This window comes from Panicum virgatum, chromosome 5K (assembly GCF_016808335.1).
Source record: "Panicum virgatum strain AP13 chromosome 5K, P.virgatum_v5, whole genome shotgun sequence".
Taxonomy (NCBI): Eukaryota; Viridiplantae; Streptophyta; class Magnoliopsida; order Poales; family Poaceae; genus Panicum; species Panicum virgatum.
In genome coordinates, this window is record NC_053140.1 from 11,596,328 (window position 1) to 11,731,915 (window position 135,588).

The 135,588-nt window shown below is 48.5% G+C and overlaps 18 protein-coding genes, 3 long non-coding RNA genes, 1 other non-coding gene and 2 pseudogenes across 25 annotated transcripts; 13 read left to right on the forward strand and 11 right to left on the reverse strand.

The window, feature by feature from the left end:
- Positions 1-11,745: 11,745 nt before the first annotated feature.
- Positions 11,746-14,550, forward strand: LOC120706331 (probable uridine nucleosidase 2). Its single transcript, XM_039990949.1, has 9 exons — positions 11,746-11,990; positions 12,099-12,214; positions 12,347-12,406; positions 12,575-12,760; positions 12,886-12,990; positions 13,255-13,351; positions 13,784-13,891; positions 14,012-14,147; positions 14,231-14,550. Exons 1-9 carry the CDS (start codon positions 11,933-11,935, stop codon positions 14,340-14,342), a joined length of 978 nt encoding a protein of 325 aa, XP_039846883.1. The 5' UTR covers positions 11,746-11,932; the 3' UTR covers positions 14,343-14,550.
- A 354-nt stretch (positions 14,551-14,904) lies between these two features.
- Positions 14,905-19,760, forward strand: LOC120706332 (probable uridine nucleosidase 2). Its single transcript, XM_039990951.1, has 4 exons — positions 14,905-15,256; positions 18,796-18,909; positions 19,043-19,178; positions 19,445-19,760. Exons 1-4 carry the CDS (start codon positions 15,187-15,189, stop codon positions 19,557-19,559), a joined length of 435 nt encoding a protein of 144 aa, XP_039846885.1. The 5' UTR covers positions 14,905-15,186; the 3' UTR covers positions 19,560-19,760.
- A 93-nt stretch (positions 19,761-19,853) lies between these two features.
- LOC120706330 (RAP domain-containing protein, chloroplastic-like) lies at positions 19,854-22,913 on the reverse strand. Its single transcript, XM_039990948.1, has 3 exons — positions 21,052-22,913; positions 20,856-20,938; positions 19,854-20,368 (listed from the first exon to the last, which is right to left on the reverse strand). The coding sequence occupies exons 1-3, from the start codon at positions 22,796-22,798 to the stop codon at positions 20,297-20,299; spliced, it is 1,902 nt and encodes a 633-aa protein (XP_039846882.1). The 5' UTR covers positions 22,799-22,913; the 3' UTR covers positions 19,854-20,296.
- Positions 22,914-24,400: 1,487 nt separating this feature from the next.
- LOC120706333 (GDSL esterase/lipase At1g33811-like) lies at positions 24,401-26,563 on the reverse strand. The gene is made up of 2 exons (XM_039990952.1): positions 25,641-26,563; positions 24,401-25,519 (listed from the first exon to the last, which is right to left on the reverse strand). Exons 1-2 carry the CDS (start codon positions 26,124-26,126, stop codon positions 24,563-24,565), a joined length of 1,443 nt encoding a protein of 480 aa, XP_039846886.1. The 5' UTR covers positions 26,127-26,563; the 3' UTR covers positions 24,401-24,562.
- A 6-nt stretch (positions 26,564-26,569) lies between these two features.
- On the forward strand, positions 26,570-26,643 carry TRNAI-UAU. The gene has a single exon. It is a non-coding gene; the product is annotated as a tRNA-Ile (tRNA).
- Positions 26,644-26,691: 48 nt separating this feature from the next.
- LOC120706334 lies at positions 26,692-28,332 on the reverse strand. Its single transcript, XM_039990953.1, has 4 exons — positions 27,785-28,332; positions 27,615-27,699; positions 27,128-27,179; positions 26,692-26,986 (listed from the first exon to the last, which is right to left on the reverse strand). The coding sequence occupies exons 1-2, from the start codon at positions 28,233-28,235 to the stop codon at positions 27,629-27,631; spliced, it is 522 nt and encodes a 173-aa protein (XP_039846887.1). The 5' UTR covers positions 28,236-28,332; the 3' UTR covers positions 26,692-26,986; positions 27,128-27,179; positions 27,615-27,628.
- Positions 28,333-29,036: 704 nt separating this feature from the next.
- Positions 29,037-32,004, reverse strand: LOC120706335 (amidase 1-like). The gene is made up of 9 exons (XM_039990954.1): positions 31,798-32,004; positions 31,537-31,689; positions 31,284-31,408; positions 31,056-31,181; positions 30,672-30,857; positions 30,433-30,580; positions 29,802-29,970; positions 29,538-29,672; positions 29,037-29,436 (listed from the first exon to the last, which is right to left on the reverse strand). Exons 1-9 carry the CDS (start codon positions 31,914-31,916, stop codon positions 29,275-29,277), a joined length of 1,323 nt encoding a protein of 440 aa, XP_039846888.1. The 5' UTR covers positions 31,917-32,004; the 3' UTR covers positions 29,037-29,274.
- A 1,446-nt stretch (positions 32,005-33,450) lies between these two features.
- LOC120709687 (pathogenesis-related protein 5-like) lies at positions 33,451-33,741 on the forward strand. The gene has a single exon (XM_039995358.1). It carries the CDS (start codon positions 33,451-33,453, stop codon positions 33,739-33,741), a length of 291 nt encoding a protein of 96 aa, XP_039851292.1.
- Positions 33,742-36,262: 2,521 nt separating this feature from the next.
- Positions 36,263-41,740, forward strand: LOC120706336 (annotated as a pseudogene).
- Positions 41,741-43,839: 2,099 nt separating this feature from the next.
- Positions 43,840-52,526, reverse strand: LOC120709688 (annotated as a pseudogene). Its single transcript, XR_005689777.1, has 35 exons — positions 51,887-52,526; positions 51,718-51,780; positions 51,326-51,612; positions 51,175-51,240; positions 51,035-51,100; positions 50,862-50,937; positions 50,615-50,679; positions 50,185-50,277; positions 50,021-50,101; positions 49,857-49,941; positions 49,693-49,739; positions 49,549-49,611; positions 49,412-49,471; positions 49,267-49,317; positions 49,090-49,150; positions 48,847-48,961; positions 48,685-48,739; positions 47,417-47,602; positions 47,142-47,204; positions 46,964-47,053; positions 46,736-46,795; positions 46,580-46,645; positions 46,436-46,501; positions 46,274-46,349; positions 46,021-46,085; positions 45,592-45,684; positions 45,415-45,495; positions 45,250-45,334; positions 45,084-45,130; positions 44,942-45,004; positions 44,810-44,869; positions 44,663-44,716; positions 44,495-44,554; positions 44,262-44,376; positions 43,840-44,131 (listed from the first exon to the last, which is right to left on the reverse strand). The product of XR_005689777.1 is annotated as an uncharacterized LOC120709688 (transcript).
- A 1,838-nt stretch (positions 52,527-54,364) lies between these two features.
- Positions 54,365-55,853, reverse strand: LOC120706337 (pathogen-related protein-like). The gene is made up of 4 exons (XM_039990955.1): positions 55,619-55,853; positions 55,394-55,526; positions 54,963-55,261; positions 54,365-54,811 (listed from the first exon to the last, which is right to left on the reverse strand). Exons 1-4 carry the CDS (start codon positions 55,763-55,765, stop codon positions 54,674-54,676), a joined length of 717 nt encoding a protein of 238 aa, XP_039846889.1. The 5' UTR covers positions 55,766-55,853; the 3' UTR covers positions 54,365-54,673.
- A 2,047-nt stretch (positions 55,854-57,900) lies between these two features.
- On the forward strand, positions 57,901-58,582 carry LOC120710511 (proteinase inhibitor PSI-1.2). 2 transcript variants are annotated; one of them, XR_005689915.1, is made up of 2 exons: positions 57,901-58,029; positions 58,121-58,582. XR_005689915.1 is itself a non-coding variant. In XM_039996180.1 (2 exons), the coding sequence occupies exons 1-2, from the start codon at positions 57,984-57,986 to the stop codon at positions 58,370-58,372; spliced, it is 237 nt and encodes a 78-aa protein (XP_039852114.1). In that variant the 5' UTR covers positions 57,903-57,983; the 3' UTR covers positions 58,373-58,557. The 2 variants fall into 2 exon arrangements, 1 of the variants encoding a protein (XP_039852114.1); XM_039996180.1 differs by having other exon boundaries at positions 57,903-58,029; positions 58,182-58,557.
- An 8,432-nt stretch (positions 58,583-67,014) lies between these two features.
- On the forward strand, positions 67,015-69,695 carry LOC120710512 (geranylgeranyl pyrophosphate synthase 7, chloroplastic-like). Its single transcript, XM_039996181.1, has 2 exons — positions 67,015-67,264; positions 68,699-69,695. The coding sequence occupies exons 1-2, from the start codon at positions 67,023-67,025 to the stop codon at positions 69,519-69,521; spliced, it is 1,065 nt and encodes a 354-aa protein (XP_039852115.1). The 5' UTR covers positions 67,015-67,022; the 3' UTR covers positions 69,522-69,695.
- Positions 69,696-72,071: 2,376 nt separating this feature from the next.
- On the forward strand, positions 72,072-73,431 carry LOC120706338 (geranylgeranyl pyrophosphate synthase 7, chloroplastic-like). Its single transcript, XM_039990956.1, has one exon. The coding sequence runs from the start codon at positions 72,094-72,096 to the stop codon at positions 73,171-73,173; it is 1,080 nt and encodes a 359-aa protein (XP_039846890.1). The 5' UTR covers positions 72,072-72,093; the 3' UTR covers positions 73,174-73,431.
- A 130-nt stretch (positions 73,432-73,561) lies between these two features.
- On the forward strand, positions 73,562-74,790 carry LOC120706340. The gene has a single exon (XM_039990957.1). It carries the CDS (start codon positions 73,652-73,654, stop codon positions 74,309-74,311), a length of 660 nt encoding a protein of 219 aa, XP_039846891.1. The 5' UTR covers positions 73,562-73,651; the 3' UTR covers positions 74,312-74,790.
- A 660-nt stretch (positions 74,791-75,450) lies between these two features.
- On the reverse strand, positions 75,451-76,629 carry LOC120710513 (expansin-A8-like). Its single transcript, XM_039996182.1, has 2 exons — positions 76,452-76,629; positions 75,451-76,286 (listed from the first exon to the last, which is right to left on the reverse strand). Exons 1-2 carry the CDS (start codon positions 76,588-76,590, stop codon positions 75,655-75,657), a joined length of 771 nt encoding a protein of 256 aa, XP_039852116.1. The 5' UTR covers positions 76,591-76,629; the 3' UTR covers positions 75,451-75,654.
- Positions 76,630-81,388: 4,759 nt separating this feature from the next.
- On the reverse strand, positions 81,389-81,967 carry LOC120706341. The gene is made up of 2 exons (XR_005688257.1): positions 81,673-81,967; positions 81,389-81,580 (listed from the first exon to the last, which is right to left on the reverse strand). It is a non-coding gene; the product is annotated as an uncharacterized LOC120706341 (long non-coding RNA).
- A 220-nt stretch (positions 81,968-82,187) lies between these two features.
- Positions 82,188-83,005, reverse strand: LOC120706342. Its single transcript, XR_005688258.1, has 3 exons — positions 82,652-83,005; positions 82,370-82,537; positions 82,188-82,264 (listed from the first exon to the last, which is right to left on the reverse strand). It is a non-coding gene; the product is annotated as an uncharacterized LOC120706342 (long non-coding RNA).
- Positions 83,006-89,705: 6,700 nt separating this feature from the next.
- LOC120706343 lies at positions 89,706-91,652 on the forward strand. Its single transcript, XR_005688259.1, has 2 exons — positions 89,706-90,229; positions 91,314-91,652. It is a non-coding gene; the product is annotated as an uncharacterized LOC120706343 (long non-coding RNA).
- Positions 91,653-96,942: 5,290 nt separating this feature from the next.
- Positions 96,943-97,470, forward strand: LOC120709689. Its single transcript, XM_039995359.1, has 3 exons — positions 96,943-97,004; positions 97,086-97,307; positions 97,378-97,470. Exons 1-3 carry the CDS (start codon positions 96,981-96,983, stop codon positions 97,468-97,470), a joined length of 339 nt encoding a protein of 112 aa, XP_039851293.1. The 5' UTR covers positions 96,943-96,980.
- Positions 97,471-99,444: 1,974 nt separating this feature from the next.
- Positions 99,445-100,435, reverse strand: LOC120710515 (expansin-A9-like). The gene is made up of 2 exons (XM_039996183.1): positions 100,303-100,435; positions 99,445-100,192 (listed from the first exon to the last, which is right to left on the reverse strand). The coding sequence occupies exons 1-2, from the start codon at positions 100,433-100,435 to the stop codon at positions 99,576-99,578; spliced, it is 750 nt and encodes a 249-aa protein (XP_039852117.1). The 3' UTR covers positions 99,445-99,575.
- Positions 100,436-106,811: 6,376 nt separating this feature from the next.
- Positions 106,812-108,992, reverse strand: LOC120706344 (germin-like protein 5-1). 2 transcript variants are annotated; one of them, XM_039990959.1, is made up of 2 exons: positions 108,655-108,992; positions 106,812-107,651 (listed from the first exon to the last, which is right to left on the reverse strand). In XM_039990959.1, the coding sequence occupies exons 1-2, from the start codon at positions 108,788-108,790 to the stop codon at positions 107,107-107,109; spliced, it is 681 nt and encodes a 226-aa protein (XP_039846893.1). In that variant the 5' UTR covers positions 108,791-108,992; the 3' UTR covers positions 106,812-107,106. The 2 variants fall into 2 exon arrangements, with proteins under 2 accessions (XP_039846893.1, XP_039846894.1); XM_039990960.1 differs by having other exon boundaries at positions 106,812-107,648; positions 108,655-108,957.
- Positions 108,993-130,709: 21,717 nt separating this feature from the next.
- Positions 130,710-131,567, forward strand: LOC120709691 (uncharacterized protein PF07_0086-like; the record flags this gene model as incomplete). The annotated part of the gene is made up of 2 exons (XM_039995360.1): positions 130,710-130,794; positions 130,890-131,567. Coding segments are annotated over 2 exons (525 nt in total), but the record flags the coding sequence as incomplete, so codon positions are not given.
- Positions 131,568-134,215: 2,648 nt separating this feature from the next.
- Positions 134,216-135,447, forward strand: LOC120710516 (heavy metal-associated isoprenylated plant protein 2-like). The gene is made up of 3 exons (XM_039996184.1): positions 134,216-134,378; positions 134,485-134,560; positions 134,749-135,447. The coding sequence occupies exons 1-3, from the start codon at positions 134,370-134,372 to the stop codon at positions 135,165-135,167; spliced, it is 504 nt and encodes a 167-aa protein (XP_039852118.1). The 5' UTR covers positions 134,216-134,369; the 3' UTR covers positions 135,168-135,447.
- Positions 135,448-135,588: the final 141 nt, after the last annotated feature.

Consider the following 135,588-nt stretch of genomic DNA (forward strand, 5'->3'; position numbering starts at 1 on the left):
CACAACCAACGCAAGAACCGAGCACATCACCTTCGATGTGGTAGAAATGCCCTACCCGTACCGCGCAATCTTAGGAAGAGGGACAATCAACAAGTTCGAAGCTATCATCCATCAACTATACTTGTGTATGAAAATGCCAGCTCCCGCAGGGGTCATCACCGTTCGCGGAGACCAGCAACTTACGCGGGACATTGAGCGGGGATACACCCCAGGACAGAAAAATGTACACAACCTTCGGAATGAATCCAAGCCCGTTACCTTCAAAGAGCAGCAAAAGGACAGCGAGAAAGCAACCTTCGAAGAAGACTGCGAAGTTAAGAAGATCCCCCTCGATGAACATCTCCCCGACAAAATGGTCACTATCAATGCAACCCTAGAGCCCGAAGAGGAGAAAGAACTTCTCGAGTTCCTCCGCAAGAATCAAGATGTTTTTGCATGGTCCGCCAGCGACCTTCGGGGAGTCAGCAGAGACATCATTGAGCATCGCCTGGACATCAACCCAAACATCAAGCCGAAGAAGCAGAAGCTTCGCAAAATGGCAGATGAAAAGGTCGCAGCAGTCAAGGCCGAAGTCCAGAGACTACTAGATGCAAATGTCATCAGAGAAGTCAAGTACCCAACATGGCTGGCAAACACTGTGCCGGTCAAAAAGAAGAATGGCAAATGGCGGATGTGCATCGATTTCACTGACCTAAACAAAGCCTGTCCGAAGGATGACTTCCCGCTGCCAAGAATCGACAGAGTCGTTGATGACGCAGCAAACAGTCAACTCATGTCTCTGCTGGATTGCTTCTCTGGATACCATCAGATATGGATGAGAAAGGAAGATGAAGAGAAAACAAGCTTCATAACACCCTTCGGCACCTACTGCTTCGTAAGGATTTAGAACACCAACTTAGAAGGAATGTCCTGGCTTATGTTGACGACATCGTTGTAACCAGTTTAATAAGAAGCAACCATGTGGCAGACCTGGCCGAAACCTTCGCAAGCCTAAGAAAAGCAGGGCTGTCCTTAAACCCCAACAAGTGCATCTTCGGAGTTCACAAAGGAAAGGTGCTAGGATGCCTGGTTTCCACAAAAGGCATCGAAGCAAACCCTGACAAAGTAAAAGCCCTTTGGAAAATGGAGGAGCCGAAGTCCATCAGGAACGTACAGAAACTTACAGGGCGAATAGCAGCCCTAAACAGATTCATCCCCCGCTCTGCAGACCGAAGCCTTCCATTCTTCAAGGTCCTTCGCAACGCAAACAAATTTCAGTGGGGCCCCGAGCAAAGCGAAGCCCTCCAGGCACTAAAAAACCACCTACAAAACATGATCAAAATGACCTCACCTGACCCGAAGGATGTGCTGCTCCTGTACATCGCAGCATCCTACTCCGCAGTCAGTGCAGCGCTCGTGCTCGAGAGAGAGAGAGTGAAGGGAAAAAGAAGCAGCTACCTATTTATTTCGTATCAGAAGCTCTCGCTGGCTCGAAGCTCCTGTACTCAGAGCTAGAAAAAATCGCATATGCAGTAGTCATGTCTGCCCGGAAGCTTCGACACTATTTCGAAGCTCACAAGATAATAGTGGTCACAGATCAACCTTTGCATGATTTGTTCAGTAACAGAGAGGCATCTGTCAGAATTGCCAAATGGGCTTCAGAACTCTCCGAGTTTTACATAGACTTCGAAAGAAGAACAGCCATCAAATCACAAGTATTGGCAGATTTCATTGCAGATTGGACATCCCCAACCTTCAGGGAGAAACCTCCGACTGAAACCTGGATTGTGCACTGCGACGGGGCCTGGTGCAACGACGGAGCCGGCATCGCTGCAATCATAGAGTCTCCTTCGGGAGCAAAAACAAGATACGCAGCACGACTGACCTTTGGCAACTTTGAATCATCAACCAACAACACCACTGAGTACGAAGCCTTGCTGTTGGGCCTTCGCAAAATGAAAGCCCTCGGCCATCAAAATTTCATAGTAAAAACATATTCAAAGGTCATCAGAGATCATATCGAAAAAGACTCAGAGGCAAGAAAGCCAGAGCTCATCGAGTACCTCGATGCCGTCAGATCCATGGAGAAGTATTTTAAGGGCTTCGACATCGTTCACATCCCGAGACACATGAACGACGAAGCTGACAAGCTAGCAAAAGCAGCATCAAGAAAAGAGCAATTACCTTCGGATGTATTTTTCGAAGAAATCACGGAACCTTCGGTCAAGCCGAAGAAAGAAAAACAAGTCTCAGTCATCTCAGCCGAAGATTGGAGAACACCCATAATGAAGTACCTTCGGGGAAACATCGAGCTGCCAGATGAAAATGAGGAAAAGAAAATGTTCCAGAGAGCGAGAGGCTATGTAATCTCCGAGGGAGAGTTGTTCAAGTCAGGTGTAACCAGCCCATGGTTAAAATGCATATCCATAGCCGAAGGAATCGAGCTCCTCAAGGAAATTCACTCCGGGTTTTGCGGATCACATATTGGCTTTAGACAACTCGTATCCAAAGCCTTCAGGCAAGGATTCTTCTGGCCAACAGCGCTGAAGGACGCTCAGCAGATAGTGAAAACCTGCAGAGCATGCCAAATGATGGGTCCAAAATGCTCAAAACCTTCGGAGCCAACTCAGCTGATACCCCCGACCTGGCCTCTTCAAAGATGGGGAATTGACCTAGTGGGACCTCTACCCACAGCACAGGGCAACTACAAGTACGCAGCAGTCGCTGTCGAGTACTTCACAAAGTGGATCGAAGCCAAGCCACTAATCAACATAACCTCAGAAACGATCAAAAAATTCTTTTGGCAGAACATCATCTGCAGGTTCGGGGTCCCAAGAGAGATAACAGTAGATAACGGGAAACAATTTGATTCACAAATCTTCAGAGAATTCTGTTACAGCGTGGGCACGAAGGTAATCTTCGCCTCGGTGTATCACCCGCAATCCAATGGTGCCGTCGAAAGAGCCAATGGCATCATCTTCGGCAGCATCAAAAAGTGCCTGTTCGAACAGAAAAAAGGAAAATAGGCAGACAAACTACCAAAAGTCATCTGGTCCCACAACACCTCAGAATCAAGAACCACCAAGTTCACCCCATTCAGGCTATTATATGGTGCCGAAGCAATGACACCAGAAGAACTCAAAAATCGAAGCCTAAGGGTGACACATCAAGCCGAGATCACCCCCTCGGACGACAAAGACCTCATAGAACTAGACATCCTCCAAGCTTCAGAAAATCTAGAAAAGTATCAACAAGAAACCACGAAGTGGAGAGACAAGAAAGTCGTGAAAAAGGGCATCACAGTCGGAGACTGGGTCCTGAAAAGGAAGCCAAATGCCGAAACCTCCGGCAAACTTCAACCAAAGTGGGAAGGGCCATTCCTAGTAATCAAGAGTAACAGGCCAGGGTCATACCACTTGTCCGACGCCGAAGGCAACGAGCTGCAACATCCTTGGAACGCAGACAGCCTCAAAAAGTTCTACATATAAACTTGTAAAAAGGACACATCGCGAAGCTATAAGCGATTGCGGAACTTCGAATTTATTTTCAGTTCTTTTTTACATTGCAAACGGGCCGTACTCTTTTCCTCACAAGGGGAAACTCCACATCGGAGGTGAGGTTTTTGACGAGGCGGACCCATTGTAAGCAATTTCAATACAATGAATTTCCCCAAACAAATTGTCACCTTCACCGAAGCAGCCCAAGTGACAAGCTTCGGCAAACACCTACATGCGGCACCAAACAGTAAGTTAGCAAAGTATGCAGAATCCACAAACTTTGAATACTTATCCAAACGCCAAGAGGCTTCGACCTTTTAAAGGTCCAAACCAAAAAACCTTCGGCAGAAGCACAATAAGTGCAAAAATAACGCCATGGGGCTTCGACCTTTTAAAGGTCCGAACCAAAAAACCTTCGGCAGAAGCACAATAAGTGCAAAAATAACGCCAAGGGGCTTCGACCTTTTAATGGTCTGAACAAAAAAACCTTCTGCAGAAGCACAATAAGTGCAAAAATAACGCCAAGGGGCTTCGACCTTTTAATGGTCCGAACCAAAAAACCTTCGGCAGAAGCACAATAAGTGCAAAAATAACGCCAAGGGGCTTCGACCTTTTAAAGGTCCGAACCAAAAAACCTTCGGCAGAAGCACAATAAGTGCAAAAATAACGCCAAGGGGCTTCGACCTTTTAATGGTCCGAACCAAAAAAACCTTCGGCAGAAGCACAATAAGTGCAAAAATAACGCCAAGGGGCTTCGACCTTTTAAAGGTCCGAACCAAAAAACCTTCGGCAGAAGCACAATAAGTGCAAAAATAACGCCAAGGGGCTTCGACCTTTTAATGGTCCGAACCAAAAAACCTTCGGCAGAAGCACAATAAGTGCAAAAATAACGCCAAGGGGCTTCGAATTTTTAATGGTCCGAACCAAAAAACTTTCGGCAGAAGCACAATAAGTGCAAAAATAACGCCAAGGGGCTTCGACCTTTTAAAGGTCCGGACCAAAAAACCTTCGGCACAAGCACAATAAGTAAAAAAAAACGCCGAGGAATTCGAAAGACGGATGCCAGAAGGGGGAGATGTTTTTTCTACAAGTAATTGGCATCCATCATCCGACCACAACTCGAGACAAAACGCGCAAGAAAGGGGGGAGACGTTTTTCCAAAAACAAAACTCGCGCGCACTGCCTCGGGCAAACTCATGATAACCTTCGATGCCAACAAACGGCAACCCGAAGCACAGTCTTAACGCATCCTTCGAACTAAGGACCCAACGAGCCAAGTGCGAGAAAGGGGGGAGACGTTTTTCTAAACATTACTATCGCACTTAGCTCGTCGGGTAATAACAATAACAAAATTTTAGAAGTTTTTTCCACATACAACAAAGCACCTCGAAGGATGCATACAACAAAGCACCTCGAAGGATGCATACAACAAAGCATCTCGAAGGATGCATCCAGGGATACAAAGCGAAGGATGCACAAAGAAAGACATGCGAGAATATCATTCATTTCAAGGACCTCGCAAAGGTAACGTTCGGGAAACAAAGCAAAAATTACAACGAGTCACAACCGGACCAAAATAAGTACTCCGCTACGCTGCACCCAGGGTGAGCAAGGCTGAAGGCCACCCAGCTCATCTTTACCCTAGCATTGTTCGCGTCCTGCAGTACAGGAATATTTACAAAAAATCCAAGTCCTAGAAACAAATCTCCACAAGCTAATCTCTAGACCTGAGCCCCGGAAGAACCAGCAGCACCAGTCCCCGAAGGAGATCTCTGATCCTCGGACATTCGATTATCCTCCGAAGGACGATCAGGAGATGCCTCCTGCACCAAATAGACAAAACCAATCAAAAAAAAACCTACCTCAGCAGCTGCGGCAGCCAGAGTCCGAACAGCAACCTTGCCAGAAGTTTCCCAGAAACGCTCAAAAAAAGAAGCCTTCAACTCTTGAATTTTTTCCACCTCGACCGCCAAACCTTCGTATGGTACATATTGAAAACCATCCAGTCGGGCAAGATCAACTGCGCCGACACGAAGAAGATTTCCAACAAGCCCCTTGAAGGAAACAGAGGCCGCGTTGTCATTTGCCACGCTCATCACCTCGCCAGGGCCTTCAAATTCCGACTTCAACCAGTCCAAAAGCAAAAAGAAAACTTGAAGACCTTCGACCGGCTTAGGCAAGGGCAAAGGCTCAGCTCCAAGGGCACCAAGAGCCTTCTTGTACTCCTGGTACACTCCTTCGGCCCGTCTGGCAACCTCGGGTATGACCCGCTCGAGTTCTGCCATTCTAGCCTGAACCCATTCCAACTCCGTGATCCTACTCTTAAGGGCAGATTTCTCGTTTGCATCCTCCTCAACAGCCCTCCGTAGGCTCTCTAGAACCCTCTCGTTATCCGAAGCGGTTGACTCCAACTTCGAGCACTTAACCTTCAGTTGCTGGTTCTCCTCTCTCAGAGCGAGAACCTCCGCCTCAGCCCGCCGCAGTTTATCAGCCAAGCTCAATCTCTCGGTGGCACTTTTCTCAAGAAGATTAGCATCTGCCTTGGTCTTTTGTATTAACATCCGACTAGCATGGGTAAGCCTCTTACTTAGCTCACCAACGATGAAAGCAGCGTCGGAGGTGGACGCTTCAGCCACCGTAGCCTCAAACCCTGAATCAAAAACAAAATCACCTTCGGGAACTCTAGAAATAGTTCAAGAGACAAAAAAAAATAAAAAAAAGTCCACAAACCTTTCTCGAGAGGGAGAATCCCAGTCGTTCCAGGCCCTTGCATCACGGCCAACAGCTGCTGCATCGACGCCGATACAGCTGCAGGAAGCAAAAGTAAAAAACCCTTCGGACGCGGCGATCAAGCTAGGAAGTCAGGAAAGGAAAAATAGGTGAAACTTACCAGACTCATCGAAGGTCATCCCCTCCAAAGCATCCACCTCCCTGTCCGAAGGTGGAGCAAAGGAAACTCCACGAGCCTCCCCACCTCTGAGCGCCATCAGTGTCTCACCCACCAAGACCTCCCCCTCCTCGATGTTCAACACAGGCTGCGCGACCTTCGGGGCTGGAGCCGAGTCCTTTAAGACATCGGCCGTCGAGGCGGCACCCTTCGGCACGGGCGGCCTTGGAAGGTCCGCGGGCTTGGTCCCAGTCTTGACGAGGCTCTGAATCCTCCGGCGTTTCGTCGTACCTTCGGATGAACAATAAAGATTAATCAACGCTTTCGCCACCTCAACCCGACGGCCGGAACCGAAAAGCATGGTCCCGTACTCATCGCTAAGATCATAATGGGATCTAAAAAGCCTCCCTTCAGGAACTACAATCTCCCCGCCCACCGTCCCCATGAGCTCTTCCATAAATGAGGGCGTACCGCTGTCGCCCGAAGAAACCTCCTCATCTTGCGCCTTTCTCTTGGCACTCTCTGCCCGCGCAACTGAAACCTTCGAGCCCGAAGGTTTCCGACCGCGACCGCGCCCCCGCGCACCGGCAGACCCGGAGCTCCCCGCCACCTCCGCCTTAGCTTTTCCGTTGGACTTCGCCTCAGGAACCTCCGAGCCTACGTTCCCCGGCGGTGTCATCCTTGCAATGGCGTTAGCCGGGACCGGCCGAGGCTCGTAAGCGACGCCCATCTCAGCTAAGCAACGGTTCAACCGAAGGTTCCCTCCGCACACCTCAACCAAAGAGCGGTACTCCTTTTTGTTCCATGGCCCCAAAATCTCCGCAGCCCGACGCTCTAGCTCGTCTGTAAGGATCGATGGACCAAGAGGGGGGGTGAATTGGGCCTTTTTCAATTTCTAAAATAAAGTAAAGCAACCTTAACCTATGCAATGCTAGTAGGGCACCAATTCACCAACCGGATAACTAGGCTACCTACACAAGCTAAGAGAGATAAAACAAAGTAAAGCCTAGCAAGGTAGAGCTAAGTTATGATCTCTAAGTCAAGCACATGAGTAAATTGCATGAAAGAAAATGCTTGAATAAAGAGAGTGGACAAGAGACGACCGGATTTTTTCCCGTGGTATCGATGTGTTGGCACACACCCCTAATCCACGTTGTGACACTCACAAAGAGTATTGTCACCTCCCAAGTCACCGAGACGAGGGCGCTCACTAAGAGTCTCCGTTCACCATCCCGGCGTGGTGGAGATCAAGCCACGTACAATCTTCTTCTCCGGGCTCCCACAATCCTTGGCAAGCTCCACGAGAAACACCTCGATCACCAAGATCGCCTAGGTGATGCCAATCACCAAGAGTAACAAGCTAAGGCCTTCACTTGAGCAAGAACCGATCACCAAGAACGGATGCACACTAGCTTCTCTCTACTCAAGTCCTTAATCTTGCTTCTTGATTGATTGAAAGCACAAGTATGTGAATGATGAAGCTCAATGTGGCTCTTGACTATAGTATGAGTGTATGGATGTTGCCTGATGTCAAGAGTGGGCGAAATGACCCATTGGAGGGGTATATATAGGCAGCTCACACAAATAGAGCCGTTGGAGAAAAGCTGCCAGAAAACTGCGTAGCGCCGGTTAATCCGACGTCCCTCCAATAGTCATCGTCGGTTTAACCGGTGAATGTAAACTGCCTCTTCTGAAAACTAGCCGTTGCAACTTGGGCAGATTAACCGGCGTATCATCGGTTTAACCGGTGAGTGTAGTTGTCCACTGATCAACTGAAAAACCAAGTCTCTGGACAACTGCACCGACGTTAACTCAAACCTATCGTCGGTTTAACCGGTGAGTACAACTTTTGAATTCCTCTGAAAAAACCATCTCACTGGTCAATTGCACCGACGTCTTGATTTAAACAGCGTCGGTTTAACCGGTGTATAGAACTTGAAATACCCTGGAAAAACCAACTCTGGACTAATGCACCGACGTTAATTTCAAACACGTCGGTTTAACCGGTGTATTGAATTTGTCCAGACTCTGCTGACTTCGTTTAACCGACGTATAGAAAATTGAGAGCGTCGGTTAAACCGGTGTATAGACTTTTTCTGATTTTGTCTTTTCTGATCTGAGTCTTGAATGAAATCCAAATATTCTTGAGATATAGTTTGAGAACCACTTATTTGAACTTCTAGAAACCTGAGTGACCATAGTGTGCATCCATTTTCAAATGACCATGTCCATGCTCAAGTTACTTAGCCTTAACCCCTCTTAATAGTGCAATCACTATAAAACTATAAAACCTATACTAACCTAAGTGTCCTTCTCAACCTTGTGACACTTAGGACTAGAAAGATCCTTAGCCTTGACATATAATTGAATTGAGTACCGAGATCGACTTTTTGAATAATGAAATTAAGGGGCCTCTTTTGACATATGACCAAATGAGCGATAATGATCTATTAAGCTGCACAAACTCATTAGCCACAATAATGGTTGTCATTAATCACCGAAACATACCTTGAGGGCCTAGATGCTTACATCGTCAACAATAACTTCATCGCTGGCACCTTCGAGTCTTCGAAGCCCAAAAAACGGAGAAGTCACTTCGTACTTCAAACCAACAAAACTCTTGCGCTCGAACCTCACCGGAGACCAGCCAGCAGCCAGTGGCCAAACCTTCGCAGCCAGAAACTCCTCGACAGCATCCCGGCCACCACAAACTTGGCAAGCTGTCATGAAAGCTTCCAGACACGACTTGAAACCCGGTCCTCGTTTGTTGAAGGCAGGCTGATAAACTTGATCGAACATCTCAATGTCCGAGGCAAGAAGGTACTTCTCCTCGTTAGAACCTTCGGGATCGGGGAAGCCAATCTTCGCGTAAAACCAGTATTCCAACCAGTTCCCTTCCCACTTGTTCTTGTAAGCTGTCGAGAGCATAACCTTCAACAGGCTAGTCCTTTTGTTCGGTTTGCGAGGAACGAAGGTGCAGCAGCCGTTCTGAACCTCGCTAAGCTCATCATCGTCATCTACATAGACCTTCCGAGGCTGGCAGTGTAGCTGAAAGAGCCTGCAAAACGCATCCACAGACACCTCCCCTCCGAAACTCCGCACTACCCACAGAAACTTGGACAGTGCAACAATCCCGTTCGGAGTGAAATGGTGTAGCTTCGCGTTGAATGGCTCCAAAAGCTTCGGCACAATTGGATCCATCGGAAGTCTAAGTCCCGCTGTAAAAAAATCCTTAAAGACTACAACCTCGCCGGTCTCTGGTACAGGAACCAATTCTGCCCCCGGAGGGCGGCAAACCCCCTCGGCGAAGTAGCCCTTCGTAACGTAGAAGTCTATCATGCTCTGAGATACAACAGATGGCTCGAAAAGCAGAGTCTTACGTTTCTCTGGAGCCATCAGATCCGACACGTCCGCAGAAACAGCCGAGAGGCTTTCGCTGGACCGCTGCTGCTGAGAAGGCTGCGAACCACCCGCCTCTCCTTCGGAAGCTGCACCAGAGTCTGTACGGAGAACTGCCCTCTTAATAAATGCCATAACTACAAAAGTAAACAAAAAAACAAAGTCAAATCACAAACAAAAAAGCGAACCTTCGATCAGCCTCGCTATCTGTTTAGTCCGAGCCATGAGCCGTAGTTACTTACACAGAGGAAAACAAGCAGCTTCAACATGCACAAGAACCTTCGGACAAAACGCTTTATAGCAAAAAGCGACGAAGGATAGCAAAGCTCGAAAGGGCACAGGTTCTACCCCCCTCCTCCGCTTATATAGACGGTGAAAAGGAACAGTTCTAGCGGTAAAATCGAGGAGACTCCAGCCCAAGCGGCGCAATCAGGCAACGACACGTACACAACAAAAACCGACCGTTGCAGCCGACGGTTCGGGAGACGTTTTTCCTCGGGAGCTTCCCGAAGGTTACACGCAATCTTCTTCATTAACAAGGGTTCGGACCGTCGGCTTCGGACCTCGCCCTCGAGGGGCTACTGTTGGGGATTGGACCTTCGGGTCAAGCCCTCACCCTCGGAAATGCTCCCTAACCTGTGAAATGCTCCCTAACCTGTTTGCAGGGCTACAATGAAATGGAGCTAAGCACACCCGAAAGTATCGGATGAATGCTGAGAGGCGCAAGCTCGAAGACCATGACCTTCGGTCCGAAGGATATCACCTTCCGAAGGCCGAAGGTAACGGATAGCTACCCTGAAGCGCAAGCACAAGCTCCAAGACCTTCGGTCCGAAGGATTTAGTCTCCACCGCGTCGAAGGTGACGAACGTCTACCCGGAAGCGTAAACTCGAAGTTCGAGACCTTCGGGAGAAGAGCCCGCGACCGGGAATGGTGACGACTGACCGGTTGTTGATGAGACCTTCAAGACCCAAGCTCCCGGAGGTACCCGAAGGTTATGGTGACCTTCGTCGACTGAAGACACGTGAGTAAAACGTGAGTATATAAGAAGGTCGGAGTTGTACACCCTCCAAATGCGTGAGAATGTCGGATTTGTAAACCTATCATCTTGTAATTTTACCCCGGAACCGGCCAAGAGTGAGCTGTAAATGAGTTGGGAGGGGGCAATTTAGGAAAACCTAGCCGAGGGCTAGGGGTATAAATAGCCCCCTGTCTCCACAGTGTAAAGGGTTGAATTTTCTAATCTTTACTGGAAAGTTCGACATCTGCTTTCATTGTCTTCGTATTGTTCATGCTCCCTGTTTGGGCATCTAAGAAACAAAGATCACAACAGCCGCCCCTTCCCGAGCTGCCGTGCCCGCTGCCGCTGCCCGGCGTCTGCTCGCACCACGGCTTGAAGAAGGACGCCGACCCGCCGCCTCCGGTGCCGAGCCCGCCGGCGCCGGGGTGCTCCACGATGTCCAGCTGGATGCGCCGCCGCCAACAGTTCTTCCCGCTGCGCCGACGGGGGTGGGGCCCCTGCTCCGCCGTGCCACTGGCTCGAGACCGAGCGGAGGAAGCGGCGAGCCAGGGGCGGCGGCCGCGAAGGCCGCAAACTCTAGGGGCGGCGGCGAGCGCGGAGTCCGCAAGCTCCAGGGGCGGCGGCCACGAGCTCCAGGGGGCGGCGGCATCCGCGGCATCCGCGAGCTCCAGTGGAAGGCGACGAGGCAGGGGGCGGCGGCGAGCTCCACGCACTGGCGGAGGAAGCAGGGGAGGCGTCGGGAGAGAGAAAGAGAAAGAACGGGAGGGAGGGGGTGAAGATAGAAGATAGCAATTTTGGAGGGTTTTTTTTGCATATATTCATGCCACGTGGCGTTATGTCAAGAGTTATGGACCTAAGTGGATCTAAGGTATCTCAGGACAAGTTCGAGGGCCGTTAGTGTATTTAACTAAAAAAATATCCTTTTCATCTTGGAAGCACATGGCCGTGGGCTGTTGCGTCAGCTCTGCTTCTGCACCGCTTTTTGTTCTCGGGCGCTGTCACCGTCGGGCGCGTTCTTCTTCCACCCATCTCCCTATTTTTACTCGAGGTCCCGTGCTCGACTAGGGATCCTATCCAGATTCGTCGTGGGGGCACCGGACACCCCCCATTAGCCTTACTCCCCCATCGAAATCTGGGTGTGGTGGGATCCATGGCGGCGGCGGAGGGGCCGAGGAAGAAGGTCATCATCGACACCGACCCCGGAATCGGTCCGTAATACAATACGCATACGCCCCCACTCGTCTTCTTCCATCCTCAATCTCGTGCGCCACGGCCGGCTGACGGACCAGCGTGAGTGTCCTTGGGCGGCGGAGCAGATGACGCGATGGCCATCTTCGTGGCGCTGCGCTCGCCGGAGCTCGAGGTGCTCGGCCTCACCACCACCTTCGGCAACGTCCACACCGCCCTCGCCACGCGCAACGCGCTCCACCTGGTGCGTCGGCTTTCCTTCTTCCCTCCCCGCCCGCCGCCGGGCTCCCCGTCCTCCCCGTCTCTTCATCTGCCTGCCTGCGAACCTGTTTTCGCTTGATGGGATCACATCGTCCTGGCTCGTGCTGCGTTTCAGCTGGAGGCCGTTGGCCGGACCGACATCCCCGTCGCGGAGGGATCCCATGTAACGGTCAAGGTAGTTACTACTGAAACTCTCTTTCTGATCAGTACTCTGCACTGCAATTTCAAGCAACGACAAATAACTGCTGATCAGCAGTTAACTGTTTTTGGAATGTCTGTTCATTTACTGCATCATCTTGATCAGCAATTAACTGTTTCTTCGTTCCATGTACACGGAGCGCAGAAAGCCATCAAGCTCAGGATCGCGAGCTTCGTCCACGGCTCGGACGGTCTGGGAAACCAGGACTTCCCTGCACCGACTACGAAACCGATAGATCAGACGGCTGCTGCATTCCTTGTTGAGCAGGCAAATCTGTACCCCGGACAAGTTACCGTCGTTGCCCTTGGTCCGCTGACCAACCTTTCTCTGGTCCGCTCTGCTTTCCTTTCCTTTGATTGCCCACTACACTAATGCATCTAGTATTGCACTATTACTGTGTTCTGATCTAAATTGTCTGGCTTCCTCCCATGGTAATGCCAATGTCTCATTCCCAGGCCATCGAGCTTGATCCTTCGTTCCCCAAGAAGATAGGGCAGATTATTATTCTTGGTGGTGCGTATTCGGTCAATGGAAACGTCAACCCTGGAGCTGAGGCAAATGTGAGGGCTTCCCCTTAATTTTCTCTGATAGCATCTCTTAGTTAGCACGAGGTTACATACATGGTTTTTACTCGCGCCCTGCAAATGGAGTTGGCAGCTACCACAATTTGAGAACATATGCAGTAATACTTTGTTAGCATCATGCTGTTTCCCTAGGAATTCAGAGAAAAATAAAACCTCCCTATGATTTCTTGATGTTTGAGTAATGCATCACTTTGCCTCTTGTGTCAGGCCCATCACTGATAGATTTATGTTTATTAACAGATATTTGGGGATCCTGACGCAGCAGATATTGTGTTCACCTGCGGTGCTGATATTTTGGCCATAGGACTAAATGTAACCCACCAAGTAGTTCTTACAGGTAACTTGTGGGTTAATGAGTATCAGAGCATACAAATGCGAACATAATGGACCTAACATGTATACCTTCTAGTTTCATCCTACTCCGCTACAACCATCTGCAATAAGAGCTGAAAACAACTACAGTTAGTTGCATGGTATCATCTTTAGCTTCTGATTTTTCATGCAAGGGTTATATTTTTCCTATTCTACTTGTTGTTAGCCCTTGTTCTTTTAATAATGATGCATTGATAAAGGCAGTGTCCTTATAATATTATCATATTAGATATCCCTTTTTCAGACATTGTGCACTGGCCACTGACCTTCAGTGCTTCTATTATGATTACCAAATTGGTAGTGGCCAACTTGCCATGCACCCATGCCATGTATTAGAACACAAGTGCTTTGGCGGTTTGACAACTCCATGAAACATTGACACATCCTTGTACTGCAGATGCTGACCGGGAGAAGCTTGAACAGTGTGATAGCAAATATGCTCGCTACTTATGCAAGATAATGGGCGTCTATTATGATTACCACAAAGATGCTTACTTCATAAAAGGTTTGTATATATCAGTATCATGCAGGGAGGGCTGAAATGGTTAAGTCAAATTACTTGTTGAAGGGACAGATCATAACATGGAAAACCTTGTGGCTTTATTTCACACTGAAATTCTTGCAGGAGTGTATCTTCATGATCCGACAACGCTTATAGCTGCAGTAAATCCATCACTGATGACTTACACAGAAGGTGTTGTCAGGGTACAGACAGTTGGAATAACAAAGGGTCTTACAGTTTTCGACAATACCAAGAAAAGGTTTGTAGCAACGGCATATATCACATTCAAGCTATGTACTGTGTTTATAATGGAGAATTCAATCAGATATACTGGTTTTGCAGGTACGGGGAGATCACAGCCTGGACGGGCATGCCGACCGTGAAGGTTGCAGTCACCGTTGATGCCCCCGCGGTGGTGGAGCTGATGATGCAGAGGCTGATGACAGATGATTAACCATCGACCGCTGATTAGCACGACCCAGGAAGAATCATAATTGAAGCTGATGCTGCACTATGCATCCATGCTTCTCGAAAGAAAGCTCTTTGTACTTGTAACTTAGAGGGATGATGCTCCTCTATTTTGTTGAGACTTTTACAGTCTATAAGAAAGAAAGCGTTGGAATGTGTAACATCAGACATTCATGGTGTTTGTGGTTGATGCATATGTTCCTGCCTGACTCACCGTTCAGCACTAACCCTTCTGATCCCAACAACAGGTGTAAAGGGGTAGGAAGTGGATGCAGGGAAGAACTTTATCAAGCAGATCACCGGACAGAGTTCCTGCTTAGGTAGACATAGAGCGGTTTGTGGTATTCAGGACCTGCAAAAAAAAACCCGTGTCAGGTGAAAGTTAATTGATGAACTAACTTAGTTCTGCAGATTGTTGTGCCAAGTTTTCAATTGTCAACAGCATATGATGACGCAAAGCAATTCTAAGTTTGGAGACCGTTAAATCGATTACAATGAATTAAAAAAGGAAATGCATTTTAAGTGTAATCTAAACTTGTTCTGCTTGACACAATGAATTTTAAGTTCTGCTTGGTCTCAAACTAATCTAAACTTGCCTTTCCTTGCCTCCAATTTGATACCGACCAAGCTTTCAAGCTTTGTCAGCATAGTCAAAATGTAAGCGTGATTAGTTGGGACTTGGGAGCACAAAATACACAAGCACCAAACCGATTAAACTACTCGGGCCGCCCAATGTCTTGGCCTCGAACAGAACAGCTTTGGACGCATAGATATTAGTAGCCGTCGATTGGTTACTAGTCCCTGCCCTTTCCCATGAAAGGTCGGAATCGATGGCCACGGCAGCCATGAAAGTCGGCGAGAGGATGAAGAAGGTGATCATCGACACCGACCCGGGAATCGGTCCGTATCGCCCTTCCATTCTCCTTGTTAGTTCTCCGGTTAGCACCGCGATTGATTGTAACCAGCCGGTGGATCGTTCGTTCCCATGGCTCAGACGACGCGATGGCCATCCTGGTGGCGCTGCGGTCGCCGGAGCTGGAGGTGCTGGGCCTCACCACCACCTTCGACAACGTCCACACCGCCGTCGCCACCCGCAACGCGCTCCACCTGGTCTAGTATGGCTGTCGCCTTTGTTGGCGCAGCTCCGATCGCCGCCGCGCCACGAAAACAGAGCACCGCCGGGGGGTTCAACGGTGAACTCACCCCTCCGGCGATACTCCGCCCAGAATTGGGTGCGCAATCTACGCACCTCCTCTCACTCAAGCTCACTGACCCGCTCTCCTCACAAATTAGCGCACGGACGCGACGAATTTCGCTCGGCGGGAGGAGGAAGATGAACAGTAGACACGGGAGGAATTCGCGCTCAAAGCTCGACGCCGAACACCTTTTTCCAATTCCTCGCGGTAGCATGATCACAGGGTTACAAGAAAGCTATATAGCCAGGCGGACGCACCCCACGACCACGCGCTGCCCTATCTCACCGCCACGACCTCCTCTGCTCCGCCGCGACGCGCTTTTGCGCGCTTGACGTGCTCCGGAGAAACCGCGGTCAATGCGGGCGGTCTAATGACCCCAATGGCCTCCCTTCTGCTCGCTCGGACGAGCTCGATCACCCCCCCCCCCCCCCGATCTTGACTCCACTCACGCCACGACGATCGCCGCACACAATCGCGTTCTGCTCGTCCCAGCGCGCACACACGGCCGGACCCAAGCTCACACCCGCGCGCACACACGCACCCCCCAGCCGTGAACACGATCGCGCTAGGTTTATTTCCAACAATCACCCCCTAAACCCAGCGCCGCCTACGCCGGGATCTTCAGAGCAACGTTGGCTCGTCGTCGACGTCCGCCGTGGCAGCCATGACGACCTCCTTCTTGGGCTTGCGGCAATCCCGGGCGAAGTGGCCGCACACGCCGCAGTTGAAGCACTTGCCGATGACCGACTTCACCTTGCGCCGCGCCCTCCACTCCTCCGTGAGCAGGAGCCGCTCGCCGTCGCCCTGGCCGCCTGACGATCCCTGACCACCGGGCACCGCCTGCCTGCCGGTGATCTGTGCGCGCCGCCTTGAACGCTCGTCAAACGCCTTGAGCCGCCCGAGCGCCTCCTCGAACGGCATCGCGTCCACATCACAGAACTGCTCGATCCCCGCCACCGCCGGGTACTGCCGGTCGGGCACGGTGTCGAGCAGCTTCTTCACCATGGCTGCGTCGTTGAGCATGGACCCGAGGCTAGCAAACATCGCTGCCATGCCGCTGATCTTTCCAGCGTGTTCGTCCAGCGCGTCACCGTCCGCCATGAGCAGCTGGTCGAACTCTCCCTTGAGCATGGCGAGGCGTGCCGTCCGGACTCGATCTGCGCCGACGAATCGAGTCTTCAACGCCTCCCACACCTCATGCGCCGTTGGCTTGCACGAGACCTGCATCAGAATGTCCTCCGGCAAGGCTTGGAGAAGATGCGCGCACGCCGTCTTGCCACGCCGCGCATCCACCTCGGCTCCGCTCGACGGAGACACGGCCTCCCAGAGGCTCTGCGCGTCGAGGATGGCTTCCATCTTGATCGCCCACGCCGTGTAGCTCGACGGCGTCAGCACTGGGTAGTTGACGGAGCCCGATGTCGCAATTCGCGCCACGAAGTGCTCGACGGTGACCTCGCGCGTCCGCGGCCTCCTCGGTGGAGAACGACCGCGCAATCGTTGACGAGGTGGCGTCACCGAGTGCCGTGGTGAGGACGACATTGCCCCCTGGAATCAACTGGCTCTGATACCAAATGTTGGCACGGTGAGGACGACATTGCCCCCTGAAATCAACTGGCTCTGATACCAAATGCTGCCGCGCCACGAAACAAAGCACCGCCGGGGGGTTCAACGGTGAACTCACCCCTCCGGCGATACTCCGCCCAGAATTAGGTGCGCAATCTACGCAGCTCCTCTCACTCAAGCTCACTGACCCGCTCTCCTCACGAATTAGCGCACGGACGCGACGAATTTCGTTCGGCGGGAGGAGGAAGATGAACAGTAGACACGGGAGGAATTCGCGCTCAAACGCTCGACGCCGAGCGCCTTTTTCCAATTCCTCGCAGTAGCATGATCACAGGGTTACAAGAAAGCTATCTCACCGCGCTGCCCTATCTCACCGCCACGACCTCCTCTGCTCCGCCGCGACGCGCTCCTGCGCGCTTGACGTGCTCCGGAGATACCGCGGTCAATACGGGCGCTCTAACAACCCCAACGGCCTCCCTTCTACTCGCTCGGACGAGCTCGATCACCCCCGATCTTGACTCCACTCACGCCACGACGATCGCCGCACACAATCGCATTCCGCTCATCCCGGCACGCACACACGGCCGGACCCGAGCTCACACACGCGCGCACACGCACCCCCAGCCGCGAACACGATCGCGCTGGGTTTATTTCCAACAGCCTTCCATGCCTTCTGCTACTGCTGTCACAGTTGCTAAATGCTAATGCATTTCAGCTGGAGGCCGTTTTTTTTTTTTTTTTTTGAGCAGAGCTGGAGGCCGTTGGAAGAACCGAGATCCCCGGGGCAGAGGGGTCCCATGTAGCAGTAGCACTCAAGGCCCCTAGCATTTCTTCTTCGTGTTATTTTTCCCAAATTTTTTTCATCTTTTTCTTGGCAATGGAGACACCAAGCTCGCTCAGTATGGTACCATTCACGCATGGAATTCGCAGAAGGACACCAAGCTGAGGATCGCGAGCTCGTGCCACGGTTCAGACGGCATGGGAAACCAGGGCCTCCCGCCGGCGACCGCGACGAAGCCAGTGGACCAGCCGGCGGCGGCCTTCCTCGTCGAGCAGGCGATCCTGTACCCTGGGCAGGTCACCGTCGTCGCCCTCGGCCCTCTCACCAACCTCGCTCTGGTCCGCTTCTCTTTGCTCCCTCCCCATCACTCCAATGGAAGTGCCAGATCGATCTCCCCATCTGACATTCTGGCCATTTCCCAGGCTCTGGAGCTCGACCCTTCGTTCCCCAAGAAGGTCGGGCAGGTGGTTGTTCTTGGCGGCGCGTACTCAGTCAACGGGAACGTCAACCCTGCAGCCGAGTCGAATGTGAGTTCCTGACGGCGCATTGCGTACTCTGAAGAGCTGACGAACTCTGAAGCTGAATCAGAAAGAAACAAAAGAAAAATCACCTGACTTCTGTTCACGATGTCTGCTGCAATGAGGGCATGTTTGGATGTACTTAAAGTTGAGTGCTAAACTTTAGCACCTATTAGCATTCATAGTGTGCTAGAGTTGGCTACAGTTTTGCTTACCCATTAGGACTCCTGTTTGGATGGACTAGTGTTAAAAGTTTAGCACTTTTATCCAAAGACTAAGGGATCATATCAGATCACACAACATCCCTTAATTGTTGCAGTTGCCATGTATCACGTGTGGACAACTGAATAACATGCTCGCCACATCCCTTAATTGTTGCAGATGCTGACAAGGAGAAGCTTCAGCAGTCTGATAGCAAATACGCTCGCTACCTGTGCAAGCCTCTGGCCCATTATTTCGATTACCACAGGGAAGTTTACTTCACAAAAGGAAAAGGTGCGTAGTATGTATGGTATTGACACAATGGCACTAGGTCAGATTTGTTCAGTCGATTGGGTAAACTTGAGGAGGAGACAGATCAAAAAGATTTGCAGTCTCGTGGCTTGAACTCACTCAGAAATGGTTGCAGGGGTGTACCTCCATGATCCGACGGCGCTTCTTGCTGCCGTGAATCCTTCTCTCATGACTTTCGCTGAAGGTGCCGTGAGGGTGCAGACGGCTGGAATCACAAAGGGTCTTACGCTTTTCAGGAGTAACGACAAAAGGTCAAGTCTCTCCCTCTTTCTCTGATACAAAGTGCTAATAAAATGTAGTATTGAAGAAGAAGAGGAAGCAGCTTAAAAATATGCAGTGATTTGCACCTAGTCTTCTGTTGCTAAACGAAAATTGTCAATTGTGAATGGATTCATCCTTACTGCCTTTTGAGTTTGCATGTACTGCAAATTCAGCCTCTACCTGTGCTTCAGACATGGCTGGATATGAACCGAGAGAATTCTGTCTCTTGGACTGAGTCTTCCGAACGGGTTTGCAGGTATGTGGAGATGACTGCATGGACTGGCATGCCTACCGTGAAGGTTGCTGTGGCTGTCGATGCCCCTGCCGTAGTAGAGCTGATGATGCAGAGGCTGATGGCGGACGATTATTAGCATCAGCAGCAAGCCAGGCAGAATCATCAACCTTGCAATTCAGCACCGAGTCACCAAATAGACTCCTGAATGAAATTGATGTTGCATTATGCATTTCTCAGAAACATAACGCCTTGTTCTTGTTACCTTGGGCGATGAAGTACCCTTTGTTCTGTCGAAGATTTATGCAGTTCAAAGAATGAAAAGTTGGAACTGTGTATCCTCTTTGTGGAATTTTCTTGGCATCAAATGCTGACATGAAAACGTCAGGCATGAATTGCATGTTTACTTTGACGTAATGAAAGCATTCACACCTGGAACCAGCATGACTCATCATTATGCCACATCAATCAAACACTCGCGTAGCACCAACCACAAACTCTCTTGCAATGTGAAGCATAACGATTCTTCTATAGGGAGCTTATTGCTCACTGCATTGTTCATAGTACGAGATATGCTACAATGTTCAAGAATTGACTATAAGCAATGCTTCCAATCTTCTTCAGTACAAAGTGGCTGTCTCAAAATTAGCATGGTACAGTTTACTTAAAACTGTACTTCTTATCACTGACGCTCAGCTAACTTAAAACTACCCAGAGCACAGTGGCACATCTTAAGTTTGAGCTAAATTGAAGTTGCCGAAGCTCACTGACAAGTCCACAAATGTGCAAGAAAATGACCTGGACTTCTGTGGAGGCCTGTATAGTTATCCTTTTTAGAAGTCATTTTCCCCAATCTCTATTGCAAAACTGTTGCACTTATTCAGCCTCTATGTCTAATATTCTCCTCAAATATTCCAATTGCTCAAACTCACCTTGAAGCTCATCCCACTGTAATTGCCAAGGGAAACAAAACAATTAGACATATCCTGGTAAGTGTCAGACCAGAAAGAAAATCTACTTGAAGAATCTTGAGGACAAAGGTACTTGAAGACCCTGATGACAGCATATTAGGTTACTTCTTGCTAACCATTTTTGTCTTAGCAGTTGGTACTTCAATTATAACACAAAGCAGAACAGGTGCGTGGACCTCTGAATTTCAGAAGGAAGCATGAAGAGAGAGAAAAAAGAATTAAGTGCATATAGAAATAAACACATGGTGCATTTTTAGCAAATGACTTGTGGTACTTATATTTAGAAAACAAAAACTAAAGCACCATTTCTAACAGGCATATGTCAAGTTCAGACATTGGAATATGAAACTCTGGTCTGAAATATCCTAATGCTACAGTAGAATAATACCAAATAAGCAGGGGATAGTATAAATTTAGAATGACTGCCAATTAATATCACAAATGGCTGTGAGCATATGACTAACCTCTTGAAGAGACAAGGAAACTAATTTCCACCCAGAAGCAGTAATGTAGCGACGTTTCAATGATGTGTGGCCTAAAGGTGTACCTGCAAAATTGGCACACTAGAATTAATTTCTTCTTTGATATTTCTGTAAGATGACAGAAAAATGTCAACTTGTAGCTCCATCAGAATGGCACACAAAAGCAACAGAAACATACCCAAATTCCTGGAGAAGTGTGTCGGCCCATCTATCTCAAATGCAAGCTTCTCATCAACTAACACTGCATCAACAGTGTAACCATCGATGGCATATTCTCTAACCCACTCATGCCCTGTACTGTAGAGAAGACGCCCAACCTCCTTTTGAAATGAAGACGTTGTCTTCTGATTGAACCTTTTGCTCTTTCCAGCTCTTGTTATTTTCTCCTCAAGATCACTCCTTAAGCCCAATCCAAGATTTGGGTATTCAAGCTTCAAGGACTGGTTTGCAAGATAAACTTGTGAAGCAAACATCATGTCTTCTCTATACTGATCGGAGACCCGTTGCTCTTCGAATTGACTCAGAGTTCTCCAGACATGTAAAAAGAATGGACGGTCCATTTGGCCAATTACAGCATAGGACCAAGCAATATTCCCAATCTGGTCTCGGCTGAAGTTCAGAGGACGGTCCATTTCTTGATGCATGCTTGACGTTACATCAGCTACATGGCATTGGAACCTGGAATCATTCTGAAAAGCAGCATCTAGTGCGTCAAGCAAAGGATGGGGACACTCATTCAGAGAAGCACATCCCCACAAGAACTGAGCAAGCTCTTGCTCCTTGAACGTTTGCAGTATTTGCGCTGCTCTCTGTGCTAGAGCTGAGAAAAGGCCTGGTGCTGATTGGCGCATGGAAGCGAATGCTCCAGCGACATTGGCAACATTCTGTGCATTGAATTCTTGAACCTTGGTGATGGCCACATCAGCAATCCTACCCATCTCCGATTGGTAGAGCAGGTCGCCGCCAATCTTGGACAATGCCCAGGCGATGTTGGACACACCCTGTGGCGAGCACTCCGGCAGCGCGACCATGGCCAGACCAACGAGCATGGACATGTCCCTCTGGCGCGCAAAGGCGAGCCGGTGCGTCTGCATCATGGACACCGCCTCCATATTCTTGGCAATGCGGTGGAGTGCGGTGGCGATGTTGAGCGGCGTGAGCGGCGAGGGGCTGAGACCCTTGGCGACGTCGGCGATCACCTCTGCCGCGAGGGCCAGCACCTCATCGGCGGTCTGCGCCTGGACGATGGAGCGGTTCAGAGACACCTCCTTGCTCCGGTTGGACGGCGCGGCCGAGAACCTGGACAGCGTCTGGACGAACGCCTCCCTGTTCCTCTGGCGCTTTTCGTCGAACATGCCGTCCGCGAACTGCGCGACCCGGAGCTCCAGGTCGTCCATGTCCCGCAGATCGTCAACGACGTCCTCATCTCCGCCTTCGTCTCCATCGTCATCTTCCAAGTCAGCATCCAGCTGCTTCTTGCGGCGCTTGAGCTCGGCGGCCGCCTTCTTGAGGTCTTTCTTCTTGGCGGCCTTCGTTTTCTTCTTCTTCTTCCTGGGCGTGGACACCATCCGCTGCAGCGAGGGCGCGAGGCCCCGCGCCTCGATGGAGCGCAGCGCCGAGTGGCGCGCGCGGACGCACCAGTCGGTGGCCTCGGCGGGGAGAAGCTCCTCTCCCTCCTCCTCCTCCTCCTTATCGAGCGGGTCGGGGCTCCCCGCGCCCGTGCCCAGAAAGTCGAGCTGCCACTGCGGCGTGGCGTCGGCGCGGTCCTCGGAGACGGCGCGGGGCGGGAAAAGCGCGGGCTTTCGGGGGACCCTGCCGAAGCAGCCGAGGCTGGGCTTGGGGGAGGACTTGAGCAGCACGGAGAAGCTGCAGATGCCGGTGCTGCTCCGGGGGAGGGCCAGGCCGAGGGGGATTGCAGCTTCCATCCCTCCTCCTCCGGCGGCCGCGAGCTCACCGCGCGACTGCCTGCGGGAGAAGGGAGGGGGTGTACGGACGGGACGTGGATGCAAATATTTGCGGATAAGAATTGGATTTTTTTAAGCACTTATTAGTCGGAAAATGAGAGATATGAGTATATGACCACTTGACCCAGCTGAAAGAGGCAAGCCGCGAGCGTCGAAATGTCGGATGCTCTTTTGTGTTTTGTGACGCTCGATATGCATAGACTCTTTTTTTTTAAAAAAAAATGTCGCATAGACTCCGGTCGGCATTGAAATGTGATACATTTTCTTGAGAAAATTAGATTTCTGCCACCTAAAAGAATGTTCCTTTGGCCCTGTTTGGGCCAGCGAGCGCTAGAAGCGTGTCGCTTATACGCCAACGCGGCTTGAACGTCACTTCTGTGATTTTCTCCCGCACAGTTCAATCCTCCGCGTTTTTGCGTTGGGTGTGTTCGGCGAACACACGTCTGATACGAACCGTTTGGCGGGATTATTTTGGCGTTCCGCGTTTAAGTGCCGCCAACACCGTCCCAAACAGGCTCTTTCACATATATCACCGCTCACCAAAATGATTGTATTCTTGTAGTTCCGTCACCCTAGAGCATCCGTAGTGGCGAGTCGATGCAGAAGCTACACTAAACAAAAACATCAAACCGAAACTCTGCTGAAAATGAATTAAAAAGACTGCACGGTCCTGTCTATATAATTGAAGAATTTCACTATTGGGTAGTAGTTTTTGTGAAGAGTGAATGGCCATGAAGTCACTCTTTGATTTTAGGCGGTTGTTGAGAATGTCGATGAAATGCAAATGTGATCTTTATTTTTGTTGTGTAAAATAAATATTGTATTTTCTTCTAAGCTCTAAAAAATTTCTAAATCCGCCACTGCTTGCTTGTAGGCACTCTGCTAGGCTAGTCTGCTGCCTCAACCTCCCTCTTAAGTGCGCTCCAGTTGGCTGACATTGAATTCCAGGTCAAAAGTCTGAAAGTTAAACCTGATCAGCAACCTTCCAAAGTTTGTGAATTTCAGCTATCGAAGTGTAGGATACATGTTTTTATATCATACCTTCTGCCTAACAATTCTGGTTTTACATTTTTTTTGGCGTGGCTGAGATTGGACCCAGAGCTATTTGTTGCTTTTATTTTCTTAATGAAAAATAATCTTCAGTGAAAATATTATCAGCAGTAGAGGTCACACGTTTTCTAGTAGACTGGTTATCATATTATTTTGGGTTCAAAATATAATGTCAAGTCCTCGTAGAGTTAATTTGTGTTTGTCAATAATGTTTTGGACTACAATATCACAAAATTAGCCCACTTGAAGCCTATGAGGCTTGATTTGGTATGGTACTTATTTCTAGGATGCAATGCTATTGCTACAATTTTGAGTTGACTGAGAAATCTTTGGATCAAGGGCATTTGCTGTTTATTTCAGTAAAGTTTAGTGTTCATAAAAAATATTTTTGGCATTACATACTTTTTTTTTGGGAGAACCACATTATCTTTATTATGAAATGGAAACAAGATTAGAACCGATTAAAGAGGTTTGTCCAGAGACCTCTCAATTACTCAGCTTGGGAAATGGTAATTCAACTTGACATAAAAGCAGTTCTAGATTATTTGTCAATATATTCAGTGGACCAGCAAACTAGTTCTCTGAAACAAGCACATACACATGTATGAAAATCGGAATTATTGGACGAATAATCTTTTTGAGGTTTGGAGCCGACGAGACATGTTCATTCTTCATTCACAGGGCGGCGAGCTGGCTGACGTTGATGGGGTAGACCTCGGCGGTGTTGTTGGAGGCGAAGGCCTTGGCGGCGTAGATCCTGTTGGCCGCCTCCGTTGGGTGGAAGGCGTCCCAGAACAGGTAGGCGCCCCGGTCGTCGCAAGGCCGCTGCAGCGGCAGGCACGTGATCTGGCCGTTGTTCCGCCCCACGCCGCAGCAGCCGCGGTCCAGCACCGCGAACCCGTGCGCGGCGGCGTTGGCGGCGAGGTCCCTGCCGCTCTGCACGGTGTCGAGGAACACGAACCGCGCCCCGCGCATCTGCTGCGGCTGCGGCCCGCCGCCGCGGCTGTTGAAGCGCTTCACCATCTCCAGCAGGCCCCGGTTGAAGATGGCGATCGCGCTGTTGATCGTCTCGTTGCACGCGCCGGCGGCGCCGTCGGGCGGCGTCGGCTTCGCGTTGCCGGCGGCGCCGCCGCCGCTCGTGTTTGACGACGTCGGCGATGACCTCACGCCGCCGTCGCCGCCGCTGCCGAAACCGCCGCCGCCACCGATGCCGATGGATATAGAGATGTCTTCACCGCCGACGGAGGGGGTTGTGTCGGGCCCGGACGACGACGGTTGGCTGTCGTTGCTGTTCATCCTGGCGAGCTCGTAGGGGATGCAGCCGATCAGGCCGACGCCGGCGACGACGAACTTGCGGGCGCCGAGGCCGTAGAGCTCGGCGAGCTGGGCGGCGTAGCCCTGGAGGAGGAGCGCGGCGTAGTCCCGCGGGCTGTACCGCGCCGCGGTGTCGTAGTAGTCGGCCATGAAGTAGTTGTTGAGGTAGTCGTTGCTGCCCATGCCGACGTAGAAGATGCACCGCCCCAGGTGCTCCTCCAGCCGCGTGGCGTTGCCCCGGAACGCCGACGCGTTCCCCATGGCGCCCACCGCCTCGCGGAAGTGCTCCACCTGCTCCGACAACGGGTAGTGCCCGCCCTGCACGCCGATCGATGGCACCACCAAAAGGAGAAGCTCTTATTAATTACCTACTGGTTAGCTTAGCAAGCTCGCCGGCGCCGGCCCGCGACACCGGCTGGTAAGTGTGTTGGCTGCTGACCAGGTTGTTCCCTGTGTCGGGGAGGATGCCGGAGGCGCCGGAGGCGAAGTTGGCGCCGCGGGGGAGGTCGGCGGGGCGCGCGGCGGCGTAGGGCGGGACGAGCGGCGGGCGGAGACCGAGCATGTCGGAGAGGAAGTCGACCATGGTGCGGCCGTTGGTGAAGCGGCCGGGGGGCCCCTCGCGGAAGTCGATGCCGTAGGGCCGGTAGTTGGCGCGAGCCAGGCTCAGGATGTCGTTGTTGTTGCCGTTGTCCACCAGCGAGTCCCCGAAGATGTACATGCACGGCGCCGCCGGCCGCGCCGCGCCGCCCCACGCGGCCGCGCCCCGCGTCTCCGCCGCCCAGAACGCCACCGCCGCCACCGCCGCCGCGAGCGCGAGCCTCCTCCCGACGTCGTAGCCCATTATTATCTCCGGCGACCGGCCGGCCACCGCGTGCGACCTCGATCGATCTCGAGACTGCTTGCTACAGGCATGCTCTCCGATCATCGTCGGTCGATCGAATATATGTAGCCTGCTCGCCGCCGGGGATCGGAGCAAGAGTTACTCCAACAGCTAGGCAGGGTAGGTTGGGAGTTGAACCGATGAATCCAGCGGCCGCGTGCATGGATTGATCTGATCGGTCGGGACGACGACGCAGCGAGATCGAGCTCGTGAGACATTGATGGATGGACGGCGGCGCTTTGCATTGTCACAGGGAATGGCTCGGAAAAGCACCTTGAAGCAGGTGCGGCATTGCAGGTTGGCAGGGAGATCACTGTTGGTGGTTAACTCACGGATTCACGCATACGAGCAATAAGTCACTGTTTGTAAATTGTGACTGGCCACTAGCCAGGTGAACCGTATGTATACTGAGCGAATGGTATTGCTGTACGTACTTTCTAGTAGATCAATGTTTTAATACAAATACTGTAAATTTTTTGAAAACAACTGGTCCCGTAGCTCAGTCGGTTAGAGCGTTGGTCTTATGAGCCGAAGGTCGCGGGTTCAAGCCCCGCCGGGACCAACTTTTCACTTTTCTGTTTTCTCTTTTGTTTTTTTTGGAAGACATCTATTTTTTTCTCTAACAGGACCAAATGTTCGCTATATTCCCCTCCATTTCAACATCGCAACATTTTTTTTTGCCTCCATCCAGGAATTTTTACAGCATGCCCCTTTTCCTATTTTTCCCAATGCAACATGCTTGTCTAGTATCCCCCCCCCCCCCCCCCCCCCCTCCATTTCAACATGCAGGCACTTCGTCTTCCTAGCCCAGGGCGCATGCATGCCGTGCTCGTGCTCATTGATCAGAACCTGTCGGCAAGGCTTGGAAAGCGTTCAAGGATCCAGGTCACTCCCCTGATGATGACCTGCAAATGTTCACGCCCAACACCAACATGGTACTGCTGATTAATTAAGCCACGCAATGCGTAATTGCAGAAACAGGATGAGCATGCACGTCAGCAAATACATGGCAGCCCGGCCATGGATGAGTTGCACTTGTTGCTTACCAGCGCCAAATCCCCGGGCTTGGCGGCAGGCTCCACGCAGTCTCGACCATACCTGATCGGATCATGGAAACATGGATTTGATCAGATCGAAGGCGGCCGTCACCCTGCCCTTCACATTTCTATGAGGCCATAATTGGCACCTTAATTACCAAATTAAATAACTAGAACAAGCAAGCTCATGCTCATCAGGCGTACAAAACTGTTTGTTTCTCTTAGTATAAACTTTGGTTTCAGTGAATTCTTGTTTGCTGTCAAGCATGCAAAATGCACGGGGGGTTTTTTTTTGAAAGGATTAAAATGCACAGGTTTGTGTTCCACGTGTTTTCTGTAATGTGTTTTAATGTGTGCAAGCTCTTTATTCTTTCATGTATAAACTTTGGCCTCAACCTTGTCATGAATTATGGAAGTGCAGTGTATCTACTGTTAATCAGTCGGTGTAAGTTAATCGAGTATTCAGTGCTGCAAAAAGAAGAGGAGTTGTGCCTACACGATCTGCGGCTGCTAATCCTCGGACTCCACCAAGCGGTAGAAGCTGCATCCCCTGCTGAACGGGAACGGCCGCCCCCTCCACTCTGCCAATGCATGAAGAAAGATGACAGGAGTAAGCAACTACGCCGGCGAAGTAGCGGGTGACGGCGTGGGCGGCGGCGCGGTTACCGAGGTGCCAGGTGACCCCGACGGCGGCGGAGTCCTCGGCGGAGATGTCGTCGATCACGAACTGGAGGTCGGCGCTGATGGTCCCCATGAACTCGCCGAAGAAGCCGACGATCCGGTCCCGCCCCACGAACGGCCGCGGGAACACCAGGTCCTCGTACACGCAGCCCTCGGCGATGAGCGGCTCCACCGCCGCCAGGTCGCGCCGGTTCACGCCGTCGTAGAACGCCCTCACCACGTCCACCGCCGTGGCCGCCGCCGCCGCTGCCGTTGCCTTCCCTCCTCCACTTGTCGTTGCTGCTACGGCTACCGGCGCCTTCCCCCTCTCGCTGCCGCGACACGGCCGGAGACTCGGCCGGGCGGTGAGGCTGCCGGGCCGAGCAGGACCGGCGGCGGCGGCGGCCACTCGGGGGCGAAGCTGGAGCAGCCGCATCGCGAGTGCCCGTCCTGGCATGCACGCGGCACGCCGGCCTCTGTTCTTGCCAGGAACCTTATCTCTTCCCGGAGTGCTTGCTACTTGTCAATATTCGTTACTGTTTCTCCCCTTTTCCTTCCTCTCCGATTTGTCATCTCGCGCGAACTGGTAGCGTTAATTTATATGAATTATTTGTACATTCAGTTTCAGATGCGACGCAGCGTCTATGAAGGACAACAGACATTCAGAAATTCGAATCGCAAAAAAAAAGACATTCAGAAATTCGAATGGCTCCACTTTATATATAGGATAAGAGAGCTATCAGAGTTACATTAATTGCACTTTTTTTCTTTTAAGTCCATCCATTTCTCTCACAACATGTTGACATTTAAAGTTTTATCCTTTACGTGCTTTTTTTGGTACAAATACTCAGGGGGCGTTTAGTTGCGTTTGGTGAAATTTTTTTGGTGTCACGTCAATATTTGACCAGATGTCGGGAGGGTTTTGCGAACATTAATTAAAAAACTAATTTCAGAACTCACTTGGAAACCGCGAGACGAATCTTTTGAGGCCTTTGACCGCATCATTAGCACATGTGGGTTACTATAGCACTTATGGCTAATCATGCACTAATTAGGCTCAACAGATTCGTCTCGTCGTGTACATCCAAACTGTGTAATTAGGTTTGTTATTTAATTACATTTAGTGCTTCATACATGTGTTCAAATGGGAGGTGAAAATTTTTGGGTGAAAATTTTTGGGAACTAAACGGGGCCTCAACAAACACAAATTCCTGTGTCTTGCGTTCTACGCTAGTGCATTCTTGTCATTCACTGTGCCTTGCCCATTCCAAACATGCCCTGAACTCGTAGTAATACTCTTATCTCCATTTACATACAGAAGCAACAAACTGGTATGTGGGTAAAACATTTTTCTTTTCAGTATACATGGATAGAATGCTATACGCCTGTACGACATGAACATCAAGATCAATAATACTCTTGGTCATGGAGGATACACAGATCGAACGAGAATTGATGGAACAAGATCTTTGCTTATGAATTATGCGATTGATGGCTCAGGGAGAGGTGTCTGATGAGCTCCATGCTTTCTTGGTTTCCTCTTTGAGTGTCTCATACAGCTCCTGAGCCACACTGATGAGGAACCAGTCTGCGCCGTGGCGTGCCACGAGCGAGACCGACACTGGAACACCATCGCGCACGCCAAGTGGAATGCTCAACTGTATCCAATATGAAGCGCAAATACCAATCAATCAGCGACAGTTAACCCTTGTATCTCAAGGGCATGATCAGTTGCAATAGAGGTTCAGCAGATATATACCTGGCAAAACCCAGACAGACCAGCGATTGACAGAAGTGAAAATGCTCTTGCCCGGAAGTTCTCCAGAGCAGAAGCTTCCATGCGCAGCTTCGGTGGAGAACCAGGAACTGTTGGGATCGCAAGGATTCCATCATCCTACAGCCAGAATACATGTCGGTGAGAGATCACCCAAACACAGCCATGTTAATGGTTATCTGCCATTCTGCCCTTCTGTTTGATTTAAAAATGCAGCACGTGCAGAAAAATTATCCGATCTCTAAGTACATTGACAAGAGCAGAAAGTGCAGGCTTGAATTCAGTCCTCAGAGCATGAAAATCCTCCATGGGTCCATCTTCTGATGTAATGGCTTCGTGCACTCGCTCACGGATTCCTGGGCCTAGGTTAGGCTTCACAGTGGTGACCCACTCTGCATGATTGGCTTTGAATTCGGACCTGAAACAGATATTCACATTGTTACCTCCTCACTCAAGATGGGTAACTCTAGGAGATGAGTGGAAAAATATCACATTGATTAACAATTTTTAAACTGTTGTCATGATGGAAACTATGGACTTGTTTGCTTGAGACCCTGGCGCAGGCAGCAGGCATCCAAAATCGACACCTGGGAGCGCTGCCTGGAGCAGGCAGCTTTTTCAAGGCTCAAAGCAAGCAGCTCCTATATCCCTGCCAGGCCCATCGCTCTGAATTACTCCCTCCAGTCATAGAAGAATATTCCTAAATGTTGCCTTTTGATATCTCATTCAGTATGTGTTATTGGTGGGAGTGTGATTTATAAAGAATGTGGGCTAGAACAAGGCTTCTTCGTATTTTATATTTCGGGCAAAACAGTATTTATTACTAGTTGCATCCTTAAAGAAGTAATATTACTTATTCTGAATAAGTTGTAAGCAAAACCTTTGGAGGCATCGCATGACATATGAAATAACAGATAGAGCAGGTACGGAAGGTGCTTCGCTTTTGGAGAAGTTGCTAATAAATTTCCCAATTGTTGGGACATTGTTGGAGACGAATTCACCAAGGTTCCTATTATCTACTGCATCACCTGTGACAATAAAGGCATCCTAAGCACATGAGATTTACATTTTTCATGGAAGCATCGTAATTTAAATGTTTGAGTTCATAGTATTACTTACTACCAAATCTCTTAGCTACTGAAGCATTGAGAATCTGATATGTCTGATCCTTCAGAGAACCTAAGATTTCAAAACAGTCCTTAGGAATCGTAAATTGAGTTGGTTGCTTGATAGTGTTGTCAGCAGGTAGCGGCAACAACACGCTGCTTACACGAGAAAACGTAGAGAGGTCTCTAGCAAACCACCCTGTACAATGTAATAGAATAAATGCAAATATCAAGTATAATTCTGAACATTAACAGTACTGTATGTCTGTATTCTTGTTTTGCAAAAAAAAAAAGGTACTCCATTAAGTGACTAAATTTCATAAAGGAGAATACAGCAATAGGACATGAAAACTGAAAGTAATAAACTAAGAAAAAAAAGAGAGGAATAATAACCTACCAACAGTATCAAACATCTGTGACATTGGAATGACATTTTCAGTGGAAACCAATCCATGGGAAGGCCTGAGTCCAAATATGCCACAATAGGCAGCAGGTACCCTCACACTACCGCCAGTGTCAGTTCCTATATTACACAGGGGGAAATGATAGGAAAATGAATTTGCTGCTATTCTAAGACTGAGAATAACCAGGAACGCAAAAGGACCGGGGCAGGGGGATTGCTGACCCAGAGCGAAGTCCACGAGTTTCGCGGCAACTGCAACAGCTGATCCACTGGAGGATCCTCCGGGGACTCTGTCGGGAGCGCACGGATTCGTCGGCGTGCCGTAGTGCGCGTTCTCCCCATTTATGCTGCGAAAATCGAACTGAATTTCAGTGGCCTCAGCTTGATGCAATTCCAGCAAAGATTCCAGGTTTCAGTTCTGCTGATGCGACAAACAAACTCCAGGGATCAGGCGGAGGCAAGACATGGGCGTCACCTGTAGGCCATCTCATCCATGACGGTCTTGCCGACGCTGGTGGCGCCGGCGGCCAGCGTGGCCAGGACGACGGGGGAGGTGGCGGCGGCGGGGGCGTGCGTCCTCGCCCAGTCCGGGTTGCCGAACCCGGTGACGCGGCCGCCGATGTCGAAGCTGGAACAAGAGAGCACGCGTGCTGTCAAGAACTTGGCGAGCCAAAAACATGAATCAGGTGGAGATCGGCCTGCCCTGGCCGAGGAGGAGAAGGGGATGCTTGCTCACATGTCCTTGATGGCGAAGGTGAGCCCGTGGAGCGGGAGCTGCTGCTGCGATTGCGGAGGCAGCAGCTCGAATTTCTCCATGAAGGCGCCGTAGTCTCCGGCCTCCGGCTCCATCGCCATGCCTTCCACTCGCTCTCTCAACCCAAGCAGCAAAGGAGAATGATAAAATGACAAAAAAAAATTATTATTTTTGTGGATATAATCTCGTAGTACGGTTTGATCCCGCGTATTTATCGCACCTGCAAGGCTGCAACGGACACGTAGGCCCACTCATTGTCATGGGCTGAGCTGGGGCGTGAAAATCACACGCCTGCCCCCACGGAAGAAGTGAAGAAAAAAAACAAAGGGAGAAATTTTAATACACTAAATGAGAAAATGCGAATACAAATTTTGAAGTGTACAGACAACATCATCCCAGACCTAGGGATTTGGCTATCCGAACAAGACAAGCAAATCATTTGTGAAAGAGTTCATGGAAGCTTGAATTGTCTTCTACCGTTTTTCCTTTGGTTTCCGGCACCAGCCGCTCCACAAACACAAATGTGAGCCCGCATAAGCTTGCAAAGAAGAAGAAGGTGCCTGCATTGCGCATCCCGTCTCCAGGGTTCACCAAACCGTTGGTAACCGGTCCGGTTTGATCGGTTACCGGTCAAACCGGTCCGGACCGGTTCCGGTTTGGTCCGGTATGAAACCGGTCCAAATTCAAATTTAAATTTGAATTCAAAAAATGAAAAATTCCCAAAAAATTCCTAAAAATACTTCAAGGTGCGACGAATCTAATGGTGTCAAATTTTCTTCAAAATTCGTTAGTATAGTTTGCGGGGATTTGAAGTTAAATAAAAAAACGTGCATACAAAAGTATACAAATACAATGTAAAAGTAGTACAAAAGAGGGTTGGAGGGTTCATTTAGATTAAAATATGTTATACAAATATTTATTTAGTATACTTTGCGGGCATTTGAATTTAAACAAAAAAAGAAAAAAATTTGAATTTGGCCGATTACCAGTCAAACCGGTCGGTATACCGGTACGAACCGGTTGAACTGCGCCATTTAAATTCAAATTTGAATTTGACCGGTTTCTACCGGTAACCGGTCAAACCGGTCCGGTAAACCGGAACCGGAGGCCGGCGGTTACCGCTAACCGGTCGGATATTTTAACCCTGCCCGTCTCATGTTGTCATCAAAACGTTGCAGAGATATGAAATTTTGTTGGCATCAATTTTTTATGCTGATGCTACCCAAATCTTTAGGGAAAATTTGCCCACGGACACTGCTCGAGTGTGGCTTTGGCCACCGGACACTAAAAAAAAAAGTCCTTTGCCGAAAGACACTAGAATTCTGTGGCTATTTGCCACAGCACATCGTCATTGGCCCTCCGTCTTGCCCTCCGTGTGCATCGTCGCGCCTCCATCCTCTTCCTCCTCCTGCTCCCAATACCCACAGGTCAGCCGCCGCCGCACCTCCCTGACGCCGCCGCACCTCCTTCCACCTATCGCCGCAGCTGCCGCGCCTCCTTCCACCTACCGCCGCTCCTCCATCCTCTTCCTCCTGCGATATGGGCGGCTGCGACTGCTGCTAGCGGTGCGGGCGGGGCGCCGCCACCGGAAGCAAAGGCCGCCGCCGGGGCTGCTGTCGGGCGGGGCTGCCGACGATGGGGTTCCCATCGCGCTGGCGCCGAGGGAGTCACGAGCTGTGGCGGTGCCCGCGGGGGTGGTCGGGCTGGCTGTGGGGCCGCACACTCTGCGCGGCGGATGCCGCCATGCCCGCCACGCTGGCCAAGTTCACGCTCGACGGTAGCGGCGGGCTCGACTTCTTCGACGTCAGCCTCGTGGACGGCTACAACCTGCCCATGGCGGGCGCGGCGAGGTGCGTGGCGGAGCTGAATGCGGCGTGCCCCGCGTACCTGCGCGTGGGCGGCGGCGTGGCGTGCCGGAGCGCGTGACTCTTTCAGGGACGCGTGCTACTGCTGCAGTAGTGCGGGCGGGGCGCCGCCGCCGGAAGCAAAGGCCTCTGCAGTTGGGCACTCATCGGCGGCGGGCGGAGATGGGGCAGCGAGCTCGGGTACGGGGCCCGGCAAGGGAGGCCCGGCGACAGCGGCTCAGGGCCGCGGTGCGCTTGCTCGTCGGCAAGCTCGAGCGCAGGCGGCTCGGGCGCGGAGCTGGGGCAGCGGAGGCCCGGCGGCAGTAGCTCGGCGAGTTCGTGCGTGGAGCCGGGCGAAGGAGGCGAGGTGCGGCACTGGCCGCCGCTGCCGCTCGCGTGGGAGGATAAGGCTGGGGAGGCAGTGGATGACAGGTAGGCCCTTTGTTACTGTAGCGAACAGAGGTAGGAAGACCACCCTCTTAATGTGCCGTGGCAAATAGCTACAGAATTCTAGTGTCTTTCGGCAAAGGGCCTTTTTTAGTGTCCAGTGGCCAAAGCCACCCTCGAGCAGTGTCCGTGGGCAAATTTTTCCAAATCTCTATCATAGAACACTGAACAGATAGACTCTTTGCGACACAATGTGATAGGTACGATGGGCTTGCATTTAGAGGGGTTTCAATGCTCTCACTTGAAGCATGCGATTCACAAAATTGTGTGAGTTAAATTTGTTTCTTTCATATATATTCTATAGTAAAACCCATGCAAAATTTCTATTTCCTCCTCCCTCATAAAACAAATGTACTTCTCGAGTTTTAGTGATGAGAAGACCAAGAAATTACGTATATACTCCTATAAAGATGTAATCATTGCACTTTGAAAAGAAAGGAAGTAGAAAAAAATTAACTACAGTAAGATTGATGCATTTATTTTGGAATAAATTTTGAAATTACTTGTTAGAACTGAGGAGTACATGACTTCTTTGTGCGCATTATTTCCTTCTCCCACAAGATTCTTTTCGTGCCGTTGTTTCAGCCACTGCAGTAGCTTATTGTTTCTTACAGAATACTACTAAAACAGTCGTAGCCAGCTGCAAATATAGAGTTGGTATTTTGTGTACTGCAAAGTTTATGTGGATCGTGAGCTCTGTAAAATTGTGTTTCTTCTCCTAGAGCACCGCAGTGTGCCAAAAAACCGATGCGAGGTTAGCAAAATGTTACACACTGCATGGGGGGACATGCTTGGATAGAAAATACTAGCACCGGAGACTCTTCTTTCATCGATGTTTCATTAGTAAAAAACTACTTCATGACCGTGGGTGAAGTACGAGAGCATCGTTATTCCTATCATCTGGTAGTGCTGAGACGAGGGAAGCGGTTATCATCAGTTTTATTTATTGAACCTATGGGTCGTGCAGGCATGCACCACACTGCGGCCTCCTAAGTTACCTGCCATGCAGTGAAAATTTTTTGAGCATCGATGCCGGCGCTCTGGTGCCCTCCCATGGTCCCTCTTCTGAGCATATCCGGTGTTAATTACTTGTTATTAGAGTGTTATACTAATTTTAATTACAACTTAATTTGTTTATCAAAATTTATTCAAAAATATAGATGGATAGAGCACACAATCATCTACTATCATGTAAAGTGTGAGCATGAAGAAAAATTTGTGCAAAAAGAAATAAGAAAGAGAAGCTTGCACGTGAATGTTTACGGAGAAACTTACACTTAAATAGATGGGTCGCCTATTCATGGATGATTCGCAACCCGCAACTATTCACGTGTAAGTTTTTCTTTTTTTGTTTCTTCTTGCATAAATTTTTGTTCATGCTCAAACTTTGCATGACGGTAGATGTTTATGCGTTCTATCTATCTATATTTTTTGGATAATTTTTTTATGTGCAAATTAAACTGTAATTAAAATTGGTAATACGGTCGGTAGTACAAGAGGTATTCTCTCCCTCTTACTTAGGGTTGGTAATAGGCCATGATTCTAGTGATCTCTTCACAGCTCATCAATATCCTTAAATTTTGTAGTTCAAAATTATATAAAATTAGAACTCTGCCTTTTTAAAATCCGACTCTTAAATTTTGGGTTCTTTACCACCCCTACTCTTACTAGGTCCAAGGAGTGGCCGTTGGTGATAAGACAGGCCAAAAAAGACACTTGGGAAAGTATATTTTATTACAATTCTAATACTAGCAACGGCAACGAGCAGAAGCAGAGAGAAGAGTTTCCCACTGCCTCTAGAGAGAGATCATCCGCTCCAGGTCGGAGACCAGAGAGCAAGGCGAGTCTTCCCACCCTCTATACCCGTAAAAAAAAACTGTCGCATTCGAATATATGTATGGAGTACTAAATGAAATCTATTTACAATTTTTTTATATAGATAAGTTGTAAATCGCGAGACGAATCTAATGAGCATACTTAATTCATAATTTGCAACATTGATGTTACAGTAATCACCCGCTAATTATTAATTAATCATAAATTAATTAGCATAATTAGATTTATCTCGCGATTTATAATCCATGTGCAAAAATTTTTATAAATAGACTTTATTTGAATTAGTAAGATGGCAACGAAAAAAATTTTGCGCTCGAGCCACACGGCGAGGCGGCAATGAGCAGCATCACCGCCGGCACCTACCCGGAGAGCGTCGGCTCCTGCCACCCTCCCACCCCACCTTCTCCCCCTCCCCATTACCCGGCACCGCCATCGGCCATCCACGGGGCCCCACTGAGGCGGCGGTTCGACTTCTTCGATGCCAGCTCCGGCAGCGACCTGGACGATGACGACTTCATCCGCGCCGTGGAATACATTGAGCGGGCTCCGCCGTGCATCTGCAAGCGCGGCAACTGCGTGGTGGAGCGGGACGAGCAGCGCGGCCGCTGGGTGTACGTCTGCCCGTCGCAGCCGGTGAGCCTCCGCACACACCTCCGTAAAGATGCCCCCCCCCCCCGGTTAACTACTGCAGTATTTAGTTAGAATGACGATAGTTTCTTGTACTGCTTTGGGTGTGGGAAACGCAATCCGTGCGGAGGATTTTACTGTTTAGATGGGGGGGGGATTTTGGTTCTTGAAGCGCGACTGTGAAACCTGTTACTGTGATAGAAGAGGCGGATTTGAGGATGCTAGTTAATCTGGGGGAGCAGAATGCTGGATTGCAGGGAGCGTTTCGTGGGTTCAAAAGCTCCTGGAGCGGTTTTGCATTGGTTCTGGTTGAGGACTTGGATGGATGCAGTGGTTCCCGACATCCAGGTGAAATTGCTGTTTGTCCGTATCCAATTTGGCAATAATTGTCGCTTTTGGCCAGTTTGGATGGAATTCAGGAGTACTCGTAGGTTTTCCCAAATGCCTCAAATGGATCTTCCAAATGCCTCCAATCTACTAATTTTCTTTCGAAGGAATTCAGGACATCTTGATCATCATGTTTGTTTTGTCCTACTATACACCTTTGGATATAGTAATTATTCTTATGTGGATTAGAGCAACCCTTTTTATGACTGTAGTTATCAGCAGAGGTCTGAAACAGGGTTAATCAAAGGTACTGTGTTTCGCTAGCTATCTGTCTGTCACTTCAATACGGATTAAGTTCTTGTTATGTGTTCTGCTATTATTACAAGTTTACAAGAGGGTATCAAAAATTGGTTCTCATTATTTTTTCCAATTCATGTCTAATGTATAGCTGTTAAATTGGTGAAATAACATTGTCGTAATATCCAGCCTTCCCTAATTTAAACTACTACGCTTCCTAAACTCCTTAATGCATCTCTTGTGCCTGTGCTCTCTTTTGACCAATTGTTCTTCCTAGAATGTTGATAATGTGTGTCTTTGCCTGTTGCTGCATGATTTTGTGTACCCCGTTGCTCAACTCAAAGATATCTAACGGGAAAGTACCATTATCCTTGATGTTCTAATTCTATGACTTCGGCATACTTATATTAAGAAAAATCACAAGATGATCACGTGGCCCTGTTAAATTGATGTGCTTGCCTCCATCATTTGACTTCTAATGCATCTCAATCATTTGCCTCCAAGCAACATCTTTTTGTGACCTGAGCAAGTATCTTTGTATCTTGTAAGACATTGTATTAGTATACAACTAATCAGGTTGAGGCACTTTTGGAATTAGTAAGACTTATCCATACTCTTCTTGGAATCCTATAATTAGTAAGACTTATCCATACTCTTCTTGGAATCCTATAACACCAAGCCCGATTGCTCTACTGATCCTGGGCTGCTGCAATCCCTTCCAGTACCGCACACTTCTTGGAAAGTCGTCTCTTTGGACTTCATCGAGGGCTTGCCACTGTTGGGGTCTGCCAACGCCATTCTGGTGGTTGTCAATAAGTTCTCTAAGTTTGCTCATTTCATTCCTTTGAAGCACCCCTTTTCGGCTGCTTAGGTTGCCCGTCTTTTCATGGATCCCGTCTTCCGGCTGCACGGTATTCCCTTGGCCATCATTTCTGACCGTGATCACATCTTCACAAGCAAATTTTGGTGTCTGTTGTTCCAAATTGCCGGCACTGAATTGCGTCGCGTCAATCAGTGTCTCGAGACTTATATGCGTTGCTTCTCCAATGCATGTCTGCGTCGCTGGAGTCAATGGCTCTCTCTGGCGGAATATTGGTACAATTCTAGCTTTCATTCAGCCTTGGGCCGTACCCCATTTGAAGTGCTCTATGGATTTCCACCTTGTCAGTTGGGTTTGGCTATCTCTCTGGCTTCTCCAGTGCCTGATTTTTCTCAGTGGCTTGAAGAATGAGTTGATGCATCAGTTGGTCAGACAACATTTGCTCTGTGCCCAGGCTCGTATGAAACACCAGGGGGACTTCTACTATTCATTCTATCCACTATCTCTCGATAAATGAACGGACAAGCATCGCGCAGAGCGTCAGTTTGCTGTTGGGGACTTTGTCTCAAGCTCCAACCGTATGTGCAATCTTCTGTGGCCCACCGAGCTAATCACAAATTGGCATTCAGGTTTTTTGGACCGTACCGCATCTTGGCTCGGTTGGGCAAAGTGGCCTATCTGCTTCAGCTTCCTGATGATGCAACTGTGCACCCTGTGTTCCATGTTTCCCAGCTAAAGCAGTCTTCCTTCTGACTTGGTTGAGTTTCAGGTTCCCATGCGTCTCCTACAGCGCTGCTATACTGACGACGCACAACCTGTGGAGCAAGCTCTAGTGGAATGGTCTCACATGCCGGCTTCGCTCGCCACTTAGGAGTCTGTGGAGTAGCTCTCGCACACGCCGGCTTGGGGGCAAGGCGCTTCTCAAGACTCGGGGAGTGTCAGCAACGCTGCTGACGGAACGACAACAGATGTGCGGTACAGGCCGCGGAAGCGGGATTTGACGAGGATGGTGTACCAGAGGCTGCGGCCCAGCCCAGCCTAGGAGGGGCATTGAAGCTCAGTTCGAGATTCACTAGCCCATAATGGGAGCACTAGTCTTAATAATACGTACTGAGAGAGGCAGAGAGGACATGGACAATTTTGTAAACTCTGAACCAAATTCAGCATTCCTTCCTCGCCGCTTGCTTCTTCTTCTTCTTCATTCCCAAGTTGGTTGATTTCGTTGCTAATAGAGAGCTGCTTATTAATAAGTATATTAAGAAGAAAAGGCAATTATAAGAAACCCAAGAACATCAGGTTTAGGGGACCTGAACAAACCCCAAGATCACCCACTCACACGCACCTACTGTTATATTGTTTTTACAGATCAGTCTCTCCAATCCTTAATTGTAATGATAGTGCTCCTGTTACATCCAAATATCATAATGCCAATTCCTAAAAACTTATAAATTTATAACTACAAGCTTGGTGTCATAACCATGTCCTCAAATTTTCCGTAATATGCCGTGACACATATCTTCTAGAAGATGCAATTAGAACCCCTAGTTTTCCAAGATAAATAGCTTTCTGTTGACGTTTCTATATAAATTCGCCTTTTGTTTGCATTATGTCGTTTTCTGAAGCTGCAGGTTTATTCCTTATGTAAGATTGTACAAGTTTTGTTCAATTGTGTAGAGATACTCCTGTATGAACCCGATTGTGGTTTTTTTTTTTTTGCTTTATCTTGTTTAAATTGAAGTTTACATTCTTCAGTTTTTTGACATCTTTTGACTGACAATAACTTGCAAATTATTTTGACTGACAATATTTACGTTCTTTTATGTAACTACGCTAATTTATGTTCTTGCAGAAGTGCAACCATGTTTCCGTGTGTGAAGAATTAGGTCTTGATCCTGAATTACAACCTACTGCTAGGAGCCATCCTAAACCAAGCAATAATTGTGTGATCAACATCTCAAGCAATCATGTGGCTGAACCTAGAACAACAATTAATGATGTTTATCTCCGAGGTGCTGGTGCCACTACTCCAAATGTTGTCAGCCCCCAGGCTACTATTCTTAAAACTCCACTCAAATCCACTTCTCAATGATGGTACTACAATTCCACTTCATGTTAGTCCAAAAGGCCCAAGTGCTACAGCTGCGGTAAAAGTTAGTCCCCAAGGGGCTAGATCTAATGATAAAGAGCCAATCTGCAAGTGTACCGCGGGGAAGTGCAGAGTATTGAGAGTGGGCAGCGAAGACTACTATGTTTGTCCTATACCCAAGGTAATGTTTCCTATGGTAAACACATTCAATTTTCTGTTACCTTGATATTATTTTTAATAGTAGTCAGATATACTTTTTAATTATTAACTAGATACTCTGTATAATATAATGCAGTTTTTTTGTTTTTGTTAGTAACTTGGTGTTAGTTCCCCAAAAAGTAGTTAGCTAAATTGTGAGAAATGGCTTCAAATTCTTGTCTTATGAATTTTTCAAGCAACATGTGCTGCTACCATGCCAAAGTATATTTCAGTGAAGAAGTGCTCCTGTAATCCTACCATTTGCATAGCATAGCATACCACGCCAGCTAACAGTGAGTGGTAGCAGAGGCCTATTTAAATTTTCCCTAACTTGAGTTTGGGCCCTATAATGAATTTCAATCTGAATTTCTGCAACTATACAAAACTTTATGTATACCATACACATGATTTTTGTGATGATTTTTTGAAACATTAGAACATGATATTTTAGGTAATGAGGCCGCCAACACCCTAGGTGGCAAACCTGCTTGTTATCGGAATCTACCATAGGACCTCTATAGTAACATTCTGTATGGTATTGCTGTTAGTTAGGAATGAATGTGGGTCATATTACTGTTTATTCCGCAGGGACATGGCGCATGTAGTTACATGATGCGTGTAGTTGCTGCTGTTAATGAACCAACACAAACTGGAACAATGGGGGATGAGCATTTGAAGGTCAATCATAAGAAGGAAGCTAATGAAAACAATCTAGTTCAAGCAGAAGAAGACAAAGATATAAATGGACCAGTCAATCCTTCTCAACCTGTTGAGAAAGAAGCTCATGGAAACAATCTTCTTCAAACAGGAGATAACATTGCAAATGGATCAGTCAATTCTCCTCAATCTGATGATGAATGCCCAGTTGATGTCGTCAGCAATGAAATTGTACTCGCAGCCCAAACAACGCCGAGTGCTGAAGTTTGTCAGGCATCACCAAGTATGAAGTGTGAAACGACTGCCATGGCGGAAGCACCCAGAAATTCACCCGTGCCACCTTATGGCACCAGCAGTCCCATTAATCCACGATCAGAAAACCGGGTGTCCCCAACTGGGTGGATATTAAAAGCCTGTGGTGAACTGATGATCTCATGCTGCTCTGGGCTATGTGCCCCATAAGCTTTCGGCCTCCTGCTTACTAACCGTAATCGGCTTTGGCATGGTAGTGAAATATATAATATGGGGCCCATTATCTGCTTAGTTAATTATTTAATGTAGGTCATAATTCATAATATCATTATACATATATGTAGTAAGTATGTCTCTGAAGTCTGAATGGTACCTTTTAAGAACGGAACTTATAAAGGGTGTATCCTTCAATCCCTGCTTGTTCGCTTGTGTCCATGACCCCTCGTGCTTGGCTGGCAACTGGTGCTAATGTGTCCGAACGTCAGTTTTGTATACTGTGGTGTTGAACTATTGAATAGAGTGTTTTCTGGAGTATGTTTCTAGCTTTTCTGCAAGAGAGTTTTTCCAAGTTGTGTAAACCTGTCCTGGCAAATTGTGATGGATGGATCGCATCTATTTCACACACACAAAAAAAAAATCCCAAACTCTGGTCAAATCGTTGCTACTACTCTGGCAACTTCTGAAACACTCCGCATTCTGGTTCAGCACTCAGAGTTTCGAGCGGGGGTTCCCTGAATTATTCTGGTTTAGCACTCAGAGTTTCAGGCGGATGGATTTAGCACGGTCCAGTAGCAACTGAAACTGATGATTCTAAATACTCCAAGCACCAGCAGCTAATTCACAAGTGCTGACAATAATAACCCATCAGCTACTTGGACTTTGATTGATGATAGGGTAACACCTCACCCTGCTAACTGGGTTAAACAGTTTGGATTGTACATGGGATTTCTCTAGGTTGGCAGCAATGGTTTCCACGTACGTCTTGGGCTGGATAGATTTGGGATTGTGGACCTAATGGATTGGGCTGGTTAGGTTAATTTTTCAGGTTCCAAACGAGTTACAACCCATGGATGCAAACAAGTTCAATCCCTAAAGAGGAAGAACAAGCCCCTCTCTCAGTTCAGTCCCGAGTTGGGGAAGAAACATATAAAGGCAATTTTTAAACAACCCCAATCTCAAATTTCAGCATACAACATGTATAGGATTTATTTTGGATAACAAATGAGCTAATGGGCTTCCAAATTGGTGAAATTAGAAGGTGCACATCACAATTCTCCACCTCAGCGACGATTGAACCATGGAGCAAATACATCAAAGATTCTTGATTTCGAAAGTCCAACCTTCAAATGCTTGATCTTCAAATTAATCAGCTAGCAACAACTTTATTGCCTCCAACATGGAGGTAGATCAATTTTACTTAGCAAATGATTGAGCCACAAACAAATGCATCCGTGAACTCCGATGAGTGAACAACATGGCCAGCACACCAATAATCATGATGCCAAATGCTCAAATCTCCAACTCCATGTCAAATGCAAACATGGGAAGAGGTGGAGATGAAGCAATTTTGTTCATCACCTTTAGCCTAAACTCCTCCTGAGAAATAGCAGCTATCGCCTCCTCTAGGCTATGGAGAGTGGGCTAATGAAACATAGAGGGACGCCTTCCCACAAACTTTTTGTTGAAACCTCTCAAAAACACAGATTTTTGGATTTTGGGAAATTGGGAAATTGGTAGCATCCCATTTACTCCATTCCGAGCTTAATTTATCTGCTGGCTTAGATGATTCCCCATTGACAAAGCCTTCAAGTTTCTTTGCCTTCAACAGCCGAAGAGCTCCTCTAGACCAAGCCAAATAATTTTTTATGCCCTCCAATTTCACATCATTTGGCATCAACTCTATCTTTTGAACTCGTTCAGTGTGAACAACAATTTCCTTGCTTGAAGATTGAGCCTCATTTCTATTTGCAGCAAGCAATTCCACCAATTTCCCAAGAACTTGCTCAATCCCCTGATTTTCCCCCATAGTTCAGGCAAAGAGAAAATTACAAGTTTGCCTATCAGCTTGAGCTTGTCCCGTTACTGACCAACAAGCCAATAACCTCCCCTTTGATCCAACCAACAATTCAACCAATTGCATGCAGCCAAACTCACCTCCTCTTCCCAGGAGAGCACAACATAGTTCTCCTTCCTCATCGGCCACTGCTCTTCCCACATAGTAGTGCACCTTCAAGCTCCTCGCTATCTCTACTCCACCACGACAACTTCACGCAACCTCCTTTCCACCCGAGCTCCTGCTGCTACACACACAGCAGCAGCTCCTCTCAGATTTGCAGTTCTCCTCCCCGAGCACGTCTCCTTGGCACCGCTGCTCTTCCACTCCCCAGCACCTTCAACCAGCCCAGCTCCAAATCTGAGCACCACCGGGTCCCGATTCAGGCAGCAGGCTTCATTTTCTATGCTACAGTAGCCCCGCCGCTAGGACCGCCTCTCCATCACTAGTTGCTTGCCCCTGAGTATGTGGAATACTGTGGAAGTGCTCATAGCTGCTTCCTCAAGAGTCGATACGTATACATAATGTGTTTTCGTCAACGAAAACGAGTATTTTCTCTTTTGTGGTGGTAGAAATGAGATTTGAGCCAAAATCAGTGGCACCCACTTCGCAATACAGTATGCATATGATATTGGTAAAATATGATATACTAACTCCGACGTCTACAAACAAAAGTATTCCCAGATAATGACCCAACTTTACATATTTGGCTATCTAAACTAGAAAAGCAAATCATTTGTGAGAGGTGCCCACTAAGGACGAGTTCATGGAGGCTTGGATCTCTTCTAGGGTTCGTCCTTTTGTTTCTGGCACTAGCCGCTCCACAAACAGAACTGTGAGGCCGCAGATGCTTGCGAAGATGAAGAATGTGCCTGCATTCCGTACATACACATACAGTACATAATCAAAAGTTGCAGAGAGATGAAATTTCGCTGTCATCGATATTTTTGCTGATGCTACCACTTTGACCAAAATTATCTTCTGCCTGCTGCATTTACTTACCATAAGAGTTCCACACCAGGAGAAAGTTGAAGGCATATGAGACGATCCATGAGCCGAGCCAGCTTACTAGGGTCACAAGGCTTCCTGCTGCTCCCTTCATGTTTATGGGAAAGATCTGCATGTCCAGTCCAGTGGTCAATGTAGTCAAATTCGGCTGCCGGTTCTGAATATTTTGTTTTCCACAGAAATATCCTATGTCTTTACTCTTTATTTGTGGCAGTAACGGTACGTACCTCTGACATTATAACCCATGGTATCCCTCCCATGCCTAGTGAAAAGGATCCACCGAAAGTCTGGTTCAAAAAAAAAAAATCTTCAGAACAGCAGTTTTGTGTATGTCTGTTTGAGAGACAGACCTCTCTGAAGGCATTTCAGAAAAATAGACAATAAGCAGTGCGTACCAGAATTCCTGCCAAAGCCAGCAATATGTTCAGGTCCTTTCCCCAGTGATGCTCCTGTTCCAGAGAAAAATAGCACTTAATCATTGTGACAGCGAACGGCAAGTCGTTGACCTTATCAGGATGAAATCAATTTCAGAAAATTCAAACCTTAGCTAAGAATGAAAAACCAACTAGCAGGCAACCCAGGCATGTTCCAGCAGCAGAGACCTGAAATATTGCAGCATACATATTACTGTGGTCGTAACTCATTATTAACTCTGAGAATATATATCTTTTTACCATCAAAAGTGGCCTCCTTCCAGCCTTCTCCATTAGAAGTACCCCTAATCCCGTCATTGGAATCTGTTGATGTAAAAATCTATTCATACATCTAAATTCAGTAAGAAGCACATGAGCTGGCTAGGGTTCTTGTTGAAGAGACCTGGACAGCAACCATAGCAAGCATTCCTGTGTTTCCTGACGAAAAACCTGATTTGGTTCATGAATACTTACTAATCAGTACTCGAGAGCAAAACAGTGTAAAAATTCTCTTCTCATGAACAAAACAGGTTTTATGCGAGTTAAGGAAATAGATTATCATTCATTACCAGCTGAAACAAATATTTCACTGGCATAGAAGCAAATGGCATTCACTCCCCCAAACTGTTGAAGGACCATTAGCCCAACTCCAACCTGACCGCAGAGCTGGTTTGTCAGGAAACAACAGCAAAACATGTTCCTAATAGGCAGAACGACATATTAAAGGTACTTACTGTAACAGCATGAATATAATCCTTTTGAAACAGGTCCAAAATCTTTGACTTTGGTAAGTGCTGAAGCTTTTCTGTGAAATCCTGAATACCAAGATTACAGAATCATCAAGAGCTTTGTTTAATATATGGTTAAGTTGAATGTTTATATTTATTCTCAAGCAGGCAAGCACTTCATACTTTAATTTCTTCTGCTTCCTCAGATATATCAGCCCCCTTTCCCCTTAGCTTCTGCAACTCTGCCTCAAATGCACCAGGGTGTCCAAACCTTGCCTGAGAAACATGATCTTCGTCAAGCATTATTCCAACTTCCAAGTGATAAACTTGCTGGTTCTAGCTAATGATATGGATCTTTGAGAAACTATGAACAGAAGAGGAGACTATTTTACACTTTTATATGTAAAAGTTCAAAATCTACTCCCTTGCTTATGATCCTTGTGTGATGTTTACATGTGTAGATCTCCATGATAAATATTAAGAAATGTCTGACTCTGATTGCCAATGTCATCTTTAGTTCTAAACTCGTAATAAGAGAGGTGTTTATCAACTTGGATGGTAATGGAACTAAATATTCATCAAACCATCAGTACTTAAAATAAAGCTACTAACCAGCCATCTAGGGGATTCAGGAGTCACGAGAAGGCCAACCAACTGCAGTAAACATGGTGCCACGCCTATAACAGGAAAGTTAAAATTTTTACATAATGATATGAATTAAATTTATTGGTACACTTGTGCATGTATTTGGAGTCGATACAGTTAAGAAAAAGGAGCCAGCTAAAAATTGGTGCCATACCAGTCTAGAACCTATTCTCATTTTTGTACGAATAGTAAAAAGGTACACACAAGCAAGCTATCTTACCAATGATTGCCAAGGTACGCCAAGTTATAAAGGTCCCCAAAACATATGCAAGCGATGCACCGCAACATATCATAAACTGCATAAATAAGGGGACTCTTTTCTTAATATAAAGTTCTGAACAAATCAGTGATGAACTCTCCCTTGATTAAGTATAATACAAACCTGGTTTACAGTTGCAAATCCTCCTCTGAGATTCTTTGGTGTTATCTCTGATATATAGACTGGAACCTGTTCAGATGCTGCAAACTTCAGACTGAATTCGTCCAAAAAGGTAACAACTAACAAGTAGTAGCTTTATGTAATCACCACATATGAAAGAAGGCCGATTCCACATCCAATTGAGACCCGTCCGATGTCAAGCCACCAAAAGTTCTACGGGAGATTACACGAAATCACAGTATTACACTATAAGTTGTACTAGAAGGCATTGAAGAGCACACTAAGCGTAGGAGAGGGGTCAACCTGGGAAAAAGTTATCAGGAGATATCCAAGAATGCAGAGAATATCTGATATTGCCATTGTCTGCATGCCGCAAAAGGCAAAACAGAAGAAGTCAAGCACAACTTTGTCAGACAGAGCCCAGTGAGAACTGGAGATCATATGAATGATCTCTCTGCTGCCTATCTAGCTTTGGAACATGCCAAATGCGGCAAGCTCAACCCACAGGAACGAATTGGGATCAACACTTACGCATCTTCGGCCGACACAGTCTGCCACGGTACCACTGACAATAGCTCCTAGCATTGCTCCAATGGTTAGTATCGAGCCAAAGACAGAGTACTGCGTATGGGCATGCTCAGAGTCAGTTCAGAACCCAGCGTCCAGTTGTGCCTGTCAGCAAGATAAACACTCTGTTACAGGAGGGTACCTCGGCTAAGGAGAGGTCGAGATCACGCATGATGCCCGGCTGAGAAGGCGACGAGTAGCCCACCTGAAGCACGCAAGAAAACGAAACTAACTTCGCCCAGTCCATGATTAATTGATTATTGATGATTTACCCAGAATAAACCCACTATTAGAGTACTAGTAGTTCTTTCTTGGTCAGATAGTTTTCTACCAGCTTGGCCACCTACTCCTGTACTCCACACAGGCAGAAAATTTGCAAGATGCAGTAGCAGCTACTGCAGAGGAAGAGCTGATTACCGAGATGCCGAACTCGAAGGATCCGGTGACGGCGACGGCGGTGCTGGCGACCACCACCGCAATCGAAGAGGAGGAGGCAGCTCCCCGGCGGCCATCACCGCTGCTCCCGGCGGCCGTGGCCAGGAGAGGCTTCTGCGCTTCTTGATCCTCATGCTCCATCTGGGCTCTGGCCGGCCTGGGTTCTCCCTCTCAGTCGGCCGTGCCTCACTTGTGTTTGGAGCTGAGCTGACGAGGACGGCCGGCGTCCTGGCGGTGGATCGGTCCAGTAACCCAGCGGCCAGCAGTGACCGATATGACTGACGCTTGTCTGCTTCCATCTCCCCTTGTCCTTTCTTTGTCATCTTTTGCATTTCGTTTTCTTAATGCTAGTCGCCGCTTTTTTAATGTTGATGGGAACAGCCATGGTTTGAAAATTATTTCAGCGGGAAATTACCATCATAACAGTGTTTTTAATGTTGATGACATATTCAATTACAGTAATTCCATATCTTGTGTGGCCTAGTTGAAGCTTCAGACTTCATAAGAATGTTTGTATTTTCTTAGAGTTACTTTAGAAAAATATAGTACAAGCACATGTTGGTGCGAGTTTGATTTATCCAATTAAAGAAGAACAGACGAATCTAATATTTATATTTACTCTGTTCTGCTGGCAACCAGCAGCAGTACTTTTCTCTCGTACCAAATCAGCACCAGCCACTAGCCAGCCAATCATCCGTGTTTTTCTCTCACGGCAAATCAGCACCACCCACTAACCACAGCGAGCAGAACAGAGTGAATTGTACTAGTTTATTTTATCATTATCCTTCACGCCCGCCCAAGCCCCATAACAGTATGGAATTCCTGTCAGAGTTTAGAAGCAACATTTACATGCTGGCAGACTGCTGAAGTGACCGATCTCCTCTTGTTAGGATCCATTAACATTTCCAACTCTTCTAGAAGCCGGGTAGGTTGCATGAGTTCTTTGCTCCCAAACCACTAGACTCGTGACAGGTTCACAAATCAGTGACAAGCTGTTTTGCTGTTCAAAATCTAGTGTGCATATGTTATTGGGAAATATAATGTACATTTTTTTTGTGTACAATAGACTGGATCCCTGGCAAAAACTAAACATATATATATATATATATATATATATATATATATATATCCAGGGAAAATGCTATTTCAGACAAAAAAAAAGCTAAAATCATTTGTGAAAGGGCGTCAAGGATGAGCTCATGGAGGCCTGAATCTCTTCTAAGGTTCTTCCTTTAGTTTCTGGCACTAACCGCTCCACAAACACAACTGTGATCCCGCAAATGCTCGCAAAGATGAAGAATGTTCCTGCATCGTCCAAGGTATACACAGACATACATCAGCGTACAATTCGACCAAAATTTTCTTCTGCTTGCTGCCTAAATTTACCATAAGTATTTCCTCAAAAAAAATACCATAAGTGCTCCATATCAGGAGAAAGTTGAAGGCATATGAGACGATCCATGAACCGAGCCAGTTTACTAATGTCACAAGGCTTCCTGCCGAACCTTTCATGTTTATGGGAAAGATCTGCATAATCAGTGAAGAATGTAGTAACATTCAAATCTGTTACAGGCATTCTTTTGAGTCGACCAGTTTTGAAAATTTTGTTTTGGTCAGTAATCTCATGTTTCTTCAAGTTACACTAGATAATGTACCTCCGACATTATGACCCATGGTATCCCCCCCATGCCCAGTGAAAAGGATCCAATAAGAAACCTGGTTGCAAAGAGCAAAAAACTTCAGAACAACAGCTCCAAGTGAATGTCTGTGAGAGACTGACCTCTCTGCCGGTAATGGAGAATACAGAACAGCACTCAGGTAGCAGTATGTACCAGAAGGCCAGCCAAAGCGAACACGTTCAAGTCTCTTTCCCAGTGCTGTTCCTGTTCCAGGAAGAGAAATATCACTGGTTGAGCCTAAGAATGGCAATGGGTCAACCTCCTTACAATGATGCAATCGATATCAGAAAGTCCAAACCTTAGATAAGAATGACAAACCAACTAGTAGGCATCCCAAGCATGTCCCAGCTGCAGAGACCTGAAATATTGCAGCATAAATATTACTGTGATCATAATTCATTACTAACTTTCAAGTTCCAAGTATAATTATTTTACCATCAAAAGTGGCCTCCTTCCAACCTTGTCCATCAGAAGCACCCCTAATCCGATCATCGGAATCTGAAAAATCAAAACTTCAATCATATGGCCGAGTTCGGTCAGTTAGAAGCACATGAGCTGGCTAGGGCTTGATGAAGTAACCTGTACAATGGCCATGGCGACTGTTCCTGTGTTTCCTGACGAGAAACCTGATACGTATCAGGAGTGTTAGTGTAGTGCCCCATTATGATCCGTGGTAAACATTTCTCTTCTAATAACAAACAACTGTAGGTGATCTAAGGCAATAAGCTGTCATTGTTCCTTACCGGCCGAAATGAATACTTCACTGGCATAGAAGAGAATGCCATTTACTCCCCCAAGCTGTTGAAAGACCATTAGCCCAACTCCAACCTGACCACGGAACTGATTTTTTACAAACAACAGAAATATGTTCCTTCTATGTAGAACAGCGTATTTTTAAGATACTCACTGTAACTGCATGAATGTAATCCTTCTGAAACAGGTCCAGCATCTTTGACTTTGGTAGGCGTTGAAGCTTTTCTGTGAAAACCTGTATATTAGATTATAGAACTCATAAGGCCATAAAGTAGTACATGAGTTGAAGGATTGTTTTAAACTCCAGTGGTTTCATACCTTTATTTCTGAGGCCTCTTCAGATATATCAGTTCCGTGTCCCCTTAGCTTCTGCAATGATGCCACAAATGCACCTGGGTGTCCAGACCTAGCCTGAAATACTTCGTTTTTTCTATCAGATTTCATTTTGAGAAGGGCTTATACTCAGCTAACGAATATGGAGCTTAGAGAAAAGCAACCATGATCATGAGAATAACACCGATTGGTAATATATGCAGATTTTACTATAACTTCTAACATTAAGACAGAAGCTCTTTTTAAAATTTAAACTAACTGAAACTTCAAAGTACATTCCCTTGCATATGATCCTCAAATGATGTCAAACGAGTGATCTGATGAAACTATTAGGTCTATCAATGCCACCAAAAACTTGTGTCTTATAATAAGAGAGATTTTGTCAACTACAAATGGATCTCGAAAAGCAACTTACCAGCCATCTGGGGGATTCAGGAATCGCAAGAAGGCCAACCAGCTGCAATAAACATGGTGCCACTCCTACAAGAGAAAAGCTAGCATTTATCGTTCATGTATATTAATATTTTCAAATTGCATAATTTCGTAGCAGATATTGTTAGGAAAATAAATCTCAATTAAAATTGGTCTGATGTAGACCTAGTAAAATGTATTCTCATTTGTACAGGGACTGTAGAAGGATAGGTCCAAACAAACTAATTTACCAACAATTGCTAAGGTACGCCAGGCGATAAAGGTCCCAAGAACAAAGGCAAGCGACCCTCCACAGCATATCATAAACTGCATGAACGGAGGATTTTTCTTTTTCTTTTTCTTTGAGATAAAGCTACTTTGGCGTTCAGTATCAAAGTCTACTTTGATTGAGTTCAGTGCAAACCTGATTTACAGTTGCGAAGCCTCCTCTGAGGTTCTTTGGCGTTATCTCTGATATGTATACTGGAACCTGTTCAGGTACAACAAAATTCAAACCAAATTCATTCAAAAAAATAACAAGATGGAGTTGCTTATTGTAATCACCACATATGAAAGAACTCCAATTCCACATCCGATTAACACCCTTCCAATGTCAAGCCACCAACAATTCTACGGAGAAATATGTGAAAGCAAACTATCAGATGAACTAAGAAGTAAAAGATACACAAGAGGAAAACGATGAGTGGAGTGAAACCTGGGAAAAGGCTATCAAGAGATATCCAAGAGTGTAGATAACATCTGATATCGCCATCGCCTGCATTCCGTGACGTTCAAGAGGTTATTCGCAAATCGATAGAGAGCATATATACAAACGAAACTATCATTCTGGCAGTCTGGCTGACTGTTTTGGCTTTGTAGAAGGTGAAGTTTGCTGGTCCAGTTAACACTTACACCTCTTCGACCGGCCCAATCTGCTATGGAGCCACTAATAATGGCACCTAGCATTGCTCCAATGGTCAAGATCGAGCCGAAGACAGAGTACTGCATGCGATGTGCACATGAGCAGATCGGCATATCTTGTCACGAGATGCTTAAGCGTGGGTTCAGTTATGGCACCAAGATGAACAATCGTTTACAGCAGGTTACCTCAGCTAAGGAGAGGTGAAGATCACGCATGATACCCAACTGAGATGGCGATGAGTAGCCGATCTGCAGCGCGCCGCGTAGTAGGAAACCGGAATCAAACGTCAGTTTTTGCGAGAAAAAATGTGAAAAACGGCAACAGGAAAACATCACACGCAAACGCAGGGCTTACCGACAATCCGAACTCGAAGGACCCGGCAACGGCGACGGCGGTGCTGCCAACGACCACCGCGATCGAAGCAGAGGAGGCGCTGCCATGGCCATCACCGCTGCTGCTCCCGGACACCCTTACCAAGAGAGGCTTCCCGGCTGCGTCCCGTCCCTCTGGCTCCATCGGACCGGCCATGCATCGGTTTCCCTGGGTCCCTCTCTCCAGCTCTCCTGTCCCTCGTTTGGTTTTGTTCCAAGCTGCTCTGAGAGTGACCAGTGGACGACCAGCGGCTGGACGGCCGGATAGGTCGGGCAGCGAGTGACCAACCCAAACATGCTGCGTCCAGTCATGCAGATGCTTTTGCCTCCTTGTTCCTCTCTTATCCTTTCTTTGCCATCTGCTCTCGATCCTCCATCCCATGACGAATTTTGGTGCTTATTACTGTTTCATCACCCATGGTTAAACGGTGATGGAAAACAAATCTTGGACTCTGTTTTCTGTAGGAAATTAAGACCACTTTGCTACCCAATCCCAAACAATCCACTTTGTCTGCTCAGTCCCCGCACAAATTTTACTCGACGGTTTTTGGCAGCATAGCATGCATGGACATGGTTTTGGCATCTGCTTCGTCAACCTCAATCAGAGCACCATCGTGGCATGCAACGCAAGGCCCTGTGGGACTGCAGATTTCCAGCGATTACCGGCCAGGCAGGGGCGGGTTGCGCATTTGATCGAGCAGTTGGTGGGCGAGGGGGGCGGGGTGTAGTAGGACGCAGGAGATTGGATAGACATGGCCATGTCGCAGCGCGAAGACAAGCGCCTGCGGCGACGATCGCCTTGCGGCACCGGCAGGAGGTGCTCGGTAGGGAGACGCAGCCTGCGCTGCAGACCACCGGTGGGAGTGGAAGGCGGTGGCGCAGGCTCGAGCGGCGGAGGCCGCCTGGTTTGGTCTGTGGCTCAATCCGCTCAGCGCGCTCGCCGTGTAGCAGGAGCGCACGCCGCTGTGGTCGGCGTGGGCTACCACGTGCTGGATCCGTGCGGTGCGCGCGTCCTTGCACGGCTGGCCAACGCGGCGGGCGGCGGCACCAGTTCCTTCGCCGGCAGCAAGCAGGCGGGCAGGGAGAGGGAGAAGATTTGCCAGGCAACGTAGTAGCTAAAGTTGGTGACGTGGCGACCGGATTGTAACTCAAAGTACCATCGGAAAGGAAATTTGGTGACGTGGCGACCGGATTGCAACTCAAAGTACCATAAGCATGAGTCCATTTTCAGTGGGAATTTTATGAATATTAAATAGCCTGTCATATCAGCATTTTTGATGATGTGGCAGTATATTAATGAAGAGAGATGAAATGGATTTTATGGGAATGAAACTCTGTGTACACGATTATCTAGACAGGTTGTGTTTTGCATGTAACCTAGAAAACAACAATAGGTGAAACTATACATTGAGGGAGAGGTGTTTCATCCTAGTTTCAAATAGTTTTAGATGATGTGTCACTCTAGATAATCGTGTCTATGAAACTTGTACGGAGAATGACCTGAGGCTCACCTGACGTCAAAGTCACTTGAATCGTTCAAAACTGCCTCCACAATGCGAAGCTAAACAAGCTTAAAAATAGTCGTGATACTACAACATCGAGATACGGTTCTAATTTTTGTACTAGCATTTTGTACATTCCTTGCTTTGCTTTGATTTGTGCATCTGTTTATCGATATTTAGGCTGTGTTTAGTTTGCGAAAAAGTTTGGATTTTAGTACCGTAGCACATTTCGTTGTTATTTAATAAATAATATCTAATTATAGACTAATTAGACTTAAAAGATTCATCTCGTACTAATCAATTAGACTATGTAATTAGTTATTTTTTAACTGCATTTAATGTTACATGCATGTGTCCAAAAATTCTATGTGACGAATATTGTAGGAATTTTTTTGGGAACTAAACAGAGCCTTATTAGAGGATTGTGCGTACGAAGTCGTTTTGTGATATGTTTGGATGGCTAAAAATTTTAGTCATGGCTAATGTTTAGGCGTAATGTTTAGGCGTCTAAAATTAGTTCTGTCTTGTTTGGATGTTTGTGCTAAACTTTACCTATTATTATAGCCCTATCGTAAGCGAGAGAATAGCATTTAGTGAGGGTATTTTGGTACTTTGCTATATGAGGCTAGAAATTAGCCTTCATTAGCTGGATTTAGAGGATGAATGGATTAAACTTTACTTTGAGAGTTGGTTAATTTTTAGACCATATTTAGATTATCTACAGCTAATTTTAAATTTATTAAAAATTAGCTACTGGATCCAAACAGGCTCGATTTGGGCAGATGCACTCCTATGGGCTATTTTTAACAAAATAACTACAGACTTTTGTAAATCCTTTTTTTAGGTAACATATTGATTGTGTTTTAAAAAAATCATATTAGTACAAATCAAGTGACAAGAAGGATGCAACATATGAAACAAATATGGTAAGTAGATTACTAAAAAATAGAAAAAAATGGTGAGGCAAACTTTGAACGCCGTGGTCCTGATTTTCTTCTCAATAATTGGTGGCGGCACATTAATAAATCATTTCGGGGTTGATTAGTAACATTGCACATTGTTACGTCACTTCGCCACTGACAGACAAACACCAAAGGCAACAAGCCACTCTTCTTCTCTTGCGAGAACCAACAAACTTCTTCATCCAATTTCACACTTATTTCATGCTACGCGGACTTATCATCGATCAGAAAAGCAGATGCGATTCACTGAATTTGGTCATTCCAGAGTTCAAACACGCTGTTCAAATTCGATGCAAACATTTCAGTTCAGTTCCCCTGCATGACGGGGCAGCCTGAACCTGAACCTGAACCTGACGCAGCATCGGGCGGGCTCAAGAAGCTGGCCAGGAAGTTGCCGCGCTCGTAGAAGTACTCCGACTTCTCCACCTTCATCTCCTCGTCAACCTATCAAGCATCGCAACATTTTGCAGGGAAAAATAAATTCAGTGGATGCTCTGGTTTCATTCCGCCTGAACATGGAACAGCTGCAGCATCGATCGAGAATGCAGAGGCACCGATCGACGGCAGATAGATCGATGTTGTAATTGCAACTCACATGGAAGATGCAGACGCCGACGAACTCGACGCGCTGGCCGTGCGGCGGGTGGCCCTTGAAGGGGCCCTCCATGTACCCCCAGTGGCGGAACTTGAAGGCGATCCTGGGCGGGCCGCTGTAGACGTCGAGCACCTCGATGGCGAACCCCCGCGGGAAGGCCGTCAGGAAGGTGGCCATGGCGGAGTCGGGCGTCTCCTCGTCCGGGTCGAAGATGCGGTGCTCGGGGGGCAGCTTGGTGCGCAGGAAATTGTTGTAGCCGCCGATGGCCATCACCTCCGCCCGGCTCAGGGCCTTCATCCCTGCAGGCGCGTGTGTCTGTCGACTGTCAGTGGCCGGGAGGGATGGGATGGGATCCCATGGCTGGAGCTGGAAGTACTAGAAGCTCCGATCCGGCGGCGGCGACCAGCCGGCCGGCCGGGCATCTTACTCACCGTTGGTGCTGGTGGTGTACTTGCCGGAGTTGACGGTCTTCTGGTCCTCGGGGCGCACCTTGTGGACGAGCTCCATCTCCCAGGTCTTGAGCAGACGCTGCACCTTCTCCTCCAGGGACCCCTCGGGCCACACCTGTGCAGCACCGACCAAATGATCCATCAGTCAAGAAACGGAAGCCATGGGCGGAGCAGCAGAGAGCTGCTGATGTCCCTGCAGTTCCCTACCTGCGTCCTCTCCGCCTCGAAGAGCTTGTTGACGACGTCGTAGTTGGGCGGCGCGCCGTACCTCCACACGGTGCCCCTCTCGCTCTCGCCGTGGATGAAAGAGCGGTACTTGTCCCCACCCCCAGCCACCTCGGCGGCTTCCGCCATTGCTGCCGGCGACAGTGACACCCGTTAATACTACTCTATTTGGGAGCTGATGGAGTGTGTTATTAGCACGGCGATAAACAAGCGTGGCTCCCTACTTATAGCGAGGCCAGATGAGGTAATGGAAACAAAAACAACGTTATCTCTACGGCGCTGCTGCGGTGGCCGTCGCCATGAAGAAAAGTCACCGGCGGCCCGAGCCGTCCCTGTCGCCAACGCGAGGTGATGAGGCCGCTTCTGCTCGTCCTCGAGGCGGCGGCGCTTGTCCCGTAGCTCCGGGAAATACTTGCTCCGGCACGATGCCGGAAACGGCGCGGAATTTCGCTCACAGCGACTGTTCCTGAAAAAGATCGCTCGATCAGGGCTCAGAGCAACTCCAGGAGTGAGAGCAGATGGCCTGCTATATAAAATTTGGTCGGTGGACATCAAAAATCAATATTCAGCAGTAAAAGCAAATAGACTGCTATTTTGGTAGGTCTTCCAAATTTCTCCCCCACCCCTTCAATTTGGTGGCCCTCTATTTGGACTGCCAACTATGGGCCCTCTATAAAAACCCAATTTACTCGGTCTGCTGGAGTGGAGGCCCATATTTGAGTGAATAAAATTTAGAAGTGGACTTCTAAATAGATATTTGCTCACTCAAATTTAAAAGCCCTACTAGAGTTGCTCTTAGCCTGCTGGAGTGGAGGCTCATATTTAAATGAATAAAATTTAGAAGTGAACTTCTAAATAAATATTTGCTCACTGAAATTTAGGCTCTACTGAAGTTGGTCTGAGACACCAGCAGGCAGCAGGTCGATGCGGTAGTTGACGAGACGGTGTTAGTGTCCTTGCCGAAACCACGAGGATGGTGTTAGTGTTAGCACAGTCTCGAGTTGCCTTCACCAACTACGAGTAAAAATACATTATATATGGGCGGTCTATAAAACACATTATCAGATCTGCAACTCATCACGTTCACTGTCACTGTAAGTTTGAAAATTAGAAATATATGTTTTAAAAATTTAGAGGCCTACTCTCTCCGTTCCAAATTATAGGTCGTTTGACTTTTTTTACACCAAATTTGACCACTCGTTTTATTCAAAAAATTTATGCAAACATAGTTAAATTTAAACCATTCTTCAAGAACTTGTATTAATAAAGCAAGCCACAATAAAAAAAGTGATGTTTTGCACAAATTTTTTAATAAGACGAGTGATCAAATTTGGGGTTGAAAAAATCAAACGACCTATAATTTGAAACGGAGAGAGTAGATGATACACTGTGATAAGTTTAGGGTTTCATTATGCATATTGAGAGTTTGCGAATCTAGATGACCTACCAAGATAAATTCCAGGATCTGAAAAAATACATTTTTAAAGTTTAGAGATCCAGATATGACACCTGGTGATAAGTTTTTGCTTAAATTATAGCGTGCTTCTCGGCAGCGGCAGCCAGCAGGTGAGGCATGGTGAGATGAGATCACCAGTGACGCCATGACCTTTCCATAAACAAACAAGCAAAAGCTACTTATCTCCAAGATGGAATACGTAGTCTAAATGCGATCATTATTTTTTTTTTGTTCTAGGGGGAGGATGTAACTGCGCATGCAGGAGTCACTCAGTAGCTAGATAGAGGCAGCACACGTCACACGCACAGCTCGCGAAGCTTCCGGCTGCGAGAGCGTTACTGGAGCAGTTTAACCTCTGCTTAAATTATTAGCTACATGCAGGGTGAGTTTCAGCGAATCAAATGAAGTTTGGTGTTCATGATCATCGACCACTTTCAATTCCTCGGTCAAACCAAATCAATTCTTTTTTACCACTACAATGAGGATTCTAGCCCAAGATCCAAAAGGTATGCAGATACGGCCAGGAGATAGTAGGGCATGTGGCCAACAATTCAAGCCTGACTTAGTTGACTTCAAAACAGGACAAAGTCTGCGTTTCAACGTACTCTCTCCGTTCTAAAATATAGATTGTTTTGATTTTTCTAAATTCATATATTTTGTTATGTATTTAGACATATGTTATATTTAGATGTATAGCAAACACTATGAATTTAGAAAAATCAAAACGACCTATATTTTAAAACAGATGAAGTAGACGCTAGTGCACATAGCACCACTCCGAGAGGTCTGACTGTGGCCAATCCATAAGAGACCGTCCGCCGAATGGGTGGAGGCACCACCACCGGACCCTAAATCGCCGGGGCTAACAGCTCAAGAGGGGGAAAGCTAGCCATGGCTGCATCCAGAGTCCAAATCAGCTGCACCCTCCTCCTCATCGGTAACAGCTCGATCTTCAGAGTCTTGAATAATCCATAAACTCCTCAGATTACCAATTAGAGAAGGTTTGGTTTTAATTTAGATCATTGCAGTGTTTTGTTAGGAGTCTACTGAACATTCCGTTCAGAATGAGCCGTGGTTGTGACTCTGCAGGTGTGTTGCTGCTGGGGCAGGGGCAGGAGGGCATGGAGGGCGCCATCGCCTGCCCCCAGTACTGCCTGGAGGTGGACTACGTCACCTGCCCGTCCTCCGGCGCCGAGAAGCTCCCGGCGAGGTGCAACTGCTGCATGACGACCAAAGGCTGCACGCTCCACCTCGCCGACGGCACACAGCAGACCTGCTAAAGCTCTGAAGCCTCCCGAACCGCAACCTGCTGCGTGCCTGCCTGCAGTCTTGGCAAATAAAGTTTTCTTTGCGTGTGTCATCATCCGTATGCGTGATCATCCAGATAATTTGTACAGTGCTGTGGCCTCTGGGCTTTCTCTCTTATCATTAATACAACGGGCAGCTCTCATGCCGGTCGTTTCAATAAAAAATAAAATCATCCAGACAATTTGCACCCAAATCTGTACCAAAATACTCTCCTTTCCGTCTTGGAACCATCTGTTTGCAGTGTGCATTTGTTGTGTTATGTGTACGAGTCTTGCTGAGAGGGTAGGAGGTTTGTAGATGAAGTGCATCAACTGTCAAGGGTAGAAACGTAGAATGGCATCAGTAGAAATCGAAACAAAAACCGCCATAGAAAATGCAGCCGTCTGCTCGCTGGATGGTTTGCGTCAAGAGGAAAGGGCACTCGCCGTCGTGGTCTTGGTTGAGTCTGAAGCCCATCAGACATAGCGGCGGAGTCAACGAAGCCCACACGACACAGGCCGGCAAGAATCTCTGGTCTAGCCCAATGACTGCACGGCCCAGATAAAATTTACGGTCTAGAAGAAAAAAATCATTTTTGTCTCTCTCAACTTTAGGCTGAAATTGTTTGTTCTCCCTATACAATAAAATCGTCCATTTAGACTTATCAAACATGTGAAACCGTTCACATAACCTTCCGAGCGGTTTGAGGCTGATGTGGCAGCGGTTTTTCTCCTTTTCTTTTAGATTTATTTTGACTAAATCTTTGAAAAATGTAGCAAATCATAAAAATAACTATAAAATGAAAAACTAATTTTGTTGGACTTCACATGAGTTGATCTACGCAGTGAACATATTATACATATACTTTAGCACAAATATTTTTACTGTAGCTTTAGATATATACTTTTTTGTAATTAATTTATAACTACAGTTTCTGTCATCCAATTATGGTGAAATTTTTATGATGGGCTAATTGTTATGTGATTGAGCTGTAGTAAAAATTTTATGATTACTGGATCATGTATGACTGAGCTATAGATTTATCTAGGTTTATCTATAGATTCGTCTAGATTTATCTAGGTTTATATAGATAAATCTATAGCTCAGTCATACATGATCTAATAATTATAAAATTTTTACTACAGATCAATCATATAATAATTATCCTACCACAAAATTTTCACCATAATTGGACGATAGAAACTGCAGCTATAAATTAATTACAGAAAAGTATATATCTAAAGCTTCAACAAAAAATTTGTACTTTAGTATACCATATAATATATTTTTTTTTTGAAGGTTAAAGCAGGAGCACTGCTATTTCATTTAAGGAGAAGAAGCATGCTGGTTTAATACAAGACCGATATTACATAAAACAAAGGAAACTCAACCCACAGAAATACCGAAGCTAGTAAACGAAGTAAAATACTAATCATGAGTGAAAGTGAGCTCAGGCCCGCCGCAAGCAAGCCGTCTAACCGCGACCTCTGCCTTGATCTCTTGCATGACTCGCACTGCATCCGAGTTTACATGTTCAAAGATGCGTCGATTCCTCTCCTTCCAAAGATTCCAAGCAGTGTACATAGGAGTGCTGCCTTGACCCGTCTTTGCTTTTTCGGTAGACCTGCTAACTCGTTTTGCCACCAATCAGCTACTAAAACATCTGTAGACGGCATTGTGATAAACCCCAACGTCCACTGTGACATCTTGTGCCAAACCTCCTTCGCAAAGCAGCAGCTCAAAATAAGATGATCAGCCGTTTCAGGCTCCTGACTGCAAAGCTGACACACCGGTTCGCAAGGCCATTGACGTTTGAGTAGGTTGTCCGCAGTTAGTAGCTTGGATTGCACGAGCAGCCAAGTGAAGAACTTGTGTTTCCCTTCCGATTCCGCTTTCCAGATGTGAGAGCTGATGAACTGTCCATGAGACCCCGCAAACTGAATATTGTAAGCTGATTTGGCCGAGTAGTCGCCATGGGCTGTCCATTTCCAACGGATGGAGTCAGGCTGATCAGTCAACTGAATCGCCTGCACTGCGTCCCAAAGGTTTACAAAACAAGCCATCTCCTGCACACTTTGCATCCGCCAAAGGCCCCGCGTCCAATTATGATTCACCAGCTCCTCCTTGACTGTACGGTTCTTCCTCCAAGGCAGCTTGAACAAGTTTGGGTAGATGTCCATGGGGGCCAAACCATCAAGCCAGGCGGACTGCCAGAAGGAAGCCGTTGCACCGTCCCCTAAAGTGACCACCGTGCTCGCTCGAAACAATTGGCGATCGACTGCATTTACCGGAGGATCTGTCCCAACCCATGGCCGCTCCGGCTCCGTCCATTGGAACCACAGCCAGCGCAAACGCAGTGCCCGGCTGAAAAGATCTAAATCCAGAATTCCCAAGCCACCAAATAATATATTCACTGCGTACATCTACTCATATGGAGTCAAAAAAAATTGGATTTTCTATTTATGATTTTTTATAATTTACTATAATTTTTCAAAGATTCAGTTAAAATAAACATAAAAGAAAAAGAGAAAAACTGTTGCCACGTTAGCCTCAAACCGCTTAGGGAGGTTATGTGAACGGTTTCACAAGTCTGAGGAGTCTAGATGGACGATTTTATTGTTTAGGGAGAAAAAGCAAATTCAGCCCAAAGTTGAAGGAGACAAAAAAAAAAAAGGACTTTTGCCATGCTAGAAATCGTCCATCGGACGCCCACGTCCACCCAACCGCCGGCTCGCTTCCGCTTCCTGGGCGCCATCGCCTCCTGTTTGTGCGCCGCCTCGACCTCCGAAAGTGATGCCGCTCGCCGACGCATCGGCCGCGCACAGCTACGGCTCAGGCGCGTATCGCTCGGCGGCACCATGAACTGTGGCCCCGCTGCCGGGCCGGCGGCGTCGGGTGGCCACGCACGGCTTGTGCACGGGTCTCCGCTACCTCTACTGTGCCGCGCTTGTCGGCCCCATGTAGCACGCGCTGTCGCCTACCCTGGCCCACCCCGCACCGCCGCGGCCGCTGGGAAGCAGCAGATCGCAAGGAGAAGCGCCCACCTGTGTGACAACGCCAACAGGCTCCAGGTTGCGGTGGCTAAGCACGAGCTTGTTGGGTCGGAGCTCGAACTCACCATGCCGGCGACGCGGCGCTGCGGCAAAGCTCTGGGACGGCAACGGGAGTTCCATGGCGGCAGCGTACGAGGCCGCGTGACCTCCCGGCGACGAGCTCCCCCAACTCGCCATCCTCCTATCCTCCACCACCCGCACACAGTGCTCCTCTCTTTGCTAGGATTTGTTGTATGTTGCAAGTGTATGTGACGGTGGGTGAGTATCGCATGCAGGGATTTGTGGGAATCTCCGTTTAGAGATTCGGCCAGGGGTGTAACATGCAGCGAAAGCTTCCTCGAGGGAAGTGGTGAGGCAGAGGTTTAGACAGCCTCATGTCATGGCCCACGGCCGACTGGGCCGCGCGGCTACTATAGCGCACGGCTACTGTAGCACGCGGCACAGTATTCCTTTAGTCCCAAACTGGAAACGGAAAGAGAGTTGGACTGACTTAAATAGCTGGTCCCTGGAAAGCTAATAACTCCGGTTCGAACCTTTTGCGCGAAGCGAGGACGAAAGCGTAAGAGAGTTATTTAGCAGGTGTGGTCTACTCAACGTGTAGAGTAGATCTTAGCCGTTATCCCGGGCCGGATCGTTGCACCTCAGGCCGCCCGGAGGCGTAACACCCAACATTCTGTGTTCTGAGGATCGAGTTCTTGCTCTTGTGTATTCCTCTTCTGGGATCGGGTCCCGATCCATTTATATGTCCTGGAACCTTCCTATTTATAGAATACAAACTATACTGGAAATATTCCTCTTCTGGTGTGAACGCCCCACGTCGGGTGCGGGCGCCGTCCACCAACTTGCCCTGCTGCTTGTCAGCCGAGCGATCAGCCTATCAGGCCAACCCCGGGGTGTTCGGGGTGCACCCCGGGAGGATGCGGTACCCCGGGAGGTCCCGGGGTGCGGCCTGAGGCGCCGTGGGATGCCCCGGGATGGTCTTCTCTTGATTTGTCGGGTCCGCCCTTCGGCCGGGGTGACCTGGGTCAACCCCGGGTAGGCGACCGAGGTCGGGTAAAGAGTTACCGTGACGGGACAGGCAGTAAATGGAAGCGGACCCCAGTGTAACATCCCGAAAATTCACTAAATTAAATCGTGCGCTAAAACTGTTTTCTTTGTCGTTGAGTTCGACTCCCCCTTAAACACTGAACCCTAGTCCCCAGAATTTCTCCTGAACAACCTGACACCCGATTCCAAAGCACGTTCCATCCATTTCCCATCCAGCGCAACGTGTCGCGTCCGACCGCCGCGAATCTCTCCCTCTCTTTTTCCTCTCTCTCCGGCCCGCCTGCCCCGCTCGCGCACCACCGCTCCCGGCCGTGCACCCGACCGCACACGCCGCCCGCTGGCCCGCGCACCCCGCAATCGCCGCCGGCGCGTACCCGCTTTCCCCCTCCTTCCTTTTCCCTCCTTCCTATTTTTTCTTCTCTTTTCCTCTATTTCTTTTTCCCTTTTTTCCTTTTTCCTTTCCTTTTTCTCTCCCTCTCTCCTTCCTTTCTCCTTCTCCCTCCTCTGCCTCGCTCCCGCACGCCCGAGCGTCGCCCAGCCCGCGCGCACCCGGCCTGCCTCTCCCGCACGCGCTCACCCCGACGCCCTGTGCCCACCGTACGCCACCCCGCTCCCGAACCCCGCCTCCCCTGCTCGCCGAGCACGCCCGACCCCGAACGCCGCTCCCAGCCACCCTGCTCTCGCGCGCGCGCTCATCCCACCTGCCCAGCCCGCGCGCCGCCCCGGCCGCCCATGCGCGCGCACACGCGCATGCCGCGTCGCGACGTTGCTCGGTCGCCACCAGCCGCCTCCACACGCGCACGCCCGGCCCCTGTCCGCTCGCCCCGCGCGCCGTGCTCCACCCTGGCCGCGCATCCGCCACGCCTCTGCCCCTGCCACTACACGAGCACTGTCGCACGCGCGTGCTCCGACCGCCGCGACGTTCGCCGCCGCAGCAGCCCGCCGCTCGCCCACGCGCGCACGCGGCCGCGTGTGCAGCACCGCCATCACCGCTGCCTGTTCATATATGAGTATATTGCTATGCACTATCTGCTATTGAGTGAAAAGAAGGACGTGCAAGACATGATGCTTGTGCAGATTTTTATCATGGTAAACGATATATTCTAGGAACACTTTGGAGCTAAGTGTTGGATGCTAGCTAGGCCCTTGCATTGTCTTATAAAAAACTAAAATTCAATAGCTTACATGAAATTGGACATCTTTTGAATTTGTTTGTGTTCAAATTAGATTCAAAATCCTTATTGTTGTAATTTTATCTTTGCTCTATATAATTTGTCTTTGCCAGGTCTTGTTTAGTTCGCGATTTTTTTTGGATTTTGGTACTGTAGCACTTTCGTCATTATTTGACAATTAATGTCCAATTATGAACTAATTAGGCTTAATAGATTTATCTCGTCATTTACTGTTAAACTGTGTAATGAGTTATTTTTTCAACTGCATTTAATGTTCTATGCATATGTCCCAAGATTCAATGTGATGGATACTGTAGGAAAACTTTTGGTAAACATGGCAGTGAAATAACATGCCAAGACTACTGGCTTTATTTTGGTATATATGCTATATATATGCATGCAGCACAACAACTTGAGTAGTGCGGTATGTCATTTTCAGGGGTGCAGGATAACATGTACGAGATGCTTAAATTTGTTCACACTTTTGCTCATCCAAATGTAGAGACTAATGTGTTTCTGTTATCCTCAAAGTTGCTCATGTTGCCGTATATTTAGTTTTATTTGTTTTGCAGGATTTCGCTGATTGCTTGCCAACTTTGATTTTCAGGAACTTCTAGGATGTGTTAAGTAATAGCCTATCAACAACAACCCAATCAAAGCGCTAATCCAGTTTTGATGTGTACGATTAGTATCTAGGTAACGTATGCTATGGAAACCGGCATGTTATGAAAACCCGTGCAAACCATGGCAAAAATTGTTTAAATTCATCAAAAAAATCACGCATGCTGATGATATGATGATACACAATCTTGTAAAATATCTTGTCCAAACTCGATTTCGTTTGTGAGATATAAAAATAACAAATTTCTAACAACTTTTTGGCTTGAAATTTGTTATTTTTATATCTCACAAACGAAGTTGAGTTTGGATAAGATATTTTACAAAATTGTGTATCATCATATCATCTGCATGTGTGATTTTTTTGGTTAATTTAGACGAATTTTTTATCGTGGTTTGTATGGGTTTTCCAACAGACTGGTTTCTATAGCATACGTTGCCTAGTATCCATTAGGATGCCTTTATGATTGATGGACATCGTGAGCTAGTATATGTTTAGCTAGGACATGTAGGGTGTGATTGGATGCTTGGGCTAGCTGTAGCCTGGGCTAGATGTGTGCATGGTCAGCCCAAGCCTGGACTAGACAATGCAATGAGTTCATGTTTGGTTGCCTGTTCTAGCTAAGTCTGTATTGGAATTGTCTTTGTTTGGTGGGTGGCTTGTTTGGGTAAGATCACCTATTTCTTCTCGTGGTGAATTTAAGGTTGAGTTACTGAATCGCCATGCTCACTTTGACATGCCTTCGATAAAATCATCTCTTGAATAAATCTGAATCATATGAATACTTTAAAGCAAATCGTACAAATAAAAAAAATGAAGACCAACAGTCCTCGGAAACACATTTCGACGAACAGGTTATCCGCTAAACCATTGTGAACTCACGAAAGAGCAAGCAAGCCGCTGAATCATTGTAAACTCATGGAGGAGCAAGAAAGAAAAAGGGTTTCCTCATAATCCAAAGAGGCAAGATAAGGGCTCTCCGTCTCCCGCAGCAACGGTGGCGACATCAGCCACCAGCTCGCGCGGCTGCGCTCGACCATGTACTTGATGGATTTGACTCAGTACTCCGTTCTTGCTTCCCTCAATCAGCTATTATCCCACTACTACTACACATCACCAATTCCTCGTATCTGAATTTGAAATTGAAGGCAATAATAAAAAGAGAGGGAGGAGACAGCCAAAAGAGAGGGAGGAGACAGCCAATCCATGTGCAAACCTCCAATAATGGAGGATAGAACGGATCAGAAAAGGGATGTGTCCGCGGCCAACCCTGCGCCCCCATCGGCAACGACGGTGTCATCCCAGGAGTCTCGAGCCTCGACCTTCCCGGAGTTTCCTCCATGTGTCGGCAGAGCCTTCAATCTGACACCATGGACGGCCTTGCGAGCTTGTAGCGACTGAGGCGCAAAGCGGAACAGTGGGAGGAAGGTGAGTGGATGCGCCAACTCAGCTAGTACAAAGCCTGGCTTAGTTAGAACGGTCGATTTTCGCGTACTACGGAAGCCAGGCCAAGGGGCATCTTTTGCATTAGGTAAGCCTGGCTAGCAGGCCTCTACAAGCAACCAAACAAATCGGACCTGCATTAGCTAAGCCTGGTTAGACCCTTAGCCACCCATCCAAACACACCCGTAGTGTCTAGTCTGATGTTATGTGACACTAGATCTAGTATGCTAGCTACTCTTATGTTGTCATGTGCCTATGAATGAATCAAAGTTTGTATATGGTCATTGTGGTCCCTTGCGTTATGTTACGATGAATGTATATACTAAATTAATTTACCTTTTTATTAAATATATACTAACTAATAAGCAGATAGTTTTCTTTTTTTAATTCACACAATCAATCCCATTGAACCATGAGTCAGTAAAGCTCCCAGTAGCATCAAACAATCTGTCGATACAACCAGTAACAAACAGTGGGTCGCTATATCTGTGTTGCTCGGTAAAACTTCTGAGCGTGTCAAATTGTCGGTCGGTAAAAAGATATCGGTCAGTTTTCACTTAGACCAACAGATAAGTGGAATCGACAAAGCTCTATACCGATTGATAGTTAGTCTGTGTAACGGTTTATACCATCTCCTACGTAGTTCATGATTCTAAGCTGTCGTATAGTGAGCGACGGTATCTTGCCTGAGATCTTCTGCCGTAGCTAATTTTATCCCGTTTGATTGCATGCATCTGGCTGTAATATAATTGACAGAACCTACTGAGAATAAATAACATTGAGTAAAATGCACCGCCGGCCCCTGGACTTCGCAGTGGGTGTCATCCGGGTCTCCAAACTCTCAAAATGCACATCTAGCTCCCCAAACTTGTTAATTAGTTCACGTGAGGTTCAAATCATCATTACCCTTGTGTAAACCACCAGCGTGTCAATTTGATTGGGCATTGACGTGATCTGACATGTGGGGCCCATATATCAGACCCACCATTCTCCTTTCTCTGCCTTCCTCCCGCGTGCCTGGGGCGGAGCGTGGCGGCGGACCACGCCGCGGCGGCTCCCGCTCGCCCGCGGATGCTGCCAGAGAAGCACGCGCGCGGTGGCTCCCGCTCGCCCCACGGGGTGGAACGGCGGCGGAGCTTGCTCACGGTGGCTCCCGCGCACCCGCCTCGTCCCGCGTGCCCTACGTCTATTTAAGGCAGTATTCGTCCCGAAGATGGTAGCAAAGCTCGAGCAAGTCATGCCCGAGCGGCCGAGCGCCAACACCTCCGTCTCTACCTCGCCTGATAGGCCGAGACACTCCACGGGGTACATGGACAAGTTGGCATCCAGCTGCTTCGTCCAGCACGGAGCACCGTCCCAAAGCTTGAAGCTCTACGGTCTTCAGAGACCATCCACTTCGCTTCTCACGTCCGGCAGGCGATCCGTTCCCATCCTCCGGTGCGCCGCGGCCGCCAAAGAAACGAGCGTCGACGACATCAATGGCGGCGACGGCTTCGACTTCCATTGCTACCTGTCGGCCAACGCCAAGGCGGTGCACGACGCGCTGGACGTCGCCCTTGTTGGAACCGGCCCTTGATACATTCTTCACTCTCTCACGCACGGACGGAGGAGGAAGATGATGAACAGCACACACACGATAATGGCGACGAACGCCCCGGCCGCACGGACGGCTTGTATGTTGGTTTCTATTCCATCTCAAGGACTCGGCTCACCTGAACAACACTGAGTACATGGCTTTATAGCCGCAGCTCTTGGCAACTAACTCCCACGATCACCCGTGCGCTCATACGCACAAGCTCCTGGCGATCCGGTCTTCACGTACGTGAGCCACTCCCTCAACCGCAAGACCCGGACGCCCTCCGAACTGATCGTGAGCCCATGCCTGGACGCCCTGCAATTCCGCTCACACATGCGCACACACGCGCTAACCAACTGACTCGAGTTCGATCAGGTTTATTCCTAACAATCACCCCCCTAAACCTGACTTGGCGTTGTCGGAGTTGCTGCAACTGCCGTCGTCTTCATCGCTACCGACCGCCGCTACGGCCGCCCGACCTGACTCGGCCATTGCTGCATGCCTCATCTCCACACGGACGCCGCAACCTTCTTTTCAGCGACACACGCTGTTGTTTGTTCTCCAACCGAGCTTCTTCTCCGCCGGCGACACATGCCGCTGAGCGCATCAGGCCGGGCAGGATCGGCACACGATCCACTGCCACAGCACCACCATTGGCGACCACACACAGGCCGACACACAGCCCGGCGACCTCGCCTCACCGCCGCCAGCGCGCTCCTTGCCGCGCTGAGCCACCGCTGCCTCGCCGGCTGCACACACCGCTGGCCGGCGCGCGTGCCGCACCCGCGCCGAGCCTCACGCGCACGCCATGTCGCGGCCCTCCAAGCCACCTCACGCCGTGTGCCGCGCCTGGGCCTGCGCGAGGTGGCGACTCGCAGCATGTCGCTCCCGTGCCCTGCAGCGTGCTGCAGCCCGCGGCTCCACTGGCCGCCGTGCGGCCTGGCTGCTGTGCCGCCGGCCGCCTCCCCTCTTCTCAACCAAGCTCTTGATACCAAATGTTGGAACCGGCCCTTGATATACTCGGATTCTTCACTCTCTCACGCATGGACGGAGGAGGAAGATGATGAACAACACACACACGATAATGGCGACGAACGCCCCGGCCGCACGGACGGCTTGTATGTTGGCTTCTATTCCATCTCAAGGACTCGGCTCACCTGAACAACACTGAGTACATGGCTTTATAGCCGCAGCTCTTGGCAACTAACTCCCACGATCACCCGTGTGCTCATACGCACAAGCTCCTGGCGATCCGGTCTTCACGTACGTGAGCCACTCCCTCAACCGCAAGACCCGGACGCCCTCCGAACTGATCGTGAGCCCATGCCTGGACGCCCTGCAACTCCGCTCACACGTGCGCACACACGCGCTAACCAACTGACTCGAGTACGATCAGGTTTATTCCTAACAGCCCTGTGGGGCCTCCGGTGCCCCGCGTCCCTGAGCGCGTCCATGCGCCACTCCATCCTCGCGGGCGGCAAGCGCATCCGCCCGGTGCTGGCCATCGCCGCGTGCCAGCTCGTGGGCGGGGCGGCAGCCGCGGCGACCCCCGTGGCCTGCGCCGTCGAGATGATCCACACCGCGTCGTTCATCCACGACGACATGCCGTGCATGGACGACGACGCGCTCCGGCGCGGCCGGCCCTCGAACCACGTCGTCTTCGGCGAGGCCACGGCGCTGCTGGCGGGGGACGCGCTCCTGGCTCTCGCGTTCGAGCACGTGGCCCGGGGCAGCACGGCCGCCGGCGTCCCCGCGGACCGTACCCTCCGCGCAGTCCTGGAGCTCGGGAGCGCCGGCGGCCCGGGCGGCATCGCGGCGGGGCAGGTCGCGGACATGCAGGGCGAGGGGGACCCCTCCGCGCGCCTCCCCGCGATGAAGTACATCCTCGTACACAAGGCGGCGCGGCTGGTGGAGGCCGCGGCGGTGTCGGGCGCCGTCGTCGGGGGAGCCGGGGACGCCGACGCCGAGCGCGTCCGCCGCTACGCGCACTTCCTGGGCATCCTGGGCCAGGTGGTGGACGACGTGCTGGACGTGACGGCCACGTCGGAGCAGCTCGGGAAGACGGCGGGCAAGGACGCGGCCGCCGGGAAGGCCACGTACCCGCGGCTGCTGGGCCTGGAGGGCGCGCGCGCGTACGCGGGCGAGCTCCTCGCCAAGGCCGAGGCGGAGCTCGACGGGTTCGACGCCGCGCCCGGTTCCATATGGCTCTATGGGCTTTCATGTGGACTGTAGTTTTAGCCCATTCCTTCAAACCACTGCACTTGGCAGCCTACTAAATTTCAGTTCGTTTCCGGCCCGTCACGGACCGGAGCTGTAGTGGGCTCTGCCCTGGGAAGGGCTACGGGCTTTGTGAGTGCCGTCCGTTATTCCGTCACGAATAAACTTGTAAGTGCCCCGTTAAAAGTTGTAGTCTCTGTTCCAGAATACAGCTACGTTTAGATTTTTCCAAATTTAAATTATTTTAATTTTAAACTTGTAAGTGCCCCGTTAAAAGTTGTAGTCTCTGTTCCAGAATACAGCTACGTTTAGATTTTTCCAAATTTAAATTATTTTAATTTTAACTACAAATAGGGAAGTAATTATAAAGATTAATAACATAAAAATTGTGTTAGTAGATTTATTGTGAAATCATCTACTCTATTATGTGACCTCTTCTATTTGAAATTTTTTATTTTTAGAGATATTGTTGGTAAAAGTTCTAAAAGTTTGACTTTGGAAAAATGTAAATAAGTTATATTTAAGGATGGAGTAAGTGTCGTTCGTTATTCCGTCATGAATAAACGGTTGTGCTAACACGAGCCTAAAGTATCGGCATTTTACCGCAAAGGTCACCGAGGGATATCCCGAAATGGTTAAGTTGTAGGTAGGATGTCGTGGGGATCAAAAACTTGAAGGTTCAAGCAACATATGGTTTAGACACGTCCATACTACGAGTTGTGTAATACTTTATCTCATGTTTGATAGTTTGTACTGCATCAGATTGTATATCCTCTTCGTATTTGAAGGGGTTCCCGCCCACGCTTATATATTCTAGGACGACAGGATTACAAGGAAATCTACCCAAATACAAGTTTAGGAGTCCTACCGAAACACCATCTAGGTAGTTTCCTTCTTTACAGACTAGTTCTACTCGTATTCGAGTACATTACAACAGGTTTAAGGTATTGGACATGCTCTATTCTTATTCTACCCAACCATACCATGTAAGCAATCATGTGGCCCCGGATCTGACAAGTTGTTAAGCTCTTCGTAGCCGAGTAGTGTAGGCTTCCAAGTATTTTGGAGTCATTTTCGAGTTTTTCAGAATTTCATCTAGAACATATTTTTCGAATACCTTCTACGCTTCTTGGAGGCTATAATGTGATCTTGCCCTGAGTAGACTTTTAAGTCGCTAAAGAATAATCTTTATATGGGGTGCAATGAAAATTGCACGCCATATGATGTAGTCGTCAAGGCTTAGGTTGAATCAAAGAATCAAGTTGAGGATCCAATTTAAATTTAAATCCTTTTTTCCGTTATCTTTCAGAAAATAGATTTAAAAAACAAGTCGCAAACGACACATGTCTTGCATCCCACGAACCTTGAATCCAAATTCTCTACCTGAAAAAAGGATCCAAAAGAACGTGGTATGCGCTGTAGATTTTTTAAAGATTCTGAATTAATGGTTAAAATAGGATATTTGGTTTGAAATATGAAAATCTTTTATTTAAGGATAAGATCCAATAGAAATGGCTAATCAAATAATTTCCCAAACAGACCTAAAAACCGCTCAAAAACAGATCTATTCTCCAAAGTGACACTTAAGTTCCCTACTGGCTTGTCTAACCACGTGGTAACTTTGGGTTAACCCAAGCTTTCAGTCTTTGACCGCTTTGGTCTTTCATCATCCTCTGTATATAAATAGGCAATGTAGGTTTACCCTACTCTCAACATGGAAATAAAAGCGGTAGCATGACTAGAAAGCAATGATTAATAGGTATTCAAATATAGAAGGACGTGAAGCTAGAACGTGGTCCATTTCTTCGTCTTCTACTTCTAAGTCGAGGTCGACGAACTCATTTGAGTTTTCTGTAACCCTATTATACAGATACAAATAAATAATGATATTCTACTAACAAATCAACTTCGAATAAAGAAGCAACTAAGATCTAAATAACAACAAATTAGTATTCCCCATGTTAGGGCTACCGTGTCAGTTCTAGGGTAGTTCAAGCACGTTGATGATGTCATCAGTGGTCCTGGTGATATTATTGTTGACCAAGTCAATGGTGACTAAGAGCATAGCTAATAATCCAGCCGGCTACCAGCTAAATCAAACTGTCATATCACTTACAGCTAATAACCTAGTAAGGTAGTATACTGGATTGGCTAAGAGCCGGCTGCAAATATTTAATGACTGCATGTGCATGCATCAGGTGTATGCAGAGAGGTCCATGTAAAAAGATGCATGCACTGGTTGCCGATTGAAACCTTTCTCGATCCGTGCGTATAGCCGGGCATTTTAGAGCAAGTATTATAACAGACTGCAAGAAGGCTAAATGCTGAGGTGGAGGAAAGAGAAGATGAGAGAGAGAGGAGGGGTGGGCTGCAAGTTTACAATCAGCTTGGGCACAAGAACCAAGAAACCTTGTGAGAAGGAAAGAGAAGATGAGATAGAGGAGGGGTGGGTTGCAAGTTTGCAATCAGCTTGGGCACAAGAACCAAGAAACTTTGTGAGAAGGAAAGAGAAGATGAGAGAGAGGGCGCACAAGTAGGAGTAACAAGGGCGGCAAAGTATCCCCTGAGACATTTCCACACGGGGTACATGGACAAGTTGGCATCCAGCTGCTTCATCCAGCACGGAGCACCATCCCAAAGCTTGAAGCTCTACAATCTTCAGAGACCATCCACTTCGCTGCTCACGTCCGGCAGGCGATTCGTTCTCATCGTCCGGTGCGCCGCGGCAGCAAAAGCAACGAGCGTCGACGTCGTCGTCAATGGCGGCGGCGGATTCGACTTCGAGCGCTACCTGTCGGCCAAGGCCAAGGCCGTGGACGACGCGCTGGACCTCGCCCTACGGGGCCTGCGGTGCCCCGCGTCCCTAAGCGCGTCCATGCGCTACTCCGTCCTGGCGGGCGGCAAGCGCCTACGCCCCGCGCTGGCCATCGCCGCGTGCGAGCTCGCGGGCGGGCCGGCCGCCGCGGCCACCCCCGTGGCCTGCGCCGTCGAGATGATCCACACCGCGTCGCTCATCCACGACGACATGCCGTGCATGGACGACGACGCGCTCCGGCGCGGGCGGCCCTCGAACCACGTCGCCTTCGGCGAGCCCACGGCGCTGATGGCGGGGGACGCGCTCCTGGCGCTCGCGTTCGAGCACGTGGCCCGGGGCTGCGCGGCCGCCGGGGTCCCCGCCGACCGCGCCCTCCGCGCCGTCGTGGAGCTGGGCGGCGCGGCGGGCGCGGGCGGCGTCGCGGCGGGGCAGGTCGCGGACATGGAGGGCGAGGGGGACCCCGCCGTGGGCCTGGCGGCGCTGGAGTACATCCACGCGCACAAGACGGCGCGGCTGGTGGAGGCCGCGGCGGTGTCGGGCGCCGTCGTCGGGGGAGCCGGGGACGCCGAGGCCGAGCGCGTCCGCCGGTACGCCCACCTGCTGGGCCTCCTGCTCCAGGTGGTGGACGACGTGCTGGACGTGACGGGCACGTCGGAGCAGCTCGGGAAGACGGCCGGCAAGGACGCGGCCGCCGGGAAGGCCACGTACCCGCGGCTGCTGGGCCTGGAGGGCGCGCGCGCGTACGCGGGCGAGCTCCTCGCCAGGGCCGAGGCGGAGCTCGACGGGTTCGACGCCGCGCGCGCCGCGCCGCTGCGGCACCTCGCCCGGTTCATGGCGCACCGACAGCACTGAGCCCAAGGCTCTACGGGCCGGTCCAAGGCTCTATGGGCTTTCATGTGGGCTGCAGGTTTAGCCCATTCCTTCCAGCCCACTGCAGTTTGCGGCCTACTAAATTTGAGTCCGTTTCCGGCCCGACACGGACCGGGACTGTAGTGGGCTGTGGACCGTGAAGGGCTAGCTTTTCTGCTGAAGTTTTTTTTTTTTTTTTTTTGCAAGTGCAGTTCGTTGTTCCGTCACGAGTAAACGGGCACAGTGCCGAGATTCTTCGTCCAGTGCCGATCGCCCACCTCCACCTTCCATTCGTAAAAGCGAGGCGATTACGCCATGCATGAGCACGACCCGGCGCATCCGTGTGCTCCGCGAATATGTTCTCGGTTATCTTCCTCCATAAACCAACCTCGAGCCCGCGGCCAATCAACTCGTCACTCCAAACCCCCACTTCTCTCGGAGCTCAGCTCCTCGTCAGTCGTCAGGCCGCGCGCGCACAGCCATGGCCGCCCGTTCTGCCGCCGCCGCCGCCTGCGACGCCGTGCGCGGGGCTTTCGGCGACAGGCTCCGCAGCGTCGTGTCGCGGCTGCGGAGCTGCCACCGTTCCATCTCCGCCGCCTGCTCCTCTCCCGGGGTGCTCGCGGCCGGCCTCGCCGTCGCCGCGCTCCTGTGCTGCGGCGCCGCGGCGGCGGCGGCGTTCCCGCGCGCCGCGGCCTCGCTCCTGCCGTTGGCGGCGACCACCGCCATCTGCTGCGCGGCGTCGGGGCTCTTCGCGGCCGAGGAGCAGCGGGGCGCCGCGGAAGCCGTGGAGGCCGTGGTGCTCGTGGGCGGCCGCCGGCGGCGGGGGAAGCCCGAGGCCGGGCTGGTGCAGGTGATCGGCGAGGCCAACGCGAGCGCGTACGGCGGCGCCGGCGGCAGCGTTCAGGTGGGGTGCTTCCTGCGCAGGTCGGCGTGGCGCGGGGTGGACGAGGACGGCGAGGAGGTCGTCTTCGCCGGCACGCTGGCTCCCTCCTGCTTGGCAGGCGCCGGCGGCGTGCAGCGGCTCGGCCACGGCGCGCTGGAGGAGGAGGTCGCAGCTATGCGGGTGGACCGGCTCGCCGAGGGCGTCTGGAACAGCTACTTCGGCGGGTGGTCCAGGTGGCACAACGTCGACGCCGCCTAGGTGCTGCTGCTGCTGCTGCTGCGGGTCAATTCAATTCAAGCGCGTCCCTGTGGGCCGCAGGAATTCCTTTGGATAAACGGAAAGCTATTTCTGTGGAATTCCTGCGTTCCAGACTTCCGGCCTCTGAGTTTAGAGTTTGTTGCAAAATTATACGACTAAAATTCGTTCAAAATTGGCACGATGGTCGATGGTTGATGGTTAAGTAGGTTGGTTGGCTTACTAGTTGAATGCATGATCACTTAATGGCGGCCCCCCACCAATTTAATTAGTTTCCATCAACCATGTTCGTTGGCTGGTTCTTGTCATCGTTTCATTGTCGATGGAGACGGGAGCGGTGAGCCGTGAGCGACCCGGCTGCCGGCCGGGTGCTCTACTGGTTCGGTGATCATGTATGGTCCGTGGCGGGTCAGCAAATACCAGCGCGTAATTTTGTCAGCTTGTACTTCTCATTACTAGCTTAAAATTTGACACTTCCAAAATTTCATCAGATGCAGCGGAGCGACTGTCTTGTTAGAACATGGCACGCCGTTGGTGTACGGTCAGCTTTGGAGATCGGCGACCTGATCAGGATCAAAACATATAAAATTGTCTTTGATGTATGCATCTGGTTCCAATGCGAGTATCGGATTCGTACTTAGGCATCTCCCCCTCCCCCTCTCTGCTCAGGAAAAAGGCGCGCGTGCTTTTGCATTTGCTTCACGACCGCGGAGCGGATTGATGCGACAATTAAAAAAGCCTCACCGCAGCGGGGCGGCTTGATGATTGATTCTTCAGCACACGGCAGGCTAATTTAGCAAGCGGAGAAAATCGACCGGGCGGGCTCAAAGCAAATTTCAAACAAAGATTTGAAATTGGATTTTGCAGAAGGTTCGGACCTGCTCCGGTCCCTTGCTGGACAACCTCCAAACTGGGCCAAATCCTCCAAACTGGGCGCCCTCAAAAAACAAAAACCCTCCAAACTGGGCCAAATTCTCTCTATCCTAGTCTACAGGGGGAGTTGGGCCGCAGACTGGACATGTCTCCCGGTTTCAGGTTTCGGCCACGATGAGGTCGTTTTGGGGCCACTCAGTATAATGGGCCTTTTTTCCCTTGAAAAGAACTTTTTTAGTTTTTTTAGAACTACTACTGTAAGGAAATTTGAAAAGTAATGAGAGGTACATAAAAATTGTACGGTATGCATTGCGTGGTCAGCCTTTTTTTTGATACTATGCCTCTTCGACTCGACGTATACCTGATCAGCACATTTTTACGACACGGAACAAAAGAAAAAAAAAAGGTGAGACAGCAGAAAAGAGCACAACATCAGAGCCGGCTATCATCAACGTCAGCAGGCCGCCAGGCCGTCAGTAGAACTGGGCATTGGACGTGTAGGTGCCGCCGAACCACCACCCGGCGGGGGCGACGTCGTTGGCCGTGACGACGCGGCCGTCGTCGGAGCGGAGCCGGAACGAGAGGCTCTGCCCGTTGAGGTAGGCGCTGCTCTGCCAGTTGGCGCCCCAGTTCCGGGCCATGGCCATCCAGCCCGTCCGGGCGCCCCGGATCCAGGCCTGCGCCACCACGCCGCTGCCGCCCACGTTGGCCACGTTGACCAGCTCGAAGTAGCTGTGCCCGCCGACGGTGAACCGGACGCCGCCGGCTCGCCGGCACGGCACGCGGCGGTAGCTCACGGGCACGATCCCGGCGCGGTACACGGCGATGGACTCCCACGCCGGCTGCGACATGTCGAAGTGCCGGCGCGGCGGGTTGCACCAGCCACCGCGGTCGCCGGACAGCGCCCAGTTGGGCGGGCAGAGGTTGGTGGCCGTGACCGTGATGGGGGCGGCGCCCGGCCGGCAGTACCGGGTCCGCGTGGCGTCGCAGGCGATGGCGAAGCAGGCGCCGCACATGGCGCCGCCGTTGAAGAGCGCCGTGCTCAGCGCCGCCGTGCGCGTCCCGTACCCCGCGCTGTACAGGTTGCCGTACCCGCACGCGCCGCCTGGTGGTGGATCGATCGGATCAAAGATGTGTAAGCAATTTAGCGTTCATTCGTCAACTAACTGATGGATCCATCCAATTAACGCAATGCAAATACAGACATGGCAGTGATCAATGGATCGTTCGAGGTCGAGCAAGAGCAGCAGGATGCATGCTTATCAATTACCCATGGTGCCGGAGGCGTCGCTGCCGCCGTAGAAGGTGGCGAAGGCGGGTGTCCATTGAGCCGCGGCCACCGACGGCGGCCCTCCGAGGAGGAGGAAGAAGGCGCACAGGGGCATCAGGAGCGCGAGCATCTTCGCCATGTCAGCGAGCTGCTGCCAGTGCTCGGCGCCGTACGACTGGGTGTGTGTGTTGGTGCCGAGGAATCCTCGCCTAGGAGCCGTATATATAGTGTGTGCGCCGCCCCCGTTCTCATATTTTGCAGGGATGGAGCGAGAAAGCGACTGCCCAGCGCGCGGATGGTTTGGCCGGGATTGACTTTTGCGCGCGCCTGCATCTGCATGTTGGTGTTCATGATTGGATGGATCGCTAGTGCGCCTTGGATAAGAAAGAATTCTCGTTGCAGCTAGAACAAACTCGCGCCACCGCTGCTGCGCCGCCGGTGGGCCGGTGGCCATGTGCGCGCGCGCGCGTCTCGCTCAGCGCCCAGTCACCCATCCCTGATTCGGCACTCGCGCTGCCTGCATGCAGTGATGAATGGAGGAGATGAAATCAGCAATGGCGTAACAATCATGTCTTAGGCCGCGTTTAGTTCCCAAAAAGTTCCCAAACTTTTCCGTCACATCGAATTTTTCAACACATGCATGAAGTATTAAATATAGTTAAAAAAATAACTAATTACACAGTCTGACTGATTACCACGAGATGAATCTAACGACGTTAATTAATCCATGATTGGACATTAATTACCAAATAAAAACAAAACATGCTACAGTGTCGTAACCCAAAGTTTTTCGCGATCTAAACGCGGCCTTAACTCTTAACTGAATGCCGGCCCGCACCGTAAGGTTTAGGTATGGGTGGGCAAATTACCCGAAACCCGAAGCCCGAACCCGAAAAAATCGAGCCCGAAAAACCCGAACACTAATTCGGGTTACAACCTACGGTACCCGAAATTATTACGCGTAATTCGAGTTTCAAGTTACGGTACCCGAACTACCCGAAAAACCCGAACAACTTTCAAGCCCAAGTATTTTTAGTCTCAGCCCAGCCCACCAACCAGGAAAGGCCCACCGAGATCCGATTAAAATTTCCTTTGCCGGCCTGCCCGAGTCTCACCCAAACCCTAGCACCCCCATACCCCCAACCGCCCCCCAGGCCCCAAGCATGCACGCAAACCTCAAGTCCGGCTCCCCAGTCCCCAACCGCTCGGCTCATCCCGTCGCCGCCTCCCCTCCCTGGCTCCCTCCGCCTCCGCCTCTCGCCACCTTGCGTCGACGACCTCCGACCTCAGGCTCCAGCGGCTACCGCACGTGAAGCAGGCAAGAGCGCGCGTCAGGCACTCAGGCGGCAGCGCCCCAGCCCGGCGAGGCGGCGACCCCTCTCGAGCTCGTCACCGGCTCTCCACTGCTCCTTTCTCCGACGAGCGGCAGCAGCTGCTAGAGGCCTGGAGCTCCTCCAAGGCTCCAAGTTAGATGCGATTTGTTGCTATTTCAGCTCATTTGTATTTGATCTGTCGATTTGTGCAAGATTTTTTCTGATTTGTACCTGATTTGTTCTGTCGATTTGGCCAATATGCTCCGCATCTGTGATTCTGTGTCATGATTTTATCCTGCAACTGAAATCGGGCTGTACGGGTAAACCCGAGCCCGAACCCGAACAGTCGGGTACCCGAATTTTCGGGTTCTATTTATTTCGGAGGCTCATCGGGTTTCATTTTCTAAAACCCGAATTTTTTAAAACCCGAAAAATCCGACCCGAAATTGTCGGGTTACCCGAACGCCCAGACATAGGTTTAGGCAGTTCACACGCACTCAGCTGAGGTGGACTAAACTTTTGCCAAAACTCAGAAATTTGACATTGCGCATGAGTGTTAATATGTGTTAAGATTTAGCACTCAAAATTAGCTCCTTCAAACAAACCCCGAATCCGATGCGTATTTCGTCGAGCTGCACCGGAAGGATCTTCCGACCATTTGCCGTCGTGCAAGTTCTTGCACTTTGGGATCGCAAAAAACAAAAAAAAAGAAAAGAAAAATATTCTTGTGCTTTGTGATACCAAGTGCAAAATCATATCCATTTAGATCCTATTTGGATCCTCCAGCAAATTCATTAGCGGATTAGTTGGGTTGAACCAGGGCTCTGTTTAGTTCCTAAAATATTTTCTACAGTACGCGTCACATCGAATCTTTGGACACATGCATATAGCATTAAATGCAGTTAAAAAAATCACTAATTACACAGTCTAACTGATTAGCACGAGATGAATCTTTTAAGCCTAATTAGTCCATAATTGGACATTTATTTCCAAATAACAACGAAAGTGCTACAGTGTCAAAACCTAAAAAAAATTATGAACTAAACAAGGCCTAATTGGATAATTGGATGGTTGCTATTTAGCTTGTTAGAAGAGGCTTAACTGCGTATTAGCTGGTTTAGCTAGTGGATCCAAACAGCAGGTCCTTGGTGCAGTGGCGAAGTGGTTGACCTTTTGCGGTGGGGGATGCTGACGATCGAGCGCTGGATGGAACCAACAAGTTGTGGCATGATTTCAGGAGCCGTACGTACCTGACGGTACCATCCGAATCCGTCGGCCAAATAAATTCCCCGGCGGTCACGCGCCACAAATTCCTTGCCTCCCGCGAGCAGTCAGCAGCAGCGTACATGCTTCTTCCAGGCAGTTAGGTGAGGGCGGGCATGTGCTCTCGCGGATTACACGGCTTCCAGCCTTCTCCAGGTCAAGCGTTCATGCATGCATGCATGGACTTGTTCTCCAAAGCACGACCCACTTGGTTTAAGCGATCCATTTATTTGCCGGTCATCGTAGAACGTTAATCATGGAATGATGGAAGCTCATCCGCAAAACCGGCCGTGTGCACAAGGTATCGTGCATAATCGCAAAATAAAAAAGAAAAAATCCGGTCATTTCGATCGGTACACTAATTAAGCATGCAATTCCTGTTTGGATTCCACACCGACTGATTGGTGCTGGGCTCGTCTAATTTACGGTTGTGCAGAAGAAGCCCTGCGTACGGTTGATTTCCGACCTGTTGTCGAAACAGCTTCTCACGTGTCGAAACAGTAATTTTTTTGATAAATACATTTTGAAGAAACTTTTCAAGGGAAAAATTGAAGAGACCGGAACCTTTGATGAGAAAAAGTTTGAAAGAGAGTTTTTTCCCATGGACTGAAAAGTTTTTCGCCAATATTAAGTTGTACAGTATTTTTTTTTTCGATAAAAATTTTTCAGAGAAACTTTTCAAGGAAAAAAATTGGAGAGACCGGAAAACTTTGATGAGAAACAATTTGAGAAAGTTTTTGAAAAAATGAAAAAAAATTGAAGAAAAATTTTTGCTTCCAAAATCGAAAAAAAATTTGGAACAAAAACTTTTGCATCCAAAATTCAAAAGAAAAAGAAAAAAAAGAAAACGCCACTACCCAGGGAGCTCGGTGCCGCCGCCGGCGAGGCTCGGGGAGCGCGCTGCCGCGCCGCTCCGCCCCCAGCCGCTGCCGCCGCGAGCTTGTGCGGGGAAGGTCGTCGCCGCTCTGCCTGCGGAGCTCGCCGCCACTGCAGCCGCCGCTCTTTGCGCGACTGCCCCCTCCGCCAATGTAGAGAAACGAGGTAGAGAAAAGAGAGGAGGCTGAGTGGAACTTGAAAATGAAAAGGTTCCAGCGGGTCCCACCACGTGCGGAAGGTCGGACGGATTAACCGTAAATTTGGTTATGTCCGGCCAACCGTAGAAATAATATTGGCTTGGTGCTGCCATGATATATTTTTTTTTCTAGATAAAGTATGCTACCATGATATTGAAATCCGGCCGGATTATACTGAACTAAGACATCTGATACAAATAAAAGCTTTATTTTGGTGCACATACATCACAACTGCGAAAACTTCGCTAAGAATATGAACATTCTGATTGAGAGAACAATGCGCCTTTGTTTAGCAGACAGCCGCGATTTCCTGGATAACCCATCTCTATCTACATGTGTTAGTATAGTAGTAGGCAAACAAATAGCAAGAGTATATAGTTTCAAGAAGTCTGAATATTTCTCTCCGTTCATTAGACTACTTTGCAAGTCAACGTGTGGTGCTTAGCTACACGCATCGCCTCCGCTCTCTTCGCGAGTTGCTGGGTAGGAAGAACACTAGAAATTGTGCGCGGCATTGCCGCGCCCCTAGGATTTTTTTTACCAGTGACGTGTTGGAGGTAGTTTTCAGCATTTTGTATAGGGCTAGTAGAATTATAAATTCAATTATTTTTCTTTACAAGATAAATTGAAGTATTTGTGGGTCTTAACTTTCTTGCCTTTACCTTTTAACGTGCAATTTATATGAACACAGTTTGATCTCTGCACTTAGGAGTACTGAGTGCACGACCGCAAAGATGTTAGAACAGGAGTAGTGCGCAGTAAACCGGCAGCACTTGTGAAGTAGTAGTAGTTGCTATTTGGTGCATATTAATATACTAGTTGAATGCACGTGCGTTGCTACGGGTGAGACAAATTCTCTCTATAAGTGTCAATAATCTTCATTACATATTTATAACTACCATGACTTCTGTCCACCAAAAACCAAGAATGACATTCAGCATAACTCTTTGTAATAGCCACTGGAACGGGCAAACAACTAGGTGAAGAAACTAACACAAGCAGAGATCTGAAACAAGCATCCATCATTAGTCCACCGATCTTATCCAATCATCGAGCTTACCTCTGTTCAAATAGCATCTGTTCACAGAGCATTAGAAAAATAACACAATATAGAAGTTATCTTACTGCAAAACAAGATCCCTCCACAATGGACCATATAAATTAAGTACAATTGGGATCTAAAAAACAAAGATTAGCTAGTTAATACATGCAGCTATCCAGTTTCAAGAATTAAGCATGTCTTGATCACTGCAACATGAAAGAATCACTATATATATATATATATATATATATATATATATATATATATATATATATAATTGTTCCTTAGCAGTAGACTTTAAAGTGCTCCACATATAGACACAAAATTCGGAAGGGCGGCAGAATGGACATATGAACACAGAGGGCTGCCGGAGCTTCTACGGCAGGAAGTGTGTTTTTTCTCCCAATGTTGTTGTGAACACTCAAACCCCACTTGCAGCTGTGTCATCATCACAATCACAATTTGAAAACAAAAATTAGCACAAGCACTAACACGAGCTGAAATACTCCAAAGCAGAATCTCCTTCTGACCTCATCGACATGCTGCTCCCAGACACTCCTGAGCAGCCTAAAACACGACTTGATAGTCCTTCAGCTCCGCGGCGGCGATGGTGGTGATGTCAAGGGGGTCTGTTCTTGCTCAGGTAGTAGTACTTTGTATTTGCAGCATAAATTCTATATAGAGAAACGGACTAGATCTCGGTGTGGGACACTGAAACCTACCGAGCTACTATCCCGCGTTACAAATGTGATGAGACCACCAGCAGAGGAACCTTTTCCAGATGTGTAGACTGCAATAGGAGCTGTCTTCTCTACAAATTTGAGGAACTGTCGAAAAATAGACATTCAATATCACTGAACTACATACGGACATTTGGTTTAAAATAACGTCAAAAGAATCACAGGCATCAGTGTCAAATTACTAAACTGAATCACAATACCAATTCATACGATGCCAAACCACAGGTGTAACACAGATGTGAGTTTTATTGTCACTTTATTTTCACCATTAAACTAAACTCTATGACAATATCAAACAAAACTTGCCTGTGATTTTGCTGTGAATGGATCACCCAGAAGCAAGACAAGAATGTCCCCTCAAATGTACACCATCAGGTAGCCTCTGTAGAAAGAGACTTAAAGTATAGCATGAGAACACTATCGATTGGTAAATGGAATTAGGATTGCTTCTCTGAACATATATCAGTCACTTGATAAGAACCTATACCTTCTTAGATCCCCCAAATAACAAGTATGCAATAGCTTCCTTGACACCAGAATGACCATAAATTGAGGGGCCAATCACTGAGCAAACCTTGGCATATGCATCTGGCCTCTGTTCTCAAATTGCTTTGCAATTACCTGAAGAGCTAAGGTATGTCCAAACAAATCTTCGCTGCTCCTCAATGTCAGAGAGTACAGAGAAAGTAAATTATACAGCAAGCATAACTAAAAACAGAAAGATACAATTTAGAAACACACATGGTTATGACTTATGAGTAAAACTAACCAGGATATTCTGCAGCTTTCCATTCTCTTCTCAATTGGCAGACATCAACAAGATCGCGCTTCCGATGATCCTATGAACATCAATCCCACGGGACGATGAATCAGGACTTGGGGAAAAGCCTGTTAAACTAGATGAAAAGTGCAAGCTCGGAGGGTTTGGATGCAATCACGGCAACAGTATCCATATCGGCGGCCATGAGCGTTGATGGCAGAAGGTTTTGGATCGGATCATGCGTTCTTCGAGCGACTATGATGGCAGCTGGATTCAGATCCATCCTGTTTTGACGGATACCTTCAATCTACAGAACAACGGAAAGACGCCATTTGGGCAAAGTGGATGATGGTCTAGGCAGCCCGTTTATCTGTGTTGATTAGGCGTCCTTGTCTTGAATAAAAACAGGAAAGCATGATAGTGATGTACTCGTCTGTACATTTAGATGGCATTAACTCGGAAGTAAGTTACCTTCTGCACGTCCGCCGCCGCCGCTGGCTTTCTTTTCCCTTCTTCTTGGAGTTGGAGGCGTTTCTGTTGAGGACGGCTCGGATGACTCGCAGTTGGGTATGACAACCGAAGACTCTAGCATAACAGCCCTGCTCGGACAGGTCGTCGTTACGCCGGCCGCACTCCCTCCTCCAGCTTCCGGGCAAGTTCTGAGGGGTTCATCCTGAAGGGGTCGTCCTCATCCCTGCTGCGCTGATGCCAGGAAGATTCGCCTCCAATTCTGATGGGCTCCTCGCCACGGCGGGCGTGCGCGCTGTCACGACCGGCACGGGCCCCGGCCGGCGTCGCCGTCGCGATCACACGACGATTCGAGGGTTTGAGGATCATCGGCGATGCAAAGCAGAAGAGAAATCAGCCGAGATAAGTGGCGGAGCCACCCATCACGCAGGGTGGGGCATATGCCCCAGCTAGCCATCGTGCCCACCTGCCGCGCCCCGCCGGCGGCCCCCTGCCAGCCTGCCCCACCTAAAATTTTTGGCTAGCTCCGCCTCTGGCCGAGATCAACAAAAGGGAGATGAAACAAAAGCGTCAGCTTGTTGCCGGCGGAAACGTTGGAAGCTCACGTTGGCTTTACCTGTTGACAGAAACTTTGGCGGAGGCGGCCTGAGTTAACTTGCTTGTCGACGGGAGCGTGAACCTTGAACCCAGACAAAAGGCAAGCAAAGAAAACTGAGCATTCGTCTGCAGCCGTTAGTACCAGCTGTTTTTTTACTCGGTACAAATGCACGCATTTAGTACTGGTTCTGCAGCACAGTACCCATAGTGACTACTTAGTACCGGCTAGAGTCATCAATCGATACTAAAAGACACAACTGACGTCGAGAGAGATAGCCTGGCCGGTACTAAATAGCACTCAGAAAATTTAATACCCGGTAGAGGCACCACCCGGTAAAAAAGTATCCTATTAGTACCGGATGGAGCATTCATCCGGTACTAATGTGAGTACATGACCATAAAAAAATCTCGACAACGACGAGCGGTCAGCAACGGCCTTATCTCTTCCCATTCCCTTCTCTCTTTTTCTCTCATCTCTTCTCTCTTCTCTTCTTCTCTCTTCTCTCTTCTCTCCTCTCTGGCTCTCTCAAGCAGGGGTAGATCCAGGCGCATGGCGTCAGCCGGCCGGCCGCAGCACGGCCGCAGAGATGCCCGCAGGCGGGTACGGCCCGGCCCTAGCGGTGGAGGTGCGCGGGCGGGCGCGGCGCGGCGGCGGCCGGCCCGCGGCGCGGCCGCGAAAGCACGCACGGCGGCGGAGGCAACCAGGCCACGGCATTGGAGGCACGCCGGCTAGGGTGCGCGGTGGCTGTGGCGGCCAGGCTGCAGTGTTGGAGGCGCGCCGGCGGGTGCGTCACGGTGGCGGAGGCGGCCAGGCCGCGGCGTTGGAGGCGCGCCGGCGGGTGCACTACGAAAATATAGCTAACAAAGAATCTAATGATACTTAATTGGTATCATAAATGTTATTATCTTGTCATATAAATTTGATCAAATTTGAAAATTTTTGACTCTCCAAGATTCTTGGAGTGACTTATAATTTGAAACGGAGGGAATAGAACAATTAAATGTGATCTTTTAAAAAGATCAATTGTATTAAAAATAATTTTTCCAGTATTACAAGAAGTATAATGTATGAAGAGACAACATTTTTCATTTCAAGAGCAATCTCGTGTATACTAGGGATCACTAGATTTCCGTATCCAAACAATCGATTACGAATTTATACCGATACTATTACAAAAAAATAAAATGAATAACATGAATTATAAAGTAGATAATAATATCCATTTGAAGAATGTATGAAAAATTAAATAAGTAAATAAGACAAAAATAAGAAAAAAGAAAGAAAGTAAAAGTAGGTTACAAAATTTGCAAAATGAATAGAAGAAAGAATGTAGCTGAAAGGCAAAAATGAGCAGAGAAAAAGAAACCACAAACGGAATCACAAGAGAAAAACACAAAATAAAAAACAAGAATAAAAAATAAAAGAATAAAGCGAGTAATAACAGAACAAAAAGAGGAAAAAACATGGAAGAAAAGAAAACAAGAATAGAAAGAAAAAAAACAGGAGGCGCCTCCTTATCTGTCACCGTCAGGGTGATTTCGGCGGGGATTCCTATCTATCTTCTAGAAAATAAATAAGCTATTCATCTTTAAAGCCCACTTTGGCCTAATTATCTGTTACAAATATGTTCAACATTTCAATAAAATTAACTCAACATTTTGTTAAACATATTTAACATTTCATTTTAAAATGTTGAAACTGTAAAAACAAAATGTTGAAATTGAAAACATAAAATGTTGACAATACTAAAATAAAAATGTTGAACAAATTTCTTCTCCGACGAGCTTGCCATTTTTTCTCCGGCGGCAACGTGCGCGGCAGCGACGCGCAACGGCAGGAGCACGTGGCAGCAGGCGAGCAGCAGCACGCGCGCAGCAGCAACAGGCGCAGCGGCGCGCGGCAGCAGGCACGCAGCAGGAGCAGGCGAGCAGCAGCGCGCGCAGCAGCCTACGCAGCAGCAGCGCACGTGCAGCAGCCTACGCAGCAGGAGCAGCAGCACGCAGCAGGAGCAGCAGCCGCAGCGCGTGGCAGCAGGCGAACAGCAGCAGCACGCGCACAGCGCGCGGGAGCGGCAGCAGCGGGCGGAGCGGCGCGCGCAGCGGGCGGATCGGGGGGCGGCGGCGGCGGTGCAGGGTGAGGAAGAAGGAGGAAGAAGATTAGAGATGAGGAGATCCAATGGATGAAATGGTTTGTACGAATCTTAAACAGTGGAAGGTAGATAAGAAAAAATCTTGCGGAAGATATATAGGATTTCCGGCTGGACAGGGTGATTTTGGCCTGAACGAAATAGTTGTGACAGTCCGGCCCATGCCGCAGATAGGGTAGCACATGTGATATTCATATTGGGCCGTAGTAATGGACTAGTATACAATGTTGGGCTGAATTAGACCAAAGACGCGTGCCAATTTTCTTCAGGCGACGGATGTCAAAATTGTAGCCCGAGCAATATATATTCTCGGCGACTGACGGCAGCACCTCCATCTTCCTCGTTCCTCCTCGTCGTCTTCAAGCTCACTGTCCACCCTCAGCAAGGAGCCACGAGTCGGCAACCGTGTCGGCGTCGAGCGGAGAAACACGCCAAGATAGTAGGAAGAAGGCCATGGTGGCGCCCCCAGGGGGCGGATCCAGTAGGGCGGCTGGGGGGCTGAGCCCCCCCCCCCCCCCCCACACACTGGCTGCAACCTCCACTAAAAGCAAGGGGGAGCTAGGGGAGGAAAAGAGGGGAGAAGAAAATAGAGAGGGCAGGGGGTGGGAGAAGACATCATCTCAAAATTTCATGGCTAGATCCGCCACTGGGCGTCCCTATTTGTCTTTGGAGGCGCGGCAGACTGACCTTTTGCCTTTCTCTCGTCTTCTTTTACAGATTGCATGCACGCATTACTGCATGTTCAATTCAGCGCTCGCCGAGTTGTCGTCCGTCTGCGTCGCCGTGGTGCAGTACGAGCACGTTGACATGATGGAGAGGCCAAGCCGGTGACGAAGGCACGGCCAGCGACAAGGCCGGTACGGTGCTGCACGTCCGAGCCGGGACCGAACCAACGACGACAACGCCGCCAGACATCGAAGCGCGGCCCGACGAGGCTGGTGCTGCATATCCAAGCCCAAACCCGACACCGAACCGATGATGATTGATGACGGCGCCACCGTACGTTTAGACGCCCAGCACTGAACACGAAGCACCGCCGTGAAGACGCCGAAATAAGAAGTGACGTCGGCGCGCGGGCGATGCCGTGTGGACATCGGGGCTGTCCCAAGACGGCATCGCTGTGATGATCCGAGGAGCCATGTATGCGCGTTGCATAGGTGCAAGCGCACGCATGCTTCTCGTGAGAAGATAGCAAAATACAGTGGCATGCAGGTACGTGCGCCACCACGGGAAGCAAGCTACTGGAGTACTGCATCTACGTCACTACCGGAAACCCTATTGTTGCTGAGTGCCGACCGCTTTGCCGAGTGCCAAAAGTCGAGCACTCGGCAACATTTTGACACTCGGCAAATTTGTCTTTTGCCGAGTGCTGGAACGCAAACACACGGTAAAATTGGCTTTTGCCGAGTGCCGTGTTTGTAGCACTCGGCAAAGATAGCACGTGCCCGCCATGTGATCCAACGCCGTCCCAACGCCGTTACGGAAGTAGTGTTTGCCGAGTGCCTTAACTCAGGCACACGGCAAATGTACTCCTTTGCCGAGTGTCAGGTTCACGGCACTCGGCATAGTACGTTTTTGCCGAGTGTCAGAGTTAAGGCACTCGGCAAACTAAAAAAAACTTTAGCTTCTACCTTCCAAACTTTTTGTTCTGTTATTATACTAGTCGAGGTACAACATATCGAAATTAGGTATATTTATGTATAAGTTTCGTATATGTTATTAATTTGTTTCATTAAAATGCTAATTTTGGATAATTCAAATTGGAGCCGTAAGTGATTCGAATAATATAGTATAATGAATGAAAAAATTATATTCATGTTATTTAGTCCAATTTTGAGACATTGTCAATCAATTGAAAGGAAAATTTGAACATCTTGATCACGAAACGGGACATTTCTATATATTATTCCCCCGCGGCTTCGTGAGCAATGAGAGTGGCCACGTCGGCTAATTTTTTTTGGCCCGTCCGATTTCGCATCAGCGTCCATCGATCCGCTCTCTGAGTCTCTCGTCTCTCTTCTTCCCGTTCCCATCCGCTGCGCGAGGCCACAGCGGGACGGCCTGCGCGCCACGACGGGGGCCGGCGCGCGGGGCGGGGCCGCCGGCCCGTGTCCACGGCCGCCCTTCCTCCCCCACATCCGGACGACCCGGCGGCCGCGGCCCTCCTCTCCCGCGCTGGCAAGCAGGGGCGGCCTCCGAGCAGCGCTTGGCTGGCGAGGAACGGATCGAGGCGCGGGGGCCCCACTCGAGCACGTCAGACTCTCCTGTTTGCGGCGCGCGAGGGCCATGGCCACGGCGGCGCGCGCACGGCCCGGAGCGGCCGCGGCGCGACCACGGCGGGGCGGCCGCGGCGGCCTGGGGGACCGCCGCCCACCTCGCGCCCTGCGCTGGTGCTCCTCCACCCCTCCCTCGCCGGCGCTCCTCCAACCCTCCCATCACCGGCGCTCCTCCAACCCTCCCATCACCGGCGCCCATTCTCCCCCTCCCTCGCTCGATCACAGGCCGGCGGCGGGCCTCGCGGAGGCACAGTGGAGCAGGGGCCCCGCCCCCCGACGAGATCCTGCCCAGGCCGGCGGCCATGGCGCGGCGGCACCCCGCCGGCTGGATCCGCGCGGGTCCAGGCGTGCGGGCGGCCTCCTCCCTCCGTGCGGACTCGACAGCCCCTTCCCCTCTCATCCCTTCCCCAGACCTCCCACTGCCGCCGCCCACCCCCTTCCCCGCACCGCCGCAGCCCACGCCCTCCCCACACCGCCTTCCGCGCGGCTCGCTGCCGGTAGCCCCGCCGCTTCCACCGGCCACCTCAGCCTGCCGTCCCTGCCCTCCACACCTTGACGAGCCACGGGACAACCCCGGCAGCCGCACCACCGCTGGCCGACCCTCCATCCGAGGCGCCGTGAGCTGGTCCCTCCATCCCCGCCGCCGCCCAGAGCCCTGATCTGCTGCGCGAGGCGCGGTGAACTTCCCGCTGCCTTGACGCGGCTCTCGGTGCGAGGCGGAGCGGGGCAATCGGTCGTTGCACGGAGGCCGCGGCGCAAAACGGCGCTCGGAGATACGGCGCACGGCGGCCGCGGCGAGAGCGCCGATAGGAGATGCAGCGCACGGTCGGCCTGCAGCCGCCGGCAAGCAGAAGGCCTGGAGTTGTCCACGGCGGCGCGACGCCTAGGGGTACGCGCGGGCAGAGGTTTTCTCCTCGGCGTCGGCCGCCGAGGAGCCGCGCGGGGCCGCAGCGATTCGATGCTTGGCCGCGTCCTGGTGCAGCGATGGCGCCCACTATGCGCGGGTTCAGGCAAGAACGCCGCTACGGCTCTCGGCTCCTTCACGATGCTCGGACCGCCTCGTGGACAAAGGGTAAATTTTTTTGCCGCCCCTCCCTTCACTGTGCGCACATCGCCCTTCTGCCTCCCACGTCCGCCTCGCTCCCAAGACTCTGGCGCTATCCAGAGCACCGCCTCACCCTTCCTGCAACCCTCCTCTTCGCCGGATTTCTTAGTGCGTCGCTCCTCCCAACTCTATTCTCCCCGTCGTGCCTCCCCTCCCAGCCGTCGTCATGGACTCTCCTCTGGTGCAGCTACGTGTTGCCGTGCAGTAGTAAAACGCAGCCACGGCAATGCTGCAGGTGCCTATTTTTGCATAGATTGGACATCTGCTAGGACAGCAACCATGGCGTAGGAAAGGTGTTCGATCTATTGCCTCTTTAGCTGTGCATATATTGGTGTGCTCTTTCATGTGCAATATTAACTTGCTCTTTTTTGCAGGGTTGGTTCAACCATTATTAGATGATATTCTAGTGATTACTCAATATATATGATTGTAGAGAGTAATGACAATCTCTGCTTAAAGATAATGTGCTCCATCGACCTTTCATATCATATAGCATGTTACTTTATATACTTCAATAAATATCCATTATATGGTTGCAATGGTTGTATTTGTTTATTTATTTACCTTTGGTCAGATTGAGATTTGGAACTATCACTTTGCTTATTTCATATGTCTACTGAATTAACCTGGCTTTGAAGCCTGATGTCCCTCTATATTTTGAATTTAATAGTTTTGCTTTTTATTCCAAGTTTGGATGCTATTTTTTCAGAAGCTTATTAATTTTTCAGAAGCTTATTAAATATTAGTTGGTGAGATGCTCTATTATCACAAGTGTCTTCCCATTTTGTAAATATGTTCCCTTTTGGATTTTAACTTTTAGTTTCTCAACTAAACACTGAAAACAATATCTGCACTCTTCACAAAATTTGATTGCAGGAACAGGGTAGAATTGAAGCTCTTTCTATGCTTCCAATAGCTTGACTGCATCTTATCTGGTGTCTTTTTTCTCGAACCATCTTATCTGGTGCTAATTCAACAGAAGTCATGTCTGCAAGTGAGTGAAAATACCTTTAGTGTTTTTGCAATTTACCTCCATATATATTATCTGCCAAATTGTTTTCCTTCTACAAACATTATATGTAATATATTCTTATAGCATATAGTGTACCTTTGCTTTTCCTTTCTTCCCTTGGTTTATGAACTGTTCCTTCTATACATGAAAATTTCAATATTTCTTTCTTTCCTTGGTTTATGAAGTATTCTTTCCATCCATATTCCAGTTCTACAGCTCTCATTTATCAAAAGCAAAAGTTCATTCCAAATCAGTGGCGGAGGACCCCATGTGGCAAGGAGTGGCAGCTGCCATACCTTGGCCAAAATAATTCAATGGATACGAACTTGTTTTCAATCTAAACAAAGTCATATTTATAGCGTTTCTCTCTCAATTTCTTAGCGTTTATCTATCCCGCCATACCTAATTTTTTGGCTGCCCTCCGCCACTGTTCCAAATATATATGCACTCATTCACTGTACAAAATTACATATCTACACTTACCTTGTGTATTATCTTAGAGGAAGCCAATTCAGTATTGCATCCTATATGACAAAACACTTCCTATTAACAATGTAGATGTCGGCTTCCTGTCAGAGTTTTATTAGTCAAGATAGCAAGGAAATAAAATAAGATTACAGAAATAAATGTTTATTATTACCTTTTGCTTTAGTAATATTAATTTCTATATCAATTTTGTCCATTATTGTTCTCCCTGTTTGCACCCATTTTTTCTAGGGCGTTTATTCCTGAATACACTCTGATTAAGTTAATAGAAATATGTTAGTGCTAAAAAAATCATAAACAGTGGATGTGTGGATTTGGTGCGACTTTGATCTCCCCTTAATGCATCAAGGTTTGCCTCGAAACAAAAGGAAATTGTCATCAAAGTAGTATAGATGTTTAACGCTGTTTTTTAAAAAGATATGTATAGATGTTGTCAATCAGCACCCTCTCAGACATATATGGTCTCCTTTGTATTTGCATAACGCTGTTTGTTCATAGCATATATTTTTCTCTAACTTTGTGTCAAAGCTGCCTTGAAATATATTTAATACTATATTTGATAATGCATATTGTTTCCAAGATTTTGTCAGAGGCAGTTAGACTGCATAGAATGTTGACAAGGATGCGGCTCCTCTCTTCCAGAAAGGTGTCAGATTGTATGATGCCTTTGCCAAGCAGTCGGTCAGTTATAAGAAGCTCCTGTTCAGAATTACAGAGCAAGGAGGATATAATTGGTTTCACATTAGAAAATATCAGCTCCATGAAGATATAAGTTCTACAGAAATAAATCCTCCATACAAAATTATTCACTTATGTATTTGTTTTTATTTGTGTGTGTGATTAATATATCAACATACATCATTCTTCTATTATAATCTATCGAAAACATGCAAGAACCAGTTTGAATTTGTATCTAAAACCAAGTAGATCCTTTATTTAAAAAAACAAGTAGATCCATATAAAATCATTTTTAATAACTATTTTACTTTTGACTATTTGTAAACAGTTGTGCATATGCGCGAATGAACTTTAACTCCGAGAAAACAATAATAATTACCTCCAAAAACTTTTAACTCCGACCTTACTGTTTCCATTTCCCCCGTCGGATCTTATAAAAGATATATACCATTTTTACATTATCCTATGCTTGGGAACATTTTCTACTACAACGATAGTTGTCTCTAATATTACAAAGAAAAGATGCGCGCGCAACGCGCGCGCAATCCACTAGTAATGAGATGTTGACGAATAGATTTTAAATTCTACAAAAATCAAAAGTAGTCAAAAATCCATAAAATTTGTTATGATATCATGATAACATACAGGGAGTCTATAGAAAAAAACTGAGAAGGTTTTGCAAAAGTTGTCACATATATCTCTTACGAAACGAAGTATCTCCGAAGAAGTTTCATAGAACTGAGAAGTATTCTTTGAGATTATGATTCAGAGTGACGTTCGAATTGGGGTTTCACTTCATAATTTTTTTATAGCTAATAGACATGATGGATTGTGTAATGTTAAATTTTGGTAATTTTCTGAATCCATTTGATAATTTCGAGATTTTTTTCCATCTATAGTATTTATAGTGATGTAACTTGAATTTAAACTAATAGTGCATGAAATAATGTAATTTTCTTCGTTGAAGCATGTGAAATTTTTTGTATAGACAATAGACATCATGAACTGGTTCGTGTTAAATTTTGGTTATTTTTCAGATTAGGTAAATATTTTTTCAATTTTTTTTGGCAAATGTAGAGAATTAGTTCCTATAATTTGACATTTAGTTATTAGTGATTGAAATAATGGAATATTTTTTATGGACACATGAAATAAGATTTGTTGAGTACATTTGATAATTAAATTTCGAATTATATTCAAAGAAATTCGTGATTTCAAATTTTGAATCGAAAGTACAAGAATTTAAATCAGAAAACAAAAAAATGTTTGCCGAGTGCCACATCTGTGAAACTCGGCAAACCCTCAGTATGGCGAGTGCCGCATCACTGGCACTCGGCAAACCCCGCATATGCCGAGTGCCAGATCTGGCACTCGGCATACGCCGCCCCCCCCCCCCCACACTTAGCCGCACAACGCACACACGGACACACAACACACACACACAACGCTGACAGTCACTCCACCTCCTCGCCGCCGCGTCGCAGAGCCGCCCCGCCAGCTCCACGCCACCGCCCCGCCGCGCCACCCCGCCAGAGCGGCGTCGGCCCGCTGCGGCGCCGCCCCGCCCCGCCGCGTCCACGCCGGCCCTGCCCGCGCCACGTCCCGCGGCCGGCACACCACCTCCAGGCCGGATTGACGCCGCCTCGACGCCGACCCCGCCCGCGCCACCTCCACGCCGCTCCGACGTCGTGCCACCGCGGGCCCAGCACCTCCACGCCGGAGAGACGCCGCCTCGTGAGATCGGCTCTGCCCCGCCCGCCCGGCGCCTCCACGCCGCGGCACCTCGACGCCTGCCCCCGCCCGCCCGGCGCCTCCACGCCGCGGCACCTTGCCGCGTGAGCTCGGCAAACCCAGCCCGTCATGGCAGCCGCGTGAGCTCGGCTCTGCAGCGCCGCGACGACACACTCCGCTGCCACTGCCGGACACTCCGCCGCTGGCACCCTCCGCCGCAGCCACTGCCGCTGAGGAACAAGGTAAGTAGAATGAGATAATGCTAGGATTTTGCATTAGTGTTGTCAAATTAGAGATCTTCAAATATATATGCTATGTTTATTTTAGTGAGATAATGTACTGCAATGTGATGTAGAAACCGTTGCACTGGTCCTTTCTCTTCGCAGCATGTGATGTAGAAACCTTTTGTTTCACTTGACTAGCTGCTTTGCTCTTGCATGACCTGCGCCTGAACACTCCCCACAAATAAATAACTTTTCAAGTGTAGTAGTTGACAGTAGAAACAATTACAATGCAAAATTGCGGTGACCAAATGCAAATGCAAAACAGGTGCAGTGCCATATTGTATCCATGACATTAGTAAATTACATTGAGATATCAACAATATGGTTATAACAGCTACTTCACTCGTAATTGACCAATGACCATCATATCCATGAGGTTGTTGAATCAACAATATAGTTGTAACAGATGACATGACACAAAAAAGGTGTTCGATACAACCCAGATAAGATGGTGCATCCCTCCGACGGTGAGTCATGGACTCATTTTGATGAGATTCATCATGAGAAAGCTGTCGTAGTTACAGAACTTCACGAAAGGTGTCGTAGTTACAGAATCTGCACCGCAGATGCAGACGGGTGCCGTGCTTCATGCTCAGATAGATGCTCTCCAGGTCAATGATGTAGGTGGTTTTGTGGGATATGGCGAAAAACATTCTTGGACTCAGGTCTCTGGCTTGTGGAGGCTTCCCTATATTAATGATCTCCTCCTTCCACACAATATTGATGCCATGCACACTGAAAAGAATTGGGGCGAGGCTCTTTTTGGAACTGTCATGGACATTCCTGATAAGACGAAGGACAACGTCAAGGCTCGAGTGGATCTAGCAACCTTGTGCGATAGACCAAGATACGAAATGAAGATTCCGAGACCAGGGAGACAATGGAGGAAGACTCCGGCGGATTTCGTCCTAACGAGGCCCCAAAAAAAGGAAGCACTAGAGTGGATCCAAAAGTTACAATTTCCATATGGGTATACAGCGAATCTGAGGAGGGGAGTTAATTTGGCTACGATGCGAATCAACGGGCTGAAGAGTCATGACTACCACATATGGATTGAGCGGCTTCTTCCTGTGATGGTTCGAGGCTATCTCCCTGATAATATATGGCGAGTGTTGGCAGAGTTGAGCAATTTCTTCCGCCAGCTGTGTGCTAAGGAGTTATCTCGGGTCGTTATTTCGGACATGGAAAAAGTGGCCCCTGTGTTGCTATGTAAGCTGGAGAAGATCTTTCCACCCGCCTTCTTCAATCCGATGCAGCATTTGCTTCTACATCTTCTGTATGAGGCACGGATGGGGGGCCTGTGCAGTACCGTTGGTGCTATCCAATTGAGAGATGTCAGAAGGTCCTTCGAACGAAATGCAAAAATAAATGTAAAATTGAAGCTTCTATTGCCGAGTCATATATTTTGGAGGAGGTGTTAAACTTCACAACCACATACTATGGTGACAATCTTCCCAGCGTGCATAATCCACCCCCTCGTTACAATGCTGGCGATAATGAATCGAGTCTCAGCATCTTCCGAGGACAACTTGGAAGTGCAAGTGATGCGAGGTACAAGACCTTGAACCATGAAGAGTGACGCCGTATCATGCTATACGTGTTGACCAACCTTTCCGAGGTGGAGCCGTATATTGTGTAAGTACTCAACATTGTGCCCAATTCACGAGTTTCCGTTTCACAAGGTTCCACTTCTTAGCATCCAACCCCCTTTGTCATTTTTGATATAGGGAATTTCAACGACTATTTTGGCGTCGCTCAAGGGCTCCAATCCCGATGGAAATGGAGAGTCTTCTTAAAAATGGCGCGGGAAATTCACAACCCGATTTCATTTATTGGTTTCAACAGAAGGTAGTCTTGAATTCATAGTTCTATTCCATTTCGTTGTCCTCGAACTATATGACAAACTATCCTGCATACGCTTGCAGGGCCAAACTGATTCGTCCATGAGTGCCGAGTTGAGACAGGTTGCCGATGGTTTTAGCTACAGGGTCAAGTCATTTAACGTTTATGACGTGAACGGATATCGCTTCCACACAATGACATACGAGCAGAGTCGACCCAATCGAAGATCCACTAATACCGGCGTTTTTACGCCAGGTCAAGACGGAGTCGAGTATTATGGAAGAGTTGAAAAAATATACGAACTCAAGTTTCATGGTTCTGTACCGCTCACTCCAGTTATTTTCAAATGCCATTGGTTTGATCCAACATTAACAAGACATACCCCTAGTGTTGGCCTAGTCGAAATTCGACAGGATTCAACGTTACTTGGCGAAGATGTGTACATTGTGGCTCAACAAGCCATACAAGTTTATTATCTCTCATACCCGTGCCAAACCGACCACCGTCTTCGGGGTTGGGATATTGTGTATAAAGTATCGCCACACGGCAAACTACCTCTCCCAAACAACGAAGATTACAACAATGATAGAGAGTTTTTTCAAGAAGAGGGGCTACAAGGGAGTTTCGAGATAGACTTATCCGACGAGATTGGAATGGAAGTCGACAATGAAAGGGAAGTTGACGAGGAAGGTGGAGATGAGGTTCAAAATATTCAGGACTTACAATTACTAGAGCGACTACGTTTAGGCAGAGACAGTGAAGACGACATTCCTCCTTCGGATTCTGCTGGTTATGTTGACATAGCTGATAGTGATTATGAGGATTACGATCCAGCTAATCCCGATTATGATGACTACTTCTAAAACATGTAGGACTCGCAATATTTAATATATATTATGTTAATTTCTAGTTATATTTTCTTTATTTTCATTTATTTGCAAGTATTGTTTATCCTGACTAATTAGTTCACTCCTTTTGATTTCAGGTAACTAAACAAAGATGCCAGGCGGTCACAAGATGACTTGGCTGAGCTCCTTGTACAAAGGCAGTGGTGGAGGAGGCGGTAGTGGGTCCGACGCACCCGAGGGGTCCGGGAGCCGTAGTGTTCGCAAAGGTGGTGGAGGAGGGGGAGCGAAAGGGAGACGGAGAGGGAGGGGTGGAGGAGGAGGAGGTAGTAGGAGTGGTGGAGGAGGTAAGGTGAGGAGTGGGAGGAGGGAGAGGACCCCTTCTCCTGTAGAGGCCGAGGAGGAGGAGGAGAGGGTGGAGGACCAGGGGAGCGAGGAGGAGGAGGAGCACGTGGAGGGGGCCGAGGAGGAGGTCGAGGAGGGGGCGGCAGGAGATGAGCGGGTGGTGTGGTTGCGTGGACCATCGCAACTCCCGCGACGTCCGATACCTCTAGCGAGACGCCCGATGATTCGGCCACTAGAGCCTAAGTATGTTAGTACTTATTTATTATGCATTACATATATTTAAAATTGCAATACTAACTAAAATTTTACCTTAAACACTCTTGGAGGGGGTGGTTTTTTGTGCAGCTTGGTGAGCACAAACGGAAGCCCAATGGTATCTTGGGTCTTTTGTGCCGGCTGCTCTTCCCCGGGCTCGTGATGCATGCCGGGGTGCTGGAGCCGGCATACACGTGGGACCACTACATGGCCTGCCCGGACGCTACTGACTCGACCCCGCCCATTCGCCCACGGCCTGAGACTTCAATGGCCAGCGTGCACCAGAGACAGGTTAGTTTAGATTTAGTTGTCATTCTATTATTAAAATGAAACTTTGCTTCGTATTGTAACATGGAGGTTTAAATCTTGTAGGCCGAGATGGAGGCAAAGTTTGAGGAGGAGAGGAGGTGCCGACTGGAGATCGAGGCCAAGCTGGAGCAGGAGCGGAAGCTGAGTGAGGAGCAGTCGGTTATGTTGCAAAGCATGGTCACCTGGATGCAAGGACTTGGCGCGTCGATGAACTATGCGACGCCGCCTCCTCCCTTCGTCTTTCCAGCTCAGCCTTACTTTCCTGCAGGACCTTCTGACACTCCAGTGAGTATGATTTGTTTGTAGATATTATTATATTTTTGTTATGCTTCAATTTATATGTTCCTATTTGCAGAATCAGTCGTGGAACGCATCGAACAACCCTCCTCTGGACCAGAACTCGCCGCCCGCCCAGTGGCCAACTTGGCCCCACAGACCTGAGCAGTGAGTGCCTTGTAGTACTAGTGTATTGGACTTATTATACGTATCGGACTATATTCTATTTTATGGACTAGTATTATGTATCGGACTTGTGACATATGTGGACTATATTCTATGTGATGGACTTGTGTTATGTATCGGACTCGTGTTATGTATTGGACTTGTGATATATGTGATGGACTGTGTTATTTTTATCGATGCCATTCTCGTCATTGTCAATCATATGTGATGGACTATAACTGGCTGTAATGACCTCTGCAATCACATATATTTCTGTTGTATTTGTATGGAAAAATAGAGAAAAACGTAACAAAAAAAGAAAAATTCACCACTTTGCCGAGTGTTTAAGCCAAAACACTCGGCAAAGGAGCTTGCACAGGTCAGCAGCGCAGTCACTTTGCCGAGTCCTAAAGTACTGGCACTCGGCAAAGATTTGAACGTTTGCCGAGTGCCACTGCCTTGACACTCGGCAAACCAGACACGTGGAGGTACCCTGGCGCGGGGACTTTGCCGAGTGTCCGAGTCGGACACTTGTCTGCCGTTAGACACTCGGCAAACCGCGGGACCAGGGTGGCGCCACGTGGCTTCTTTGCCGAGTATCAGAGCACTTGGCAAAACCTTTGCCGAGTGCCCGTATTCCCACACTCGGCAAAGTAAACTTTGCCGTGAGAATCTTTGCCGAGTGTCGTTTGCCGAGTGTTACACTCGGCAAAGACTTTGCCGAGTGTAATATATCCTTTGCCGAGTGTATCTGACACTCGGCAAAGTTTGGAAGTCCGGTAGTGCGTATGGCCGCCTCTCGCTACTACAAGATTATGAAGCTTTCTGCGCACGGGATTTTTCGTGCGGAATTACTTCATCCATCTACAAGCAGCTGCCCTCATCGATCCCGACTATCCACCCGACAAACTACTATGACGCCGTTCAAGACCGATGGGGCGCTATGACCGGTTTATGGATGACACCGAGGCCATCCACACCACCACCACCACACGTGCATGTAGAATGGAGGAGAAGGCCAAAGACGACAACCACATAAACAGAATTAGAGGTACTCCTGCAAGCTAGACTTTTAGGGGCAATTAACAGAGTGCTTTCTAAATACGATACCAGAAGATCAAGTCAGATCAACCCCAGCAAACTAGGGAGCGTGGAACTTCTGTCACCTGAAAAGATTATTAAATACTTATTCCTTTGTCTTTTCTTCTTTTATGTACTTGGTACACTGCCACGCTCGCATGTACTTTTTGCAAAGATGATGATATGCACTATTTTTAATGATTTTCCCCCAAACCCAACTCATGGACTGTTTCTTAACACGGCCCACTGAATCAAGACTTTCAGGCCTCTTTTGGAATCATGGATCTGGCCCAAGTAGTTCGCAAATGCCATAGCAGAGCCTACTACTACTATTCCCTCAGAGGCGGAGCTACCCATCACGCAGGGTGGGGCAGCTGCCCCAGCTAACTCCAGAACAAGTAGTCAATAGTTATCAATTAAAACACAAAACTGCGCATGGTCTGGTGGTAAGAGGTGCTTATCCTGAGGAGTAGGTGGCAAGTTCGAATCCTTTCCGCGACTGTTTTGTACTATTTTTTCCCCCTATTTTCCCCACACCAGGCTCATTTCCTCGTGCTTGCTTAGTTCCCTCGCTTTCCTCCGGCTGGTTCACTCCTGTTTCCTTATTTTTGAGTGTTATTTTCAAATCAATGTAATATATAATTATATATAATATATTACACTAGTATTTTTTTTCTATTCTCTAATGAGATATATCCTCTTAGATTTATTACACATAGTCACATATAATCATATATTACACTAACTCATTTGTTCTTCAAATTTACAAGTTGATATTGATTGAATTAATGGATTATATTAAGGTGGTATTTTCTGCTATCCTCTACCCTCTTAAATCAATCTTTTGATTTATTACATAGTAGATATTCATGTATGTCTTATGCAATGTCATTAAAAAATGTGCTTATAGTGATTTAATATTTAGATTTATTACAGAGTAAATATTCATGTATATCTATACGATGTCATTAAAAAATTGTATTTATAGTATGCCCCACCTAAATTTCTAGGCTAGCTCCGCCACTGTATTCCCTAGTAGAAGTTGACCGAGGCCTGGTAGGTGCAGCCGAACTGCCAGTCCGCCGGCGCCACATCGTCCGCCACGACGGACCTGCCGTCGTCTGTCTCCACCTTGAACGACAGGCTCTGCCCCGTGACGTAGGCGCCGCTCTGCCAGTTGGCCCCCCAGTTGCGGCTCATCGGCAGCCAGTCCGTGGCGGACCCCTTGATCCACGCCGCGGCCACCGCGCCGGCGCCGCCGACGTTGCTGACCAGCACGAGCTCGAAGTAGTCGTGCCCGCTGATGCCGAACCTGACCCCGCCGGAGCGCCGGCAGGGGACCCTCCTGTAGTTCACCGGGACCACGCCGGCCCGGTACACGCCGATGGCCTCCCACGCCGGCTGCGACATGTCGAAATGCCGCCGCGGCGAGTTGCACCACCCACTGGGGTCGCCATAGTTGGGCGGGCAGAAGTTGGTCGCCGTCACGATCACCGACGGCGGCGGCGACCCCGGCTGGCAGTACTCCGTCCGCGACGCGTCGCAGGCGACCAGGAAGCACGCGCCGCAGGAGGCGCCGTCGCCGTAGAGCGCCGTCGTCTGCGCCCCGTACCCGGCGCTGTACAGGTCGCCGTACCCGCACGACCCGCCTGCGTAGTAACGAGGACGACGCGCACGTCGATGCCGCGAGCGCGTGGGTCACAGCTTTGTTCGAAACGAAAATGCATGGTTGCCACTTGCCAGTGGATGCGTGTCTTACCCATGGTGCCGGACGCGTCGCTGCCGCCGTAGAACGTCTCGTTGGCCGGCGTCCAGGACGGCTGCGCCGCGGCGCCGTCGAGCCGGGCGGCGCACAAGCTCAGCAGCAGGAGCAGGGTCGTCGCCTTCTCCATCGTCTCTCACTCAGCAAGACACTGCCTGCCTGACAAGAATACAAGATCGCGATTGCAAAGTTGCAATCTGTTGCGACTGCACGGGCCTTCTCTGCTACCACTGCTTATATATAAGCCTGCAACTGCCGGCGGCAAGCGAACGGTTGGCTGACGACGAGGTGATCATGCACGCTGCATGTGGCCTCCCTGTTTCTGATCTGGTCAATCATGGGGTCACGGATCAGGCTGATGCACTAGTTAGTATACGTGCTGCTGGTATCCTGGAAGACAGGCAATGAATAATTAATTCAGCCAAGGAATCTTAGTGATTTGATAAACCCCGTGCCTGAATTATATATGGTTCGTTTGACACCAGGTGGTTGTTCTTCCTTGGAAGGGAGAGTTTCATCTCGTGTGCTTACTTTGAAGTAGAATTCTGTCTCGTGCCCCCGTCGTTTTCGGGTGGCCGAATGAATGGCTCTAAGGGGGTGTTTAGAAACAGGGACTTCAAAAAAGTCCTAGGGACTTTTTAGTATTTAGAAGTATTAAATAAATATTAATTATAAAACTAATTGCAGAACCCTGGGGCTAAACTGCGAGACGAATCTAATGAGGTATCTTAATCTATGATTAGCGAATGGTTACTGTAGCATCACTGTAGCAAATTATGAATTAATTAGGCTCATTAGATTCGTCTCGCGAAAAAGCACTCAGCTGTCAAAAAACATTTATAAACAAATTTTATTTAATACTATAAAATAATAAGATTCCTTTTGATGTGATAGGGACTTCTGAAAAAAGTCCTGGAGCCAAACAAGGCCTAAGTGAGATCAAGAAAGTATCTGAATCTGAACATGGTAGGATTTGATGTTTGCGTAATTGATTCGTCTTTTGTTTTGCCAATGATTCTTCGTTTCTTGCCATTGTTCATACTTTCACTTCAACATTGTACAAGTATATATGTATTCCCAGCTCATTGGTAAATCCAGTTTAATTTGACCTCGATCATTTGCTGGGGATATGGATTTGCCTTTCGTTAATCGTGATCCTTTATGCTTCAGTTCAGGCTAGTCTTACTATTACTAATTGGAGGCTCCTTTTGAAGCCTTTAGATGAAGCCACATAGAATCCTAGGTGGACAGTCTAAAAAAATAGAGAAATCTTACAAATTCTCATAAAAATCAGAAACATCCGGCCATCAATTCACCAACTCTAATCATAATAGACATTGGATCTGTTATCTTTTGTAATAAATTACCCACCTTTGCAATTATGAAAATAGACTAAAGTAACCCCCGAAATATGTATCTAAATTACTCATCTCTGCCATTATAAAAAATAATCTAAAGTAACCTCCTAATCTTTATGTAAATTACCCACTTATGTCATTAAAAAAATATCAAATAACCCCTAAATTTTCATATATATTATCCAATGATAACATAATAAAAGTTAAAATCAACCCCAAATCTGAAACAAAATTATGTTACTATAATAAAATTTTAAAGCGCATCAATATAAAATTCTAAATTACTATTTCTATTATTATTAATATATTATTTATGTTATTATTTATATAAACATATATACTAACCTTAAGGTGTTTGTCACCATATATTCATGTACAAAAGAAGATATAAGAATACCAATTTTGATGTTGTTCACATAACTCAAACAAAGCATTCAATTAAACACATACTCCCTCCGTTCTAAATTATAAGTCATTCCAAGAATCTTGGAGGGTCAAACCATCTCAAAGTTTGACCAAAATTATAGAGAGAAACACAAAGATTTATGATATCAAATAGGTATACTATGAAAATATAGCTAACAAAGAATCTCATGATACTTAATTGGTATCATAAATGTTATTATCTTGTTATATAAATTTAGTCAAAATTGAAAAACTTTGACTCTCCAAGATTCTTGGAATGACTTATAATTTGGAACGGAGGGAGTATCAAACATATATGGAGGTGTGATAAACATTTATCTTTGCACTACTGGGTTAGAATATTTAATTGGTTAAAGAGAGCGTAAGATAGATAATTGTTAGATATCTCTAACTAGCCCGTGCGGGAACACGGGTTGATAGACTATTTATATTAATTGAGGCACCACTCCCCCAATGTATGCAGATACAGAGTACTAAGAGCAATTACTATGGGTGGCGCATAAGAATCTACGTGGACGAAGAGAGAGAAGGAGGCGGGCTTCTCACCATGCGCCTGCTGAAGCCGGCAAAGAGAATTTGTGTTCACTGCTATTGGCTGCGTTAGCAAGGCCCACCACCATCACGGCCTGCCTCCTAGCCCCGCAGCAGCGGGCGCTGCTATTATTTATGCTCTAAGAACATTTTCAAGAGTTCTTGTATCTTTAGATAAGTTGGCTAAAAAAAGAAAAGGAGACAAAAAAAACTCTCATCCAATAGATACTTTATGTACGTCATCTTCTATCGTTATTTTGTATCCAGAGGATGCCGCAGGGCAAAGATACCGAGCCCATCGGCTCTTGTATCCCGCCCGCATGGCCTGGCCCCACCCCGCGACCCGCAGCTTTCCTCGCAGCTCTGGATCCGCCGGCGCGAACTCCTCTTCTCCTTCCTCTTGCTCGGGTTGGTGGAGTCCGATTCGTCGACGGCGAGGTCGTTCGTGCCGGCGGCCCAGAGGAAGGAGACCTCACTCCCCGTGTCGGACGCGGCGCAGCTCAGTCTGGGCGCCTCGGCCCGTGACCTCGCCTCAGGACGCGAAACGAGGCCGCGGCCGCGCGAGCTCCGGCCGGATGCTAAAGCCCGCGCCTTTGGGGCGTGCCGGTGCCGACACCGCCGCGGCCTGAGCCACTGAGAGCTCGCAGTAGCAGGTGGGCCGCTGCAGGTCCTCCCGCGCGGTCGCCGCCGTCGTCTCCTTGTCGAGCTTGGAGAAGAGGAACGAGATGTAACGGCTGACAAGCTAGTCGAACGCCGCGTTGGAGAGCATCTTCATCGCGAGCAGCACACCACACACCCTTGGTTGCTTTCTCGATCTGGAGGCCGTGCAAGAACAACTCGGCCGGCAAGATCAGAGTGTTTCTTGGCGTTCCGATGTGTCGTGGGGTCGCGGAGCCAGTCTGGACGGGGAGCGGCCCCGCGCAGGCCGGCGGGCGGAGGGAGGCGAGGAGACGGCGCAGGCGGCCGCCGGCGGAGGGGCGCTTCAGCGGGCTGGTGGTTGGCATCGCCGGCCGACGCCGGCGAGCATAGGAGGCGGCTTTTAGTGAGCGTGCGAGGGAGACAAGGAAGGAGGTAGAGGAGGAAGAGAGGTATGCTCGTGGTTGGATTTAGAGAAATCGTTGGATTTCATCACTTTTTGGCTAGTTATTTTGTTTTACGTAATAGTTAAATCGGAATTTTAGCTACTCATAGATACAAGAGCATGTATAATTGATTTCCAGATCCAATCAACTTCCCGTCTGCAACCATCCAATCAAATCTGACTCTCCAAATCCAATCAACTCCCCGTCAGCATGCATGCTTCCAATCAAATGAATCCTGCTGCCCGCGCGTGACTGCCCTCGTCGTCCCCGGCAGGTCGTCGCGTCTCCTGCAGCTCCGGCGACTTGGCTTCGATCGCCCGGAGGATCGAACTGAGCCGCCGCCGTCTTCCGTCGTCAAACTGGGCCGCGTGGTCGTTCAAGACTGCACCGAGCTGCTTCGACCTTGCAGGAGCACGTACACGCATGGTCAATCGCTCTGCAGCCGGCCGCTCACCGTCGGCAGTTGTGTTGTGCTAGAAATTAGAATACACATCATGCACATTCTCCTGCATCTTAGTCTACAAGCAGGGATGTTAATTTGCTCATTTTTGTTTTTGTTTTTTTTTTTGAAAGACCCGGACAGCTTCCGGTATGTAAGAAGAAAGTATTTTACCTGAAAAACCAAATAAAGTAGAACCATCTCCAACGGCTCTGGCCATGCTATTTCAATTTTTGGATCGTACTTGCTATGTATAAGTATGTTGTTTACAGAGAAACAAAAATTCTTGACTAAAAAACACAGTTTCTATATATATGTATTTGCCTGCAGAGAAGGTAAGTTCGCGAGACTTGAAAATCAAAACATATCAGGAAGATACGCAGTTCCAAAATTACACCACCCATTCGCCTTTCTATATATCTATCGTCTACCGCGGCCACGCATGCACGCAATGAAATTGACTTGCTTTATTTGTGTCCTCCAACAATTCATTATTCTTGGTAGGGAAGGAGAAGGACGACGATGCCTCGAGGGAAGCTCGGAATGCAGCTGATCGAGAACCCCAAGAAGCGCCGGGCGGCCTACAAGAACCGGCGCGACGGCCTCGTCCAGAAGACGTCGCAGCTCGCCACCCTCTGCGGCGTCGAGGCCCTCCTCGTCTGCTTCGACCCGAAGCCCGCCGGCGGCGCCGGGCACGACGGCGGCGCGGTCACGACGTGGCCGGGCGACCGCGAGGACGTGCTGGGGCTCATCAGGAGGTACCGCGACACGCCCGCGGACAAGATCCGGCACAGCTTCACCGCCGCCGCGTACTACCAGGAGGAGCTCGCGAAGCAGCAGCAGAAGCTCCTCAAGATCGAGCAGTGCGGCCCGGACGCGCTCGGCCTCGAGGACTGCCGCCTCGCCGACCTCTCCCCCGCCGACCTCGGCGCCCTGCTCGCCGCGCTGGACGAGACGCTGCGGAAGACGCAGCAGCGGATCGTCGCGCTCGGCGGCCACGTCGAGGAGGACGGCGGCGACGTGCCGCCGGCGGCGACCGCGTTGGTCGGCGCCGCCGCACCCACGCCGCCGCTGCCGGACTACAGCTCCTTCGACCTCGCGTTCACCGTGCCGGCGGACTACGCCGCCGGCTCCATGGTAACGCATCAGTACTACTGCCCTCCTCTTGACTTGCTGTCACCGCCGGTCATCCCCCTCCAGCCGCCGTGCCTTGCCTATGCCTACCATCAGATGCCGCTGCCGGGCTTCACCTTTCAGATGCCGGCGCCGCCGCCGCCGCTAATGGCACCACTTGACATGGGTATGTCTGGCACCGGCACCGTGGACTTCCCGCCACCTTTCGCCACGAACTTGCCCCACGGGTTCTATGATGATTTTATGCCAGGTTTTGATGCCACCGGAGGTGGTGTGTACGTCGACGGCGGCTATGGTGCCGGCGGTGGGAAAAGCTTTGCTGCCGCCTACGCTGGTGGCAGCTACCAGCATGAGCACCACTTGCCCGCCGGCGTTTGGCCTGTGACTGTGAGCGGGCTGAGCAACGATCCCGGGCCTATGGATGCTGCTGCTGCGCTCAAGGAGAGGATCGACTTCGCAGTGCTGCCTGGTAGTAGCAGTAGCAGCACCAGCACCTGCTTTCAAGGAGGGTTTCAGAAGAAATAGCTACATGGTATGGCTACATTAATTCGTGTTTCATCCAGATGCAGGGTCGCTGTGGATTTAGCTTATCATAAACTTGACTAAGAAAGCTTGTCGAGCTACTAGGATCTTTTGTGGAAGGTTATATTAATTAGATTGTTAAAAGTTTTTGTTAGGGTTTAAGCATCTAGCTGTTTTGGATGGGATTAACCATATATATGCATGTTTATATTTGTCCGGAACATTCGTCGGATTTTTGAAAACTAGCAAGATCGAAATGTGTGACGATGATTTTCTTGCGCATTTTTGAATGCTTATGTGTTGCTAGGTGAAATACTGATTGTGTTATTTATTTTGTTTTTGAAAAAACTCGAGTTTTTCATATATTTATATATTTTTATTAGGAAAAATCCAGTTTACTCCCTTGAATTATCCCTTAAGTCCGATTTTTAACCTTCAACTACAAAACAGAATAACAGAGAACATCCAACTATCAAAACCGACCAGGTTTGGGCCTTGGGTGGTTTCAAAGGTTGGCTTTTCATTTTGTGAAAATTAAAAATATTTAAATTAATTTTAAAAATTTACTGAAAAATATGAAATTATTTTCAAAAAATATAACTTATCTATTGGCACTCTACTCATAGTTATTTGGGTCAATCTTTTCCCATATTTGTAGTATTTATTTGCTCATAGTTATATCTATTATTTTTTAATAAATAAGATTTAAATAGATCAATAATAGCTAGGCTAAACTTTCAGGCAAAAAATTGGTACCCATTTCATATTTTTCTGCTTTAAAAGGAATCAGTTTTGTTTTTTAGATGATCTAAGTAAATATTTTATTTTTTTAAAAGAATACAAAACCACCTTTGAAACTACCCTAAGGGCCAAACTTATCTGATTAGTTTTGACAGTTGGATGGTCCTCATTATCCGATTTTATAGTTGAAGATTAAAAATTGGACTTTTGTGATAGTTCGAGGGTGTAAAGTGAACTTTTCCTTTTTCATTACACCTAGTGGATCTGTACATGTTTGACAGGAAAACGTAGAATTTTGACTTAAATAGGCATAATAGTAATATGAAATGGTTTACAAATGATTGGGCTTATAATATAAGATGAACACAATGTTCTCCATCAGGCCTGCAGCTTATTACAAGAGAGAATCCCTACCAACTCATTCTGCAGGTCACACTTAACCGACGATCGTATCACAAGCAAACGAAGAAACAGCAGAATAATCCAACCAACCAATGCCTACCAATATCATCATCATCAACGACTGATGGACAGACCAAAACTTATTTCTCCTGGCCGGGTCCGATCCTCAGCTCTTCTTGGGCGCGAACTTGGCCTTGATCTTGTCCACCTCCTCGGCGCCGATCTGGAACGCCTTGGCGAGCACCTCGTCGGGCACCTCGGGCGAGGCCCCGAAGAGCGTCATGGCGATGGACTGCGTGCCGGGGAGCTGGCTGTTGAAGGCCGAGATGACGGCGGCGGGCTCGTCGCCGGCGTTCCTCTGGAAGTGCACGAGCCCCCGCGGGAAGGCGAAGACGTCGCCCTGGGCGATGGTCTTGGCGACGAGCTTGTTGGCGGTGGTGAGGAAGCCCACGTCGAGGGTGCCGTAGAGGACGAAGACGAGCTCGGTGGCGCGCGGGTGCGTGTGCGGCGGGTTGAGCCCGCCGGGGGCGTAGTCGATGCGGGCGAGCGAGACGCCCAGGGTGTTGAGCCCCGGCACCTTCTCGACGTTGGCGCCCGTGACCACGGAGCCCACGGAGCTGGCGTTGGTGGCGCCCGGCTTGGCCAGCACGCCGGAGAAGAAGTCGTCGGCGGTGGCGTTCGCCTTGCACGGGAACCCGTTCACCTTCACTTCTGCACCACAAATGCAAACGCAAACGCCGGCGTGTCGTCAGGGCCTCGCCGTGGAGGTTGTGGTCGCATCGCATTCAGTGTGCAGGATGCCGGCCGGGGGAGCAGCAGCGGCAGAAATGGGCACATGGTGTGTGTGGAGGTCCCATGCCATGCCATGCCATCGGCCATCGCCATTGAGTGTTCAGTGGTAGAAGACACCCGGAGGACGACGATCTGGCGGAGGCGGCCACACAGGTTCAGTGGATGGCGGCACGTGGAAACATGGATCTGCTAGTTGTGTGGCCGTATGCAAGAACCAGTTTGCTCGTGTAGGGTTGTGAGTAACATCTAGTCTAGTAAAAAAAATGATCTGCAGGTCGCGAATCAGTCCACTTGAAAGATCATGAATTTTTTAACTGAAAGGTGTTTTCAAAAAAGAAGGTGTCGCCACAAAAGCGGCGAATCTCTTAAAAACAGCATTGGAGCTTTATGTTCTTTTTTTTTCTTGAAATGGGAGCTTTATGCTCCTTTACTAGTTCAGAAAACGATATTGGAACTGAGAATCAATCCATTACTCTGTAGTCTGTACCCTCCCTGGACCGTTGGTGCTGAATTTTCTCGCGCTAACCACCACCAAAACTTGGATTCTATCCTACGCCAAAGCATCACCGCGAATTCAGCAAAATTCAGCAAAATCCGGCTTCTGTTTTGGGCTCTGACAAAACAAAATCAATCCATTTCAGCATGCTACGAACTTCATGTCGACGACACGGGGTCCGTATCGGTAGCATGTGGCTATATATTTGATTTTTCTTTTGGATGGATTTTGATTCTACACGACGAAGCAAGGGGAAACAATAATGGAGTTGCTCTCATGCCTTCTGTGGCTCTGTCCCTGAAGATCTAGACGGGAGATATATATATGGTCGCGGCACACTGAACAGCTACGCGAACAATCCTGCAAAATCTTTGGCTTAGCGCAAAGATGTAGCTGCAGGGTGATGGTCAGGCCTCTGGAGCTTACCGGAGTTGAGGTCGGCGACGCAGAGGTCCTGGAGGTAGTCCGGGTCGCCGGCGAGCGCCGGCGGCGCGGCGGCAAGGACTACAAGCGCCACCGCGACCGCCGCTCCAAGAAACCGGGGAGAGGAAGCCCGGGCCATTGTACGGTCGTGCGCCGCCGCTCGCTCGCTCGCTCACAGGCGGACGGTGGTCGCCGGCTGGCCGGATGCTGCTGGGTTGGGCAGGCAGAGCGCGGAGCCCGCTACTTATAGCGCCGGTGCTGGGGACTCGGGGAGCGAGCCGGGGAGGAAAGAAAAAGATTTAGCTGGATGCGGAGCCCCGGCCCGGCCGGCGTCAATGCGAGCTGCGTGTGCCCGCGTCGCAAGTGCTTTCAGCTCAAGCAAAGCGACATGGAGGTGAGGTGAGGTGGTGTGTGCGGCTCAGGCGGTTGGTGGCTCGTCACCAGGGCCCCCCGGGCACGCAGATCGGGTCGCTCGTGGACTCACCACCGTAACTACTGCTCACTCCATTCCAAATTACTGTACAGATTATTTGACTTTTTTTAATCAAATTTGACCAGTCCTCTTATTAAAAAAATTTGTGTAAGTATAGTTAAATTTTAAGTCATTCTCGAAGAACTCATACATGTGATCGACAAGACAAAAGAGAAAAAAACACTAAACTTTTGAGGCCTGTACGCGATGCAAAGGGTTCTAGGATTCAGTCCGAATTGACCGAAATTCACCCATGTCGGAAGAGTCCGAAACGAATTCAATGCTTCAGAATTCGAATATTTCCAGGAATATATCCGAAAACCAATCGAAATTGATCGAAATTCGCCCAATTAGGTTGGGACGGATTTTTTTTCAGAAATTCAATCCCAAAACCCTCAAGCAAGTGGAGACTGAGTAGCAGCTAATCGAGCAGGTGTGCGTGATCACGCCGCGTGCTGTTCCATCGATTGATTTACGGCAACTGTAAACGTCAGGCATCGGGAATTCAGAATAGGCGGCTGTGGGGTCATGTTGAAAGGAAAGGACCGGTTTTCTGGGTGTGTTTAGTTCCCCCAACTCCTTCAATTTTTTCAAATTTTCCATCACATCGAAATCACATTGAAACATTAAATATAGCAAATGACCCATGCATGGAGTACTAAATGTAGGTAAATAAAAAAACTAATTATATAGTTTTGATGTATATTGCAAGACGAATTTTTTGAACCTAGTAAGCCTATGGTAAGACAATATTTACCGCATACAAACAAAAAGTGCTACAATATTTTTCGCAAACACTTTTCGCATTCTTTTTACAACTAAACACAACCTCTCTGTCTTAGATTCTTAACTGGCGTGCAAGCACCCGTGCTCACAAAGCTAAGGAGAGGGTGCTGGCTGGACTGTCCTGTTCTGACATTACACCTTGGGTGTGTTTGGATCTCCAAACTTCTCCAAATTTTCCATCACATCGAAATCACATCGAAACATTAAATATAGCAAGTAATTTATGCATGGAGTATTAAATGTAGGTAAATAAAAAAACTAATTGCATAGTTTTGATGTACGTTGCGAGACGAATCTTTCGAGACTATTTAGATCATGATAGGACAATATTCAGCACAAACAAACGAAAAATGTTACAGTATGCTACAGTGTTTTTTCATGTGAACTAAACACAGTCTTCTTTTTCTTCAGAAAAAAAATGCAGTGAGGATCTCGAAGCAATCTCTGTTTGACTGCAGGTATAAGAATTGGATACTAGTACAGTGCAGCTAGATGGATCATCAGCTCATAACTATGCATGCATGTCCTGACGCTGCCACGTACACAGCCGTCCTCTAGTTTCCACTTCACTTCAGTAGTTGGAGGACTGCCCATAGAGCAGTTGGGAAGTCACTCGTCACTGGTCTGCTACTCTGCTTTATGGCTGGGCACAGCGAAGCTTTACGCTCCTACTAGAAAATGCTGAAGAGCATTGAGGACTAAGGTGAGAGACTGAAAAGGCGATCAGAGGGGGTGAATGGGAGCCGATAAAAATTTTATCACAATCTGAAGCTCGGCTTAATACTCCAAGTACACACCCAATCCTAGAATTCTAGGTGAAGTGTAGAGTAGCTATAGAGGAGCTACACTAATATAAAACAACCCTAGGACAAACGAGAAGTAGCGCGGAAGCAAACAACGAGAAGAAGCAGCTGAAACAATGCACGGTATCCGCAACGGTTGAACCGACGTGCAAAAGGGGCACCTCGTCGGTTTAACCGATGCGCAGAGCCTGCAGCAGTAAAAATCTAGCACCGGTTGAACCGATGCAGAGACTTAAGAAGCGTCGCATCAACCGACATTTCAACACCGGATGATCCGATAAATTCAAATCCAATCGCCGGTGCAGTTGTCCAGAGGGACTGCAAAACGACTTAGTGGTCACCGGTTAAACCGACGCGCATAGGGAGCACATTGTCGGTTTAACCGACGCGCAAAGTAGCACAAAACACAGAACCACTCACCGGTTAAACCGATGAGGGACAAAAAGAACTCGTCGGTGCAACGGCTCAACAACAAAACCCTAAAGTACCAAGATCCTACACACCGGTTGATCTGACGCGGACAACTTCAAAGCGTCGGTTCATCCGTGAAGCGCCCCGACCCCAAAGATCGAGGCTAAACCATGTATTAATAACCGAAGCAAGTCTCCGATACAATACATGTTACATCAAGTGGAGTCCAAAGTCATACAGAGCTTTATTCAACCCGTACACGAGGAGTAAAGTGACAACACAAAGCTACCGCAAATATCCACAGGATAACGAGTAGCATAACGACATGCAAGACTAGCCCTTCGTCCATCATGGCTCCACTCGATCAGCTTGGGTGCGGACATGAGTTACTCGTAATCTTCAGGCACAAAGTCAGGATCCTCTGAAAAAATAATCAACAAGGGTTGAGTACGAAAGTACTCAGCAAGTCCCACCTCACCCTTACGGGGAGGGAGTTATAGATTAATACGCAAATGTCCATTAATTAACCAGAATAAATAACAAATGTAGTATTAAAGATAACCCAAACAGTCATCCATCTCAGGGGCTACGTGGCTCAACTAGTTGAGATGTTCACACCGTAACCTGTCCAAACCGAGGACACGGACTATTCGAATGGATTATACACTCTGCAGAGGTTGTACGCTTTACCCACACGCACTTCACCGTCCGGAGACGGCTCCGTCATTGCCGACACCCAGCCGTGGCTCAACCCCGACTAGTCGCCCACAAACCCTCGGGGTCTTGACCAATCCAGGTATCACCCCAAAATATATCCACCCCGAACGACTACCAGGTTAGCCAGTGGGATTAGACTAAGGTTTGCCCATACAAACTCATGTGGTCGTACTGAAAGTAGGTTAGGTGAGATGGCACCATAACACACGGTCCTTAAGATTCATCAGGGCAGCCAACAACCATGACCAACCAAACCCGAGATGTCACCACGACAGAGCTCGGTCGCAAGTCTACCACCACGGTAGCGCATGCACCAACACATCCCATACTGCCCTGACCTCATTACCAACCCCGTTTCATCATTTAACAAGATCTGATAACATGCAGGTCTGGCAGTAAATCAACATGCAACATGGCTTCATTCAGTGGTTTCTCTCATTCTCTAAGTGTTTCATCTCATGTCATCCCTATGTCTACCAAGTTTTATTTAACCTCACTTAGGATCAATCATGGTCAACGTAAAGGATCGATGAGACTTGCCTTCGCTTACGTACGCGGCGGCGGCGGCGATCTCCTAATCTCCCGGCTCCTCTGGTTTCTCTCCTGGAATCGGTTCTACTTCGTCATATGCGGCGGAAACACACAACCGACAAACAGCATAAGCAAGCATAAACATAAAATTAAATGAGCTCGAATTGGAAACGATTTAAGATATGGGGATAAGAATAATATTTTTGGGAGATTTTCTAATGGCATGGCAAAAACTATGTTAGAAATGTGTGGTAAAGTCTCAGGTCGATCGGAGATTGTTTGGCGCATGAAATGATAGGTTACAACGAGGTTTATGGGTTGAACAAGGGGTCAGGGACCTATTTGTAATTATTCTCAAGAAGGCAGGGGCTAGATTATAATTTTTGGAAATATTTGGACTACTCTGGAAAGGGGTAGGGGCCTTTCTGGAATTATTTTATAGGGTGGAGGGACTAATTTTCTAATAAATTAAAAGAGAGGGTTTTCTTTGCAAAATGATTAAAGAAGGGGGGACTCTTTACTAAATGGGCAGAAAAGGAGGGGGCTGGGGGCAAAATCGCCCCCTTTCTTCCTCCTCTCGCCAGGAACAGAGGAGGGCAGGGGAGGGGGCGGCGCTCCTGGCGCCGGCAGCCCAGGGTGCGGGAGCGGCCGGGGAGGAGGGGAAAAGGGAGAGGAGAGTGAGGGGGTTTGATTCCCCACCTTGGCTCGGGCTGGGGTGGAGCGAGGGGGTCGGCCCACGGCGGCGGGCGGCAATGGCCGCGGCGGCTCTGGGTGGCGGTGCTGCAAGGTCAGGAAGGAGGCGTGCGGGGCTGGGCGGGTTCGTGGAGGAGCGGAGATGCGCGAAGTGCCTATTTATAGGCGTGGCGAGGCGGTGGAGAGGGCGAGGCGGTTGTTGCGGCCGGCGAGCGGCGCGGCGAGCCTTTAATGGCATTCGGCCGCGTTCGCGTGTCGCGGAGCGGTGCACGGGCGGCGAGGCGGCGCAGGGGTGATGGGACACGAGCGACAACAGTGGTTGACAGTGGGCGGCGCGGCGAGCAGTGTCGCGCGTGGGCGTGCACAGGGGCGGCGCACGTGGGCGGGGCCGGGAGCAGCGGTGAGCGGTACGGCGGGGGCGCGCGTCGTGTGGCGCGCGCGTGCGGGCGCGCATGGAGCACGTGGGCGAGCGGCCGCAGCGTGGCGTCGCGGCTCGGCGCACCGAGCACCGTGTGCGTGCGCGCGCGCGTGCGCACGGGCGGCCAGAGGCGGCGCGGCGAGTTGGCCGCTCTGCAGCACACGGGAGAGGGGAAGGGGAGACGGGCCGGGCTACGCGTGCGGGTGCGCGTGAGGGGCGGCGGGGCTTGGAGAGCCAGGGGCCGGACGGCGCGGGCCGATTGTGAACGCGGGCCGAGCGGCGCCCGTGCGGGAGCGGGGCAGAGGAGGGAGAGAGGAGAAGGGAGGAGGAGGGAAAGAGAAAAAAAGAAAAGAAAAGGGGAAAAGGAAAAGAAATGGAAGGGAGAGAGAGAAAGAAAGAGAGAAAGGGAGAGATGTGCCGGTGCCGATCGCGGCGAGTGGTCGCGCGTGGCCGACAGGCAGCCGGGCGGCGCGGGATGAGAGGGAGGGTACGGGCGGCGGAAAAAGATGGGGGAACGATTGAAATCGGACATCAAGGCGGCGGAAACTCTGGGAGGTGATTAGGGTTAATTGGGCTCAACGATGAAAAAGTTTTGAAAAGAAATATTTTAGCGCGTGATTTGATTTGGTAAATTTTTGGGATGTTACAATCCGGTGCTAGGAAGGACAGAGTCCAGAAACCCTTTTTCAGCCTGCGACCTTTGGAATCTTCGATGATAGGAAGATCAAAACAAGTTCAAAGGAGCTCAAATTTTGCAGCCATGATCACAATGGACTTGTGAACATGTCCACGGAAGGAATCGATAAATCACTCCATAGCTTGGGAGGAATCGAAGAATTACGAGCAAGAACGGGGGTTTTCTCTAGAGCGCCATGAACTTCGATTCGAGTGGACTCGTGATTCCAGGAGTTGTGGCACTAGGCTAGATGTATTAGAGTCACTTTGAAGAGTCACGAAATCATCAAGAACCAATCAACTCGTGCTCATGAATCGACAAAGGAAAATCGAATTTCAAACAAACAAGGCTCAAGATGAACGAAATCGAAGTGGATTCAAAACCCCGGAGGGCACAAGGAGGGAAGGGCCTCCTTTCCCTATCAATTCACGTACAAAGTCTTCACAAATCCATGGCTAAAATCCCTAACTCTAGAGAGGAGGGGAGAGGGACAGGGAGGAGAGGGGTGCCAGGCTCAGGGAGAGGAGGGCGGCTGTTTCTTCTCGCACACCCGAGAGGAGAGGGAGAGGGGGTATTTAACCCCAACAACTCTCAACCCAAAAGACTAAACTACCCCTAGAGCTGAAAATAACCTAGAAGGCCCGTAGGGGCAAGACCGGAAAAGATACATGGACTCATCCGACGGCCGAGGTTCTTTCTTCGAATCAAAGTCTTCTCCGCGATGCCGCCACGTAGATGAATATCCGGTCCGCGGTTTTGGAGGGTCCGCGAAACCCGGTGAGTTGGCCGGTTTTGTGAAAACCTACAAAACTCCACGCACGGGAAGATTCCTGCCTCCACGCCGTGGCCCTGGACGCCGTTGCCGCCTCAGCCTTCTGACGGCCCAACACGCCGCTCGACGCCCGTCACCTCCTCGCCCGCAGCGAGGCCCTAGACGCCGTCGACGCCCGTCGTCTCCGTCAGTCCCGAGACCGACGCCCGTGCCTCCACGACTTGGCGTCTTCAACTGCCGTCTGCCTCCTTGGTTTTGTGGCGCAAACCAAGAAACCCGTCTTCCGTTGCCGCTTACGCCCTCGATCCAGGAGTGGACGTCACAGCTGCCACCCGGCACGAGCTCCGGTCCCGGCTGCCCTTCACCGCCGTCCACCGCACGGTCCATCCGCCACAGCACCTCCACGGCAGCTTTCCGTCGACACTTGACGCCCGTGTACCTGCAACCAAAGACCAAACGCACGATCACACTGCACGGTTGACAATTCACTCATCACAAGCAGGATAGAGTACTCCAGATTCCTCAATCTCCCCCTTGATGAGTGCATTGTCAACACACCACAGTTGAACCAAGAGAGAAACAAAAACAAATAAGAACAAGGAAGCAAGAGAGAACTTGAACAAGTGACAAAAGCTCGAAAGAAGCAAGAACGAGTCACTTAACCAAGCAAAAATCGATTCCCTCAGACAAGGGCAACAGCTCGACGCAATCGATCAAACACAGGCATGACTCCTCAAAGACAGAGGCAGGGCTCGACACAGTCATGCCAGAAGCGAACGGAAAACCAGGAGCTAAACAAAGCAGAAACTCCATGCATTTCCCTCTTGTTCGATCAGTAACTTCTCCCCCTTGTTGGCACATGCACACATCAAGACTTAGACCTAAAGCTCCCCCTGAAACTGAGACTCCCCCTGAACATATGCTATGCAATTAATGCTATGCAGGAGGTGTAAGTGAAAGCATTCAGGGACACAATGATATGAGCAACAACTAGTCACAAGCACGTGTGCATCCATAAACAAGACCTGCATCTAGCTCAACAGGGTATATCAAATCAGTCTAGAGCTAGGCAAGTTCAGTTTAGGAGAAATAAAAGCATCACCCTTGATCTAGCACTAGCAAGTAGGGAATGATAAACAGTGCTAATCAAACTCATACAGGTGAGCCAAAAACATCCAAAGCATGTTGTAAACATTTATTTTGCAATCAAATTATATCAAGCAATTTTTAATGCCAGGGGTTGAAAACTTATCATGCTTTACTTAGCAACGAGGCCAAGCCTATGCCAAAGGCAATCAGAAGCTTAAGACACTCGTTTCAGTCCTGCACAGTCTTGCCCGGGTTCTCACAAGTGCAAAGTGAGCCGTCCCGAAAGCTCGATTAGTGCGACAAGCAATCCCACCTGGATCTTTCCATTCCATTTCAAGCACAATTCAAGCAATTTTATCAATTTTAGATCATATCAAGTATGAATTGCTGAACGAAAGGCTACACTAGCATGAATGATATAGCAAAGCATATCAACACGCCCTAACATGCTAGTAGCCAAGACAGAGTGACTATGTTTTCAAATTTTCAAATCAAAATAGCTTAACTCAGATGATGTCATATACATAGTGGAGCAAGCTATTCATGATCACGTTTATAAACTCACACTAGCAAGCACTAGGAGATCATAGCAATGTATACAAGAATGCTAGTGCAAGTAAGGCAATGCAAAATGCAGAAATGTACAATGCATATGCACAATGCAACTACCAAACCTAGAAAACTAAGAGAAGAACAAATAAACCCTACAAAGCTAACCAAAGAAAAGTCAGCGATCAAAAGGGGTAACAAACCCCAAGCTCCCCTCGCAAGCGAGCAAAGGTGTCCTGCTCAAGAGGTTTGGTTAGGATATCTGCGGTTTGCCTCTCTGAAGGGACATGGATCAAGTCTATGTGGCCTCTCTCATGATTGTCTCGCAGGAAGTAGAACTGGATATCTATGTGTTTGGTTCTGGAGTGTAGGACATGGTTCTTTGCAATGCTAATACCGGACATATTGTCTACAAAGATGGGAACCCTATCAAAACTCAGTCCATAATCCTACAAGGTTTGTTTCATCCAAAGTATCTTGCAGCCGCATCGCCGTCAGGTATAGGAGAGAGCCGATCATGCTCCTATACTCCTTCTGGTCCACCGCCTCACCATCCAAGTCCTCATCAAGCGCCGTCGAAGTGCTGATCGGAGTCGGCTGAGGTGACAAGTCACTCATGTCGAACTTCCGTAGCAAGTCCCTGATGTACTTGGCTTGATGGACGAATGTGCCCTGAGGAGTTTGCTTGATCTGCAGCCCGAGGAAGAACTGCAGCTCACCCATCATACTCATCTCGAACTCCCTGGACATCTGCTCAGAAAACTTGGAGACAAGAGCGTGAGAAGAGCCACCAAAGATAATATCATTCACGTATATCTGAACTAATAGAAAATCAGTGCCAGACCGCATGAGGAACAAAGTTTTATCCACACATCCCATTTTAAAACCCTGAGCTAGCAAAAATATTTTCAGTCTATCATACCAAGCTCTAGGTGCCTGTTTCAAACCATAAAGTGCTTTCTGAAGTTTATAAACACGATTTGGAAACTTGAGATTTTCGAAACCAGGGGGTTGTTTCACATAAACCTCTTCTTCGATAAAACCATTTAAGAAGGCAGATTTAACGTCCATTTGGAAAACTTTAAAACTCTTAGAAGCAGCAAATGCAAGAAAAATCTGAATCGCTTCCAAACGAGCAACAGGGGCAAAAGTTTCCTCAAAATCAATCCCTTCTTTTTGGCAAAACCCCTGGGCAACAAGACGAGCCTTGTTTTAAACAACCAACTCATCCTCACCCTGCTTGTTTTTGAAAACTCACTTCGTTCCGATGGGATTACAAGCAGGTGGAGGCTTGACTAAAACCCAAACTTGGTTTCTTTCAAAATTTTCGAGTTCCTCATGCATGGCATTGACCCAATTAGAATCAGAAAGAGCGTGTCCAATATCTTTGGGCTCAAAAGAGGCAACAAATGCTGAATGAGCAAAGCCAGTGATACTTGTTACCTTGGACCGTGTGACTCTCTCGTTGAGGTCACCTAGCATCTGTTGAGGTGGGTGACGATACTGAATGTGTCGCGGTGCTTCCCTTGTCGAAGTCGCCTCCTCCTCAACCAAAGCTGGTTTTTCCTCGTGTGCAGCTGGGGAAGGCTGAGTCACCTGCTCGATCGGCCCACGGGAAGTGGATGTAGCCGGATCGGGGCCGTCATCATCGTCCGAGCTTGTGGCGGAGGTGACTGGGTCCACAACACGCGTGGTAGCCTCAGCATCACCCTCCGCAGCTTCTTCCTCCTCATCTTCAAAGATGGGGGTGCCGAGTTCATCATCTCCTGCAACCTCAAAGAGAGAAGAATTGCACGGTGCAGTCTCGTCGAAAGTGACTTCACAAGTCTCTCTGACGATGTTAGTATCAATAATCAGCACACGGTAAGCTCTAGAGTGAGAAGCATAACCGATAAAAATACCGTCAGACGATCGAGACTCAAACTTGTCAAGATTTCCTTCATTCAACACAAAGCACCGGCAACCGAAAATTCTGAGATGATAAACACGGGGCTGGCGTCCAAATCACAACTCATAAGAAGTCTTGTGCAGGAAAGCATACAAGAAAATACGATTGGACACATAACAAGGGGTGTTAACCGCCTCAGCCCAGTACTTTCTAGGAGTCCTATGCTCATCGAGCATCGTCCTAGCCATCTCAACCAACGTCCGATTCTTCCGCTCTACAACCCCATTCTGCTGTGGAGTGTAAGGGGAAGAATACTGGTGTTCAAGACCTTGATCACTGCAAAAGGTGTCAAAATGAGCATTTTTGAATTCTGTGCCATTGTCACTGTGAATCGCTCTCATGGCCTGGGGTAGTACATTTTTCAACCTCAAGATCAAGTCTCGAACAAACTCGAAAGCCTCATCCTTGGTTCTCATGAAAAAGACCCAAGAATAGCGAGAAAAGTCGTCTACGATCACAAGAACGTACCACTTCCCACCAACCGACATCACCCGAGAAGGACCAACTGTGTCCATGTGTAGCAACTCTCCAGGGTGAGTGGTCATCACCTGATTAACAGGCGGATGGGAGGTGGCAACCATCTTCCTGTGGCGACACGGGTGGCAAACAAGGTCCTTTACAAACTTCAATTTGGGCAATTCTCGGATCAGGCCAAGTGAGCTAAGTCTCGACAACAAGTCAAAGCTCAAATGTCCAAGTCTCCTATGCCACTTCCACAGATCAGAAGAAGGACCAGCCAACAAGCAACAAGAAGGGCCAAAAAGAGTTCTAGAGAAATCGACCAAGAAAACTCGGTCACGAGGAACGATCCGGCAAACCAGGTCTCCTCTGGAATCCAAAACTCGAGAACAACCCTCCTTGAAGCGAACTTCAAACCCCTCATCAAGAAGTTGCGAAACAGAGAGCAAATTAAAGCCAAGATTCGAAACCAAAGCAACCTCTCTCAGGGTGAAGCAATCAGAAACTCTAACAGCGCCAACACCACATACATTGCCCTTACCATTATCCTCAAATATGATGTATTCTTTGTGGCGCGTTGGGGTGAGGCTGGAGAACCATTTGTCATTCCCAGTCATATGGCGCGAACAACCGGAGTCCATGATCCACCTGTTCTCCAAGCCTCCAACCTGCACATCAGTAGTGAGACAAAGGGTGAGCAAATGTCTCAACACTGGGGTTAGCAAAATGTGAAGCGAACCAGTGTCAAGCCATTTGCTCTACAGAAGGGTTAGCAAACTCAGGCAAAACGTATCCCCTGTCCCGTCTACTGCGAGGCTGACGACCACCACCGTGAGGAAAGCGTGGTGCATCGTAACTTCCTCCAAAGCCTCGGTCCCGTGGTCCATAGCCGTACTGAGGACGACCAGGAGCACGACCGATAAAGCGACCACCCGCTGGAGCACGGTAACCTCCACCGTCTCCCTGTCCTCCACCTACATGGCGCGCCCTAGCATCTTGCCTATCACCACGCCGAGGAGGACCATGCACCCGAGCAGAGTACATGTCCGAGTTACGTCTCTCCTGCTCACGCCTCATAGCCCGCTTCCTCCTGAAGCAAAACTCCTCCAGGTGACCTTCTCTGTCACAATACTCGCAGTGGTACCTCACCTCTCTCTTGGGAGGTGGAGGCCTTGCCTGCAGACGGGGAGGAGCAGCCCCCTTCTTCTGGGCAACCCGGGCTGTGGCAGCAGGGAGCGTATCGAAGGGATTCCTCATCTCATTGGGCTTTGGATCCCAAACCTGCTTCTGTGGAGGTGCTTTCGATGGTTCTTTAAGCACACCATCCACGGGGTCAACAAGCGAAGGCTGCGTGCTCGTGCTAGCAGAGTTTAGAGCACTTGGAGCTCCAGCAGCCTTGCCGATCTTACCATACAGCTTGTCAAAGTCTGACTTCGTGTATGTGTAACCGACCCCAAAACCATCACCACGCTTAAACTGCTTGATCATCATGCCCAACTGCGGCTCACTGCTAGAAACCCAACTCAGAATCGCCCTAAGATAGGTATTCTTATTCTCCAAGTTGGTTTTCTCTACCGCAAGATTATCCAAATCAGATATCAAACCAGGGCAAACATGATAATCAATAGGTGGGCTAGACTCCCCGACCTTAGTCTTCCCTAAAGACTTAATCAATGCGTTCTTCTCATCTAGCTCCGACCTAAGCATGGGACAAACCTTACAGGCACCAAGCAAATCAGGCCTAGATCTAAGCTCCACTAGCTCACAAATAACAGTGGCAAACTTAGACTGCAAAGAAGCTAGATCAGACTTAAAAATGGGACACTCATCGCATTCAAGCACATCACTAACTATGGGAGCGTCCTTGACCAGTTCAAGCTCATGCTTGGCCTTGGCTAGCTCGTGAGACACGTCAACAAGCGAAGTCTTAGCAACATCTAAGTTCGCGACGTTCTCATCATGCTTCGCACGGAGAGCAACAAGATCATTCATGTGAGATATGCAGCCAGCGCACTCATCCTCACCAGATTTCTCTCTAGCACAAACCAGCCCTAAGCTTTCTACGCTCTCTACCTGCTTCCTTAAGTAGCCTCTTCTGGTTGTCAAGAGCGGCGTACAATTCCCTAACCTCAGTATCAAGCAGGTCAATAGTGGAGTTTACCTCTGAATCACTCTCGAATCCAGGAGAAGAGCCGTCGTGCGTCGGTGTAGCATGTCCACCTGGAGACGCACGAGCACAACTGGCCTCACCCGCCATGGTGCAGAAACCCTTGCGCCGACCGGCCGCCAAGCCAAGGCCGATGAAGCCGGTGGCATCCTTGTCCCACTTCTTCTTCTTCTTCTTGTCGTCGTCGTCAGAGGTCGATGAAGAAGAGCGGTCGGTGTTGGAGCTCTTGTCGAGGTGACTGAGCTGCGCCAGGAAAGCCTTCTCCCTCTTCTTGGCCTTGTACTGGAAGCGCTTCTTGAGCGACTCCTTGTTGAAGCGTCCTCCCTTGTCTCGATCAAGACTGCAGTGCTTGTGGTGCCAACGCTCCTTGTTGGAGCCTCCCTCGTCACGGTCGCGGTGGCGGTAGTAGTCGAAGTTGTTGTTCTGGCCACCGCCGGACTTCTTGGGGCAGTCGGCGATGAAGTGGTTCAGATCGCCGCAGTGGTAGCACCCAGGGTTCTTCTTCCTCTGCCTGTTGTGGTAGACACACTGGAACTTGTCGATGAGGAGACATAAGTCGTCATCGCTCAGCGTCTCTAACTGCTCATCTGTAATAGAAGGCAAAGAAGCAAGAGAAAAGCCAAGAGCAGAGTTAGCGTTAGAGCTCGATCCACCTGGGCCAGTCACAAGAGCGATGCTCTTGGAAGGAGGGGCACCATTGAGCTTGGCTCGTGTCTGGTTATTCACCTCCGTGGCCTTGAGCTTGCTGAAAAGCTCATTCACGGTCAGAGTCTCATAGCCTGCAGACTCGATGATCGTGTTCACCTTGAGATCCCACACAGAGCGGTCAAGTGCGTAGAGCAACTTGAGGGCCTTCTCGTGCTCTGTGTAGTCAAGGGCATCAACAGATCTGTTCGCACTGACTTTATTCACAATTGATTGAAACTGACTGAACATGTCGCCAATGCTCTCACCCAGCCCCTGTGTGAAGTTCTCATATTCACGCCGGTGAGTCTCGAACAGTCTAGCCTTCAGCTGAGGTGTGCCCTCGTGGTAGTTCTCAAGACACGTCCAGACTTTGTGGGCTTTCTGAAAACCCTGGACGTGTGATAACTCCGCACGAGAAACGCCAACGAACAAGGCATTGACAGCCTTGGCGTTCAACTCGTGCTCGGACAACTGAAGAGGACTGGTCCGAACGGCAAGCACCTCGTACGCCTGGTTCTTGGTGATATCCCAGACCTCGGCTCCCATGCTTTGCAAGAAGGCACGCATGCGAACCTTCCAATAAGCATAGTCCTCGCCGGAAAACACTGGGATCTTACCAAGACTCGCCATGGTCGCCAAGTGGTTTTCGAACCAGTTAAGGTACTGAAAACCTCAACCAAACTCTGATACCAATTGAGAGACCGAAAAGGCGACCAGACGGGGGGTGAATGGGAGCCGATAAAAATTTTATCACAATCTGAAGCTCGGCTTAAGACCCCAAGTACACACCCAACCCTAGAGTTCTAGGTGAAGTGTAGAGTAGCTATAGTGGAGCTACACTAACACAAAACAACCCTAGGACAAACGAGAAGTAATGCGGAAGCAAACAACGAGAAGAAGCAGCTGAAACAATGCACGGTATACGCACCGGTTGAACCGACGTGCACAAGGGGCACCTCGTCGGTTTAACCGATGCGCAGAGCCTGCAGCAGTAAAAAGCTAGCACCGGTTGAACCGATGCAGAGACTTAAGAAGCGTCACATCAACCGACATTTCAACACCGGATGATCCGATAAATTCAAATCCAATCGCCGGTGCAGTTGTCCAGAGGGACTGGAAAACGACTTAGTGGTCACCGGTTAAACTGGCGCGCATAGGGAGCACATCGTCGGTTTAACCGATGCGCAGAGTAGCACAAAACACAGAACCACTCACCGGTTAAACCGATGAGGGACAAAAAGAACTCGTCGGTGCAACGGCTCAACAACAAAACCCTAAAGTACCAAGATCCTACACACCGGTTGATCCGACGCGGACAACTTCAAAGCGTCGGTTCATCCAGTGCTAGGAAGGACAGAGTCCAGAAACCCTTTTTCAGCCCGCGACCTTTGGAATCTTCGATGATAGGAAGATCAAAACAAGTCCAAAGGAGCTCAAATTTTGCAGCCATGATCACAATGAACTTGTGAACATGTCCACGGAAGGAATCGACAAATCACTCCATAGTTTGGGAGGAATCGAAGAATTACGAGCAAGAACGGGGGTTTTCTCTAGAGCGCCATGAACTTCGATTCGAGTGGACTCGTGATTCCAGGAGTTGTGGCACTAGGCTAGATGTATTAGAGTCACTTTGAAGAGTCACGAAATCATCAAGAACCAAGCCATCAACTCGTGCTCATGAATCGACAAAGGAAAATCGAATTTCAAACAAACAAGGCTCAAGATGAACGAAATCGAAGTGGATTCAAAACCCCGAAGGGCACAAGGAGGGAAGGGCCTCATTTCCCTATCAATTCACGTACAAAGTCTTCACAAATCCATGGCTAAAATCCCTAACTCTAGAGAGGAGAGGAGAGGGACAGGGAGGAGAGGGGCGCCAGGCTCAGGGAGAGGAGGGCGGCTGTTTCTTCTCGTACACCCGAGAGGAGAGGGAGAGGGGGTATTTAACCCAAACAACTCTCAACCCAAAAGACTAAACTACCCCTAGAGCTGAAAATAACCTAGAACGTGTACCTGTAACTAAAGACCAAGCGCACGATCACACCGCACGGTTGACAATTCACTCATCACAAGCAGGATAGAGTACTCCAGGAAAGTCGAGATAGAGACTCTGCAAGGAAGACTGACGCGGCCTCTATCAAGAATTGGCTGAACAAACAAGGGAGCCACAAAATCGTGGTTTTAATTTGTTTGCCATTTCGTCCTCGTTTCTGCGGAATATGCTGGCATCTGATTCAGAAAAGGGAGGGAGATCACAGGGCACCTGGGTCATCAGGACCTAACAGGGAAAACGAAGTGGCAATGATCCTAGCGAAAAGGAACGATCCATGAGACTGAGATTGGACAGCAAGATAACCCCACACCTACTGCCAAAGAAATCTTTCTTTCTCAACCTACCTCCGATTGATCCGTGAATGTTTCCTGAATAAATGCAGGACCATCAAATAGTTTGCATCATGGATCAGGTCATGGCCAACGCCCGTTGGACTTAAAACTCTTGCACCCAATGGCTTGGCCCAGACCGGACCAGCCTACCCAGAAGATAAGTGGGCTTACCAAAATGGGATAGGATACACGCACATTTATCCCCTCAAAAAAAAACACGCACATTTATAACACATCTTTGACAAGTCTAACTAGTTCGTTGCTTCTTTTTTAAGAAAAGAAGAATTCAAGAAAGAGGAGGAGGAGGAGGAGGAGGAGGATGGCTATGGATGGCACTGGTAGTGGCCAGGTCACCAGGCATGGTAGATGATACTATGAGATCAGGCAGGTCCGAGGTGAATGCACCATCCGGTAGCCAGCTGTTTCCGCAGCTCTTCGTGTCTGACAAGGAAAAAGAAACATTATCTGGCTTTCAGATAGATTCCAGTATGTCTGTATATGTGTGATTTGATTGTACACCAGTTTTCATTTCTTTTTTCGTTGTACGGACTTTTTTCTTAAGAATGTTGTATGGAATACCTATGTTTTGAGTTATGTGCGCCAGGCCGTACGGCCTGTACCATGCATCCACTTCTTGGAGCCCGGCCCGGCCCACACGATGTGGCATCAGGCTTTTAATTCACACGCGGTGTGGGCCAGTTTTCATTTGTGTTCCCAGTGCATTGAGGCTGAGATATTGTGCTATGCATTCTGACCCGGAAAACCTATATTATCTTTCAGAAGATACTTTGATAGATGTCTCTCACTGTTTGAGATCCGTGCAGATTGAAATAAACGGATAGGATTTGAAATAAACGGACGGGAGCCGAGCAGACAGTCAGCATGAAGTAGACACTTGTTGCAGCATGAGTGAAGGGACGTGGTTGGAAAGCTAATCAAGTTCATTATTTTAAATGATCTTTTCTCTTAAACTACAAATCTGATTTAGGATCCGTTTGAACAGAATATTCTTTAGAATTAATGGAATAAAATAAGATATAATATGTTATTTTATTTTATTTTTTAAAAATTCAACATTTCAATATGCTATCTCAACATTTTGAATACATCGTTTCAACATATGTACTGTACTACTTCAACAATTATTCGAAAAATGTTGAATTAGTTTATCCAAAGTGTAGAATTAATCTTTTCATAATGTTGAATCAGCTCAAAAAAAGTGTTGAGGCCTTGAAGATGGTGTTACAAGAATTAGAGTAGTAGAAAAATAGAAAGGGACCAAAAAGAAGCAAACCAGACGGACTAACGGCTCTGCTTCTCCGTTTTGCAGTTGCACGTTGGACTAGTGGCCTCCTGGGTCCTGGCCGCCTGCGATTGAGTCCTTGTGCAGCTGCGTGCTGGGTGTGCGCGATCGGAGGCTCCCCAAGGTCCAACGGTCCTGCCATGCGTTAACTGGGTCCCACTCTGCCCTACCCTTATCTCTCTCCTCCAACGCAATCTGTCTTCACATCCGGGCCTCCAATCCTGAAGAATGCTAATTACCACAGGCTCACAGCGGCTGACGGCTTCTGACACGAATTAGCTTCCAATGCAAATCTCTTCAGCGCCTTGAAGGGAACCTGCAGCTGCCCAGGTATCGAGTCTTATTAGCTGCTGACATTTTCTCAGTCAACTCATTGCAATCCCCACCATGTGCACTAGCACTACTAACTATTGCATTTTTTTCATCATCTTTTTTAGAGGAACTGTCCCGGCATCCTTTTCTGAAGACAATGGATACCCTCTGTCAAGTCGGCACTCTTCTGTCGAAAATAAAGAAATGAAGAGGTCTCCTAGAGCTAGGCTGGAGGCGCTCGATTAGAAAACAAAGACTTGGTTTACCAATTCAGTCCATGCATCATCTTGCAATTTGCATGCCAACAACTTGATGCCGACTGGCAGAACTGACCAATCCCTGCATACCATCAACGCAACGCGACCAACTACGGCAAGACAGTACGACCACGTCCTTATTTCCACGTTGTATCGCCGGTTCGCCACAAAGAAATGGCGCCTCAGCAGTTGAGTTGACCTCTTTGTTGGCAGCTGTACAGGAACTACAACTACTCACAAGTCACAAGCATTTTCTTTTAATCTGTTCGTGGAGCTTTTTCTTCTACTGTTACCCAGAGGTCGCTTTCTTCTCCGGTTACCCAGAGCTTTCGACAGCATTGTCTAGTAAGGTCAGTCATATTTTTTTAATTGTATATACATATTTTTTTAAACACCCAGAGCACTGAGGAATCATGTAAGAACTCAATTGTATACTCACGCTGACCGCGCGCTCAACACAGATGGGCTGCCGGGAAGTCCGAGGACGCGCCTACCGGAGCTTACACACACGCACACACACCACACACCTATACACACGCACACCCCGGTACCCCTCTGGGGAATTTTCCGCGTGCGACACTCGGTGGAATCCCGATGGGATTCGAACCGCGGTGGGCAGCTCGGCCACTGCCGGAGCTAGCCAGTTCGCTACATACACTTTTTTTTTGGTTTGGTATCTTCAGAAAACGAATACTTGGTTAAGTGGACTAGGCAATGCATGTCGTCCATGAACTTCTTGTTGGTTTCCTCTATGGCACATGCGGAACACTACCGGACTCGGCTACTTTGCCGAGTGCCACAAACACTCGGCAACAACTTTGCCGAGTGTAGCTCACGGCGAAGCGCACACGGCGTTTCATCTACCGGCGAAGCTGGCTTTGCCGAGTGCCGTTTCTCGGGCACTCGACAAAGTTTTGTCGTGTGCCAAGTCGTACTCGGCAAAAAAAGTGTAAACGGGACGGGCGAACGGGACGGGGGACGGGGACTTTGCCGAGTGCCCTCAAGAAAGCACTTGGCGAAGTTTTAGACATTGCCGAGTGCTAAACTCTGGGCACTCGGCGAAGTTTTAGACATTGCCGAGTGCTGCCAGCTCGGCACTTGGCGAAGTTTGGAACTTTGCCGAGTGCCACACGTCTGGCACTCGACATATCTACGTAATAGCACTCGGCAAAGCTTTTTTCCAGAAAATAGAAAAATGGTCGCTTTGCCGAGTGTTTGGGTAATAACACTCGGCAAAGCTTGCTGTTTTTTTTGTATTTTCTACTTGTTATGTAATAACCACATCCATCACAAATATATCATATATACATTCCAGACAGTTAATATAGCATATATAAGGCACATCCATCACAAATATCGCATAATAGCACAAATATCTCACGGTATATAGCACGAATATCACAAATAGCAGAAGTCCAACATCGATGCCATAAGTGTAAAGCACAAGTCCAACAAATTAAACGAGCCTAGTCCAACGAGCATAAGTCTGTAACGATTTGTCGGTGAATGCTCGTCCGGAGGCTCATTTGACCCCCCTCGATTGATTCTGCAAAAAGAAATTGACATAGGATTACATTTCTAAGTGCCCCGAGGAGGCTCTCGGCAAACAACGTTGTTCGCCGAGTGTCGTTCCCGCGGCACTCGGCAAAACCGCAGTACGCCGAGTGTCGTTGTTTTGCCGAGAGCTTTTCAATATGCACTCGGCAAAGTTTCGGGCACTCGGTATATTTGGGATTTCCGGTAGTGGAAGTCGGTGATCTGAGCTGATCTCGTCGGCAGGGTACGCATGACCGCTATCCTGTCAGCGGTCACCAAGCTCCAAGGTACTAAGAGCGAATTCTGAATTGCTGTGAGCAACTGTGCCTAATGACATAGATCGGCCTGCTGTTGCTGAAGGAGAATGCAACCATCCAGTTCAGCTGCAGCCTTGTTATATAAAAAGTTTCTAATAAGAATAGATCGGCCTGTGCTGCTGCGGAAGGAGAATGCAGCCATCCAGTTCAGTAGCTATAGGGCTATGATTTCACTTGATTGATGAACAAAGGTTTCATTTGCTATTACACCTGATCTGTTGTATCACGTAAGGCGAACGCACACCAGGAGTGCTTTTCTGATATGTGTCCATGCATGGAGAGCAGGAAAAAGAAAATCTTTTCCGGAACAGTGTTGACCAAGAGGGTGCCACCTCACTTTTGCCACATCCAACGGACCACACTATCAAAAAAAAAAATCCAACGGACCACATGTGCAAATCGTTAGTGACATGCATGACAAACTATCCCTAGGGCAGTTGGTAGAAGCTCCAGCTGCATGCATACGAGCCTGCCCAGAATGAAAAAAAAATCACATGTTATTATTACTGATATTTTCTAACATGCAACACCTTGTTTTGGTATTTTTCATGCCAAGTTTTAGAGATCATTGACTCAACAAAGTGTGCAAACAAAGTAATTATTGGTAGTTACTAAGTGTTCTAATAGGGAAGGTTTTGCAGAGGATCATGATTCTGGTTAGTGAAATGTTTTGTGGGGTGTTGGGCAAGTTCAAACATAACAAAACTTTGCCAGTTTTGTTGCCAATAACATCGCAAGTATATTCTCTAAATCTTCATTCAGATCTTATAGTGCATATAATTCGTTGATATTTTCTTAACAAAACGATTCAGTTTTGTAATTATTGGCATACTACTTTACATCCATTGGATTTTTTTAGAAATTTTCAAAACTTTCAGTTTTTTTATGTGTGTGTGGTCCACCGAGGAGAGGGTTTTCATGGAATATTTTCCTTTCAAGAAACAGTAGGATACTCCATAAATAAATCGTTTAAGAAACCATTAAAAACTAGTGAGCCAAGGAGGACTCTTCGCCAGGCTGGATGCTTGTGATTAGAAAACAAAAGGCTTGATTTACGGTTTGCCCAGTCTATCATCGCATTGCGTTGACATTTCCTACTTGCACAAATTACTAGTGCAATCAACAACGGAAAAGCAGTAATTAGGACTGAATCCTTTCAAGTGCAATCGTATGACCTCGATCTAAATCATCTTGCCAGTCAATCATATGACTAATTCCTACCCAATGTTTACATTTGGCGCTCAAGTTGACTTCTCGGCTCGCCGCTGTTTCCAGAGCTTCCAACAAGGTCTCCTACATTCTTCCTCTGTTTCAGACTCGCTCAACACAGAATGTCTAAGGCAGTAACATTGTTTATGCCTCTGCCAAAGAAAATTAAAGGCGTAATTCCTAGTTAAGTAACTTGATCAATCATGCCCATGACCAATTATTACTGCAGTGACTAGAGCTGATCTCATAGGCAGGAAATGTTGGACTACTGCTATATTTTGAACTGTCATCTACCTTTTTGCAATAGATCTAATCTACCAATGTTTGTCATTCCTTATCACCGGGAGTGTACATAGTAAGAGTTGCTTGTGATGTCCCGTTCATGATTTTGTTTGGCTTGTTTGGATATTGGTTTCAGTTTCATACGCTCCGTTTTCATTTCTTGTCACTTGATCCATTGTGCGTTCTACTAATTCAACTTATTTCACTTTGCTTGAATTTCAATTTCATTCAAGTGAAAATCGCAGTTGTTGTCATCAGCATAGGGTTGTTCATTTTTCAAGATTCTTTACTAGAGTTGAACGACAAGAATTCTACACATCACCTTTGCCACATTCCACAAGCAACTAATGAGTAATTTATTAGTACACATATGAGTACCGTCTTCGAATTAACGCGGTTGTCAGTAAATTTCACCATCCTCCAATCATTGATTCCAGGCAGTGGTCTGCTTAGGTAAATCACATAAAAGGTGAACAAATACAGAAAATATTTTCAACTTTTCCCAAGTGCGCTCCCAGGGAAGGTGTTATGATCAGGATCCCTTGTTTTAGTAAACTGGGGGATACATGTGTCCCCTCCCCCCCCCCCCCCCCCCCCACTTTCTGATTACTGATGATGTTCGTTGGGGGTGTTGGGCGAATTGAAACTAAAACAAACCCCTGCTGAAATTTCCACGAACGAACCAGCAAACAACGAGTAGGCGGACCCATGGTTTGATGAGAGAAGCCATACACGCGGTTCTTGTGCCCCTCAATTGCTCCCTAAAAATTCCCATCCTAACTAGCGTAGCATGTGTACCAGCAAAAGGCCGGCCAATCCTCATGAGCTAGGTCAGTGACATCTCAGAGCATGGGAATTGACTAAGCAGTGCAGCTGACAGTTGCAACCTCCTACACTCAGAAACAGGGTTATGATAATCCCACGAGGGCAGGTTTGTATATCTTTGTTGAGCACAAGTGTGTGTGCATATTCCTACGACCAGGTCACAGCCAATGGCGACTCGGCAGTTGCTGGCTTGCTACTGCCTTTGCCGAGTTGACTTCCAGAGTTGCCGCCTATATGTACAGCTTAGAATTGGACAGAGATTCTGCAGAACATTCGGTTCCAGCAGCAGAGCCTCCCCTCCTGCCGACACGCTGAATCTGCTGTCCAACCCAGGGGTGCCATCAGATCACAATGTCGAAGGTTTGGTGATCAATGCCTTTTCTTGTTCAGGTTATCTCTGAATTCCTGCCCATGAACCATTTGTGTACTCAATGCTTGTGCTGTCAATCAAATCTCATTGCAGAAGATAGTCATCAAAGCCGACCTCGTTGGCCAAAAATGCAAGAGCGAGATCCTGGCAGCTGTTTCCAAGCTCCAAGGTACCCATCTTTCTACCCATCAAACAATGCTGCCTGTTCACAAAGTATCAAGGCTGATACATTGTGATACCGTGTGTGGTGTGGCCGCCACCCAGGGATCAAGTCCTTGGACATCGACGCCGAGAAGTGCACGCTGACGGTGGTGGGCACCGTGGACCCGGTGTGCGTCGTGCTGAGGCTCAAGAAGAAGTGCTTCGCGGCGTCCATCGTCAGCGTGGAGGACGACAAGCCCAAGGACAAGGACCCCTGCAAGGAGGCGTGCGAGAAGCTCTGCAAGGCCAAGTGCGAGAAGATCACCTGCTGCAAGGAGTGCAAGGACAAGTGCGAGAAGGAGTGCAAGGACAAGTGCGAGAAGGCCTGCGAGGCGTGGCTCGGCAAGGGCTGCTGCTCCTGCGGCCGCTGCAGGCCGAGGAGCCCCGGCATCTACTGCAACCCCGCGCCCAGCTACCCCTACCACTACGGGTGCCCCAGCAGCTATCCCTACTACGCCTGCTACGAGGAGAGGTCGCCTGATGGAGCGTGCACCATCCAGTAGGTTTCTGCGAGTTCTGAATACCCGTTCACCAGAAATTTGGTCCCCAGGAGTTGTGGCTTGCTATGGCACGTTTGTGGATTTTTCTCTGTACTTTTCTAGTTTGATTCCTTGCTATGGCACGTTTGTGGATTTTGCTCTGTACTTTTCTAGTTTGATTCTTTCTCACTGAAGGTAAAGTACGGCAGTATGCTGCATTCCTGTTGTCTACCTGTAAAATGAGTGTTCTTCTCTTTTCTTCTGTAAAGATAAAGATAATGGATCACAGGATTTGGCTCCACAACTGGTGTGGAAAATGAATCGTATTGGCCGCAGAGAATGACTCGAAAATGTTAAGAGCGTTTTCTTTTCTGGATTTTTTTAAAAAAATGTAGAATTTATGATAAAAAAAGGGAGCAACACACAGTGCATATCAAAAAGAAACCTTGTGGCACGACTATAATTCAATCAGGATATTAAAAAAAAAACTTGACGGAAAGGTCAGACCACCTCCCACTTTGATATAACCTACTAGGTTGGCTGGCTGAGAGCACATTGCAAGCACCACCAGCCTGCGAGAGCACTTGCTCAATCAGGATATACAAAATAAACCAAGTCAACCAACCAACGTGACAAGGAGGGCAGTTATAAAAAGAAACTCTCTAGCTAGGTCCAGAAAAGACAATGTAAGGTGCTTTCTTAAAATGGGTCAACGCAAATAGTGAATACCAAAAGTCACCGAGGACTCTTTTTTTTTGAACGGACGGCAAGAGATTTGCCGAATTTTTATTAGAAGAGGAAAAATAACAAAATAACAACCAACAACTCAAAAAAGAAAACAGACGGTGGTGCTCCGTCTAACAACTCTCTGCACCAAAAGCACACTAAACCCCTAGGGGCAACTAACCAAACAACTAATTACTAGCCATGTTATTGGTAAAAGAAAAGGCTAAACTGAATTGCTGGAAGTCTTCTTTTGCTAGAAAAGCCACTTCCTCTACTGACTTCGAGAAACTGAATGTTACCAGGAACTTCCTCTACATGTGAATCTAAGCATCAAACTATCACCAACTGCAAACAGCATAAATAAAGTATCAGTTATTGGTAACATTAGTCTTCAATCAAAATCAAATACCAGACACAAATGGGTACGTGAGGTAAACTTAATTAAATCAGGTTACTCTTGCTTTGGCTCACTCAACAGCCCACAAAGATTACTCAAGCGAAGACGAGATGAAGAAAAGGATCAGAAACTAATGTGCCACATCTCTCTACACATGAAAAAAGCACATTAAGCATATGATTCTAGTATAACTCGATGGGTACGAGCGTTAATCGCCATCTTCATAGACCATGGAGATTAACCGAGAAAAAAATAAGAGCATCTCCAGCAGATTACCAAAACTCTGCTATCCCTAAAAGTACATATACTATGATCTCACGTATACCTACTCAGGTGTGTATGAGAGACTGAATGAGTAGATTAGGTGAGGGGGCAATTTTTCACTGCAGATGAAAAAAGAGGCCCGATTGCCTTTATTGGACGGGCTTGGGGAGGAGTTTTGAGCTCCGAAAAATTAGCCCCAGCTCGAGCCTGATCTCAAATAATAAAATGATTATTTTACACGTAAATAATGGGTGTGGGCCGCAATTTTGCTAGGTTGAAGGGTTATTGAGCTGCAAGTCATTGATTTTAGGCTCAATTTTTTTCCAGGCTTGCTCGCAAAATACCCATGTCTACAAGGGGATAATGGGATATTGCTACTATTGGTGACATCGAATGGGTCTCTAGTTGACTGGTTAGATGGCTCTAGACATATCATGCCAGTGATTTTCAGGCTGAGATTAAAAAAAATGGTTCGAGTTTTTTAACTATCGGTGTCCTACTTTGACTTTGTACTGGTGGATATTCAGCTATGCAGGAGCTGCGTTGCACCCCGTATGGGTCTATGCCAAACCATACAGTAAGTTATGAAGATAGTGTCATTTCAAGTCATATTTTTTTGCGACTATTGCAAGTCATAATTATTCCACATTTCCAATAGTAAAACTATTGGCAAAAAACAAAAGAGAGGATAATCATATGACCACTTACCATGACGTCAAACACCAGTTCTTAAATACTATGGTTTTAAATACTTTTGATTGTTTGTATGCTCCAAATTTAGTTTTGAAACCATGGTATCCCAAGATCACACTAGTTTTCTGGCGGTTTAAAAAAAACAATCGAGTCATCGCCATCTCTCCTCATCGGCTCGTCCTACGTCAACCGGTCTCCTCCATGGAGAAAATTAAGCTCTAATGATCCATACACGAACAAAAGCTTTACTATACTTTAGTGATACTACGACTGCCTGTGAACCACGCCGGCCTTTTTCTGCAAACAAGTCTATCTAGTAAACGTCCGTACCAAACCGAGACAAATTGAGCAAGCAAAGAGATTGCTCGAATTCCAACTGTTCCTAAGTATTCTGCTGGGGAAGGTGTTATCATCATCCGGATCACTTACTTTTAGTGATCCGAAACAATCATGCGTGCATGCAGCTTCCTGGTCGTCACCGAAGACGTTTGCTCATCGCTCGAATTCAGAACTTAATTAAAGCAAACTTGTGGCCGGCTGGTGTTTCAACGACGAGAACAAACCAACAACCCGGTTTGATGTGGCAACCATATACAAATCCCAATCCCTAACTAACATGTACTGTGTACAGTACCACCAGCCGAAGCCGACCAATCCCGGTGTGCCAAGTCAGTGACATCTTCAGAGCTCAGAGCAAGGATGGATGTTGCAACCTCCAGCATTCAGAAACATTGTCACGTCACCGGTCGTGATGATTCGTGGAGGAAAGGAAAGGTGTCAGTATATTCCTAGCTAGGACCGAGGTCCCAGGTCCCAGCCCATCGGCAAATGCTGCCTTGCCGAGTTGACTTCCAGAGCAGCAGCCACCTTATTTGAAGAGCTTGGGATTGGGGAAGGATTCTGCGCAACATTCAGTTCCAGCAGCAGAGTCTCCCTCTCCGGACACTCAAAGCCTGCTTCTACCCAGGGCTATCATCAGCTCAAATGTCGAAGGTGTCTGACCATTTCTGTTTCTGCCGGTATTGATTCTGAATCTCTGATCATGAACCATCTGTTCTGACGGGTGTTGTGCTGTCCAATTGTCCATTAATCCTTGCAGAAGATAGTGATCAAAGCTGACCTCGTCGGCAAAGCATGCATGAGCGACATCCTGTCAGTGGTCGCCACCCTCCAAGGTAATCTCTAATTTCTCTATCCGTCTCTCCAACGATCCCTATGTTTGGCTGGTCTGATTTCGACTGATTCAATAATATTATGTGAGAGAGAATAAGCTGAAATAAGTCGGAATAAGCCGTCTCTCCACGCATAATGTCTTTTGTGACAAAAGAGTCCTACCACACCATGTCTCTGTGCCCTGCTCCAGGGATCAAGTCGATGGAGATCGACGCCGACAAGTGCACGCTGACGGTGGTCGGCGCCGTGGACCCGGTGCGCATCGCGCAGAGGCTCAAGAAGAAGTGCTTCGCGGCGACCATCATCAGCGTGGCGGACGACAAGCCCAAGCCGCCGGAGCCGAAGAAGGACCCCTGCAAGGAGGCGTGCGAGAAGCTCTGCAAGGAGAGGTGCGACAAGATCGCCTGCTGCAAGGAGTGCAAGGACAAGTGCGAGAAGGCGTGCAAGGAGAGGTGCGAGAGGCGCTGCAAGGCGTGGCTCGAGGGGGGCTCCTGCTCCTGCGGCCGCTGCTGCGGCAGGACGAGCCCGGGCTTCTGCTACACGCCCGGCTACCCCTACTGCGGCTGCGGGCGCGGCTGCGGCGGCTGGCCCGGGCCCTTCGGCTGCTAGGAAGAGAGGTAGTAGCCGGAAGGTCGTCGTCGTCGTCATCAGTGTGGTTCTTCTGGCGTCCAGTATGCTGTTATGGCTCGTCCATGTTACTATTTCGTCATGTAACTTTGTGCATTTTCACTGCATTGGTTTCCTTCTTACTGTGCACATGTGGTTTGAGACTCTGGGATGATTAGGTCAGTATCTTGCAATGTTGTTTGTGGATTTGTTGTGTACCTGTAAAATACTAATGTGTCAGTCTCTTCCCTCTCTGAAGAAGTAAAGGCTATGGGTAATTCAATTCTGAGCTCTTAGGACAAACTCTCATGCAAGAATTCCCAAATGTTTTACAAGAAAACGATTTGAGTCTCACCATCTTACCCGCTGTGTTTTTTGTGAACTGGATGCTCACACTTTGTATCAGGTCGTCCAAATAAACCAG

Coding starts and splice junctions, on each gene's coding strand:
- LOC120706331 (XM_039990949.1), top strand. CDS start 11,933: ATGGCGGCGGCGGAGGGGCCGAGGAAGAAGGTCATCATCGACACCGAC. Junction 11,991..12,098: donor CGACACCGACCCCGGAATCG/GTCCGTAATACA, acceptor GCGGCGGAGCAG/ATGACGCGATGGCCATCTTC. Junction 13,892..14,011: donor AGATGCTTACTTCATAAAAG/GTTTGTATATAT, acceptor AAATTCTTGCAG/GAGTGTATCTTCATGATCCG.
- LOC120706332 (XM_039990951.1), top strand. CDS start 15,187: ATGGCCACGGCAGCCATGAAAGTCGGCGAGAGGATGAAGAAGGTGATC. Junction 15,257..18,795: donor CGACACCGACCCGGGAATCG/GTCCGTATCGCC, acceptor TAATTGTTGCAG/ATGCTGACAAGGAGAAGCTT. Junction 19,179..19,444: donor TTCAGGAGTAACGACAAAAG/GTCAAGTCTCTC, acceptor ACGGGTTTGCAG/GTATGTGGAGATGACTGCAT.
- LOC120706330 (XM_039990948.1), bottom strand. CDS start 22,798: ATGGAAGCTGCAATCCCCCTCGGCCTGGCCCTCCCCCGGAGCAGCACC. Junction 20,939..21,051: donor ACACTTCTCCAGGAATTTGG/GTATGTTTCTGT, acceptor CCAATTTTGCAG/GTACACCTTTAGGCCACACA. Junction 20,369..20,855: donor TTTCCTTGTCTCTTCAAGAG/GTTAGTCATATG, acceptor TGGCAATTACAG/TGGGATGAGCTTCAAGGTGA.
- LOC120706333 (XM_039990952.1), bottom strand. CDS start 26,126: ATGATCGGAGAGCATGCCTGTAGCAAGCAGTCTCGAGATCGATCGAGG. Junction 25,520..25,640: donor CCGACACAGGGAACAACCTG/GTCAGCAGCCAA, acceptor ATCGGCGTGCAG/GGCGGGCACTACCCGTTGTC.
- LOC120706334 (XM_039990953.1), bottom strand. CDS start 28,235: ATGCCAGGACGGGCACTCGCGATGCGGCTGCTCCAGCTTCGCCCCCGA. Junction 27,700..27,784: donor CGGGGTCACCTGGCACCTCG/GTAACCGCGCCG, acceptor ATGCATTGGCAG/AGTGGAGGGGGCGGCCGTTC.
- LOC120706335 (XM_039990954.1), bottom strand. CDS start 31,916: ATGGCGATGGAGCCGGAGGCCGGAGACTACGGCGCCTTCATGGAGAAA. Junction 31,690..31,797: donor ACCTTCGCCATCAAGGACAT/GTGAGCAAGCAT, acceptor CTCTTGTTCCAG/CTTCGACATCGGCGGCCGCG. Junction 29,673..29,801: donor CACTTTCTGCTCTTGTCAAT/GTACTTAGAGAT, acceptor TTCTGGCTGTAG/GATGATGGAATCCTTGCGAT.
- LOC120709687 (XM_039995358.1), top strand. CDS start 33,451: ATGGGGTTCCCATCGCGCTGGCGCCGAGGGAGTCACGAGCTGTGGCGG.
- LOC120706337 (XM_039990955.1), bottom strand. CDS start 55,765: ATGGCGGAAGCCGCCGAGGTGGCTGGGGGTGGGGACAAGTACCGCTCT. Junction 55,527..55,618: donor TCGAGGCGGAGAGGACGCAG/GTAGGGAACTGC, acceptor GGTGCTGCACAG/GTGTGGCCCGAGGGGTCCCT. Junction 54,812..54,962: donor TCGGCGTCTGCATCTTCCAT/GTGAGTTGCAAT, acceptor GATGCTTGATAG/GTTGACGAGGAGATGAAGGT.
- LOC120710511 (XM_039996180.1), top strand. CDS start 57,984: ATGGCTGCATCCAGAGTCCAAATCAGCTGCACCCTCCTCCTCATCG. Junction 58,030..58,181: donor CTGCACCCTCCTCCTCATCG/GTAACAGCTCGA, acceptor GTGACTCTGCAG/GTGTGTTGCTGCTGGGGCAG.
- LOC120710512 (XM_039996181.1), top strand. CDS start 67,023: ATGGACAAGTTGGCATCCAGCTGCTTCGTCCAGCACGGAGCACCGTCC. Junction 67,265..68,698: donor GTGCACGACGCGCTGGACGT/CGCCCTTGTTGG, acceptor TTTATTCCTAAC/AGCCCTGTGGGGCCTCCGGT.
- LOC120706338 (XM_039990956.1), top strand. CDS start 72,094: ATGGACAAGTTGGCATCCAGCTGCTTCATCCAGCACGGAGCACCATCC.
- LOC120706340 (XM_039990957.1), top strand. CDS start 73,652: ATGGCCGCCCGTTCTGCCGCCGCCGCCGCCTGCGACGCCGTGCGCGGG.
- LOC120710513 (XM_039996182.1), bottom strand. CDS start 76,590: ATGGCGAAGATGCTCGCGCTCCTGATGCCCCTGTGCGCCTTCTTCCTC. Junction 76,287..76,451: donor CGACGCCTCCGGCACCATGG/GTAATTGATAAG, acceptor ATCCACCACCAG/GCGGCGCGTGCGGGTACGGC.
- LOC120709689 (XM_039995359.1), top strand. CDS start 96,981: ATGGCCAGCGTGCACCAGAGACAG. Junction 97,005..97,085: donor CCAGCGTGCACCAGAGACAG/GTTAGTTTAGAT, acceptor TAAATCTTGTAG/GCCGAGATGGAGGCAAAGTT. Junction 97,308..97,377: donor CAGGACCTTCTGACACTCCA/GTGAGTATGATT, acceptor TCCTATTTGCAG/AATCAGTCGTGGAACGCATC.
- LOC120710515 (XM_039996183.1), bottom strand. CDS start 100,435: ATGGAGAAGGCGACGACCCTGCTCCTGCTGCTGAGCTTGTGCGCCGCC. Junction 100,193..100,302: donor CGACGCGTCCGGCACCATGG/GTAAGACACGCA, acceptor GTTACTACGCAG/GCGGGTCGTGCGGGTACGGC.
- LOC120706344 (XM_039990959.1), bottom strand. CDS start 108,790: ATGGCCCGGGCTTCCTCTCCCCGGTTTCTTGGAGCGGCGGTCGCGGTG. Junction 107,652..108,654: donor CGTCGCCGACCTCAACTCCG/GTAAGCTCCAGA, acceptor TTTGTGGTGCAG/AAGTGAAGGTGAACGGGTTC.
- LOC120710516 (XM_039996184.1), top strand. Junction 134,561..134,748: donor AGTGGTCGCCACCCTCCAAG/GTAATCTCTAAT, acceptor GCCCTGCTCCAG/GGATCAAGTCGATGGAGATC.